Here is a 112459-nt window from a genome sequence, read left to right on the forward strand (position 1 = left end):
TGAATTTGAAAATTACTGCATTCATTTTCTTATGATTACATTTTTAAGCTTCCTGTAGTCATGCTGATTCAGACACCCTAAAAGACAGATTCAAATCCAGCTGCAAGCTGTTAACGTGATCTTACCATGTAAACATTTGGAACTAGATGTTTGTTTGTTTGTTTTTGCAATCCTGTTGTCAGAGAAGGCCGTGGTCATGGCAGGTGCAGCGGCTGTCCAGGACTCCTCCCCCTTTGTCTGTTCCTCTGGAGCTCCGTCTGCACAGACCTGCAGAGCTCCTGGATCTAATTATGGACAGCCTTCAGTTATTTTTGTGGTGACTGTGCACCGGGGACTACTCTACAGGAATACCTCGCTTGGATCCAACAAATCACCAACAAAGACGTAGTAAAGAAAAGAAAAAGAAAGAAAAATCCCATTTTCATTTGGGAAGATGGAACTATGTAAAAGAAATGAGAGGATTGTGGATACTGGGGCCAGAATGTCAGCGTGAGGAATCATCAAACAAGTGAGTAACAAGTTCACTGGGATTGTTTTGCTGTAAAAGGGAATATTAATGGTTAGATTTAGACTTAGAGTTAGATTTATTGTCACAGCACAACAAAATGTCGTTGCTTGGCTACAAGAGGACACATGCATTGTTAATTAAAAAAGTCCTGTGTGCATATATATATATATATATATATATATATATATATATATATATATATATATACAATTTCTTATATTATATATATATATATATATATATATATATATATATAGATATATATATATGTATATATATATATATATATATATATATATATATATCTATATATCTATATATATATATATATATATATATATATATATATATATATATATATATATATATATATATATATATATATATATATATATATATATATATATATATATATAGATATATATATATATATATATATAGATATAGATATAGATATAGATATAGATATAGATATAAAGACTGTTGAATCCTTGTATGGCTGCAGAATAGTAAAGTAATATTGTTTGCTTTAGATTTGCATATCATGTCCGGTAATAACAAAGCCAAACCCATCTGTTCAAAATAGCTAATAATGCATAATATGTCCTTTTAGTGAGTTCTTCTGCTATTTTACATTGTCTGATTTTATATTGTTCCTCTGTAACGTGTCCCTGAGAACTTAGAAAAGTTCAATACCAGTACTACCATTATTTATATTATTATTATTATTATTATTATTATTATTATTATTGTTATTATTGTTATTATTGTTATTATTGTTATTATAAATATGTGTACAGTAAAGTTTTTTTTTGAGTATTTTCTCATCCTTCAAATTCAGTTAAACAAATCAGTAAATTTGCGTCAAATTGCAGGAAATGACAGGACTATGTCATCTCCTGACGCTCAGCTTGAGAATAAGATTTTCGACTCAAAAAAATATTCAAACCACAGCGAAGTGACACTGAGTGACCTTTGCTCTCTCGCTGCGGCGCATTAACGTAAACAAGCGAGCCAACAGAGTTGCCGCGTGTTATATGAGTGATGCTACTCATATTTACGGCGCAGACGCCGCTGACTTCACCCCCCGTCACCCTTCAAACACTTAGCTTTTTGGCAATGCTCTCAGTGTGATTGAATTTACTGGGGGTAGCTTAACTCCTCGGTATTAGCTGTAATCTACATGAGTGCACGTGTTACAACCACTGGTTTTACCCAGAGATCAGCGAGTCATCACCTGGACAGAGACAAGATGACACGTTCTAGTAAAAACACGACACGATCAGGACATCCGTACATTTTAAGACTCTGGTGTGAATCTCTGCGCAACATGTAAAAATTGGACCTTTTTCTTCCCCAGATCAGGCCGTCTCTGCAGGCTGCTGGGACTCTCAGCCACTTACTGCTGTACTTGCTCTCTAAGCTGCGTTCTAATAGACTTAACCTGCTGTATACAACACTAAACTCAGCCACTGCATGCTACCTGTAAGCCATAGCTTATTTTGAAAGCCGGCTGGGTGGGTTCATCAAAAGACGACACTGATCTTGTTTCGTGTTCACGGAACAAGAAGTACTTTTAGGTGGCACTTTCACACAGATGTCGGGACCCAGCCAACACATTTACACCTTCTATTAATTAATTAATGCACAACGTTTCAGTCTGACTGAGCGTGTGCGTGTGTGTGTGTTTGTTACGCACAGGCGGCTACAACGAGATGGCAAAAGTGTGCAGTGAAAGCTCCTGTTCAGCAATACATCGGCCGTCCACCAACACATCCGACGATGAACTCGCTGCCATGGAAAATGGGGACAGCAGGTCTGAAAGCCGAATTAGGGAATAAACTCACTTTGCGTTGTGATATTGGAGATCCTTGTCATCATTTTTAGATTCCAAGATCAAATGAATGTCTTTTACCTTATCTGCTGTCTCCCAGGGCCCACTCTCTTCATGAAGACGCCTCCGCGAGAGCCTTGTCTTCAGGGTATCGTAGAAACCCACACAGAGGTGGTGGGGCATTGGCCAGGTGAACGTCTACGCACTTTTACATTCTGAGTGCTAGTAAGTAGGTGTAGAGTGAGAAAAAATAACTTATTTGACTGTCTAGACTTAGATTTACAACACCAGGGACTCATTGTGTTGCATCTGCCGACTCAGTTCTTTGGGTCCAGATCAGCATTTCATTGGTTCCTGATCAATTGAATGGATGACAAGAAAACAGAGGTGTAGGCCAAGACTTCCTGGTTATTTCAGAGATACACCGTAATCTAATAAGTCTTCTGAGAATTTTCCTTGGCAAGCAGAGTTTGCTTTGTTTGCTCTCCAAGTGGATCTTTGCACCAAAAAGGTGCAATGATTTGGTGAAATGATTTGGACCAAATCATTTTTGAAATGATTTGGACTCATTTGTGCCTTCTGGACTCCTAACAGGAAGTAAAGCTGGAAAGCCTAGTATGTCTCTTCCAGCAGGACAAATGTAAATACAACAGTAGCTGCGTTTCAATTACAAATGTGCCAAAACTATAGTCAATACTCCGCTAATGTCAAAAAGCAGCAAGTTCACAATTGAGGTGTTTACATTAAATCTGACGTGAATAAGTTTGTTCACACAATAAGTCCTTAAAAAACATGTCGTACCACCATCCTCCGACTACTTCCTGTCGTCTTCTTCTTTGTGGTGAATGTACCAGCAACACGTGATCAACAACAAGATGCGAAACAAAGTATTTCCATTGCAGTTTCGCAAAATAAACCGATTTCAATCGGGCCAAAAGATCACCTCATCCCAGCGCCAAGACTTTGTATCGCCGTTTTATTGGTTTTTTTTTGTTTCCCTCAAGTGAGTTTATTTTCAAAATGTTAAATTGCGCAGTTGTATGGTCAATGGAGACCCGGCTACTGTAAGCACAGAAGTGCAGCCGGAAAGTGAAAAGCGAAAGTAAATGTGAGGATGTAGTTTGACATGTCAGCCTATCCTTTACCTTCAATGCCTTCCTTTGCTGGACCCCAATTTAAACAGAACCTGTGAGCTAAGAAAGTTCAAATTTCAATCGTGTTAGGAGTCAATAAGGACAAAGACCGGAGAAACTGAAAATACCAATAAAAAGATGTCAGTGAACATTAGGAGTAGGTGGAAGTTTATATAGTCACGATGGATATTAATACATTTATGCATATTTACTTCTGACGATCATCTGGAGGCCCTACACATCGCTTCACCCACCCCTACAAGTACTGAATCAATATCAAGAACTTTTCTTTTGATACATTTGTCATTATATTAGTGACCTCCATCACAACTTGTATTTCCTGTAAGCCAACATGACGAATAATCCATCCATGGCCTAGAGCGATGTCACTTTGTACCGTTTCACCTCCCACTGACCTTTTAGGCTGTCTTACCTCTTCCTCATGCTGCGGGACTGGCTACCTCACAGAGTGGACCCGATAGAGGAGAGGAATGATTCCTTCCTGGAGCGCATCAGAGGCCCGGCCCTTAAAGATGCAACCAGTGGGGAGAGCGACGCCCCGTGCGTGGGCCATAGCGACACACGCAGAAAGAAAAAGTAAGTATGCTGTTGTTTGGTCACTACACAGCGTCTGTTTACAGTATAGTGTCTTTTGAAAAGGCGCTACGTTAAAAAAAAAAATCACTTAGCGAGATAATCGGCCTGGAGAGCCACAGTTTTCAATCAAATGCTCAAGATTAGATTCTACAAACTGGATTTACGCTCTGTTATGATTAAGCTTGCAAAAGCAGCACCTACACAATGGGGACAGGTCAACCAAGGTCCGGGGCCTAGAAACATAATTAATCAATTGTGACATCATACCATAATATATTTTTATTTCTCCAACATTTGAGTAACATTAAATATTGGATGTAACTCATTCAACATTTGATGAGTTGAATGAGTTATGTCCATTTAATGTGAAAGATTAAGAAGAGAGATTTAATCAACACAATGTTTTAATTTTCTTACATCTTTTCAGCTGGCCTCAGTAAACAGAAGGATGTTTTTTAAATCAAGATGTGTAGTGTAACTAGAATTAAAAACTAATTACATTTAGTTTTTAATTCTAAATAAAACCTTACCTAATGTGCATTTTTGCTCAAAAGCACATTAGGTAATTATTAAGTTATACTTAAACAGCTGAGATTAATCATTCTCACCTCCATGTCCGCTTAAAATCCCCTGATGGTCATAAACTGCAAAAAAGTTTCAGTCACCTGTTTTTTTGTTCCCATACCTTTTTGCATTTGAAGAGTCTCCTGTTCTTTGTATTTTTCCTCTATATAAGTATGTAAAATACATTTTGTGAAGCTCTAGCAGACCAAGCACAGCCGCGAGGGGCTTTCCACTTCGGCATTACGATTACATTTTCTAATCTAGATCTATGAAGTAAGGAGAGGAGTGCCATCTAGTGGTTGTAAATACAAATTACAGGCTGCTGTTAAATAAGGCACACTTTAATTTGGCTTAAAATGCCGAACATCCCGGCAAATATAAGACAGTTGGCAACCCTAGTTTTGACCCAGACCATTTCTTAGAACCAAAGATCTGCGTTAAATCTATAGTATGCTAGCAGGTGGTGCTAACAGTGACATTAACTACAAACAAATGATTAAAACAAGAAGGTCCTCCTGAATACCATAAACTGCTTTATTTTGGTCTCAAAGTGTGAGCTTGGTCACATCCGAGTTGAGTTTTTTCTCTACCTGCAAGTTTGAAAAACATGGTGTGATTCGCTGCTTGTTTTCAACCTAGTTTGTGTTAGCAAAACAAGCCGATAACTATGGAAGTGGTCAGGAAAATTGGAGTCAGTGGTGGGAATGTGCAAACAAACCTCTGTGCATCCAGTCCACGACAAGAAGTTTTATAAAATGTCCTCTTTGAAAATTGTGATTTAGGATATTTTTTCCTCTCAACCCAAGACTCAGTTTGGGTTTGGACAAGAGGTAGAGAGCAAAAATAAATTAATAAATAAAAAATGTTTGCAAAACATCTAGATTAATGCAGGCAAGGCTTCAATATGTGTTATGTATTTATTCTGAAGGCAAAGAATAAGTAAAGGCAGTCTATTATTTTCATTAAGGTTACTGAAAAATAGGATTCTGACATTTTAATTTTCATTGGCCCTATGCCTCTTCAGCACGTTTTACATTGTCAAATGTTCAAGAAAATAAAATTCAGCACTGATACTGTTAAAAAAATCAACGACTGAAAACAAAAAATTATCTTATATGTTAGTTTGTTGGCTACCTGTAAAGATCTTAAGTTTTTATGTTTAAAAAAATCACTTTCACTTTTAGGTATTTTAGTATCTGGAAATATATCTTGGTAAGATGTATTAAGACAGTTTTATCTGTTTTTCTTTTTCTAAGTCTTTCCAGTAAGTGGCCTCTTGCTGCTTACAACATAAATAACTGCAACAACACAGATGAGTAAGTGTACCCAAGTTTTCAGAAGTAAACATAGATATAATACATTTATTCATTGTAGTATTTGTCGCCTTCCCCTATGTAAGCTAATCCAGTTAGCCAGTAGCAAGAACAAAAACTGTAGCAAGTGTATTTCCCTTCTTCCCGTTCCTTTTACAAGCATCATAAAAATAAAGTCTGATACTAATTATGGTGATAATGACACCTTCCCCTAGACTTATTAACTTTTTCTGTTGCAAGTGGATGTGGGTTTGCAAATTATAGACGGATTTACTTCCATTAGAACTCCAAGCATGCTGCGCCATCTGCTGGGCGATAAGATGACCTACATCTGACCTTGCAACAAAAACCTCAATTCTAAGTTAGTTTTCCTGAAGTTGCTCCCTATGTAGATCAGTAGCTTGCACCTTTCGCGTCCTCCCTCCTCAGAGTCCGTTTTCATCACTGCTAAGACTGAGCTTGTGATCTCTAGCAAAAAAGAGGACAAAAAAGATGAGATTAAGAAAGACGAGAAAAAGGAAGAGGAAAAAAAAGACGATAAGGACGGGGACAAGAAGAAAGAAGAAAATAAAGACGAGAAAAAGGATGAAAAGAAAGACGAGAAGAAAGATGAAAAGAAAGACGAGAAGAAAGATGATAAGAAAGACGATAAAAAGAAAGAGGAACCTCCGTGAGTATTGCGGTACAGACTGTAGGCAGATGCTAGTTCAGCTTGTAATTTGAATTTTAGAGAGAAAAATCTATTTTCTCTGTAATGTTTTTCATATTGCCATTATTAAGTACCACGTTGTTTTCAGGAAAGAAATCTGGATTATGGATCCATCTGCGGACCAGTACTACAAATGGCTGAGTGTCATTGCAGGCCCAGTATTTTATAACCTGATCATGATTGTAACAAGGTACTGTCTTGTTAGTACTACTATTATTTTCCTGAATACAAAAATTTCTTTGCTGATTTTTCTGACTTTTTCTAGGGCCTCCTTTAATGAGCTCCAATCTTCGTATACCAAACTCTGGATAGTCTTGGACTATATCTCAGACATCATCTACTACATGGACACATTTGTCAGATCGAGAACAGGTCCAAATTCTGGAAATGTTTAATGAAAGAAATGTTGTTTTTTTATGCAACTTAATCTTCACTCTATGATGTGGGCTGGTCTCTTATTTTGTGCTTTACTTCTCTTAGGTTACCTTGAACAAGGACTGTTGGTAAAAGATGCCAAAAAACTGAGAGCTAAATACAGAACGACATCTCAGTTCAAATATGACATGATTTCAATGATACCCACAGACCTGCTGTTTCTGCAGTATGGATTTGACAATCCAGAGTTTCGTTTCAATCGTCTTTGCAAAATCCAGAGGCTCTTTGAGTTCTTTGAGCGCACCGAGACGAGAACCAGCTTCCCGAACATGTTTCGAATCAGCAATCTCGTGCTTTACATCCTCACCATCATCCACTGGAATGCTTGTGTTTTCTTTTCCATTTCAAAAAGCATTGGCTTTGGATCTGACACGTGGGTCTATCCCAATATCAGTCACCCAGAGTACGGTCGCTTGGCACGAAAGTACATCTACTCCCTATACTGGTCAACACTCACCCTCACCACCATCGGAGAAACCCCAGCACCAGTAAAAGACATTGAATTCCTCTTTGTCATTGGGGACTTTCTCACCGGTGTGCTAATCTTTGCTAGTATCGTCGGTAACGTTGGTGCCATGATCTCCAACATGAATGCCTCTCGTGCCGAGTTTCAGGCGAAGATCGACTCCATAAAGCAGTACATGCAGTTTCGAAAAGTCACCAGAGATTTGGAGGCCAGAGTGATCAAATGGTTTGACTATCTTTGGACTGAAAAGAAGACCTGCGACGAGAAAGAAGTTTTGAAAACTCTCCCGGACAAGCTTAAGGCGGAGATAGCCATCAACGTCCATTTGGATACGCTAAAGAAAGTGCGAATTTTCCAGGACTGCGAAGCTGGTCTGTTGATCGAGTTGGTGCTCAAGCTGCAGCCACAGGTGTTCAGTCCTGGAGATTACATCTGTAAGAAAGGGGATATTGGCAGGGAGATGTACATCATAAAGGAAGGGAAGCTGGCAGTGGTGGCTGATGACGGAGTCACTCAGTTTGTGGTGCTCAGCGACGGGGCGTACTTTGGTGAAATCAGCATCTTAGGCATCAAGGGGAGTAAAGCTGGTAACCGACGAACAGCCAACATCCGAAGTGTGGGTTACTCTGATCTCTTCGCCTTGTCCAAAGACGACCTGATGGAGGCGCTTACCGAGTATCCAGAGGCCAAGAAAGCTCTGGAGGAAAAGGGCAAAGCCATCCTAATGAAAGACAACCTAATCGACGAGGTGGTCGCAAATGCAGGTGCGGACCCCAAAGATCTGGACGAGAAGATCGTGAAACTGCAGGGCAACCTGGATGTGATGCAGACCAAGTTTGCTCAGCTGATGGCAGAGTTTACCTCCACCCAGGCACGGCTGAAGCAGAGGGTCACTCAGATGGAGGGAAAAGTGAAATCCATAAAACCGGAGGACCTCGCCGAAGTGGTGGCTGACACAGACAAAAAGGTCCAGTGAAAAAAAAATAAACATTACTGGAGAACTTTGAAAGTGATTCTCTTTTATTTCATATAAATGCCCACATTTTTAACTATTTATACGTCGTGTTTATTATCATCACATTATGTGTCAAACTGTGTACAGTGAATGCAGAGAGTCTCTTTTTGTGCTTTCTGACTAACAGCTGCTTTTGTCGTCTTGAAACAATTTGAGTGTGTTGAGCGGAAGCACTTGTTTATGCCAAAAATTGGCTTTTCATAGCCTTAGGATGACTTTTATTTTTCCCTCTGATAAGAATTCAGATTATTCAGGTAAATGTATTGCTCTTCTTAAGCTGCATTGTTTACTGTATAAAAATTTCAACATTTTAAAAAGCCAGGAGTGTTTATATGTTACTGTCAGCATACTCTTACAAATATGAATGTTATATGCAAATAAAATGCTCACATTAAATAACTTTTTTGTCCATGTGTGGAAAAAAAAAAATCAAACTTTCTTTGAAAACAGATCATATTCAACTAATTTCTGATGGGTAGTAACTAGCTGCTTATGACTATTACTGTCTTTACAATCCCTGCCTTACTTTACAATTCCAGCCTCTTTAAATGCTAGGAATCGAAAATAATTGTTCAATTAGCAACAAGATGCAACTGCTGAACGCTGTAAATTCTCATACGGCATCTATTGCTTGACCTGAGAAATGAATTTTAATGTTGGTGTTTCTAGATTGCTTTAAACCATCCACCTAAGTAATATCACACTGGTTCCTATCCAGCTAAAATTGTTGGTCTATGAAAAAATCATGCTACATGGGTATAAACATTAGAAAATGAAATGCATTTCAGGAAACATTGAGTCCTACCACATTTTGTAATGTTGAACGTCACTTTTTGAACAGTGTACCGTTTTGTCACAGTGCACTGTTTACTCAATAGAGTCAAAGTGACCATTTTGTTTTATTTATTTATTTTGGCAATTTTTAATCATGAACTAACCAGCAGGGGATGCTTTGAGTGGCCCATGTGCTCAAATAGCTAATAGCTACATTAACCAGAAAGTAGGTTGAGCTGTTGTCAGTTGTAGCCAGTTCAAAACTCCAGGATGTGAATCTTCAGAGTAACATGACACTGCGTAATATCACTGCTGAGATATTAGCATTCGCCCAACGTCCTGGCACAAAAAAAGAAATCTGTGACTTAGTTAGTAATCAAATGCCACAGTTATTTTCAAACCATGCAAACACAGGAATTTACAACAAAACTACAATTTCTCACCTTTATTTACCTTGCATATTGGAGAGTTTACAGAAGGGTTTTCACATTTTCTGCAAATTCTTTACATACCTGAGATACTTGGCCAAATCAAACACTTATTGTGGCTGTTTCCCTTAAACAGGCCTTGCACATTTGGCAAGTGTGCAAATCAGTTACTCATAGGAAACAAGCCAAGAGAGGCTTTTTTAAAAGATCTCACACACTAAACCAATTGCTAAGTAATCTTAAAGGGGCGGCATTATGTACTTTCCAGGCACATGGCGCCATTTTATAGCATAATCGAGTAACTACGTTACTGTCAGTTGTTATAAAAATGCTGCATATATCATACATGACTTTGACTTTGCAATTAAATCCTTGATATTGGGCCTCTGTCTCTTTAAGAAGCTCCTGTTCTTTTTGAAACTCAGCCTTCAGGAAGTCATCACAACATCTCTCCATTAAGCTGCTTACAGCCGTCCATAGGAGCGTTGCAAGTAGTTTGCCACTAGTCTGGAGGAGCTGAAAGGAGTGGAAAATGTGGCGTTAGGTGAGAACAAGTGTTTATGCACCCACAACGGTTGCCATGGGAGATTCAAGGATTACTCAAACAAGCGTTAAAGAAAAAGCAACACTCCAGGTGTGTTTTTGATGAGGGAGTAACATTATAACATGATGTAAAGCTAAAACAAAAAGCCAATTTTACACAACACTGCCCCTTTAAAACACTTAGCCAACACCATCACATCAGGATCACAGCAAACGATATTTAGTCCATTTCCGCTACAGGAGGCACGGCACAGAGGTTTCAATCATAAAATGAACTGAAGATCAGTGAGCAGGTAATATAAAAGGCTTCTTCACCTCAGTCTACTGAACTGACAATCGCAGCCAAGGAGCACCGTCAGGCCCAGTGAGGACTAAATACTGCTACATTTCCAAAAACGTCAGAGGCATCAGAAGTCAAACTAACATCATAAATAAACTTTATGTTCTACACGTAAGCGCACTTTCACAGTTTCACAAACGGGTTTTCGCCTTTTCAGGACCAGAACACGTGGGGATGGGAGAAGGCTGAACTTTTTTTGGGATTTCTAATGCAGACGTAAGTGACAAGGTTACAAAGCAAGTGAGCGCTCAGCGTGGAAGGCCAACAGTGGAGTTTGTCTGTGAGAGACTGATTAGGCACAGAATTATCATTGCAGCATTTTGTTTGTTGTCGTTTTTTGGTGGCATTCCCTTTTTTGTTGTTGTTGTTGTTTCTTTCCCGCACAGACAGAAAACTCTCTTTGGAAATCCATTACAGCATTCCAAAACCTTTGGCGTAAGTGATGGCCTTGAGGAGTCTCTCTTTCAGTTTGTCCTTGGAGGAGTATTCAGGGAGCAGCAGGGCGTTGAAGCAGGTGTGGGAGGTTGGTAGCCTGCAACGAACCGCAAGAAACCCCCCCCCCCGACAAACAAACAAACAAAAAAACACGTTTATTTCAGATGAGTGAAATAAATAGAATTTCAATTCAACGGGATGCTTCCTGGACCAGCTGTACCTGTCTGAATCGGAGCCGTTCTTCGCGATGATCATCTTTAGTTTACCGAGACCGCCTACTGGAGCTCTGTCTGTTCCTGTGGTGAACTGGAGAAAAAGTCGCTTCTGCTCCTCTCCGAAAGAGTGGATGGTTTCCCAGAAGTCTCTGCAGCCAAAAAGAAACATTAATCCAGGATTCCTTTGCATTCCGCATGTAAAAAAAAAAAAAAGAAAGGAAAAAAAACAGAAGAAGATATTTCTAGACCGAAGTTTTCAAAGTTCAGTCTAGAACTGAACTTTGAAAGTTCTAGACTTTCAAAGTTCATAAGCTTATGGCCATAAAGTGAAACTTAGCCATAAAGCTAAGCTTCACTTTGGCTTTATGGCATACACTTCCACTTTAATATGGAACCTGGAGGAATTAGAAACTAGAAGGAAAGGAGGAAACTAGAGCGGACAGAAGAAACAAAGGACATAATGAAAGAAGAAGTAGAAGGTTCCAATATTTTGGCGACACATGGAATAAAGTCTGGCAATACAAATATTTCTTCATACTTATCCAGTATGGTTCATACTGCATATGAACCGGATTCACTTTATAACAGTGGTTCCCAAAGATTTTCTGGGCCCACCTATATATTAAAATAAAATCCCCCCCACAAAAAAATAAAAAAAATTTAAAAAATCAACTGGGCACACACATCATTCAACCAGACATAAACCTACACACACATATTTTGTTTTCAAACTCCACTGAAGTTTATTTGACACTTCAGGTTGCAACAAAACAAACGACAAAGGATCTTTACAGTGAGACACTTTAGAGGAACAGTTTCTTTTTTCATTCATCCATACTGCTTCTTCCCCACTGCAATGGCACTGCGGCCCCTCTAGGGGGCGCGCCCCACACTTTGGGAACCACTGCCTTGAATCATAAATTTACCAGCTGAAACATCAAGCCAAAGACAATCATTCTTGAGAGGAATATCAGTGACTAACACTGGAGGTTGACTTTGAAAAACATCTTGCACCCTTATTAAAAAAAACAACTGTCCACACTAGAAATATCTTGATGTGGTTTCCCCCCCCAAAATTAGAAAATAATCTCATTCTGTTGAGAAAATGAACCCCCTGGTCTCAGTGTGACGCTCAGGAGGACAACGGCAAATGACGGTCGGACGGGGGACCGTCAGACCGTCAGTTCACGAAACAATATCTGAATGTTATCAGAAAACATTGTTATATTCTTACTCAAAAGCTCCCATTAGTACAAAAGGCTAAGAAAGAAGACAAAGTTTTCATAATTTCTTGTTTTTTCAGTCTCTCCAATAAAACCACCTTAAAACATTTATGGCTGAGATAAAAGTTAAAGACAGTGAATGGACTTACTTGATAATTTGACTGTCCTTAGTGTAGCCTCCGTCATATTCTGTTGTCTTTTCAAGGGCTTCAAAGTCAAGTTTCTAAGGAAAAAGGAGATAACTTATATTATCAGTTCTTAATACTTTTTAATCTTTTCTTAAACTATGAGATTAAAGGATGCAGTTTTGTAAGAGGAAAGTTTGTCCATTATTGCCAAATACTTAGAAAACAAAGACTTGTCTGGAAAGTTAATCAATAACTTTTCTCTTCCATACTAGAGTTTATGACCTTCCCAGGAGCAGGAGCTGAGGGTAAAACCACTGTGGAAATTCTTACAGCGACTTACAAACGTTCACATCCATTTTCAATATTTCTTCGTAGTATCACCTGAAAACCAACCCCATAAACGCGCACAATCCACGTAGCCACTGTGGCTCTCAGTCCAGCTATATAAAAGGCTTTTATAGCCACAAATGTTACATAACATTTTGAAAAAAGATGATTTATAATTATCACTTTGGATAAATATTTGTTATTTTTATAGAAACACTATTTTATTTAAGTTTTCCGGGTTTAAAGTAAAGAAAAAAAAAGCTTTTGCAAAAGAGAGCATAGGTACCTCTTCTTTTGTGGAAATTTAATGCAGTTGTTCCTTGAAAAACTGCTAATGTGGCGAAATGTGGACAAGGAGGTGTGAATACTTTTGCTTGATGGTGTCAAATTAAAAGCGTTTAAGATTTGCTTCCAAACCTAATTTTATGAAGAAAAAGAAAACACTCGCTAAGTTTTTATTTAATTTCTAGGCATTAGATTTTCTAAATTGCATAAAACTAGTCACAAAATGAGGTATTTTGTTTTCTACTTAGGTTCAGTTCATTGCAAAATTAAAAATGGAGGTTGCTGATTTATTTTTTTTTATTTTTTTTTCCTCACCCTGCTCCCACAGATCAGAAGCTCGACTTCCTCCGGTCTAAACAAGTATTTGAGCGGCGACTCGTTTGTGACCATCAGGAAACCTTTCTTAAAGGCTTTGAATTGGCTCTCCACACTTTTGTTCAGGATGTAGTCTGCATACAGATGAACAAATTCCTGTGTATTACACACACACACACACACACACACACACACACACACGCACATGCACACAGAGAAAGAACAACATTTTTAAAAAGTTCAAACATTTCATTGTAGTTTCGCTGTTTTCTTTCTTGAAATGACAAGTTGGTGGGGGGTTGTTGTCCTGGATACTGACCAGGATGTTCAGCTGAGCTTGTGTGTCATTTCATTTAGTTCTTATTCCTGTTTTTGTAATTGTGAAACACACCTAAGTCAAAGGAGGAACCAGCATGTTCTATATCTGTGTAACTAGACGTAACACCAGTGTCTTTGGAATAGAAAATACTTCATTCTTAAAGCTTTAAGTCAGGATTTAGATCTGGGAATAATGTTACAACCAAACTGAATCTGTAGGATTTATGTCTTTAAAGTCTGGTCTGATAATAGACCAGACTTTTCTGGTCTATTATCTTTTCAGACTCTATGGCAATGATGCCCCAGTTAAAAAAAATTTATTCAACCTGCATAAAATTAGGAATTTACATCATGGGGATTTCTAAACTGAGGCTTACATCCTTATATATAAAATGTAAAAGAAGTGTTGGCCACAATCACAGTGACGTTGGGAAACAGCTCACCTGTCTGTTCTCCTTGGTAACGGGGATCCGGTCCCCCTTCTCCTTCAGGTCATACAGTACGGGGTTTCCAAAAAGATCCATGTGCGATATTTGGAAGGTGAGCATCATGTCCTCCTCCAGGCTGCCGCTGTACTCCAGCACTTCCTTCAGACTCTGGTGGAGAACCTGGCGCAGCAGAAGCATGAGACCTGAAGGGCTACTCTAGATCTGAAACTAGAAAAGAACTGCATTTTCTCTTCAGAGGGATAATTCACATTTTTTAATCAGAAAACTCCTGAAATTTTCAGACTCAAATTCCAGACTTCCATGCCTTTTACATTAGCTTTCCCTGATATTCTTACATAAATAATCAGGCTTTAAATATCGAACCTGGGAAAACAGAAACTGTAAGGAAGGAAGTAGGAAAGAAATAAGAAAAAGAAAGAAAGAAGGAAGGATGGAAGCAATGAAGGAAGTAAGGAAGCAAGGAAAGAAGGAAAGGTGGACGAAAGGAAAAACCAGAAGTAGGATTCAAGGACGAAGAGAAGGTAGGGAGGAAGGAATGACACAAGGAGTGAATAGAGGAAGAATAGAAGGAAGGAAAGAGGAGAAAAGAAATGAAGGAAGGAAAGGGAGAGAGAAAGGAAGGACACAAGGATGGAATGAAGGAAAGAAGAAGGGTGAAAAAGATATGAAACAAAGAAAAGGAAAGACAGCAAGAGCAGAAGGACACAACGTCAAGTAAGAATAAATATTGGATACAAGGAAGGAAGAAAGGGAAGCTTCCAGACTGTACAGGAACCCTGCCGGTAAAATGTTAACACATCCACATGAACATGTAGCATCATAGAAAAAGTTAGTGTACTGGATGTGAGTCTGACAGATCCAGGAAGGTCCCTTTCTTGCCCATCAGCTTCCTGTAGACGACCATGGGGAAATGAACGTCCAGGATGCAGTTGTTGTAAATGGCGAGCCCCAGAACGATCCCAATAAGCGTGTACTGCGCTTCGTTCTCCAACGAGGACGAGTTAAACCAGAAAAGCTTGGTGTCGTCGTCGTAGGTGAACATTCCTGTTAGGAAAGTCATTTACAAGCAAGTGAATGGAAGTTTTTGATGATTTCTACAACGTGAACAAAACTCAACGGTTGCAAAAGGCATGCATTAAGCCAGGGGTCTCAAACTCCAGTCCTCGAGGGCCGCAGTCCTGCAGTTTTTAGATGTGCCACAGGTATAAAACACTGGAATGAAATGGCTTAATTACCTCCACCTTGTGTAGACCAGTTCTCCAGAGCCTTAATTATTCTATTCAGGTGTGCTGCAGCAGAGGCACATCTAAAAGTTGCAAGACTGCGGCCCTCGAGGACTGGAGTTTGAGACCCCTGCATTAAGCTTTTAATACAAAACATTATTTCAAGTCTAACCTATGTCCAGATTAAAGATTTCCTCCAAAACCAATTGGAAGAACTCTTTCGACACCCCTCCTTCGTCTACGCCTTGTTCGTCCTCGAACTCAACATACAGCTGCTTCTTCAGGTCTGACGGGTTCTCCATGGAAATCATCTCCAGCTGCGAGAAAAAAAATGTTACCATGCAGTCACTCACTGGGACCGCTCCAACCATGTTGCATACAACGCAAACCAACACCTCCAACGCTCTGAGACTCACTCTGATGAGGGCGTCGTCGATGATGTGGTCTCGGCGTACTTTGAGCTTCAAATAGGGGTTTGGCTGCTGGCCCTGCGCCATGCTGTAGAGTGCGGTGAGGCGCCTCTCGCTGTACATCCGGATCCTGTTGTCGTAATACAGACCCTGGCTCTTGGTGATGACGCTGAGGATGAAGGGGCAGCTCTGAAAGGAAAACTTGGTTTCCGCGTTGACTTTGAAGAAGGTAAAATCTTTGTCCATTTCAATCACTTCGTTCACCGATTCATTGACAAAATCCTCAAATGGGATGAGGGGTTTGACGCCGTCTACGGGACGGACGCCCAGCTCCTTCTCCAGAGGTTCGACCCGCGGGCCCTTCTTGTAGAGCCGCTCTTCGCCCAGCAGCTCGTGCAGCGTCAGTTCGTCTGACTCGCCGTCTTCGTCGTCCTCCTCGTTGTGCTCGACGTCCACCTCCCCGCCGAGGATGCTTGCGTAGAAGACAACCCTCAAGCACTTGGTGGCAGCCACCACCGTCTCGTCGTCGTTTATCAGGTTTTCCGCGCCATATTCATTACTAACGACTGTGAAGGTGATGAGCTGCTGGAAGGTCTCCATCATACGGCGGACGTGCGGAAGGCCGAACGTCGACCACAGCTTGGACAGGCAAGCGAGGGCGGTGAGCGGCAGCTTGCTCATCGCCTTGCAGAACAGAGGTAACGCCACCTCAAGGTACTCCGGGCTGTGAAGGTTGCTGTTCTCCATCACTATGATGAAAATATTCAGATAATCTGGGTTTGCTTCGTACACATCAAGATATTCCAAGTCAAGTTCCACGTTTGGAGTGAGGTAAATTATGGCGTTCACCAGGGCAGACTCCACCTGGTCGACGGACAGGAGTTTGTCGTAGACCCTCCGAACTGCGTCAATGTCTACTGAAGACTCAAAGGAGTTGGGGATTCCGTTTGGAGTTTCATCGGGCGGGGAAGCAGAGGAAGAGAGCTTCTTCTCTGACGACTGATCGCTCTGTTTCTCTTCGTCTTTCGATTCAAGAGAATTGAGGGTTTTGGCGGCGGCACTTGGTTCTTCCTTCCGGAAACTCTTTATGAGAGCGTCTGCGTTGGAGAATATCCTGCCAACGACGTGGACGAGAGCAGAGTAGTTCCCTTCTTCCTCGCAGACACTCAATATCCTACACACGGTGTGCTCTGTGAGGTAGTGAACATCTGCAATCAGAAACCAAACCATTGAAACCAACTTAAACCCCCATCTGCGACAATCCATAGTCCGATTTGAAAGTACCTGAGAATTCCTCGGTGCTCATCTCACGCCTCAGCCGAGAGTTTTCGTCAGACTCGACAGAGGGGTAATAGTCACAGAGTTTGGCATTAACCTTGAACAGTTCCAGCGCTTTAGCAGCTGCCGCGTTGTTGCCCAGAGGTTGAGAAGTAGAACAAGAGGCACAAAACTCATTGGTGCAGTTGCTATTTCCACAGCCCTCAGTCAACTGTCGGAAGTAGCGTTCAATTAACCGCTTTGCAGTCGCTCTGTTCCTGTGAGAAACAGATAAGCAAGGAATAATTATTTACAATATGAGCAATGGACGGGTTTCAAACATGATCATCCTCCTTGAATGTGCTAAATTTTGACAACCTCAGTGTGTTTCATTTGAGTTGTATGTAACAGAACACTATGTATTGACTGTGAAGACGGAGAAAAATAAGACATTTTGTTTTTTTATTTGTTTTTAAAGATGACCTTAAAAAACACCTGCATTTGCATTCAGTCAGAAATTTTTACCAATTCTTCTTTGTAAAATAGCTCAAACTCCGTAAGACCAAACGGAGACCATCAGTTAAGTTCTAACACAACTTTTAATTGAATTATGTCTGGACTTTGACTAGGCTATTCTGACACATACTAAACTATTCTATGTAGGTCTGGCTAGATTTTATGTAGGGGATCTCAAATGCATCATTTTCCTTCCACTTTACAGTTATGCACTACTTTGTGCTGGTCTGAGAGAAAAAGTGGAAAAGGTCAATGTACTTTTCAACGTACAATTCAAACAAGCACAACTATTTCCATCTGCATGATTTATCGCTTTTCTCTTTTCTCTCTTTCAGCCAAAAACTGGATGACAGACATCTTCAGTCTGGTGTTTTGGACAATTTTGTTTACAGAGACTTCATAATACATTTCATTTGTTGCTTCTGTTGTTCTGTTTATTCATTATGGATATTTAAAATGTCTTCCAGTTCCAGTGTTAAATGTTCATTAGAATTTTAAGTTTAATGAGATTTGAGAGTGTGTTGTTGCTTTATTATGACATGACCGTTATATTTCTTGAAAATGCTCTGAAAAAAACAACAATATTACCGTCTATCACAATAACGTCTGGGAGAATTTATCATCCAGCAAACTGTGTTATAGTGACAGGCTTATAATTTAAACACACAAAACAAAGGCTTTGTTGTAGGCAGGGATCACCATAACATTCTCACAGTAAACTAGGAATAAATATAGTACTGTTTTTTATGGTCTTAAGGTATGTATTTGTATCTGCAGCTTACCAGATAGGGGTCAGAGCATTACCTTAATAAAATTTAAGAAAGGTTTTTGTGGTTTCAAATCTGTATTTCTGTAAAACCATTGTCTTTCTCACTTTCTCATAAGAGAAACGTAGGAGGAAGTTAATATTTCCTGATTAAATAAAGTGAAATACCAGTTAGAAACAAATACCCTGTCCATTCAGCATTATATGAATGACGAGAAGACATGTCTATTAGAAACAAACAAAAAAATTGTTGATCCAAGTCAGAGGAGACTTACATTCGGCTGGATTCAGACGCCTGTCTACAGGCCGGAGGACAGTCAGCTGAAAGAATGACGAGCAAAAGTATAAATTCCTATTATTTGATGCACATATTTCAAAATATATTTACTCCCCCCTAAGTTTACTGACTACTTTTTCTCCATTGAAACCTGAAGATTTGATGTGCTAATCTGTAGAGCAGCAGCAGCCATACAAGCCATATTTACAGCAGATAGAAGATTCATAGCCCTTTAATGATGCATATTAATATCCCATATGTTCCCTAAAGGTGCAGGGTAAGTAGTTTTTGCCCTTACAGTGTTTCAGCTGCCAAAGAGGACAAGAAAGCATCAGCCAGGTCCCACTAATTAAATGTGAATGATAATGTAGACCTGTGTGCGTTTAACACAATGTCAAAAAAACCCAAAACATCAGCAGTGACTTTATTTTGTTTTTTACACTTCCTGCCCCCCAAAAACATCCACTTGGATTTAACTTAGCAAACAGGTACAGGAACCTCCTACAGGGACGATTGCTGCATGACCGATTATTTGTCAGCTGGCAACATGTTATTCAACCCCAACTGATGCAATAAGCAGCTTCTTGTTTCTGAAACAACTGTGTCGAAAGACACATCCTTGTGTTTATGGGAAAGGGTTTAAATCCATGGCCTTCATCAAGCAGAGAAGATATCTAAAGAGATTGGAGAAATGATTAAAACTTTAGCCTGTTCCCTGCTAAAAACTGGAAGGAAAGCGGGGAACCATCGTCTTGAAGGAGCAAATGTGGTTGGAGTCTGGCTCAATGGAAGGAGCTCATGTGGTCTTGATGAGTCCAGATCTACGCTGTTCCAGAGTGATGGAGGCCTGAGGGTAAGAAGAAAGGCAGATGAAGAGATGCTCCCATCATGCTTAGTTTCTACTGTATCAGCCTGTGATGGCGGTGCTGTGATCTGGAGTAGCTGCAGTCGGTCAGGTTCAGGTTCAGCGACGTTGTGCGCCCAAAGAGTGAGGTCGGCTGACAACCTGAGCGATCGGGGTGATCATTGAGGTTGTTCCAATGATTTTTTTTTTCTTTTTCTTCCCAGCATCAATACAACATCTGGGTGAAAAATTTATGCACCACTGGCTGGAAATAAATCTTGTGACATTGCAGAAGCCAATCAAAATGACACAATAGCGAATGTCGTAATCAAAGCTGAGGCGGTCCACTGAAATATTAGAGTACTATTATATTAGGTAATTCTTCAGTGAGAATGTTTATTCCAAATGTGGAAAACATCTTCTCACCAGTGGACGTCTCAACACATTTATCCTAATGTCACACTGCGCATTGCCAGGAGAAACTGCAAAAACAAAAAATACAACAACAAAACAAAACAAAACAAAACAAAACACACGCACATAAAAACATGAGCTCCCTCTCAATGTCCCTTGGGCAGATGAGACCTAAGTAGAAAAGATTGGCAAAACTGAACAACACAATGAAACCAAATCACTGCATATTAGTCCAACAGTTGAAACCTGAAGCGAAACTGGGTTATCAACAGAACCAGCAGAACCATAGGAGAAGATGCTGCAATCTTTCCCTTGAAGTCCAGACCTCAAGTCAACTGAAATACAGCGTGTAAGGCACAAACTGATGCCTGCAAGCCTCAACCAATTCAGCCAGCGTTAAAAATAAGACTGGGTCCGAAGGATGAAGCCAACCCCATTAGAAGAAACTGGTGAAGGTATTGAAGCTGAGGGTGATTCTACAAGAATGTACATCTGAAGAATAAAATGTTTATTGCATTAGCACTAAATGTGTGAATAATGCTGTGACGTGAAGGGATTTAATTGGCAAGGACATTTCACAGCAAAATGATTACATGTATTCTCTCTAATAGGGACAAAATACCCTTAGGTATTAAGTTACATAGGTCCGAATGGACACAAAAAAAACAATCATAGGGAAGATAACAGGTTACACATGATATATAAATTACCTAGGTGTAAAATCCTGGTTATAAATGAGCTGTTAACCTTTAGAGCTGGTGAACAGCAGCCTGCCTAAAATCAAAAGACGGGCAGAGTTGAAAATTACAACAACTAACAGAAGAAGAAGAGACAAGTAAAGTTTCTCACCACACTTTAAAAGGAAGTACAGCTTTGTTTCTATTACAGGCACTTCTATTCCAGCGACGCAAACCTAAACGAAGGAAACAACACATGACTTTAGTTTCTGCTCCAAACAAGAGCCACCTGCCGAACTTCTCTTGCTATCACAATTGAATAACTCCGTCTTAGCGCAACCAACCTGTGATTTGACAGATAGCTGAGCGTATGTCAGTGACTGTGCAAAAAAAAAAAAAAAAAAAAACTAATCTCGAAAAAAATCTCTCGTGTGACAGACTGACAGCTCCGTGTGCTCGCGTTTCAGTGGCTCCGTCTCAAGAAAATTACTTGTGTTTTTTGCACGCGTGTTCACGGCTCGGGTGCGCCAGCGTCAGAAAGAGGACTTATGTTCCGTGTTTAAGTCGGAGTGTAGCGGTTTTCACTGTCATCTTGTAAACAAGAACGAGCTGTATCCCGGCATGCAGCGCGAGGCTGTCAAACGTCATGTAAGCTCGCTCCTCTCACTTTCACGCGCCACATACACGACTGTGAGGAGTGACGAAAACACACAAAACGCCGCAGGTGAAAGCAGGGCTGAAAGCGGGGCCCTGTGGAGGAATTTAAAGGGCCAGGTACGAAAAGTTTAAAGCGATAGCTTTGATTTATTTGAAGGAGGGAGAGAAGGAACAACTAGGAGACTATACCATCCATTCAATTATTTAAAAAGTGACTTGTGACTTTTTTAAAGAGTGACGCCTATTCTGTTCTTGTTTCAATGCACCACAGATATTTTTCTGATCAAGAAAATAGAAAAACAAATGACAAAAAAAGAAAATAAAAAATAGAAGTACAAACCTTTTTTTTAGTAGGTTAAGACTTATAGACTTAAGATCTCTTGTCTATAAAAGTCAGACTACTTGGTTTATTTCATTTATGTGTGCTTAGTTTAGTGTTAAAATCAAATCAAATTCTATTTGTATAGCACATTTCAGCAGCAAGGCATTTCAAAGTGCTTTACATATATCGGACACAAAAACATAATGCAACATAAAATCAACAATCAAAACACAACATTAAGTCAAGTTCCATCAATAAATTTATAATTGATTACGTTTCAAATACAACTCTAAACAGGTGGGTTTTTAGTTGAGATTTAAAGGAAGTCAGTGTTTCAGCTGTTTTACAGTTTTCTGGAAGCTTGTTCCAGATTTGTGGTGCGTAGAAGCTGAATGCTGCTTCTCCTCGTTTGGTTCTGGTTCTGGGGATGTGGAGCAGACCAGAACCAGAAGACCTAAGAGGTCTGGAAGGTTAATACAATAACAGCAGATCTTTAATGTATTGTGGTGCTAAACCATTCAGTAATTTGTAAACTAGCAACAGTATTTTAAAGTCTATTCTTTGAGCTACAGGTAGCCAATGGAGGGACTTTAAAACTGGTGTTATGTGCTCTATCTTCCTGGTTTTAGTGAGAACACCAGCAGCAGCATTCTGGATCAGCTGCAGCTGTTTGATTGATTTGTTGGACAGACCTGTGAAGACGCTGTTACAGTAATCAATACGACTGAATATAAACGCATGGATGAGTTTCTCTAGATCTGGCTGAGACATTAGTCCTTTAATCCTGGAAATGTTCTTCAGGTGATAGAAGACCGACTTTGTAAAAAAGGAGAATGTTCACTACAAAATTGTTTTAGAATTTGAAAAACAAATAACATTTTTGTCCATTTAAAGTGATTCATTTACAGGGAATACAGACCCCTGACTGCTTTCTGTACAGTTACTTTATATGTTTTTGTGACTTCAATGTCACAATGACCCACTAAATGTCACAGAAACTAAATAAAATAGGTGATAGAAGTAGTGCAGGGTCTTTGAATGCGCAGAGAATTAATCTTTCTTCACTTACTGACAAAGATTTAAACACTTGGCAGAGCTTTCTTTCCTCCCTCTGGGCTCTAAGTCATATCCAGAAATAATAAATCACACTGGTCACGCAGCAAGTAGTGAGAATCGGCTGCTGCCCAACTCTGACGTAAAGCCTTTTATTTATTTATTTATTTTAATTATGCATGATCCAATCTCCATGCCATGCTGTGTCGAACAATCACATTTATTATTCTATCAATGCTCAGATCGGATATCAAGTTTTACACTTCACACTTCTGAAAACATGCTTACACCTAACACCCGGGAAGCCGAAGCAAACCCAGAGGTAGTTTAAGGAAGCTGCTGCAAAGTTCAGATGTGTTCTTAATCTTACTGTAAAGAAGAGTTCATAAAAAATAAAAAAAAGCATAATTCTGAGTGTTATGAAGCTGGAGTGGCAATATGTTCAAAACATGAGCCTGTATAAGACTAATCTAAAACATGGAGCTTTTTTTTTTTTAAAAAAAAAAAAGAAACTCTGTAATCATCATTTGCTTTGTGAGTAAAATATTAGGTCCACACAAAGGAAAGACATAATATGACGCAAATAAGAATAAAGTAGAAGTAAATTGAGATTATTCTCATATAACTGTGCTATTATTCTCTCTCTCTCTCTCTCTCTCTCTCTCTCTCTCTCTCTCTCTCTCTCTCTCTCTCTCTCTCTCTCTCTCTCTCTCTCTCTCTCTCTCTCTCTCTCTCTCTCTCTCTCTCTCTCTCTCTCTCTCTCTCTCTCTCTCTCTCTCTCTCTCTCTCTCTCTCCTTTTTTTGTACCCCCATTGTACTTCAGTGCGTGGTCCTGGGTTCTTCCGTGACCTTCTGGACGAGTCATTAATGCAACGTTAACGTGTCCCGAAAAGGTACTTTATACTCGGGGCAATTCCCCAAATGAATGCTTTTTAACAGCTGGGAGCCGCTCAGCACATGGGTGGGTTGATAGAAGAAAAGTCCAAATTCTCCTCAAATTTGCTTTCCAGAAACAAATCCCTCTGACCGCAGTGATCAGGCCCGGATGCGCGCGATTTAAACTTTGGTCAAGATTCAAAGTAAAACTAACATCCGAGTGAGGTGTGAGGAGGAGTTGCCCATCATTTTCCTCCTCTCCCATCTGACAGGTGGAGCCCGGATCATCAGTAGGTGTTCGTGTCTCTTTGTGTCATCAGCTGAAAGCTCGTCCCCCCTGCTGTTCCTGCTGGCCGGCTTCCTGCACCAGTGGGAAGATAGGCTGCAAAAGCACAGCGACGCTTTGTGTATGGAGCAGAATGGAAGCTCTCGCCACCAAAAGCAACACAGATGGTCCTGGCTCTGAAAAAAAAAATTTTTTTTTAAAGCAGCATTGATTTATTATTTGTACACAGCCTTTGGCGTGGCGAACCCCTCAAAGTCTTATTGAAAACAATCCTCTGACATGAGTTTGGTGATAAAACAATGCAGCTTTAAATGGCCTGACTCGGTTGACGCCCTTCCTCTGATAAAATTCAAATTAAGGTGGTCGGCAAGCACAGCAGATCGCCTGAAAAGTAATTAGACAATGACAGGAGAGCGTGAAGAATTCCTCCGTTCAGCAGAGGAGCCTCTTTAATCATCACTATCAATCTTTTATATGTTTTCTCATAACGTGACAACGACTAAAAATCACTTTTACTGCACGTGTTCAGTTATCCTGCAATGCTGCACGGTAGATAGGGGTAGATGCAACCCTGGAAATGGATCACTGCTGGGAGTTTTATGTCCTACAGGCTTAGGAGTGAACACGAAAAGAAGTGTATGAAAAAAGAAATAGAAAAAGATGAGAGAAAAAAAATTATTAATTTAGTGTGCAATCGGGCTGTGAAGGAGCTGGAGATCATCAGTGGAAGGAAGTCGACAATAATTCCAGCACTGGTCTTAGGGGTGAAAGGTCAAGCTGTGCCAGTGTGAACCCCTGTCTGCTTTGTTGGCAGTGCAGCCTGTTTTTGATATGCAAGGTGGACCCGAGCTACATCTGATTAAAACAAAAACAATTCCCTGTTAGCCAATCACAATCGTCTTGAAAATAAGGGCATCTATTTTTTTTATTTTTGCTAAATTAAATGTCAAGAAACTTCTAATAAATTATTGATTTTCTGTTTTCCTCGGGTGTAAAAGAAAAAAAAAAAACACCCCGTGACTCCACCACTCAGCCCCTTCAGACTAGCCAGCAGCAATTAGCAAACACCTGGTGGAAATGCACATCTGACGTTAAAGGCGGAGATTCAGAACAAGCAGGAATTTTTAAAGAGACAGAGGCCCAATTTCAAGGCTTTGAATTAGGAAAAGTAATATTTGACATACATGTAAAATTTTTACAACAACTGAAGGTAACAGTTATTTGATTGGGTTAGAAAACAAAATATTCATGATACTGCCCTGTTAATAAAATACATTTAAAGTTGAATAATTGATTCTCAGGCTTTTGAAAAGAAAATTATTGAATCTGTTGTGATGCACCTGCACTAAGGCAGGGTTTTCTTTATATTATTGTATAATTTAACATCGCTACTTCTCAGTGATACAAAGGCTTAAAAAAACCCAAAAAACAAAAACGTTCCTAAAATAATGGCCTAAGTCGCTTTTTTCCCCCCCAAAAGTAATTTTTAATAAATTTTTTTCCAGTCACTTTTGACAAAAAAAATGACTTCCGTAGGTATTTTGACAGGTTCGTTATCACAGAAACCCACTAAAACAAGTGTGAAACCTGGTGAAAGGGTTTTGCATTTTGCTATAAAAAGAGATTTACAGTCTAATAAAAAGTAATTTTGTAAAAATTATACTTTATTCTTGCACTTTTATTTTGATCACAAGCAGCCATATACAGAACATTTGGAACAACTAAAAACAACATGAACCTGACATAAAGTTGTGGAACTGAACCTTTGTGCGGTTTGCCACATTCTTTACTGAGCTGAAGCGATTCAGGATTCCTCGCCAACGTTTTACTTATCAGAACTTGGTATTAATGCAAAGGACAAAAAGTGGGATGATTTCCCCACACCCCCCCAAAAAAAGCTCAATTACCACATATACTCATGGATATCTGTTGTGCAAAAGCTCAATGTTGTATTAAGTGGGAAATCAGCACGACGGAATGCAGCAGAACATGATGGGGCTTCTTTCTGGCACACGGAGGGTACAGGACGAACAGAACAGATGAAACACAGCAAACAGACTGATGAGTCTCAAACTAAACAACATGCCAGAGAAGGAATTTGTGTGCAAAGGCAATGAAAACAAGAGAGGGGAGGGGGGAAAGTCAGGGGCAATGATGCCACACATCCTCATAAATATCTGTACAAAATCCAAAACAAAATGCTCAATCATATTTAATCAAACAGATCCAGCAATTTCTTATCCAGTGTCAAGGCACTTACTATAACTAAGAAAAGCAAGATAGATATAAATTACTTTTGGTATTAGGTTTGCTTTCAAAAATGTAATGCTTCCCAGTAAAAAGTTCAGTTTGGTCAATTTTCCATCGCTTTCTACACACTTAAAAAAAAAAAAAAAAAGATGGCGTTAGTTGAACAAAATAATACCTCCTATTTTTTTTTGCATATTGCATTGCAACATCGTGTGAATAAACATGTGCAACAGAAATTCTCAATGACAGGTCTGATGAAATGCTTTAAAGTGCAAATATAAATGTTGAAGGAATCTCAATTGGAAAGACGGTTCAGCACTGGGGATTTGGTTTTCAGCGAATCACTGGCAGAAACACACTTGGCTAGCTAAAAAAACCCCCCAGCATGTGATAGAAGTTCTCATGAGGCCCTTCAAGTAAGAACATGCTAAGGAGGAACAAATCGGCTCTGTGCTGCGTTTCAAGCAAATAGTTTTATATCTGTGCACTTGCTTCAACGATAACAAAGTTGAGAACCACAAAGGTCGATTTAGCTTAGCTTAGCTTAGACTGGGAAGAAAAGCTGCCTCCCAGAGGCTCAAAATCCCACTATTTGATCTATCCCATTTGGTACAAAACAAAACAAAAAACAACTAAATTTTGTGATTTTCCAGCTGTTAAATACCAGACAATTTTTAGGTGAAGTGCAGTGACTCATTGGAGGTTTTACTGGTTTGCATTAACGTGGCCTCGTATGCCCCTTTATCTTTGGGCAGAGCAAAAGTAAATACAGCTTCAAACTCTCAATCTAAATCTATTTTGCTAACCTACATACTTATATACTTAACTCTATATTGCTAGCTTGTACTTCGTTCTGTTTGCCTGCCGAGTACCAGTTAGCAGTTAGAAACAGCTAGCTTAGCACTAAAGACTGGATGCTAACCTGTGTTTAGAGCTACAAAAAAACCTCCTACCTCTTAAAAACCTTGCTAAATGTGCTAAAGTGTTCACTTAGCAGAGTTTACTTCACACTGAAATGAGTAACCAGATAGTTGCATGGACTTTTAACAACAAAATAATAATAATAATAATAATAATAATATAAAAAATGCAATTTAGCGTCAAGAGACACAATTTCCATGCTAGCTACCAGCTAGCTCTCATTATAGCTAGCTAGTAAAAAAGTTAAACAGCTTTGTTTAACTGTTTGACGCAGTTAAACAAAGCTTCAAATATTGCTTTGTTTAACTGCCAAAGCTGGGAAATTAATTTCTTAGAAAGTGTCTCATTTAAACGATAAGATTTCTCGTTACAACAGGAAAACACTCATAAAACACATGCTAAAATTAGAAACTTGCTCATTTTAATATCTTCTGAATTCATCATGTTACTGCAGGGAATTAAACACTTCAATAGCTCAGCTTTATCTAACAAACGTATTAAACCGGATTTAAAGCTCAACATTTCTAAAGTCGGGGTAAAACAAATGATTTGGGACAACATGGCTACTTGTGGCAGTGACAGCACCTCGGTATCCTGGCAATGTATTGCATTCAAATTACTGGCTTGGAGCAGCTATATTGTAGATACATTTCCAGTGAACCGCCAACATAAACTCTTGCTTTTGTATCCAGGAAAAAAGGAGCGTTCAAGAAGGTAAAAAGTCTTTTTTTTTTTTTTTTTGGCAGAATAACAAAAAAATAAAAAATAAAATAAAAATTGGCTTGTCAATCCAAACTCCAGACTAAAACAGACAACTATGAGAGTTGCATAATTCCTGAGCTTTTGACTAGAATGTTAATAAACAAACAAAAAAAAAACTTTACTTTTAATTTAAATCAGCCAGGAAGTAAAAAAAAAATAAATAAAAAATCCAGTGAGTCATCTGAAACACACAAGCGCTGTCAAGCGGTCCTCTTTGGAGGAGGCCTCATCCTCCCCCATGCTGGGGTTCTGTGGTTAGCTCCAGAGCTGCGACGGCATCGTTTATTAGAGCGTCGAGGAACGTCTAATTGGTAAACCAGGACTTCCTGTTTCTCTGGGCTTTTAATAGCATGAAGGAGAGCCACTTCTTTATAGCCACTTGTTTGATGAGGAGCCACGTTTTGTCTGTCCACCACACGCAGCGACGAGGATGGCAAGGTAAATTAAACGCCAAAGGTCACCGCTGTGGAACCGGAGCAAACAGCGGCACCTCGACCTCGTCGGGTCTAAATAACAACCATTCAAAGCCACCCAGTTGTTTGGGTTGTAGTTACTAAACTCTAATGGGATGCCAGCACACCGAAAACAAGACGAAATTTGGTCTTTCGAAAAACAGAAAAAAGAAAAGGAATGATTATTTCTCTACTCAATGTATGTCCTGAAATGAAAAAGGTTGGATTAATAACAAAAAAAACAAACAAACCCCAAAGCAAAACAGAAAATGATTCTCCTGCAATGCAACATGAAAACACTTTCAGACCTTTTACTCTTTAAACTAAAACCTCTCTGCTCCAAAAAAAAATAAAAAATTATATACACACACACACACACACACACACACACACACTCACACACAGAAAAACACCTGGCAAAGTCTATGTACACAGACTGAAATGGAAGATCTGTTGTGAACTCTCACAAGAGAAAAAATATATCTTGAATGTGCAGCTGAGGAGAAAAAAAACAAAAACAAAAACAAAAAAAACAAACAAACACAATTCAGTGTAATTTACTGTGCAACACGCCACCTATAAAGATGCTTTGCTTTCAAAATGGACAAACTGGTTCAGCGGTGTGGCCACTATCTGGGATAAACAAACTAAAAGGAGGAGTTTTCTCTTAAATCTTCTGTCTTTGGAAGTCATTGCAGCGAGGATTCAAGGCCACTGCGGTGTGTGTTCCAGGTTTTAATGCCCCCGCAGGCCGAGCTGACGGCGGAACGTCTCGGTTCTGTCCCTGCACAACGGAACCTGATCGACACCGAGACGCGTATCTTTGAGAAGTCACAGCTTTCCCAGGAATAAAGCGGAATTTTTATTTTTTTTTTTAGGAGATTTTCCAGTTCTTTCCTCTCCCAAATCTTTAAAGCAAAATGACAGTAACTGTACATGGGAAAAAAAAAGTACCTTTCTGCATATGTTTTAAAGAAATAATAGTATAAAGAGAATAGAAATAAAAATGATTTAAAAAAACCCCCAAACTATTGTGCAAAATTGAGAATGAGTAACATACAACTCCTGGCAAAAAACATATGGATGTACTGCTCTGTGAGGATGGTCAGTCAGTTGTTTGGGGCAAAAATAAATTAAAAAAAAGCTATTATTTAATGATGTCATAAAACGTGCCTAAAAAAAATTAAGAAAAATGCTATAAATAACGGCACCTTTTTCTTTAAGATTAAGAAGATGGGAAAACTAAGCGTAAACAGATTCAGTTGGAGACAACACTCTTTGCTGTGGAAGTGGTGACTGAGTGAGGATGCCAGCCCTTTTGGTGTCAGGAGTGATTAAAAACAAAGAATGGAGAATAAAAGAAGAAAAAAATCATTTATGACAGCTTGGAATTTAGAAATGTTGGCAGCTTTTAAAAAATTTAAAGTTAAGAATCTAAACACAAGGAGACCGCCATTTTAGTCATTTTTGCAATTCTAAATGCTAACGTAAGATGCTAAAGACGGTTTAATGTAGCAACTAAGTTATAATTCTGAGTTTGTCTTAAAATATCAAAATCTTTTTTGATGGTTTTTCTCAAACCCGCAGCACGGCATTGACTCTCTTCCTAAAAATATTAAAATAATCAACAAGAAATGGCTAACGATGGCTCATGGCAGCAATGCTAGAAAACATATTGCTATACTTTTCTTATTCTAGCTCCTTAAGAGAATAAGAGATATTATGAGAGAATAAAAGAATTATTTTTATTTTTGTTAAAAAGGTGAAAAACTAACTAAATAATGGAGATGGGAATTTTGCTAGAAAAATTACAGACTATAGATGCTTCAAGTGTCCATGAAGCTGATCTGCTTTTCTATATAATACTGGAACTTGGATGATAAATACATTTTTTATCCAAGTGAGGTTTTTTTTTTCTGGTTCATGTAATAAACGAGGAGTTTCATCCTTTTTTTTTTTTTTTCTCTACTTGGTCTGGATTTTTTTTTTAAAGTGCCATTAAAAACAAAACTTACACGTTTTTTGAAGTTTTCTCACCAAAGTTCAGCTGCTCAGTGAAATAGTTTGGGGTGTTTCTGTAGCATTTACAAAGCAAAGCGGACCGACTGCGCTTCCCTCCCCCAGACTAGTGGCTCCCTAGGTTTTTGCCAGGAGTTGTACGGTGAGACATCATAAGGAAGTGTGTGGCGCCCTTTCTGCCACCGGGACGGTCCTGTGTGCCGGCTCGGCAACGCGGCCGGCGCGGAGTCCTCCCTCTGAGCTCTGCGAGTACGTAACGGACTGCGAGGCTCCGTCGGTGGGCAGGTTGAGGTGGATGCTGACCATTTGCGTGACCAGCGGCGCGGAAGCCACCCGGCCGGGCGAACTCTGACCCGACGGCGGTAAGGTCTCGTCCAAGTGTTTGGTGGAATGAGGTTTTGGCTTGCTGGGGAGCCGAGGGCTGTGTCTGGCGCGTGACAGGGCTTGTGGGCGGGGGAGCACCGTCAGTTTTTGACCCCTCTCTTTATGAGTTTGCGTCACAGAGCTCTGCTTGTCCTGACCGGAGCCGGGCCTGCTCGTCTGGCTGACTTTGGGCTTGCTGAAAGACAGGAAGTTGGGTCCGGCACCCAGGAGCGACCCCATCTTGAACCTGCTCAGACTGAGGATGTTCCTGCGAGTGTCGGAAGGGAGCTTATCCAGCTGCCGCCCGGCCTGCGCCGGGCTTGGAAACAGAGTGCCTTGGCACACCCTGTAGAAATATCTGGAAAAGAAAATCAAGCCAAGACGTCAGGACACACTTGGGCTCTGCTCCTGCGATGAACGCTGGGATAAACGAAACCATCAGAAAAGGTCTTCACGGCAAATATTTCAGACTACTCGCGCTTTCGGATGTCTGCGAAACAGAAGCCAGAGCGTACCGAGGCAGCAGCGCCAACACGGGGGTGATGATGCACAGCAGGTAGAAGGGCGGGTCCTGGAGCAGCCTCTGGATGGTCCAGTACGAGTTGGAAGGGGAGTAGCAGGTGGGACAGGAGGCGTTGTAGAACAGAGCGGCGGTGAAGAATAAAGCTACACTGAAGGCTATCGACAGCCAGTTCATCCAGGTCTGCAGAGGAGGGAGAGAGTAAGTAGAGGAAACAATTACTCATCTAATGGGGATCAATACGCCTCAATTAAAGCAAAAAAAAAAAAACCACACCGTCTCATCCGACTCCAAGAGGCATCAGGACAAAAATCAATTCATACTTTAAAAGCTTCATTTAGAACTAAGACGTGGAACAACTCCTTCGAAAAAAAAAAAATAAAATAGGTAGGGCAAATTAAAAGATTGATTTTAAGACCAGACGTCATCAGTGATCTAATTGAGTGTGTATGATTGCCAACAGGGTGTGTAAGTCACACAAAGGCTTAAAAAAAAAAAAAGAAGTTATAAAACACTTGGTATCTACAGAACAAATACGTTTTACTGAAACTGTAAATTAGTTAATAGTTATTGAGGTAATAAGTAGTTGGGGTTGTTTGTCTTAGATGAACAGATTTCTTGTTTCAGTTTTCACACTAACAAGGAGACCCTAATTGTTTTGTAGGTTCGAAATTTTTAAATCTTTACCTGATATGGGAGTAACATCAACTAAAAGTGGAAGTAGGCTCTGATGTGGTACTTGGGAGTATGAAAAAAAAAGAAAAAAAAAGAAGCAACACTCTAAAAATCTCCATCGGTAAAACGACTAAGATGTGACGTCGGTTGTGCAAAGATGAATTTGTTTGTGTGGGAAGAGTAGAAGAAAAGCTCTTCTTCTGCTGCTACTAATGCGCAATGTTGGAAAAAAAAAAAAAAAAACGCAACAATGCAGGAGCATTACTGTGACAAGACAGTTATTTATTTTCTACAACAACTATACAATCTTAATGCTGCGTCACTTTTCCAAACATCTTGCAGTGCAGCTGGCAGCGATGGTTTATTTTGAACAGGAAGTCACTGACAGTGATGCGAGCGCCGCCACAGCTTCTAACGCAGTGAAATATGGGATGCCATTAATAACGAAACATTTGGGGGCCAGGTTATGGACCCAATGCAAAATGTCCTGGGATACAGGAAATGCAATACAGGTTTTGTTAATTACTGTTATCAACGATAAAAAATAATAATGAAAAGTAGAAGAAATACACATCTCTTAATCATCGTTACCAATCCTGGTTATGGAGTATGTTATGCTGAAAATGACTTTTTTTGGTGGAAAATATTTTAATGTTTCCCAGCATAATTTTTCAGAATACAAGCTTGTTGAAAATAAAATTTGCTTTCAGAGTTTCTACCCTTGCTTAGCATGTCACTTTTGTCTCTGCGTAGCAACAGAAATTGCACGAAGACAGAAAATGTCTTCAGAAGCTGTGAACAACAGAAAATGTAGCCAGAAGTCAATTTAAATTTTATTTTATTTTTTTCTCTTTTTCAAAATCTGAAAATGCTCTCTTTAATCTGATTTTTTCTCATTCACAGATTCAAAATGGCTGCTAAAGAACACTGAATGTTTGAGGCTTTCTGTACATAAATCCAGTAGGTGCGTGTCACCATGCAGCACATGGTGGGAGGTAGACACACGGCTGCCGAGCTGCAGCTGAAAACAGTGGCTGATCTGACAGTATGTAATTACAGCGTGTCATTAAATTGGACTCCAGTACAAAAACGGCCATTAATTACAGGCTCACAGCTATTGTAGGGGGGGAAGTGAAAAGAGCGCTGTCTGCCGTCACCTAAAATACCTTTGAGGGGGATTTGTAATCTGACACTTTGACATGAATCCAAGGGAATTAAGCTAAAGGTAAAGCAGAAAGAGAGTGGAATTAAAAGGCAGGACTTTGGATCAGGAGCAATTATGAAATCTTGGGCTTTTTGATCGAATTTCTGGTTTCACATCTGTTTTCACATAAAACTTGGATGCTAGTAGGGATGTGACTAAGAGCAAATAGCTGAAAAGACTCGAAAGAAGGACGGTCACCGGAGATGAGGGCATTTCTCTTACCCAGGTTTTGGTCTCGATCCCTAAATGCATCAGGATGGTGAATAGAGCTATGGTAGTGATGGGAGTTCCCCACGTAAACAGATCCACGTCTGAGTCAGCGTAGGCCTGAGGGGAGGTTACAGCGGGAGGATCAGAGTGTGGACAGAGGAAAACATGATCGAGTAAAAACAACAACAAGCAAAAACACTGAGAGACATGAGCTGATGGGAATGGAGCCCACACTTACAAAGTAGGGGATGAAGAAGCACACCAGACTCTGGTAGAAGGCATCGATCATGTTCATCCAGAACATGTATGGCTTATATTCCTGCAAGATAAATCCCAGCATTTACAGTTCGTTGGCTCCTCTCTTGGAAGTGACAGATTTGCCGTAGCCTTCTGCTTTAGGAAAATGTCCAATGTTCTTGTATAGATTTCTCAATTTAATAAAAAAAAAAAAAGTCATTAGCTGCAGTACTAAAAGGATAATTAATCGCTGTTTGCTAATCCAGGCTGTCCAAATTGACCAACAGCGAGAAATAATGTTTAAGATCTTAAAGTTCAAATATGGTGACAGAAATGAAACCAAACAACTTAATAAAAAATCTGTGAATGGGATATGAAATTACTAGTCAATGACAGAATTGAAAAGTAAAATAACATCTGGTTTATAGCTCGGTTATTCTCAAAAGATCAGCTGTTGGCCTTCTGAGTAGCATTACCCAGCCTCTCTGCTGTTATTCTGTTTTAGCATAGATATTCAAAAACTAGAAATCTGCAGTAAAAAAAAAGGAAAAATCTCATCTCAGAGTTAAGGTAAGGGTCTACATCGCTAGGCAACACCAAGCTAGTCGCTTACATGGAGATGCTAAAGAAAGCCTAGAATTTAAAATCTCTAACCATTTGATTTAAAACCACGTTTCCTCAGACGACTGATAGATTATTAGTGCTATAGTTATGGCTGAATAATGAACATATCTCATGTAACTGTTTACATCTGTCAATGCCATGACTTTTAATGACTTATCGCAGGATTTTAATTGCATTTCTTATTTATTGGAAACACAGCAGTTGCAAAATGACAAGCGACACTTCTCACACAGATTGGCGTGTTGCTTCTGACCTAACACAAATAATTAAAGGAGGATAGAAAATCATTTTTGATGCTGTGAACTACTTGTATTTGGATGTTAAAATTTAAGGAAAAAAAATCAGACATTGGAAATTGTCTAAAAAAAAATACTAAAATCTACAAGTAACTTTCAGAAAACCTAAGGGAACTCAGGGTGAAAATCCCTTATGAATCTGTGAATAACTCAGATCTGGTGTGGTGTAACGACAGAGCAGACCTCAGAGTTCTGGCCGTTCATATAGAGCTGAGGTAGTTGCTGGAGCGTCTCTTTCGACACGTCCTTGTCCAGAGTACCAGTGATAAGTTGAGGGAAGGCGGAGAACATCAAGTTGAAGAAGATGAGATACCACTGGTCGATCATGGCTGAACCAGAGAAGCCACAGTAGAACTGATACCAGAAGATGAGGGCCACAAACATCTGCATAGAAACGACAACAGGACGGACTGATGTCAGAAACTTTGAACCCTGTTCGAAAAAAACCAAAACAAAACACAGCGGACAAAGTGGCTTACGGCGTTCTTGTAGAAGAAGTACAGGATCATGTTCGCCAGCCGAGAGTAGCACCAATGTCCGTGCACCAGCAGGAGCTTCTGCAGATACCGGAAACGAGGGAGAGCAAAGTCGCTCGCCATCACCGCCTGCAAAACACCAGAGACGGCCCAGATTGAGTCTCCGATCATCAACACGTCTGGACCTACTCCACTCGACCGCCTCTTTTTAATCAATCTTTAATGGATGCAATCTCTCCAAAGCAATAACACTTAAAACAAGTTGTGTGCTGATTGGGATTGCCCTGCTGCAGCAGTAGGGAAGAGTCAGTTTCATCCATCAGCGTCTAAAACCCTCCCAGACGACACGGCTAACACTCATGACACCCCCAACCGTCGAGATTAATTAACAGCAGAAACATTGTTTGGTTTGGGTTATGCTTTAATAAAGTAAATGTGTGCCAGTCTAATGCAGGAAATAGGGTCTCAAAACGAGCTGGAATATCCAGTTTACTGCGACTTGTGAAGCAAAACGAGGCTTGAACTTTGTGAGCGTAGCCGACGTACATCAGAAGTTGCAGAATAAGTACAGTACCTGTTAAAAACATTCATCCATTTGGATGTTTAACCATTTACTTTGCTTTTAGAAATCAGAATCATCACTAACAACATATGGCTGTTTGGTCCAGTTTCTAGACCAATTAATTTCTGCAAAAATAATGACAATTAAAAATCTAAAACATAAAAAAGTGGTTGGATAAATATTCAGACCCTTTAAAGTGACGGTCCTAATTCGAAGAAAGTTCAGTTCAGCTGGAAGTTCAGCTAACGTCAGGATGCAGAGGAGCGAGAGGACGTGCTGTGCAATGTGGCTGAAGGCTCTGCAGGAAGTTAATTGGGAACCTCTGCTGCTGCAGTGAGAGGAGAGTTTACATTTACGGCCCGGGTCTCGACCCAACCTAAATTCAGGCCGGGTCGAGCCACAATTACTTACTCCTTTCATAAACTTGCTATACATGCAGCAGCAGTCAAATCGTGATTAAAACATTATGTCCGGTATAGTTTGGGCTCAGGTCTATAATTGTAGTTAACCGGTCGAGTTGGGTCAGGTTCGGACACGACGCATTTGGGTTTGGGGTGGGGTTGGATTTTTTTAGGCCCGATCTAAACTCTAAGTGAGAGTCAAGCGTTCTGAAACTGGACTGGACTGCACTGAATGAGTCCACAAGAGGAAGGACATAACCTTCTTTTTAAAACCCTCACTGCCAGTTGCAGAGATGCTCTGAGACCTTAGATTTGAATCTGACACAGAGGCACTCGCAAGTTGTGCTGCTTCTCTGCAGGATGCAGGACTCTGTCTCCTGACTCGGCACAACAAAAGCAATTCTATTTATAGCCCCGTCCTTAACTACACGCAAAAAATAAGCACTCCTGCTTTTCTTCACACCTCTGACACAAGATCTCCCATACGCTGCTGCTTCCTCCATCTGCCGTGGACGTTTGTCGCCCTTACCTGCATGCCCTCCTGTCCGGATATCCCCACGCCAACGTCCGCTACCTGGATCATGCTGACATCATTAGCTCCGTCACCTGTGATTAATGAGTCGGGGAGACAGACACAAAACAGTCCCTCAGAGCGGGAAAGATGCAGAAAATATAATTGGTCAGAAGGGAGAAGCAGACAGCCTGGAGGCAGTAAAAAGTTGTGTCATCAAATAAGAGGATGCTCAGATGATCAAGAGTACAGAGAAGGACAGATTAGATTTATGATGGTGCAGTTTTTTTGTTGTTGTTTTTTGCAGTCTGGTGCTGAATCATAGTTTTTCTTCTGTCCCTGTGTAGCTAGAGGTGAACTGACAAGCAGGTCTTGATTTTGTTTTACCGTGAGAAAAACGATTTGTTTTTGCTCCTTCAGGTGTGGGAGTGGGAGTAGCGATAGTGGGCAGAGGGAGACAACATTTCGGCCCACTCTCTGACAAATGTTTGTGTTAGCTGCTTGATACGGTCTCAGAAAAACACGAAACCTTACCGAGAGTTTTGGGTCTAGTTTCTAGTGCGAATGTTTCCGCACACTTGAAATAAGACAAGTTACATGCAACTTTTCAGCAAGATATGGGAGCTTGTTTTAAGACAATAATTCCTTACTATTGATAAAAAGCACTAGTTCCACTGGGAGATTATTTCACGTAGCTCACGGGAAAAATGCCTTGTTTGATAATCAGCCAGTGGAACAAGTACTTTATCATCAATATTGGAAAGCTACTTGTAACTAACTCATTTCAAGTGTATTTGCACTAGAAACTAGTCTAAAATTACTTGGTAAAATTATATGTTTATGCAGTGTAATCCCACAGAAACTGCCCCCCTTTCAGTTACAAGATATTAATTCGGAGCATCAATCCAACTCGTCAAATCTTCTTTGTCAGTAGCAAACAGATTAATCTGTTGCTGTGTTTGGTGTGATTTATTGACTTGGATGATCGAAGCTCGACGTAACGAAACACACCAACATATTAACTTTCTAGACGAGTGGCAATAATAATAATTAAAAAAACAAACATCTGATGATGAGTCCCAGCCAAACAGGCACCAGAGTGCTTTTGGATTGTTTGGCTACAGCTAGCCTCCCAGGAGGGTTTGTTTTTATGAGGCCAAAACTTTTCCCTCATGTGGCGCAACGCAGGATTCTGATCCTCCTGCTTCTCGTGCATGTCAGCACAGCCTGTTACGTCACTTACATCCAAACGTCCGAAATAACAAGCTGCTCAGTGCAGATTTTAAAAGGCAACAATTTGGAGAAAATATTAAATTCAACAGGATCATTTCCTGCTCCGACTTCAAGCTGTACCTGCACCCGAGGAACACTGCTAGATTTCAATAATGTGGGTCATTATTTTTTAATGACCCAGATACCACAGCAGGTATAATCACAGCTGATGATGATTAGAGCAAAATAAATAAATAAATAAAAAAAGGAAAAAATTACAAGCCTGAAGCAATCCAATTACAAAAAGGTCATGACCATTCAGATTATTGTGATGATGAAAACTGCATCTCTGTCCTTACGGTTTATTCTTAAGCAAAGGCATAAAAGGCAGAGAATAATTCATCTTAATGGGCCATTTCTTTACTAGGAAGCGGAATTTAAAATGCAGAACATCTGAAATATTATAGCCAACTATATATTGCATTATTTTACAAACATTAAAACTGCAATAATGGTTCGATTTATTGTGACAGTAGCTTCAGAAGAAGTTACAGAAAAACTTTTTTGGGCTCTAAATAAACTTGCAGCAAGGTATGTCATCAGACTAGGGTTACATTTCAAGTTACTAGATTTCAGACCAAAGCATTGGAAGCGGCTCTCTAATCTCAGTACAATCTAGATTGATTGCACTGTGCGTTTTAAAACGTTTTTTTTTTTTTTTGGTGTGGTTTCAGACCATCAGACCGTCACCGTGTCACCCCGTTTCCTCGATGTCCAACCGCGACATTTGCTGTGCTCCTCACGAGCATCGCGCTAAGTCCGCGGGAATCGTCCCGGCGTTTTCACACTGACTTCGCCTGCACTTTTACACCTCGCTTCCCTGTTGTCGGACCGTGACATTTGCCGCACTCCTCCTGAGGGTCACGCTAAGACTGCTGGAAGTTAAACCCAAAACCAGGTCCGGATAACTGACGTCTTTGCACCTGCCGTTTTACTGAGCTCTTTCTTTGTGCACTCAGACACGCTGCTTTCCGCTTTCTCTGTTTTGAAGCTAGATGATTACATCATCAACAAGCTTTACCGCAGGTAGCCGGTAGGCTACAGATCTCTATCGTAGGCCCAATTTCTATTGTTACTACCGTATACTGTATATGTATCGTGCATTCCTAGTTTGATGGCTGGATGGATAGAAGGATTAATTTCTCCAGCCACTCAAACTTTTAGAACACGGGACAAGAAATAAAATTGGAAAATTTAGAGGAAAAATGTAAAAATATTTGGATTCTTGACTTCTTAGGAACCGTGTTTAATACACCCCAGTAAGACCATAAACATTTTGCTTCTGTTGTACTTGGAGCAATTTTTAGGTTTCAGGAAAAATGCTGGGCCATCAGATTTAAGCAAAACCTGGCAACACTGAAATCTAAACTCTGTGCTCACCTATGGCCAGAGTCATGACTTTCAGCTTGTTCCGCACCAGTTTGACTACCATGCTCTTCTGCAGCGGCGTGGACCGGCAGCACAGTACCGAGCGGCAGCTCCGAGCGACCGCCAGGAACTTATCCTCCAGGCTCTTGTCCAGGGCGTAGGCCAAGGTCCGCCCGTCAATTACCAAGCCCAGCCGGTGCACCATGAAGTGAGCAGTTTGGGAGGAGGAAAGGGATGATGATGGGTAAATCTCGAAGTGCGCTATGTTACTCGGGAAGGTCTTGGTGGACTGGCCTCCGGAGTTGCAGAGGAATTTGGACTGGATGTAATGTAAACTTTCCTCCAGCAACACAGCACACTCCTCCTGGATCAGACAAGAAGTACGGGGTCAGGTAGAGGTCAACACCAACACAACATGTCTAAACTGCCTGAGCAGCTTTGCATCTGGAAATCACATGCCTTAGCAGCAACAGATTCCAACGAATCACATCATCTTTTCTGGAAAACTCCTGGCACCAGGATGCATTAAGGGAATAAGGCAAGCTGGCAGAGCACAACCTCACAGGTCTAGTGGAGTCCATCATTTGACAGCTTTAGCAGCAACCGCAGGACCCACACACCATAAGGAAGGCGGTCATAATGCTATGTCTGATTATTTTAGTAATCAATTAATCTTTAGATAATTATTTGAACGATCAATCTGATAAATTGGTGCATTCTGCAGATTTTTCATTTAAGGAATACATTAAAAGTTGCAAATAATTAAATTATTTTTTTAAATAGATGCATTTTGTTATCCAAAATGTAGCAACAGTATTCCATTAGAGAATGCTTGATCATTTGTAGCAAACGATGTCTGCAGCTAAAAACCCCCCCAAAGAAAACGACTAACAACATGTGAAAATAATAGTCCCTTCCTCACGACTTAACGTCGATATAGTGTACAGCTGATCTGGTGATTATTTGTTGGATTACCCGATAAGTAATTACATAGCAAAAAGGATTTTATTTACAGAATTTGAACTAGATAAAAATGCCACCAGAGGAATTCTGGGTAACATATTTACTAACAAAGAGTCTTGAATGCAAAATGTATGTCTTTTGCCTCTACAACTGCTCCGACTGTGTTATTTTTTTTCTGAAAATTACAGTTTTGAGTCTGTATACTCCAGTTAGTGATTAATCAATCACTAAATTAGTTGATTATTTCAATAATGATTCATCAAAATTAGGTCGATTAGTCCTGGTTTGATTGGTGTAGGCCTTTCCTAGAAGTGAGGGAAAATATAAGTGCCTTTGTTGCTTCAGTCAGCAGCAGGAAACGCTCCCACTTCCTCTGGCTTCTCATGAAAAGGCTTCGACACCATAGCAACGGTATGATGGAGAATTTAAGCAGTCTTGAAACCGTAGCTGTGTAAAACCCCTGTACTCCTCGACTCTTTGAATTGGGTGAAGCCTACGTTAATGTTTGGTTTGTACAAGATTAATATATTGATTATTCAGCACACGGCCTTGATTAGGTAAACAGGATGAGCTTTTGGGTGCTGCGGCCTACCTGGGACTCGGCGTTCAGCGTTATAATCTCCTCGTCCGGGTCCAGCAGTTTGCAGGCGTAGGCAATGTTGACTGCCGTTTCCTGTTTGTCACCCGTCAAGACCCAGATCTGCAAGCCGGCTTTCCGCAGCGTAGCTATTGTTTCTGGGACGCCGTCCTGCAGCCGATCCTCAACGCCAGTCGCTCCTGTGGACGGATGCATGTCAGCGTCTGCAGCAATGCTTCCCTATCGCCAGTATTATACATACACGCTTCTCATCTACATATTTCACACTTTTCCAGACTCAATTTCCCACAATTCTCTGTCATTTATGTTATTAGACAGACAGGAACAAAGGCACAAAGAAAGAGGGGAAAAGAAAAAGAGACAAAGAAAGTGTGAACAACAGGTGAAGAAAGGAAGGAAAGAAGAAGGAAATAAGAAAGGAGAGGAAGAAAAAAAGGAAAGAAGAAAAAGACTGAATGAAAAAAAGAAATTGAGAAAAACAATTAAGAGAAAGCACACAATTAAGGACAAGGAAGAAAAGACATGAAATAATACAGGGCACATGGAAAAAACAAAGGATTTATGATAAAAACTGAAAAAGGGACAAGGTAGGAAGGAATGACAATCGCAGAAAGGACAGATAAGAAAGAAAGAGAAGTATCCAGGGAATAAAGGATACAAAGGAGCAGGAAGGAAGGAAGGAAGACAAACATAAAATATCCAGGAAATTAAAGATAAACTTAAGGAGTGTAAAAGGACATGAGTCAAAGAAAAACAGAAAGTAGGAATAGAAAGAAAGAAAGAGGCAGGAAGAAAGGGAGGAAGAGCACAACAGAGAAAAGAACATAAAAGAAAGGAAGCACAGAGGAAAGCACACAAGGAAGAACCAATGGAGGAGCATGAAAAGAAAGCAAGAGTAAGGAACGGAGGTAGAAGGGAACAAAGGAGGGATAGAAGGTAGGACATAACGCAAAAAACACAAAGGAAAGAAAAGATGGGAAGGACACACCATTTGACACAAAATGGGTTTCTTTTTCCAAACATATCCACATCTGGAAAATACTGAAACCAAACTCCATGCTTCTCCAGAAGACATTTTTTTTCTGGTCTAAAAATGAATGAAGTCGACCTCAAACTGAAAAGTGAGCCAACAAACCTAAAAGATGGAGGCCGGTCTCCAGCCTCAACGCCGACTCATAGAGCAGCTCCTCTCTTCCCTGGATGGCCGTCTCAGCCTCCAGGTGGCGCTGCAGCCAGCGGGCGTACTCCTCTTTACTCAAAGTCTAACACACACACACAAAAATAAAAACACACCAGAAGGTTACAGTCAAACACACACACACAGCTAAAGAATCACTGCTTTCTGCTACTTGTGGGAAAACGGAACATTACTGCTGTGATTCCTGCACAGCAGAATGTGAAACCTTGACAAGGTGTTACATCACTCGGCTTTGGTGACAGGCTGTGCACAAGCAAGGAATACATGGAGCCCGGCCTGTGAAAGCATAAATTAGCAGCCTGGGAACGAGGCACAGATTGCAGCTGAGTCATGAAGCATGTCCCGTTTAGAAGGGCTGGCCCGCGCAGTCATCTGTGCCGGACTTACGAACGCAGCCTGCCCAGAATCCAGCGAGACGCACAACCCTAACGCTTACCTTTTTGGCAATGCAGAGTGTGCGAAGGCCGTCTGCGGCGTACAGGTTCAGGTAGTTCTGTGTCCGGCAGAAAATCCTTTTCTGACGTTTTCCTTTGGTGTTGCCTTAAAAAGAAATAAAAATAAAAAGACAAAACATTAGGAATTTCAAAAATCTCAAATACTCTTTGCTCTGGAGGGTTGGGGGGGGATTTAGCACCAAAACCACCAGAGATGTTAACAGAAACATGAGCACCATCTGTGCTCACACCTACAGTAACCATGCATCTCAATATTTTTCACGGTACTCATCAAGCAGACACAGCTTGGTGGCAGAAGTTCTTCATCTCACAAAAATAAAACCATCCTATTCCAGCCGCGTTACATAATTGGTTTAATACAAGCATGTGCGGTTTGCTGAGGATGTTGGGTCTTATGTTTGGTAACAGAGCGTCGCCGACGTGACTCTGCGGCGCCGCGTCTTGGCCAGAGGGAACGGCACACCAACAGATTGGCTTTGTGGCTCTCCTGACACAGATGCACCAGCCAGCACTCTGACTGCCAGCCATGTAATCTCACTAATAACAGCCCAGCTTGGCCGCGACGACCACGCACAAACCGCCGCAGCAAATTATTTTTACTAAAAGGAACAAATGAGCTGCAAACTGGTGGCGGCCACACGCTTCAAACGCCAGGAAAGCGTTTCCCTTTCTGCTGGATCGGGTTGGGAAAAACCTCCGGTCTTTTAGGCGACCAGCTACAGGACATTCACATTTTATCACAGGACGACCCTCGTGCATCAACTGTGAAGTATAAGGAAAAACGATGGGTTTCAAAATATACACAAAAGTGTCGCAATAAGCGATTAATGGCAGGACAAATGAAAATGAGCTTGATCATTTCCATCTTGACGATTCATATTTTCTGATGGACAATTTCATAATCCATCTTATTTGTAGTTGTGTGTGATTTTTACTTTCTTTTTTTTTTTTTTCTTGCTTATTGCTTTTGGTTGTTGTTTTATTTTGGATGTTTAAAATATCTTCCCATTCCTGTGTAGGATGACCTGCACAAAGCTACGGCTCATTAATGTTTGAGCCGTTATCAATATATTCCTAAAAAACGATCTCATAACTGCAACATTATCATTTTTCACAATAATTTCTTGGACAATTTATTGCCCAGCAAAATTTGTTATTAAGGGCCCAAGTGTGGCATTGATTTACATTTAGTATTCAAAACTCCAAAATAAAACCCAGTGCAATCATATTGCTTTCAGAAATTGCTGGAATAGTGAATTTGATTTGATCCTGTTGTTCTGTGAAGGTCTCAGAGGTTAAAGAAGACCAAAGATACAATCACAACCCACGTCTTGATATTTTATTTTTGCTGAATCCCTTTTTTTTTTTGTGCGTTGTTGCTGATAAAAGGAAATAGTGACTAATAGCTTTTTGTGGAGCATCGACTGCAACGTCTGTAGAAGAGTTTGGATGTGTAGTCAGAACCAAGAGTGGTGGGACTGTGATGTGATGCGCTCCAGCTACACACATTTCTTTCTTAGTTTCTTATTTATAATGTTTAGCCAATGTTGGCTAAACATGTTGGTGCAGAACGACCTAAAAGTTGGACGAAATGCGATATGACCGTTCAGACTGCAGACGCTTTGAAAATGATCAGATCAGATCAGATAGATAGATAGATTTAGTACCACGTGTGGAAGAAACACAAACTGGATTTTTTGGGGGTGAAAAGAACAAAATATCAATAAAATACACTATGCAGTTATAATGTGAAAAACAGAGAGAGAAAAGTCTGTATGAACACTGTGTACCAAGGTCAACAGATAACATGTTCAACCTAGACATGAAGATTAAAAGTTTGTTTTTTTCATATTTTTTTTCCTTTTAAAGCACAATACTTACAGAAAGTAATACAGCTTCTTACACAAGACCATGCAGCAGTGGTGAAACTGGAGTTTCGTCGCAACTCGTGCTGCAATTTCTAAAGGCTCACGGGACTTCAGACCAGATTCAGCACCTCCACGTGCGATGTTATTAGAGCAACACTAAATGACGGCCTCGTCTGAAAGCTACCACTGTACAGGTCAGTATTATGGGGAAGCCCAACCTGCATGAACCCAACGTATTAGCCATTAAATCAATTAAAGGAGGGAGAATGAGGCCAAAATCTCACCAATGTGCTGGATTTCACAGAGAAAACTGCATCAATGCCCTGAAAATGATAAGCAAACCACATAGCGTTCATTCCAGAGAGTTGCTGAGTTGAGTGATTATTTTGTAATCCAGCCTTATCTGAGAGAATGTGGGGATGCCAGTCTAAAAACATGAGAAATCAAAATAGGAGTGTCCATCTCCACTCAGGACAGGAGGATAACATATCTGGGGACTCATTTTTCTGTGAAGCTGAAACTTCCTGCCACTAATGAACAGGAGAAAAATGTGAAAACGACATAATAGCAGGCTTTCCCTAACAGGAGGCCAAGGACAAGCGGTGCACAGGTTGCTTCGTATTAAATTATTAGGATGAAGAACACAGACGAGAACATAAGAAAAATAGAAAAAAGGCCAAACAAATGAATCATAAAAGCTAAAAAAAGAAAGAGAAATGCCAAAGTGTACAAACATTAGTCAAGAGTTGAGAGCCAAGATAGCAGACAATAAAATTCAACTAACACTAAATTGTTGTAGCTCTCTGGATAAAAGTGACTTATTACTGTCTTGTTGTTATGAATATTTCTCAGCCATAATACAGAGCACACTACTCCTACTTTCACAGCAGTGTTCAGAGCTGAACAGGACTGCTTTATGTTCAGGAGAGTCGACAGTATTTTACATGACTAACTTCTCATCTACTTTTGTAATGATCTGTTGTTGAAATTACACTTCCCCAACTTTAAACTTGAGTTTAAATACATTAAAAGGTAAAAACTTTAATCAACAAAACTCTGTTTTTCTCCTTTAGATTTATGTTAATGTCCCTGGCCTTTCAGCATGGAGGGAGTCTCTAAATGAGTTAACAAATGTAACATAGAGAAGCAGGGGAATTAAACTGGAACTCAACACAGTCTCTCTCTCAATTTTTTTTCTGACTATTATACAGGTAAGTATGAGGAAGATAAGAGGCTCATACTTACTTGTATGAGCCTCTTATCTCATACAGACATCGACTGACCTTGCAAATGCCAAGGTCAGTCGATGTCCCATTTCAAGCAAGGGGATAAAGAGTTTTTAACCAATGTCACTTTAATTTATCCCCTCTCTTCATTATATTCTGCAAAGTGTATTACGGGAAAAGTTAATGCTAGCCTTGACCATTTTTCCTAAGCTTAGCTACATAGAGCTATGAAGAGGTTTCTGTTGTCATGACGAGATGGAGTTGAAGGAAATATGATTTGTGGCTTCTGAAAGGACTATTGAGGTGCCTCTTTCACATTTTTACCAGCAAAACCATCTTGCAGAGTGCCGTACTGTCTGAACATGGACATGGGTAAGATGTTTACAGTGTAAGGAAGATTTTCACTTCCTAAAACTCCAAAAGAAACTACACACCTTCCTGTAACACGATACAGCAGATTTTCTAAGGGATAAGACAAGGAATCAGAAAATGATTTCTTAAAAAATGTAAAGGGGAAGAAGTGTATTTATGTGGAGAGAAAATGCTGTTTGACATGAATGCAGCTTGTGTGTGTGCTCTGTTGTCCCATTAAAAAGTCTATTTTATGTTTTGCTTACTCTAAGGTCTCACCCTTGCATCTTTGTGGGGAGATGTGACCAAACCTAAGTAAGGCAAAAGAATATGCCTCCAACAGTCTTGCCATTCTCTGATCCGTTTCCTAAAATAAAACACTGAAAGAAATACACCTTCTTTTTTCCAAGCTCGGCTTATCTGCTAAATCTCCACATGATGACAAATAACTATTTATTTCGTTTATCGGTTACGAAAGAGGACTTCAGATGCAAACGTTAAAGTTTAATGTGGACTGAATCTTTCAAAGAATCCTTACCGTGTATACAGATTTAGTAGAAGACATAATTAAGTGTGTTTCTTTGTGTGCCTGGAATACCAACAACCTGTTGGGCCTTTACCATTAGATCATAAAGGAGCGCCTTGATTATGCAACAAGGAAAATGAAGAAAAAAGGAAGTTTATTTGGGGAAGTTAGCAGAAAGCAGTCTTTAAACTCAAAGTGAGTTCTTACATAACCTGCGATCTTGTTTGTTGACATGGAAAGGAGCAGAGTTTAGGTAAGAGGTGGATCTTCTAAGAGAGAGGTTTTCAAAGCGTGAGGCCGGGATTCTGAGAAAAGCTCAGTGAATGGAAATGAGGAAATATTCCATCAGTTATGAAAAAGAGAAAGAATCCGACATATGTGCTGCGGCTGAAAAGCTCAGGTAGATTTGTTCTCCAGAAAATTTGACTGCTGGTAGAGTGAGAAACTAATAAATGTAGAACTGAGAAGTCAACAATGAGTATTTATGTGGGCTGACATACTAATACTGAGTATTCAGTGGATGGTGAAAACATTTAGGTTACATTCACACCAGCCCTATTTAGTTCACTTTAATCAAGCTCTAGTTTGTTTGCCTACGAAGTCTGGGTTGTTTGGGAAGGTGTGAATGCGCAATTGAGCTGTGATGTGCACTGAAAAAAGCAAACTCTGCTCTGCCTACAAACTTAGATCTCGGTTCGGCTGAAGTGAACTCTGGCATCCATCTGGCATTCGAACCGCGCTAAACGGACCGGTCCAAAACCAAGAAAGTGACTGTAGGGCAGGGCATTCTGGGTGAATACAACCAAAACAAATACGAGAGTCTAGCGCTAGTGGGGGAAATAGCTTGCTGTCTTATCAGAAACAAAAGACAAATTCTACAGCAATATGACGGCACTCCATTTTTGTTTGCATTATGTGAAAAAGGAAGTTGTGCTCAGTCTCTTCTTCAGGAGTTTCCATGTCGCTTCCTTCAGTAATGCTTTGTGCAGCGTCACAACAGGTGAAAAGGGGAAAAGTTTTTGCCAATTGGTTTAGGTGGTTTGACATAGTGAAGTGTGAAAGTGAGCCACACCAGCTCGAAATGTAACAAATGTTGAAATTTTGGTCCCAAAATCAAACTGAGTCTACCAGATTATCAGGTGTGAAAACATCCTTAGACATCCTTGAACCTTGTCACATTACCACCTCAAATGTCAATGAATTTTATTACTATTTATGCAATAAAATAACACAAAGTAATGTATCATAAATGATACATTTTTTACAAACAAAAATACCAAGTGTGGCTTGCATCTGTAGCTACGCAGTCCCTTTTATTTCCAAAAGAAGAAGTGCAATCAACAGGCTTTGTGTTTTGGACGGAGTCAGAGGTTTCCTTAAGTGCACAAGCAGTGGGATTTCATGGCATTTGAAAATCTTGCGACGGCAATGTTACTGGTAACATTGCCAACTGTCTGTCCATGTCCTGTGTGAGCCTCTGCTGCTATGAGGCTGTCCAACTGGCTAAATACAGCATTAGCATGTCAAATGCAAGTTCCTATTGTACTCCGATCATGTCTTTGTGATGTCTTTGCAATGACGATAACTGTGATATATTGTGCTGCCCAAACAAGTGGCATCATAAAGTCCGTTGTGTTGTAGAGTTTAACACAACTTTACAACACAACTAATCTTAAATGCAAAACAGTTTCAGATCAGGAGGGTCTCCTTCCAGCTCAACAACTCTAAACCAGAATGGAAATTCACCTCAAAAACATAGACTGCTACCAACTACAGGTGGGCACTTATCACACTGTTTATCATTTATTGTGATACATTTCCTATAATATTTTGATTTATTGCCGTCGCTGTAAATTAATTATGTTTTTAAAAAAAATGTAAACGGTCTGCATTGTTATTGTTGCAATTTATTTCCATTGTTTGTTCAATAAAGGTTTATCAATAAGTATTAATAACTTTGAAAGTATGATTAAATACACTTACTGTGTGCAATTTAGAGATACAAATCACACTTTTTTTATGACTGTTGTCCTAAAGAAGTGAATTACTAATGAATGTTTTTTAAGGACAATATTTGTGTTTTGAAGCCATAACTGTTGTGTCATGCAGTCGCAGCTATACAGTCACCTAAAAAGTAATGAATAGTTCCTATCTTCACACTTATTGTTACCACAACAGCACCACAAAACGTCGTGATAACATTTTAAGTCCATATCGCCCTCCTCTGCCACCATCTTTCTCTTCAAACTACACAAACCCAGAAAACAGCTTGGAATGACTGAACATGCCGATTTCCCTACCTGTGTCAGGGGGTTTGATGAGGTTCATGATGACGGAGTCCGCTCCTTTGGTATAGACTATGATTTGATCGGTGAGTGGGTGCCTCACCACCACCGACATGCGCTTCCTGGTGGAGTCAAAGCCCAGCGTGTGCAGCAGCTCAAACGTCAGCTTCCCCAGGTGAGGCAGCTCCACCATCACCTGGTCAGGGAGGCGTCCAACCAGGGAGCACTTGTACGCCCTGGCGGCGTAGACCAACGCGGCCTCGTCGGGCGACTCCGCCTCGTAGCGCAGCTCTCCTTCCTCGGGGTTGTCAGACGGCTTTTGGTCGTAGTGGGGCGAAATGGCGCCGAGGGCTTGCTCCAGGCTGCCGGAAAGATGCTCCTCGTTCAGCTTGGTTAGTGTGCTCTCTGTCGAGGGAGAGGAGAGCAAGCTGGGGCAGCCCCTGTTGGTAGAGCGGTTGAGACTGGAAGAGCTGCTGCTGTTAGAGCCTGAGGCCAGGCGGCTGGGGGTGAAGCGCTTGATGAAGTCTTCGATGGTCTTAACCGGGGACTTGAGTTCAAACCTTGTTCGGACCTTGAAAACACAGTTTAAAGCATAAATACACATCTGCGGTACTAGGGTTACGTATTCATAACCCTTTCAACTTTACAACCACAAATATTAATGGGCAGGGAGAACGTTTTGGAGTAGTTGACACAGAGTTAGTTTGCAGAAAAATATCCCAAACGTTTGGACATCGGAATTAAAATTAAATCTGAAAATTAAATTGTTTTACTGCAAGGTGTGTGTTAATCCATTCATCCATCCATTATCTATATTATCTTATCTTTACAGTGTAAAGATAAGATAATCTTTACACTGTTATAGTGTAAAGATTACACTATAATCTTTACACTGTAAAGATAAGACAACAGTGTAATCAATCAAAGTCACTTTGATCGGACCAGTCAATTATTTTATTTGTTTAAATTACATTTATGACATAAAATCCCAATCAATTGAAGGTTTCTCTCAGTGAATTTTGACACAAAATCACGGTGGGCTGCTGTAGCGCCTCTACCACCGGGCTCAGCAGGTTTTCTGGGGGAAACTGGAAACTATATAATAAATTTGTGGTGGTAACATAACAAAAAAAAGGGCAAAAAGTTTATACATGGGTACTTTTGCAACACACTGTCCAAAGAACAGCTTAGTATAGTGTTTTCTAAATTTAAGAGCATAAAATAAAACAACACCCTTTCATTTAATGTAGATAGTAATGACATTACTCACAATAAATCTAAACCCCTGAAACCTACAAATACTAACTAAGTCACGATAACCTGGACTTGCTACGTGTTGAAGACATAGACCAAAACTTTTCACATAGGCAACATGACAATCTTCAGTGATATGCAGTTTGAGCCAAAACTTGGCCAAATCCAAAGCATTTCAAGTAAATGTACTAAAAAAAAAGTGAAACAAAAGGGAGAATATTTTAAGGTTTTAAAATAAAACCAAGCTGTAGCTGCAACATTTCACAAACAGCTGGTTTCTGACAGAAGGCAAATACTGTCAACCTTTATATTCTCACATACATAGAAAAAAAACTCTGAAAGCTTCCTGGCAGTCAATCGTAAGCACTTTTCACCCATGTGACCCAACTGTGAGGATCAGCAAGGAGAGCAAACATTGAACTAATTTTGGGAAAGACGGGAGTCTAAGCAGAGGAAGGCTTGCTGAAGGAAAACAGGCTGGGTCATCAGGTTGGTAGACTCAGCCTGAAAGTACGCAACTGCTACTTAATACTGCCTGGAAACAGCTGCTGCCCTGTGGAGTAGCGTTGCTGGTTTTGTTTCAACATTTTACCACCTAAATTTGAACACCATCTCACACAGTTTGTCAGGAGATCAAATAATAGGCAACAGCAAATGGCCTGTGATAAAGTAAAAGGACCCAACAAATCAATGGTGATGTGAACTGAACTCACTCACAGAAGGTTACGACCAGTTTAGGCACTCAGGAGGAGTGCATGTGTAGCAGTTCATCCAGTTTGGATCGTCAGGAACTGAGAAATCGGGTCTTTTTCCAACGAGTAAACAAACCATGCAGCACTTGGAATGGTTTGTTTACTTGTTGGAAAAAGGTCATGTTAACCACAACACCCCTCAAGTGTGGAAGTCATTACTGCAAGAACAGAACTCAAATTCATTTTCAGTAGTCTGAAAGTAATTCAGAGTTGCAAAAGTTAAAAGAACCCATTTCAAAATAAAAAATTGTGCAAGGATTTATTTTATTACATACAAAAATCATGAGCAGGAACTTTTATATTCACATGTTTCTTGTACATCTATAATTCTGATGCACAAGCGACACCCACAAATGGTGATAGATGAAAAAGTCAACTCTCTTGGTCAATGAGGGTTAATTTTTGTTCCAAGAAATGATCTGATGTGACACTGGAAAAGAATATTGTTGTGTTCTGGTTGTGCTAGAAGGTGTTGGACTAACACTAAAGATATTCAAGTCCAAAATGGAAAACGTGTCGCAGCAGCACTGACATCCGCAGCGCTAATGTCAGGAACCACGGTTCACATTTCTAAAGTACGTTTTTCTAAGAAGTTTCATGATTGACAAGGAGCTTCTGAAAGCTAAATTAGTAACCTGATGTTGAATAATCTAAATAATAGGTTAATAAATAAAAATGTATGTTGTTGCACTTGCATGTCTAGTTATTCAATAAATTAGCAGCAAAGCGTCTGTGTTTTTCTTGAATGAACATATTTCCAAACAGTCCTGTTTTGCCTTCCTTATCTGAAAAGAATGATTTTAGGATTTTGGATATTTAAAATGTCTTCCACCTCCAGAGTTGAATTAGAAATAAAAGTTTATTGATCTTTGAGAGAGTGTACTTGGATTATCATTCTATTACCTGAAAATTATTATTACAGAAATTCACAATATTATCGTTTATTGCAATGACGTCTGGGACAATTCTGAGTTGGTATCATGACAGGCCCAGTCCTGGAAGTACTTAGTCAAACAAATCGGGCATCAATACATTCTCAATCAATGTATTACTTACAATATATTAAAGAGCACCAATGTGATCGAGAAATTTACTTAGAAAACTGATTAAAGGTATTTTGTGTGCAGGTTAAATTTAGGACTTTTTCAGAGCAATTTTTGTCCTCCTTTCTTTTTAATTAGCATAAATCCACCACTACACACTCCTGCACTGATGAAAATCTCCTGGCAAAAATCCTCCAGCCAGTCCTTCATGGCGGGGTGGTGCTGTACGACAACACAGAGGGTGACTCACTCCGCGGTCTCCTGACTGCAGGAGTCACGGCTCTCACAAATGCACAAGTATAAATCCTTCAATGGGCTGGGTTAGCTACAAGGGCATCTTAATAAAATGTGAACAATCGCACCGGCACGGGGAACAACAAATCACAACAATGAAGACGAGAAGGAACGAAAGCTGGAGGGAGGCTGCATCAAAGCTGCTGACTTTGTTTTGCACAAGGCTTGTATTTTTTTCCTCATCTAAAGCGATAACCTTGAAGGACAAACACACGCTCACGTGAATAATGTGTCATTTTGTACAGTTTAATCGCAACGGCTCCATCCCTCTGGGTGGGGGGTGGGGGGTGGGGGGGCAAAAGGGGGCAGGACAGGAGGTAGAGGGGGAGAAGCTGTGTGACGGGTGGGGAGGATATCACCTCAGAACAGGACAAGCACACCCAGGCTCACGTAGGGGCAAAACAAAACTCGGATACACGGTTTTGTTTGGACACAGCACATCAAAGAATGGCAGTGTGCTGCCACTTTTGCTTTACATTTTTGCTTTATTTTGGAAAGTTTTAGGAAAAGAGTAACTAGTGAAGGAGGAAGCTTGGGAAGGATGACTGAGAACTTTTCACTCTTTTGACTACCTAAAAGATGAGAAACCTGATTATTATGCCACAAATATTAGCGATTTTCTGAACCAATCATTAAACTGCAACTTAGAAAACTAAATTACAGGCGGTGCACATTCACTTGACTTCACCCGTCTTGGGTTTTGACTTCTCTTCACCCGTTCCCAGAGGTGGGTAGAATAACTAAACGTTGTACTCAATATTATTGACATGACTTAACATGTTTTTATTCCAGTTAACGTAAAAAGTGGTGTAGCAAGCAGGACTTCAGATGCATCCAAGAAAAGGTAAATAAGTATTTGCTAAAAGGTCTACCCAAGTACAGAGTAAATTATCAAATTATCAATCATCAAATCAAAATATAAAGTTGGGTGGAAATTTTTGATATTTTAAGGATGAATGTGATAATTCATATAGGTAACAATTAAAAAAAATAAAAAAATCAAGCAAAAGAAAAATTTTACTAATCAGTTTCTTTCAATAAAAGAATCTTATGAAACTAAGAAAAAATGCAAGTGCATGAAAGATGTTTGTTCTTCATTCAGTGAAGTTACCCATCTTCAATTCTGCATTTATTTAATACACCATAAGAAATGTGAAGAAGAGGATTAGGGCCACTAAAAACAGAATTCTGACTTTTTTTAAGTTGAGAACTACAGGACACACAAAAAATTCACAAAATCAAACCGGAGGCCTGTGGGAGCCGCCGCGCCTTACCTTATGCCTGGGCTGATTAGGCGAGGTCACCACCACGGTGTTACAGATCGTGAGAGCGATGAAGAAATCTGTGATGTCAGAGAGGTTGGAGGGCAGGTGGGACATGGACTGGCGGTGGAAGCGCATGAAGTCCAGCTGACTGCTACATTCATTGACTCTGTCCAAGAGCTGAGGATCGGGGGTGACATCCTTCTCCTACAGGACAGAGATGGGACGCATTAGCGGGGACTGGAGTGGACGGGGACGGCGCTGAACGGACCGCTGAGCTGACCATGGGGCTGCTGAAGGCCGTGTGCTTGGAGAGGATGCTGGCCCGCTTGGCCTCGGCCCTGCTGCCTGTCCTGCGGTGGGACTTGGTGCTGTGGGAGCGCAGCACGACGCGTCCGCTCTGATGGCTGGTGACGCTGTCCCGTCTGGGCAGGGTGCCTCCGTGGGACGTGAACTCCTCCTCCTCGGAATCGATTTCCTGATACATGGCGATCCTTCTAGCTGCGTCGCGCCAAGACACAGAGCCGTTAGGAAGGCCCTAAAAGGGGAAACGAGTGTTGTGCGTCGGCCGGTTGAACTCACCGTTGGCGTCGTGCGAGTACTCCACCCCGGCCACTGTGCAGCGCCGGAACACCATCTTGTTTTCCGTCAGCGTGCCCGTCTTATCAGAGAAGATGTATTGCATCTGGCCCAGATCCTCTGTGATATTAAGCGCCCTGCACTGCAGCTGGGAGTCTGTCTCCTCGTCGTACAGCTCCATGTCCTGATGGATGAAGTACACTTGGCAGATCTTCACAATTTCAATCGACACGAAGAGCGAGATGGGTATCAGCACCTGGGAGAGGAAAGGAAAGTTACAGAGAGGATTCAGAGCACAAAACGCACAAGTGACCAGGCAGTCTGAACCGCTGCTCAGAGCTTAACATTTAAACTGCTGCCATCGGTATTCCCCCACCAATGCACTCCATGGGTTTCCGTAGCTCAGAATGATGTCAGAACGCCAAAGGCCGCCATCTTGTTTGACAAGCTAGCTTTACTGCTTCTATGCACAGTCCCTACAAATCTGAACCGGAAGTGATCCGTGCCCCTGAGGCCCCATCTTGGTAGGCAAACGCAGTGTAAAGCATAGATGAACCGTGGCTTCAAGACTTGACCAAGAGAAAGACATGAACAACATTTTTGCTGCTTTCAGGATTGACCTGTATGAGGCAGAGAATGTGGCTCGTTTACTGTTGACATAACTCCATAGCAACGGTCATGACAGCTAGCTACGGATACCTACCAAGATGGCTGTCAGCTGCAAGAGCGTGACGTCAAATAAGAAATATGATTCTTTTGTTTTTTTTACCTTAAATTCAAGTCAGTTCTGTAATAGAATATTGGGGGCCTAGCTACAATTATTTTTTTTAATTAGGAGAATAAAATAATAATATTGCAAAAAAATTTGCAATACTAGGAGAATGAAGTTGTAGTTTGTGAAAACTTAAACATGAAAAAACACAATATTAAAATGCAGAATGCTGAGCATCTTGTTAAGTTTTGGAGCTGATACTTCAACAAAAATATTTCATCTTTTAACATCTCAGCATCAAATTAATATCACTGTGCAAACAATTGAGAGTCGCACAGATTGAGCCGGTCAGATCAGATCTAAATAACTTTATCAAAGCTTTTTTCTTTGTTTCATCTGGTAAAATGGCATCTTATGCTAATATTAAGATAATATTCTCATAATAAAATTAAAATTCTTGTAGCCAGGCCCTGAAACTTTGTGGCAAGACTCAGAATTTGTAACATCTTTTTTTTCTTATTTTTAAGAAAGCAAACCAGGGTATTAAGCACAAACCACATATGGGCTGTCGCAGGTTCGATTCCCAGCCTGGTGACCTTTGCTGCATGTCTTTCCTGTTCTCTAATTACTCACTTTCCTGTCAAATAAAGGCCACTACAGCCAATAAAACTTTTTTTAATAGAAAGGAAGAAAACCGAAAGTAAATGGAAAAAAAAAGAAGATCTGTTATGATTTTTTTTTTATCCATTGATGTACGTATAAATGAATGAAGAAAATATTTTAAAAAACGTCCAGACAACGCCTCGTCATTGCTTCATGGACTCGCATAAAGTTGATATCAGACTTTTAAATCAGTTGGGTTTTGTCAACTTTTCCACACACACACACACACACACAAAAAAAAATGAGGTCAGAAAGTTTGAAAAACATTTTTTAAAAAAAGCTTTGCACAATTTTATACACAAAAAGAAGAGTACCGCATGGTTGGGAGGAAGACTGTTTAAAAAGTGTGCTCTGCATTTGCCCGACTGTTTCAGAAAAAGGTTCCGAGTCGTGATGGGACATTTCCATTAACGCTTTTGCTGAGAAGACTGAGTCATAACATCTGGGAAGGCAGTTTAAGTTTGCACGCTTTCCCCCTGCTGCTCTTCCCCCACATGGCAAATGCAGCCACTGTTTACACAGCTAAAGCACATTACCGGCCACGCCGACTTTCATTCACCGTTTTCTACATAAACCCCGCAGATCAAAACCGAAGCGCTGCTTATGACACAGAGCGGCGTGACACGTTCACCGATGATCCAGGTCACAAGCAAACAGATCAATAGATCTCCGTGACAACTTTTCCCTCCCCAACTTGATGTTGCACAGAAGAGAGGTTGTGTGAGGCATGAAGCGCATACATCCTCACTGCTTGCTGAGTTTATTTTATTTTTTTTTTAAGTGGAGATAAAGATTTAGAGGTCATATGCTCAGAGGCTGCAATAATTTCAGCTAACATTTTGATTTACAGCGCTGCCTGTGTACAGTGGAGAGAATCTTTTTGAAATACTGATACGGTTTGTCCCTGGGTTTCACTTGGTCTTTGTCCGTCCCCCTTCTCCCAGTTTCGTACCTGGAAAACGATGATCATGGTGAGGAAGAGATAAAGGACTGACATCATGAGTGATAAGTCTGTCCCTTCAGGACTAAGAACGTCAAACAAGGGTCTCTTATCTCCGTACTGATACATCCACAGCCCGTGACCTGGAACAGCAAGAGCAAAGGTCAGCAGAAAGATGGAGAACATAAAAAAAATATTGTGTATATATATATATATATAATATTCTTTTATATATATATATATATTTATACATATATATATGTATAAATGTATAAATAAATATAAATAAACAAACATTTCATTGCACATCTGTAATACAATGGTATTGGGTTAGGAACAGATACTCTAAGGGAAAAAAAAGAGCTCCTCTGATTTCTCCCAGTGCTAACTAGAAACAACCAATCAGAGACAGGAGGCGGGACTTAGCGCTGTCAATACCCCCGTCTCCCTTCCTCTCTGCTAGCTGTAGCTTCTTCCTAATAGCAGAGCTTGCAGTGAATGCTAGGGCTAGTTAGCATAGCCACAGGTGACTGGGGATGGACAGTTTTCCTTTAATGGTAAGTCGTTTCTCCATCATTAGCATGTTGAGCAGAGAGTACATGAGCATGATTGACATCGCCAAGGCCCTCCTCCTGGTACTGATTGGTTGTTTTTGGTCAGATGGCAGTAATAGCTCTGGGAGGAGGTAGAGGAGCTCCATCTTGAGATAGGTATTATTTACCTATCTCAAAGCATACAGTCACAATATAGTAGTTATAGTTCTCACAATTATGTAAAAATATATATATTTTTTAATAAAAGTTACATATTGCAGCTTTAATAAAAGTATTAATTTTGCTCCTTACTGGACAATCTTGACATACAATGTCCAGCCAGCAGTTTGCGACTTTAAGTGCAAACAAGGTGACGGGGACAATATGGCGAAGCAATTTTTTTTCCATTACGCTTAAAACAAAATGTGGTTGAAAGTTATCAAAAAATCTGCTGAAAAGCATCAAGTTTCATGTGAACAACTGAATCATCATTTGAAGTCTTCTATTTACCTTTCCTCAAGTATTGTTTTCCATTTATAAACATCTGTTTGTTGAAGACTAAACTGGCCTCTGATGGGGTAAACGTTTTTCACAGCGATGTTTGAAATTTGTGCAAGTGAAACAAAGTTCTGCATACCAACAGCAACAAACAGGCACATCACCAGCAGGATGACGACACACCAGCACACGTCCACATTCATCCGTCTCTCCAGCTTGCTGCGTTTGTAACGCGGCCCGTTGTTGTTGAGCATGGCCTTGGTCTCGTGGCCTGCACAGACAGAAGTGAGGCGTGTTGGTCGCAGGTCTTGAGGGGAGCGTGACGCGGCCCGGCGGCGCCACTGCCGCTGGGTCAGACTGACCTGCATAGACGACGATGCCCACGGCTTCCTCTGTGTTGCGGACGGTGCAGCCGCGCAGGAGGAGGTTCTCTTTGTGAAGTGCGTCTCTTCTGCCGTTTCGGTGGATTCTGGAAAAATTCAATTTAAGGAATGACTCGGATGAAAGAGAAATCATTATTGTTCGGGTGAAAAAGTAATTATAGCTTTGATTCCTTCCTGGATAATTAAACGGGAGTTCTTGCAGGTTTCAGCAAGCACTATTTAAGACATTTTAAGGACTTTTCAAGACCAACACGACACATAGCTCAACTTCTGATCACAAATGCTCAAAATTAAATATTAAGACTTGATGAAATTTCATTTAAAACTGGGGATGAAAAATTGGGCGTTTAAGATTTTTAAGGCTTGAAATTTTGATTTTCAACTTTTATACTTTTTAAAAAGATGTATAAAGACCCTGCAGGAACCCTGATAAAAGACTACATACATTTATTCTGCCAGTAGGCCCTGATTTAAGCCAAAATTCCCACCGATCCTAAATGAAACCTCTCAAGTTTGGACTCAACGAGGCTTTTCACTTCTTGCTGCTTTCCCTTAGTTGTCACCTACATCTTGTCTATTTTATGCTTGAATGAAGGCAAGGCCTCACAGAAGTATCCACACCCCATCAACTTTTTCAGGTCCCATTCCAATCACAAAATTCCAGGTTTTTGACCACTTCTTATAGCCAAAAACAACATATTAAATATCTGAGTGTTGTCTGCATTTGTATTCATCAACCTTTAGTCTGACACCACTACAAATAACATATCCAGAATTCCACTAATAAGTAAATCTAACAAAAAAAAATTCTAAATTATATTGTGATTTTTTTTTTTTTTACTTTCTAAAATAAAGTATGAAATATTTTTGTCAGATATTTTCTTAGAAAGGGGATGTCTAAATCATTGTCGGTGTAAAGCTTATATATATATATATATATATATATATATATATATATATATATATATATATATATATATATATATATATATTAAAAAAAGCTTTGCATGTTTACCTTATCAAAAGAAACGCTCGCCTGAAAAAAGGAGAAAAAGCTAAATGTATTATTAGCCTTCATGTAAGATTTAAATATGTCCGTAAAAAGAAATCCGCCCCGGCACACCCCAGATATGCGCTATGATTGCATAACCAAAGACCTCATCATTTTTGGACAAAAGCTGAATCAATTTTATAACAAATGTTTCATAAGGTTTCCTGCAGCTCTTAGGAATTTTAAACATTACTGACACTGCGATGCTACTGTCAGAATGCTTACCAACAACAAAGGTCAAGTTCTGACCTCTGACACCAAGCCAACGGACACATCACCACTGGTCTATAGATTAATACGAGTTTCCCCGATCCCTAAGCGGTTAGCTCGCACACACAGCTTAATGGAGTTCACGGCTAGCACTGCAAGAAAAGGAGATAACCCCCTCTGAGCTCGCTCTCTCTCCCTGAAAGGGAAGCCAGATTAGACCGGGTGTCACTGACCGTAATGTAATAAAGCACTGGTGAGCCTTGAGCTCCACTGTAGCCTGGCAACTGAATACCTGCAGCATCTGGTGTGCTTCTAAGCAAAGAATACGTGTCATAGTTTGAAGACGAGTCACAATGGATCCTTTACAGGGAGCTCAGCAAATCCAGTGTGTTAATGTGGCGACATCATGAGAAGTGGCAGGGATCCAGGCAGGCCTGTCACACTAACAATTTTTTACTGGTTGATAAATTGTCCCAGATACCATAGTGCTGTTGTTTTGAGTCCATTTTAAAGTAATAGTACAGTAAAAATGCACATTCTGAAAGATCACTAAACTTTAAATTCTAATGAACTACAGAAGCAACAAGTAAAATGAATTATCAAAACTGCAAACAATAAACAATAAACTAATAAACAAAACTATCCTTCAAAAAAAAAAAAAGAAAAAGGGCTGGTTTAGACTAGAGGGAAATAACATCTAGGTGGCTGATGAAAGTTCAATCACAGTTATCGGTCGACTGTTCAATTACCAAGTCTTGGGATATTACAGTTTTAAGATCCACGCATTCGAGATCATTGCTTTACTCAACAGATTGGAATCACAACAGAGCCATTGGTTTGACCCCGGTCAAGTCGTTCTCATACAGGAAGTGAGAGAACGTGTGTAGTAATATAACAGGGAGAAATATGTTTGGAAACTGGAATAGGACGAGTGCTTTTTTTTTTTTTCTTCTTTATATCAGAGCTGTAAGTGTGAGCTGTGCAACATCCAAAGACAAAGAAAATTTGTCCCAAAAAAACAAACAAAAAAAACAGAACAAAAGCAAACACTAAGGGGAACAAACAGAACTAATATGGTGCCACCATGAGCGGCACAATTCCAGAAAACAAAAAAATGTGGTAGTATACAGCGGAAAGAAAAAAATTCACAACAGGAAATTCTTGTGTGTATTCTCAATGATGAATGATTCGTAATATGAGACACGTTACATTTGTAATGATTTAGCCAATGAGTTATACTGACTGAATTACAGCTGGACATTCAAACCAATCAAGAACTAAGCAGAGAAAAGTGAAAGATCTCTATTTACTTTTACTGTAGCAAGCATACCTTAGGAGAACAACCCTAATCATTTCCAGTACAAATACAGCAACTAGATACACAACTTTAACTTGACCCTTCAATAAGCTTGAGGACACACAGCTGCTCATAATCAAGATATGTACTTTTGTGTAACATACCTTGAGATTTATGCAATTTGAACAGTCATAACTCACATCCAAACAAGGCTGACTACATCTTTTGCTTAGATATTCTGTTTCAGTTTTGAGCACAACTCAAGTTTAACTTTGAAACTCTTGACTTGTCCACAAACCACCATTTAAGATCATTTAAAGGGAAAATATAACGATTTAATAAAAGCAAACGAGTCAAAGACTTGGCATTCTGAAAAAAAGAAAAAAGTTAGAACATAGTGCCAGAAAAAAATAACTAAAATTGAATGTATGACACAAATAAATCACAATGTGCCTTTCAGTGTTTTTCAAAGCGGATAAGTCATTCTTTCAGATGAAAACACCATGACCATGCACTATATGGATAATGACACAGCAAATTTAACAGCAGAGTGGGACTGCCAACAAGGTTGCACATATGACAAAAAACAAATACAAAAAAACAGTACAGATGACTGGTTAACAAATCTGCAAAAAGAAGCCATAACTCATAATTTAAGAAATTTATAGAAATCCCCTGAAATGACAAGCCAAAGAGAAAAACACTGAAAACAGATGAAAGGGAAGAATATATATATATATATATATATATATATATATATATATATATATATATATATATATATATATATAAACTCCTGCTCTTTTTCAAACTCCACCTTCAGGAAGTCATCACAACATGGCTCCTCTATTAACTCTTCAACAATGTTTTACCAGCGTTGCACTGACTTATAGCTTGTATCATGAGCTCAGCAGATGTTTGCTAATTGCTGCTGGCTAGTCTGAAGGAGCCAAGTGGAGGCGTCACAGGGGAAGGGTGTTCTGTGAGGTGGAAGCTAGGAAGCTAAACTACAACTCTCCAGAGTGTGCATAAAGGCGGCACTAGGGCCACCCAGGCGTTTTGCACAGCTGAATGGTTGCAATGGAGATTAAAGGATTTCTCAAACATGCAACACTCCAGGTATGTTTTTGGTGGGTGGATAATATTGGAACTACCTTAACCCTCAGTTTAGACATCATGCAATAAGTTGAATAAATTAATTTCACACAGCCTTCATCTGAGATATGTGAAAGTTGTTCAGAAGCAGAACAACTTTAGGATGTTTCTCGACTTATAAAAGTTGTTCTTCTGTTGCAAAACGTATAGTACAAAATAATTAATATGGAAGGAGATAAGAGGAGAAACCCACGCTGTGGGACTTTGAGTGCTCAAAATGTTGAAGGTTACATTCCTGGTTTGTCGTCACAAGTAAAACACTTGATTGAGATGAAATCTGGGATTTTCAGCTACTTCCATTCACAGTTGGTTGGATTGCTAACATAAAGATCCTGGGACTGTTATTTTAAGAGAAGTGCTGCCACACACCCCTATGTTATGGAGTAACAATGCTGGTGAGAAAGAGAAGGAATATTATGGTAACCTTTTAAACCCCTGGGTATGGTGCCAGTTTGTTAGGTCTCTAACCTTCTTCCTCAAAGACATTTTTTTTACATCTTCCTCCTCCTCCAAGACAAATGATAAAAAAAGCAAAAAAAACTGGAGGTGGGTTCTCAGATGTCCGTTTCATTGATCATTTTCTGAGAATTGCTTGACTTGGACATAGAAATTAATAGAGCCGCGATGAGGTACAAGCGCAATTAAAAATCAAAAGTTCTAAAAATGATTAAGACAAAAAAAAGCAATACTCACATGTAGCCTCGAAATCGGTTCAGGTCATTGTTGGGCTTTTCACATTCAATTATGCTGCTGTACTTTAACGGGTCGAAGTCACAGTCCTGTGAAGACAAAAACACCCAATGAGAAAATATATGGAGCCCCCACTTCACTTTGGTCATGGATGTGTGTAAAATTTGCTCTGTACAAACTTCTACTTTCAGTTGACCCAAGACAGAGAGCATATCTTGTTGCAGGGCAAAACATTTACTAAATATCATGAGAAAAGCACATTATGTGGAAATATTAATGCAACATCTCAAAACTTCAGCCAGAAAGCTGAAGGTTGGACACAAATGGGTCTTCCAAACCTAAACCTAAGCAGACAAATGAGTTAAGGCAAACATATTTTTTGGAGCGGCCATCACAAAGCCCATTAAAATTTATAAACAGAGTTAAAAAGATGTATGTGAAGAAGCCAACTATTCTCAGGGGAACGTTGCACTTTAAGTAATTTATGCATTGTATTCATATAATGGGTACATTGGCTTCATATCAGAGTATAAAAATCTGACTTTTGTCTGATTTTGTTCTTTCAGTCGAGTTCGACACCACAGTGCAAATCAGAAAGTGGCTGAGTGTGGCGGTGTGAGCAGCAAAACGCCTCTGTTCTTAAAATAAAATCTAGGAAAGTTATTGGCCATTATTAAGGTTTTTACAAATAATAGACCTCCGTAGGAATCTGCAACCTGCACAGAAGAATACAGAGACTAATGCAGCTCTTTAGCTGAATCTTTCTTTTTACAAAGTTCCTCACAGAGGGAGTTGGTTAATTCTGCCTCCACACCTCTAAATGTGAAACTTATAGAAGTATACCCAAAATAAAGAAAACATTTGATCAAGTCAGACTCTTTAAAAGGTCTGGAAGAAATGTATGACCATGTCTGGATTTGGATGTTTATAACATATATATTGCTCATTATTTTGCTGTTTGCAATTACAAGTTTCATTATTAAACTGAGCTAAAGACATAAAGAATTTAGTCTCATTTAATAGAGTGTATGCAAGTATTTGCCTTAATCTGTATTTATTTGGTTAATATTTTTGCCCTTTTTTAATATTCTGATTGTTCTTCTTAAAAGCTGAAAATGATCTCCTTTATATTTATCAGGTGGGTTTTGAAAAGAATCTCAGGAACGTCAACAGGAGAAAACTACTTTTTTTTTTCCATAACTGAGATTCTTCACCTGAGTTTCCATTACAACCGGCCTTTTGTACATTGTAAAGTCATCAGGTTCCTTTCTATTACACCTTAGGCCACAGCTCAGTGATAGGAGTGAGCAGTGATTGCTTCTTAACGCAATTTGTGATCAAATTTTTGTTAGTCATAAAACCTGAAACTAAACTTGAAAACTCAAGGGATCATCATTCGATACAGCAAGACGTAGCACCAAGCACATGATGAAATGAGGTTGAGAACATTTGTTTTAGTCTCACCAGGTCGAAGAAGCTGCGGACGATCTGCCTCTGCTTCAGGTTGGTCTCTCCATCCAGCGTGGCGGTCTCGATGTGGCACAGGCGATCCGGGTCACTGGAGCTCAACAGCAGGACGTCGGCGGGGAGAATCTCGTTACATCGCAGCTGGATAAAGTCCCCGACTCGCAACTCTTTCCAGTACTTCTCCACGTAGCGTTTGCCCTCTCTGCCGGAACAGCATACACTCGTAGTGTGTGACTTCACACAGACATTGTGCTACTTCTAAGAAAGCAAGCTGCAACTGCTGATTTGTCCAAACGGGAAGGCGGGGATTTGTTCCTGTGATTGGCCTTCAACGTTAAGGTCTTCAAAAAGTTTAAGTATTGGATGATTTTTATTTGATGACATTTTCTCCATGTATTATAGATCATGCTTACCTGCCAAAAAATGAAAACAAGCTATTTTTATAACGCCGCAAAATTTGAATAGATGTGGAGTTTAATTTCCAGTTGAAACCAGATATTTACATACACTGAAGGCAAAAACTAAAAAAGATTTTCTTACTGTGTGAAGTGAAATCAGCCCAAACGTCTCTTGTTTTAGACCTGTTAAAAGCACCAAAATTATTTTTATTGGTTCAATGGCACAAAACGTAGCGCTAAGATTTTGATTTTGATTTTTTGTAACTTTCCTTGAATTTTGGAGCGGACATACATTTGGTCAGTATCAGGGATAACTCTCTTTTAAATGGTACGACTTGAGTCAAAGCTTCTGGGTTTCCTTTCACAAACTTCTGATAGGCTAGCTAACTGAACCAATAGAGTTCATTGGAGTCACACCTGCGGCTGCATTTCAAGGTCAGATCTCAAAGTGCTTTCTTGTTTGATACGATTTGAAATTCAAAAGAAATTAATCGAAACATCAGGAAGAGAACTGCAAAGCTTCGCACAGCTGGTTCATCCTTGGGAACAATTTAGCGATGCTTGAAGGGCCCGGCGTTCTTCTGTTCGAACACTTATATGCACGTATAGACATGATGGGAATGTCCAACGATTATACCGCTCAGAAATTAAGATGGTGATGAAGGAATTGTGGTCCAAAATGCAGACTGACTCCAAAACAAGACCTGGTATAGATGCTGGCTGAAGGTGATGAGTGTGATTACAGTTCGGTGAGGAAGAAGCCATCACTCCAAGAGTAACATAAAAAGCCAGACTGCAGTTTGCAAATGCACACTGGAACAAAGACCTTCATTTTTGGAGACATGTACTGTGGTCTGATGAAATGAAAGTGGAACCGTTTGGTCATAATGGCCATCATTACATCTGGAGGAAAAACCGGGATACTTGTACCATCTTAACTGTAAAGTATGGTGGTGGCAGCATCACTTTGTGGGGCTATTTTGCAGCAGGAGGAACTGGTGCACTTCATAAAATAGATACATAATCTTAATGAGGCAAGACAATAAGGTGGAAAGCCAGAAAGTAATCACTTGGGCTCGATAATCATTTGGAGCCGCCAAATGATTATCCCAAAGGGACAATAATCCTCAGGATCCAGCCACAGGTTATAGAGTCACTTATAACGACAACAAAGTCAATGTTTAACTTTTCGGTAGTTTGCTACGGAGAGGTTGTGGACAGATCTGAAAGTGAGATGGGCCATAAACCCGACTCAGTCCCACCAGCTCTGTCAGGAGAACAGAACTCCAGCAATCCACTGGGAAAAGCCAGAACTTATGTTTTTGAGTCACAGCCCATTATGATCACCGGTCAACGTCAGCGTATTAAGCAGCCGCGAAACAATACAGTTCAAAACTTTAAAGCTAATATTCAGATTCCTTAAAAATTAAGCTCCAACTGCATTGAATTAACCCTCTAATTAAAAGGAATTTAGCTGCATTAGAGAATATCCAACATATGGACGCTGATTCGTAGTCCGTCGTGTTTATGCATGAGCAGAGGTGTGCAGGGTACTGTATGAGTTTAGTCGGGTCAGCAACTCCATAGGTTGGGATGTTTAGCATAACACTGCCGCCGCCACCAAAGACAATCCAATTATGTCCAAACTTGACAACGGCGTGGGTCAAGTCTGTGTGCAAACACTTTGGAGCCGCCAAACACTGAGGAGCATTTGATGGCTGTGAATTATGCTCTATAGAGGGAGGACAACAGAGCTGCTGTTCATTAGGGAAGTACAATCTGGGCACACATACTCAGGAAACTGCTCAGAAACGGGCCGTCAGGTTGGAAAGCCATTCAGAGTCGGAACCAAAAGCAAATGCTGCAGTATCAGCAGAAATAATCTTTTAGATTTCTTTGACGGACATCTGTGGAGGACTTTATTGTTTCTAAGCTTTAGCCCTAAGGCCGGAAGAGTTGGATCTGGAAGTGATGATTCAGGTGACGTGCATGAAGGCCAGCCTGCGTTATACCATGCTATGGAAAGTACTGAATTTTTTCCCCCCCAGCTGATTACATTAAAAGCCACAAACGTCAATGTATTTGATAAGAATATTATGTAATGGATAGACCAGCACAAGGTAGTCCAAACTTGTTAAGTAGAATGACTATCCATCTATCCATCCATCCATCCATCCATCCATCTATTTTCTAACACCCTTGTCCCTTAGGGGCGTCAGGAGGGTTGCTGGTGCCAATCTCCAACTAACATTCCGGGCAAGAGGCAGGGTTCACACTGGACAGGTTGCCAGTCTGTCGCAGGAGTAGAATGACTATCCATCCATCCATCCATCCATTTTCTTTACACCCTTCTTCCCTAAATGGGGTCGGGAGGGTTGCTGGTGTCTATCTCCAGCTGCGTCCCGGGCGAGAGGCAGGGTTCACCCTGGACAGGTCGCCAGTCTGTCACAGGGCTAGAATGACTATAATACGTGATTTCCATTTTTTTTTTTTAAACAGATAAAAATCTCAAAACTGGACAGATCAGCCAACCAGTTTATAATTTAATCTCAGAGAAAATTCGGCTTTTTTTTTTGAAGGTATCGGAGAATTGTTATAGAAATTCAGTGAACAAACAGCATCAGACAGGTCAGGGATAAACTCTGAATATACAGAGATCGATCATCCAAAAACGACGTGGCACACACCAGAGCTGGGCTTCAAAATGCAATCTCAGATTGTTTTTATGCCATGTCCAATTTTCTTTTAACAAACAAAAGAGGCTTTTATTTACATCATCTCTTCTGTGAGATTGGAGTATCAGGGCCGGGCAACAAGAATTTCTGTTTAATTACATGAATATATTCACTAGAAAAAAAAAAGAGACAACTTTACAAGAAAGAAAATTGTGAAAATAATGATAAATAAACCTTAAAATGATCAGAAATTAATGTGGTAAGCATTCTAATTTTGATTCAATTTTTCATGTTGTTCATGATATGTCAAGTTTTCAGACAATTACAACTTTATTCTGGTGATATGACTTTATTCTGATATCACGTCAACTCTATGGTCATAGGACTGTATCCTCAAAATATAATGAATTTGTTCTTATAATTTATTAAAAATAACAATCTTAGTCTGGCCCTAATACTCCAACATACGAGTTGACCTAAATTCAATGTGATTATTAAACACAAAGTAAAAAATATTCTGGATAATAGAAGATGCTGAAGACAACACAAATGACTTGTCTTTAAATGATCTGGTGTTTTGCATTCTCTTGCAGGAAACACTTTGGATTTGCAACAATGTCAACTTTTAAATCAAAAGTTGGCTTTGTGGCATCCAACTCAGCTTTTAATTCATTTATTAAACTCAGCTAACACATTTTAAAGAAACAACCTAAATCCTGATTCAATTGGTGAGAAACGACTGAATCTTGTGACATTTTTCCCCAATTGATATCAAGAAATAAAAAAAAATAAAAAATACTAGGTAAAAGCTGTTAAACCACATGATCTAAAATGATTTATAGATCACTTCCAACAACAAATATACATTATTTAATTAAAGTATTGCATGCTTCCTCTATTGTAGTCGAGTTTGTACAAGAACATTTTTGGTCCTCAAGATCCTTTTGACATGCGACTAAAAGTTTGGACACCCCTGTCTTAGATGGAGCGAAAACGTTTAAATCTGGTAAATATGCAGCACCATTCAGTTAAAAGTGAATGGTGCTGGATGCATTTGTGGCACAACTTGAAATCTGATGTTCACAACTTTTAAATCCGACTGAGCTTGAGTTTACTCCACACATTGATTTTTGAAAAACCCACCTACCATTTTCCTTCCTCTTTAGCAGTATGCTCTACTTTAGTTTGGTAAATTACTTATAATTCTACTGAAGTACACAAGACCGCTTTGGTTGTAAACACACAATAAAGTATTTTTGATTAGTTTCTAGTGCAAATATCTTAGTGCACTTGAATTACGACACAACTAACTTAAAAGTAACTTAGCAACATATAGAAGCTTGTTTAAAGTAAATAATTCATTGATATTGATGAAATACTAGTTCCGTTGGCAGATGGTTTCATTGTGTTAACTAGCACATTTTCCATTAATATTAAGGAATTACTTAAAACAAGCTCTTGTATCTTACGAAAATATACTCGTAGGTTAGTTTTGCCTTATTTCAAGAGTATTGAGATATTTGCGCTAGAAACGAGATTAAAACTACTTGGTAGGATTTGGTGTTTTTGCAGTGAGAAAACAGGGAAAAAAAGCTGAATGGGCATGACTAGTATCTTAAAGACTATCGTTTTGTTTTGTTTTTTTTCTTCCCCAAGTTTCCGTCATCAGCTGATGTGAGCGAACCAGCTGCATTAGAGCAGAACAGCGTGTACGATTGAAATAAAGAAGAAAAAAAGAAGAAGCAAGTGTCCAGGTTGAGGAGCCTGCTGGACACCGCTGCTGCTGGCTGCCAGCTGGACTCCAGGCCGGGCTTACCTGCTGTACACCAAGCAGTCCATGTGATTGATTTCTTTATCCGACCTGTGTCTCCTGTAGTCCTCCCACAGGTCCTTAATGGCAGTGACGGACAGGATGAAAACCACAGGAACCAGAGCAAGTTCGGGTTGGAAGGCGTTGACAACCGGGACAAAATTGAGCAAAGCGATAAAGACGAAGTAAACATTAGCAAAGCGATGGAACTGCTCGAAGAGGTTCTTAGGCAGGAATGACAGCACGGTGTACTTGGTGGTTTTGATTTTGTTGCTAGCGTAGTGTCTGTTGGGGTTTTCCTCTCCCTTGGCGTTGTCATAATGGATGTTGGCGTGAACAGTCCTAGTTTTGTTCTCCTTTGGCCTTTTCTTTCGTTGCCTTTTGGCTTTTGAAGCCTTGGCCATCCCGGTGTCTTCGCCGTCTCGCGCCATAGTCTGACGCTGCCTCAAACTTTTCCACTGTTACCGTTTTCGCGTCCTCACACACAAAAACACCACCCAAAACCGGAGACTATGTTATCATTCTTTTAGCGAAGGACAAAGAAAGTTAACCCAAGTTGTTTGCTTCGGTCACGAAAACCTCTCCTTTTTATCCATGTCGACTCCTGCTTTGGCTACAGAAAAACTTTTGCGTGTTTGGCTTCTTTTTTTCCCCCCTGCCTGTTTGGAAGGATGCTCGGAGAGTAGGGAGGGCTTGGACTTTCCGTAGCTAGAGCACGGATCTGTAAGACACATAGATGGGTCACAGGCAAAGGCCGCGAGCTGACGATATGCTTACAGATCAGTGACTGCGCGCAGTTTTAGCATAATGGGATGGTTGTGAGTGGGTTAGGGGTCGCACTCTTGTGGAAATCTGACCCTGTGGCCCCTCCTCGACCCATCCTTTTTTTTTTTTTTTTTTTTGCCACGCGGTATAATTTAGTTTACACAGCCAACAGGAAGACTGAAAAAACTGAATCAAATGTGTAGTAAAGTTTTTATGTGTAAATCGCTTCGCTTGGAAACATTTTTATCTAATAAATAGTAATAAAAAACGCTAAAAAGGCGTAAAATGGTTATGTGCAATTTGTAATACACCAACCTTGTGGAATACTACTGCTGCTACCAATAATAATAATAATGTAATAAGATTTTGGGGGTTTTAAATGTACTGCACAAAAAGGAAAAAAAATAATTAAAGGGACAGCATCATGTGAAATCGACTTCTTTTAGCTTTACATCATGGTTTAATGTCATTCACTCATCAAAAACATACCTAGAGTGTTGCTTTATTCTTTCATGCATGTTTGAGAATCTTCCCTGGTAGCCATTTTAGGTGCAGATGTGTTTGGTCTCACCTAGTAGCTCTATTCTCCAAGCCGAACTTCAGCCTCATATGCAGCTCCCCCATTCGGCTCCTTCAGACTAGCCAGCAGCAATTAGCAAACACCAGGTAGAACTGAGCATCAACTGAACTCATTATATGAGCTACACCTCAGTTCAACACTGGTGAAAACATTGTTAAACGGTTAATGAAGGAACCATGTTGTGGTGACTTCCTGAAGGCGGAGTTTCAGAAAAAGCAGGAGCTTCTTAAAGAGACAAAGGTCCAATTCCAGGGTGTTTTAAAATTACATGGTCAAATTTCTTTTAAGTCATATTTGATATGCATTTTAATAACAACTGAAAGTAACAGAGTTGTTATAAAATGGCAATATACCTGGAAAATATGCAATACTGCCACTTTTTTAAAAAAGGAAAAAGAGAAAGATACCGCAAAAGACTGGCATCTGTAATTCCAGTTGTTCTGCAATGACTCACAGCGCTAAATACAAATTCTCCTTTATTGTTATTATAAGTTACAGAAAGAACAGGACTTTCTTTCTTAAAGAGACAGCCACAGAGGCCCATTTTCAAAACAATAAATTACAAAGTCAGATTTTTTCTAAGTCATATTTGATGTATACATCATTTTTATGACAACTGAAGGTAACGGTTTCTTGATTATGCAAACAAAATGGCACTGTGAGCCTAGGAAAGACATCATGCTGCCACTTACGGTAGATATTTTGCAAAAATCTAATTGCCCGTAAGTATAAAAAAATAGCTACCAGCTTTTGATTAAAATTTAAATGTATTGGTACCCTGCATGCAGCGGGATGTTAGTTCTAGATTTTATTTTTCATATTGTTTTTTATTGACTGTGGCTCATGTATTTATTAACTAAATGTAGCCATTAGTATCTCCACCGTTTCCAAGAAACACTGTTACTTGTTCTAACAAGATTTTCACAGCTTAGCTACATTCAAAGATGTCATGTTTCTTTTCCAGAGGATATCATGTTTCCCAGGGACGGCCAGCACAGTGTCTGGATGTTTTCTGGCCATGCTTCCTTTCAAAGTACCCGAGTACCCCATGAAGCTCCATTCAGGCTGGCGGAGGAAGGAAACATTGCTAGAAACCGTATTCAGAGAAATCTTTAATAGGGACAAACCTTTAATACACTCTTGGCACACATTCAGCTTTAAAGCACAACATTTAAAAAGTGCCACCTCTGGAAAAATCCACCTTGTTAGATTCAAGTCTCTAAACACACAAATGTTTTACATGTAAGGAAGATGCAATGTTCACTGTAAACAAAAAAAAAGAAAGATAAAAAAGAAGATACTACTTGACATGCTATATAAGAGGCTGACAAACAAACATGTGTGTCTAATGCAAGAAATGAAGAGCAGATGAGTAGAAAGGTTGAGACGTAGAAATGGAGAGTAAGAATGGCCCTAAGCCGCTGCATCCACACACAGTGCTGAGAGAAAGTAGTTCCCTGTTATTGATTTCTTCTGCTTTTTCTTTTTTTTCACACTTAAATGTTTTAGATTACATTTTTCCCAAACTTTTCCTTGCCAAACAGCATTAACCTCTGACTAGGAACCCCCTTTGCAAGCCCACATACAAAGCTACAAAATATGTAAAGAAACAAATTTAAGAATATATTTTTTAATTCACTATCCAATAACTAATACATTCATTTACCATAAATGCTACCTTATATGTTGTGATTTTAGATTGCCATGAAAATTTTTTTTTATTACCAGATAATGTGATATGATTTGTACCAGATAATGCAATTTTTTTTTTATTAAGATCCCCTTTTCCTATTATCAGAAAATATGTAATATTGTATACATCTGGATCAAATTTAATTTGATTCTCACAGTTCTTAGTGCCATTCTTCTCCAGAGCAGAGCTGCTGGACAATCCATTTGGTATTTTTCTGGTCAGAAACTTTTCTATTGCTTGAGGAACAAAGCGGTTTTTTATGAATTTGACTGGCAGACAATCAGATAATAAGAATCAGACAGAACATTTGAATAAATTATTTTAACTTCTATTTTTGTAAACGTGATTGAAAAACAACAATAAAATTGCGCTGAAAATTTTAAGATAAAAAAAATATGGAGATGAAATTTATTTTATTTTTGCATATTCCTTTTTCTGATCTTTCCTCCAACCTTCTGAGGTCTACACAGCGCCCCCTGGCGGCCCACACTTTGAAAAACACTGTTTTAGATTATCAACCAAAGTTTCTTACTGGAAGAGTCATGACAAGGCTAAAGGGAAACTTAAGGAAACTTTTTAAAAAAGATGTCAGTTGTATTTGTATTTGTCTTTAAACAAACACAAAACCTGAAACACAATGGTGGTTCTTTGATGGCTTGAGGACATTTCAGCTTCAGGTCAAAGGTCATTTGCAGTACTTGAAAGAATCGTGAATTTTGTTCTGTACCAAAAAATCCTGAAGTCCATTGTCCAGTCATAGGTTTGTGGCATTAAACTCAAACGCACTTATATGACGGAGGAGGACAATGATCTGAAGAAAACCAAAAAGTTCACCTCTGAAGAGTGAAAAACAAACAAAGTGAAGGTTTGGAGTGGGTTAATTAAAGTCTAGGCTTAAATTAGCCTGACATACTGTGACATGCAATTCATGCTAAAAAAAAAACTAAAGGAAATGGGCCAACATTCCTCCACGGAGATGTAAAAAGACTCATCACCAGTAATCACAAGCAGTCGTTAGAATTGGAGGCCAATTAGATTTTCACATTACGTCAAAAATATTTGGAACAGCTATTTTACCCGACACCATTTGAAATCTGGATTTTTATTATTATTATTATTATTTTTCAAATGTATGACTTCAGGTTGCTTTTGTCTGACGTAAAAACTTGTTTAATAGTTTGAAAACCCAAATAAGGAAAGACCACATCACGTAATTTGTTTCCTGCCAGGTGTTGAAAACCTCTTTGACTGATACCATGAACTACTATGTTATGGGAAAACACCCCAAAAGGAACCAGTCAACCGTCTCCCCCTCTATAAGCCCAAAGGACAGGCCTCTGAAAGTGCTGAAATATTAGCACCTCCTCAGGCTGACTGGCCACTCAGCCAGCAGGTTCACTGCAGGTGATAAATCAAAGGCATATTGCAGGGCGGTTTCCAGCAATTTGCTACCGCATCGTCCAGCTGTTGGGCCAAAAAATAATGGCTGATTGTACACTGCGGCGTCTTGGCGTTGAGAACAATTCAATTTCCACATGATGAATGAGCAGAGAGAGATTGGTGCTAAGAGAACAGGCTGAGTATGGCCTCCAAATGCCTAGCTGCCGCACTGAAAAAAACAGCAGAAAAAAAAAACCCTAAAGAGTTATGATTTTTTTTTTTTCCCCCCCTAAGGAAAATAAAATAATTCTAAGGTCAGACAGATTTTGTACACTTTGTCTGCTTCAGCTTAAACAGGGCAGAAACAATTTTATCTGGGCATTGCAGTGATATTGAATGTATTTGTATTTTAGTGTTGTGAGTCATTGCAGAACCACTGGAGTTATAGGTGAAAGTATTTTGCTGTATCTCTCTTTTTCCCCCTTTTTCTTAAAGTGGCAGTATTATTTATTTTCCAGGCATGTAGTGCAATTTCCTTGCACAATGAATTATTATCTTCAGTTGGTATAAAAATTATGTATCTTTAAATACATTTAATCTTGTAATTTTAAGACCTTGAATTTGGGCCTCTGTACCTTTAAGAAGCTCCCGCTTTTTCTGAAACTCTGCCTTCAGTCATCACAACATGGCTGTTCTAACCCTTTATAAACAATTTTACTGGCGTTGCACTGAGCTCGAATAATGAGCTCAGCAGACGCTCAGTTCCACCAGGTGTTTGCTAATTGCTGCTGGCTAGTCTGAAGGAGCCGAGTGAGGGAGTAGTGGAGGATGGCTGTTCTGTGCGGCAGAAGCTCAGAAGCTTGGCAATTAAATGTTCATATGCAGAAACATTTTATGTACAACCTTGTGTTAATTAGTATCGTGTGCTTCTCAGACATCCGGGGTGTTTTCTCCAATTCTCTTTATCCATCTTTCTCTCCTCTATTCTTCTCGCCCTCTTTTGCTTTTAACTTTTTACCATCATTTCCCCACCCCTTTTCGTTTTTGTTTCTGCGTCCACGGCATTTGAAATCCCAAAGCAAAACTCAAAGCAATTTCTAATAGCGCTAAAACTGTAACGCTCCACTTCTGAAAGCGAGTCTGTTTCGCACTCAGAAAACAATTCTGATTGCTGCACTACCTTACAGGACAGAGACTGAAGCTGTGGCCCATTATTATTTCCAAAGTAGCTTAAGCTCTTACAGACAGCCTCAAATGTAATTACCAAATTTTAATTTTTCTTGCTCCAGATTGTCATTTGGATTTAATTCTGGACTTTCACAGGACCATTCAGATTCAAGAATGTAGTTTATGACAGATAACATAAAATATACTGTCTACATGACAAAACAGCATTGTATAAATAATTTGTCTTCTTGATGTTCATGTTATGTACTTACAAAAAAGTTTCCCAACTCAATTGAACAGTCCTCTGGTTCGGCATACACTATTTTCTTTTCTGATAACTGCACAGTATTTGACAATCTTGTGCCACATATCATTCTTAGTCTTGTTATTGATATATTTTGAACACTTTTCGCTCTTTTGCGTGAACCTACACACATTGCAAACTAAATTATATTTCTATTCTATACCATTGCTCTATTCTATTGAGAAATACTCTCAATTTTCTGAGACGTTCAGAGCACAGAATTGTAAAAAAATTAAAATAAATAAATAAATAAAATCCAATACTATCCTCTGGACCCTGCTTGGACACAACACAGTCTCAAACATGTATAACGTAATTGTTTCTGTGAAAAGTTGATAACATTACTTACAAGGCAGCTGACTTAAAGCCTCGGAGAAGAAAAGAGGTCAACAGATGCAGATGTCATGCATCCTGCCAGAAGAGGGCATGATACTCCAATGAGGCACTCTACCACATGTGTAATCTTTAAACTATTGCATGAATTGGTAACTATGTAAGAAAAAAAATAAATCTTTTTTCTTCTCTCTGACGACAGATTTTCATTATATAGGCCTTTGATAAACATGTCTGGACTGGAATGTCTAGGAAACTGGAAGCTTATACCATTTCCATGTCAGGAAGGTCAAGCAAACAAAATGTTTTATATGCTGCATTTGTGCAAATGCTCTTCCTGAGAGCCCTAAAGGCTTTCCATTCTGTGAGCCTTAACCTGTAAAAATATTTTATGAAATGTCTGTCATTCTCTATGACTACTTGGCTTAGCGCAGTGTTTCTCAATTCCGGTCCTCACGCCCCCCCGCCCTGCATGTTTTAGGTGTTTCCCTTCTGCCACACACCTGGTTTGAATACTTGAGTGATTCTGCTTCTGCTGCACTTGATGGTCATGCAGTCATTTGAATCAGCTCTTCTGGAATAGAGGCACATCTAAAACATGCAGAGCAGGGGGGCCTGAGGCCTGGAATTGAGTGGCTTATTGTAACACTGAGACAAAGTGGGACTCCACAGTGGTGGGGAGGTTCACCCACAGCTTCATTAGAAACCTTGCTGCCCATTTGCAGTTCATACCTATTGAGCAGTTTGTGCAAGCTAGTGCCAGATAAGTTCAGCATTCATGGTGATCAAGGAACTGGTCATAAGGCCAGTACAGACACACATTAAGCAGGGTTGCACACCAATCATAACATTACGACCGTCATGCATCAGTGACTCATGGTCAACAGCTTTGGTAGACAGGTAAAAATACCTTAATTTAATTAAACCCCAATTTTTGTGTTTTATTTATTCATCCAGTTTACAGGTTACTCTTGTCAGTCCAATGTTTCCTGGATGATGAAAACAGTTTTTTTTTCAGTTCTGAGTTTTGCCAGAAAGTCAACCTCCAGCTGCTGATATGCTAATATGTGTTCACCTTTACACTCTTCAAACTTTATTTTTCTCTGCAGTCTCCTTGCAACACATTTCAGGAAATACACACCAGGATGGATCGCATAGCCCTCGTTTTTATAAATCAAAGCAAATGTGCCACCATGACTCAACAAAGGTCCTTCATTTTGACTGGTTTGCGTGTCAGTAACATGTCAGCATCTGAATCGCCGCGTTCTGATTAAGTAGGTCGACTCTGACGGATGCTCGAGAGACAATGTGAAAAAGCATCTGTCTGACCGACTGAAAAACACCGTCCTCCCCCCTGTCTTACAAAGAATACACAAGATGGATGCTTTTCATGGTCTATTTTTACATAGATAAGCAATAGTAAAGCGTGTTCCTGTCTAGGTGAGTCACCAATGAAGCGGGTGACTTTGTTGAAGCTGCAGATAACTTTGTAAGGTTTGATGAACAGTAGCTCAGGGCCTTTGTGACAAAAGTTGGCAGATTGCAGATGTTATAGCTCAGGAAATAATTCATTAAGACTCTTCTCGTGTTCTTATAAAGTGCTTCCTTTTCAGGTTTGTTTTCCATTAACACAAAAAAAACCTCAGATTCTCACAAAGATTTGTTTTAGATTCGCTGCAACACCAGAGCGACGAGTTTGATCAGTTACAATTATGCTCTCAAAACTGCGATTTTTCCCTTTTCGCCATGCTTTCAGTTCTGCGGACGTGTTATTAGTCCCAACCAGCTTGTTTCGTTTCGATGTGCTTTCTTGTACTTCCCCACCCGTTTCTAAAAGGATTGCGAGTCTGCTCATGCAGCACATTTCAGCGGCTGATTGTTGCCTTTTTTTCCGCTGCAAGAGCTATTCCGTATTCAGGTTTTCTGCATTTGCATTTCAGCAACGTTGTAGCACACATTGCATTGGACCTGCACTCATTCATCCAAAAGTGTACAGTAATCCACGGTTAACTAGGGTCTGCTCCTTAGTGCGAGTTTAATCAACAGTAATCAGCAGACATTTCAGATTTCTGTATGTTGTACTGATCCACACGCACACATATGCACATTTTAGTGATTTATTAAACCTTTTTCAGGGTGGAACAGTAATCTTCAGTTATTGTTAAAAGCTAGAATTGGGTGCACATGATTTTCTCCCATCCATGCAGGGTCAATAATTTGTACGGAACTCCGTACAAAATGTGGGGCAACTTTTTTTCTTTTGCGTTCTTTCGTAATAATGTGTGTGTTATAGTGTCGGCAGTCCCATCTCTGCCTCACACAAACATGAACACGCAGTAACAGATCGATTTTCAAACTTTTTTTTTTTTTTTTTTTGCACTAAAGTGATAAGAATGTATATACACATTTTCACTCCGGACCTTTCAAGGCATTTGCAAGTTTATAATGACATTTGATATCACTGTGACCATATACAAAATACACATTAGTGCATTTGCTAATTTGGTGCAAGGAAACCCAAAAAGAAAAAAAAAACTCTCCATGTCCCTTAGGGGGCGCTGTATCTTCTTAACGCGATGTGACAGGGGACTCGGCAAAGGAACAGATCGGGTTGTTGAATTCTTTCAGCCATGTTATGTTGCATCAAAAAAGGGAATTTTTGTGACTTGAACAAGTCAAAATTTTTCAGTTAAACTTACTAAAATGTGCCAGGTTTAAAATTACCATCTCGTATATTAATTAATTTGGACAGAGCTCAATTTGTTTAGTTCAACAATTGACTGAGTTTGTTTTTGGGTTTTTTTCTTGGAGTGTAGTTTATTGCTGGTGGCAATGAGATCGGGTCGTTGAATGTTTGGGATTGGCCACAAACAGCCTTTAAAGTAAAGAGAATCAAGTGGATGTCACAACATCGACCCGTCACGTTATTCTCCAAGCAAAGACAGAATTAAACTACAGCCAAACACTCAAGTATTCGCTCACTAACCCCAACGAGCCTTTGGATCCGTCGTCTCTGTAGCAAATTAGAGCCAATTTAAATCGGGCCAATTTTTGTCCCGTACAACAAAACATGAGCGCTACTCCTGCCTAAACGTCTTCGTTTGGGTCACACCGGAACCGCGTTCTGCGAGGAGCATAATCTTACAATTAGGAAGCTCAGGGAGATGATCATTTTAAACTCATCTCCATCGGAACGGCAACATGCTTCCCTTTAATTAACCAGACCGGTGTGCACTTCATGAACTCACGGGAGAAACCTCCATTCCATTAGTTTTCTCATTAAATGCCAGTCAAATTCTGCGTGCTTTGCACACGCCGCTGTTGCTTCCTCACCTCCGCTAATAAAAAGCACACAAACACACGCCGTAAACACGTCTGTGAGTTTGTTTTAAGCAGGCGTTATTTAAGTTAACACCAGGCTCTTTTGGCGGAGCTGGAGGGAAGGACCGTCACGCCCTCTGGAATGCTCAAACTCTGACTAATTCAGTTCCAAGCAAGTTTCAAGATGTTTCTATGGATATCTATGAGAGCCACTGTGTTATGAGGGAATCTACAAATGTTGTAAATAGATAGCAAAAGACTATAGAGAAGAGTTTCCATTATCGTGGTGGTTGCTTTTTCAGTGAAGGTAAAAGAAAACACACTAAATTTGCTTCAGGATTTGGAAAAGTTTGTTTGGAAATGCATAGAGAACTGTTCCCTTGCTGTTCTGAAAGTGTAGAAAACTTTGTCATATAAGAATTGAGCTCCTCAACCTCCTCCTGCGCTAACTGCAGAAACACACCACTCAGTTATGAACAACCAATCAGAGCCAGGAGGAGGGGCTTAAGTCTGTTAATCATTCTTGTGTACACACTATTCACACACTCCCCCTTGCTCTCTGCTACCCTACAGCTTCTTCCGGATAGCAGAGCCCGTCATGAATGCTAAGGCCAGCTAGCATGGCAACCGATGATGACGGATAAACGGTTTTCCTATAACTCTAAGTTGTTTCTTTGCCACAAGCACATTTAGCAGCGCAAACACTGGAAGGATTAGCATTGTTAAAACCCTCCTCCTCTTGGTTCTGATTGGTGGTTTCTGACCGGGAGCGGTGCACATCTATAGTTGGCAATTGTAACACTGGGAGGAGCTCAGCTTTCTCACACGTTATCTGTCTCATACTGTCGTGAAATTGTGACAGTTTTAACAAATATGTAAAAACTTTTTAAAAACAAAAATGACTTGCTGCAGCTTTAAATGGAAATTTTCCTTTCCAGTGTCGCCACATGCATGCTCAGTGTAGGGGACTGCTGCTAAATCTCTGACTCCACGTAGTCGGCTGGGAAAGCTAATTAAAGGAAAGCGTGTGCTTAACCTGAAAAATATTTACTACAGCGGTGAATACGGAGCATCATATTAGAACATATACAACTGACTCTGAATGCCTCTGCAAGATTAGATTGATTTCAATGTCATTCCATATATATAAACTGAATGATCTTTATGAGATGGCTTAAATAACCTCAAGCTCTTTACTTGCTAACACGCTCTTCTGAATATCTGTTGTTTAAATAACGAACAGCACCACTGCTCGTTACTGTTGCTTGTATTTTTGCTGCTGTTGTTGCTGTAGAGCTTTAAGTTATGCAGCGCAGTAAAACATCCCCAGTTTTTCAGAGCTTGATAACCCTTCGCTTTCCTTCGCGTGGTTACCCCACAGAGCCTCTGCTTTGCCCTCTCAGATGATGGCCGCTCCGTGTTCGTCATCCAGTCACGGAAAGATTTAACCGACTGCTCCTTGCACTCGGCTAAATGCATAATGCGCTCGGATGCTAACCGTGCAGAGACATACACCCCCCCCCTGCTAAATCAAAGTAATTAAGTCGGTAATTGATTTGATGAATCTCCCTACACAATGGAGACAGTTTTGCAGAGTGTGCAGAAACATGCAGCCCGGTGGGGGAATTCGCTCTGAGGAGAAGTCTGGCATGAACCATTTGCACATTCGGCCGAAAGGTGAAGAACCTTTAATTACTAAATGCCAAGATGAGTTTGCAAGATGAGTTTTTTTTTGTTTGTTTTTTTTTAAGTAACCTTTCTAACCGAGCCAGTAATCATGTGCTTAACCTGAAGCACATGTGACTGTTTACCATCTGAGCCAGGCGTGTCAAACTCGTTTTCATTTTGGCCCGTATCGAAAGTCTGAATGTTCTGGTTGTGCCAGAACGTGTTGATAAAAACCATTAAACTGGAACATATCAATAACTAGCATTCGAAAAGTGTTTCTGAAAATGTAATAATATTAATCACACTGATGAATCCATTCAGGACTTCATGATTGTTTTTGTGTATTTTTGCAGCCAAAATCACAGACTTTGTTGCGCTAATTTAGAAATATTTGTAAGGAATTTTTACAGTGTTTGCGCTAATGTGACTTTTTATTAATTGCCGTATCAAACACGGGCTAGAACTTCAAGTAAGGCTGAGACAGCAGTCACTTAGGTCCAAGGTTTTTGGTCAATTTTGTGAAAACGTTGCAGTAAAATTAGGGGAAACCCCCCCAAAAAACTGTGGGGATCTGCTGATTTTGTGTGAACTTTGAAGATTTGTGAAAAACTGGAGGGACTTATTGATGCAATTTGGAGCCTGGAGGGCCACATGAAAAGCTACGGCGGGCCAGATTTGGCGCCCCGGGCCTTGAGTTTGACACAGGTGATTTAAACGAATCATTTTTGACTCATCGTTAAACATCCCGCATGATTTCCTCCTAAAAGCTCAAGAGACGTTCAGAGCCAGTAGACACAAACACGTGGCTAGGCTCACTCTCTGTTGAGGCAGAGAGAGAGAGAGAGAGAGAGGGATGACAGAAGGTCAAGAAGAAGAAGAAGAAGATCGACAACCTGAAGGGAGCAGCTGTGATCCCAGTCTAATTATGGGACAGTAGTAATAAAAACACACAGAAGTGTTTTAACGCTCTTTAGTTTTACCTTTTCTGCCCAAAAATACTTAATGACCTGCTGCTCTAAATAAAAGGAGCTGCAAATGTTTGTGTGTAAAATGTATGAACAACTTCAAAACATCGACGTTCTCGGTTCTTTTATTAGACACTTAATTCCCGTGTCTCTTCTTCCGACACACCTGACATGTTTCCACAGCAAACCTCCATCTTCATCAATTGCCAAAAAAAATAAATATATATATATATATATATATATATAATATATATATATATATATATATATTTTTTTTTTTTACATTAGTGGAATATCGACAAAGTTTTGCGCACATCTGTAAGGAAAATGCAGCTGGTGATCAACATATTTGCTGGATGATTTAATGTAATATTTCTTCAATAATTACATTTATATGGCGTACTTTGGAAAGGAGTTGGTAATTATTCTGATGCTGTATGTCCGGTTGTTATTTACAATTTTCATTATTGCCATTATTCTTCTTGTTCTTCTTCTTCTTCTTCTTCTTATTATTATTATTATTATTATTATTATTATTATTATGGGATTGTAGATTTTCTCGTCGCGTTATGAGTCACTTTGTAATCATTTTGTTTATGCAATGGCTTTTGTCTTGGTTCTTTAGCACAGCCTATTGAAGACCATAACAAGGTTTTAATAACAAATTTCTGATAATTGTTAAGTCTGTAAGTGATATATTTCATTAAACTGAAAAAAGGTGTTCTCCTTTTCAAACAGAAAGGAAGCGGTAAGCTAATTATTTTGTTCTTGGTTATGTATGCACATGTTTTCTCTTGTCCTTCTGATTACATGTTTTTTTTTTTTAAAAACCACAACAACAAAAACAACAAAAACAGTCTGAAATAAATAAAATATCTTGTTTCACCGCATTGTGTTTTTATGACGTGAAGCACTATGAACTGCCTCGTTGCTGAATAAACTCGACCTGAACGTTTTCCTGCTTTCTGTTCGCTCTTCGCCTCATTTCCCTTCATTTGATGTGAAGGAGCGCTTAAAAAGAAGAAGAAGAAAAAAAAACAGACTCCAGTTCAGTTTTTGATTCCTATAGAAAAACAATAAGTAGGTTATTGAATGTAAGATATGCTTCCACTGCTGTGTTCGTGTGAACGTTTCGGACCGATTGCGCGGAGCAAAGGGAGCGACGTGCTTCCTGGCAGCAGATTGCAGCTCCTTCACACCTCTCAGAGTAAGGAGAAAAAAAAAAAAGAAAGTCTGGTGCTGCGTCAAAGTGAGCGCAGAGAGTCTGATGCAGTAGCCTCTATACGAGACAAGCTCCGACTCACACATCTCACCGGAGGGATTTTCTGGATGTCTTGTACTTTTAACAATAAAAATTGCATTTTTTTTTCTTTAAACAACAAAGAAAGACAGAGTAACCCTGATATATTTGTTATGATTTAACAGTTTGATTACATTTGAATAGTGTGTGTGTGTTGGTGTGTTACAATTCCTATATTTTAAATGTACAGTAGCAGTGATGAGCTCTTGTGGAGATACAGCAGCGTATTGATGTTGCTGCTGAAGCTGGCAGCCTCTCCTCCTCCTCTGTTTTTTTTTTTTTTTTTTTTTGGTCCATCAGCTCTTTGTTTTCAAAGCTGCCCCCTTCAGCTGCTTCTTGCACACAAGATCTGTTTTCTACCACAGATCGGCTTGCTCTGGTTGTAAAAAAAATAATAATAATAAAAAAAAATATTCTGATAAAAATAGAGATTGGGTGAAAGTTTTTATCTAGATATGAAGTTCTAAAAGACTCGATTGAGGGCACTGGGTTAGGATGACTTTGATTCTGCTGCTTTAAAACAAATTGTGCTTCTCTGTAGTCACATTTCAACTGGAGAGACTTCCTGAACCCTTGAGCTTTTTTAGAATGCGAGTCTGGAAAAGGACAATTACTCTAAAGTGTTTACTAGAACTAACTCGATCTCAAAAATTATGGGCGACTTTAATAAATATGTGTGCGAACTCTTAAAGACGAGCACTGTCACGTTTATTCATGGATAAAAACATAATTATAAAACAGCATTACATTTTGTCTAATATGTATTGATCAACTGCGACAGACTGGCGACCTCTCCAGGGTGACCCCGCCTCTCGCTTGGAACGTTAGCTGGAGATGGACACCAGCACTTCTCCTGACCCCACCAGAGACAAGGCTGTTAGAAAATGGATGGATGTTGATATTTGATATTGATAAATATAATGTGGATCAGCGTTCCAGTTCTTATTCATCAAAGCCAACTCTAAACAGCTGGGATCTTGTAGTCTTGATTTGAAGAAACTCTGTCTTTTGGCAGTTTTGCGGTTTTCTGGTTTGCTCCAGATTTATGGTGCATAGAAGCCGAATGTGTATTGTGGCATTTAGCATACAGAAGTCATTTTGATGATCCTAAATAACCTAAAAGTTTAGAACAGAACAGAACTTCATCAGTTCATCCCACAGCGGGTAAGTCCGCTTGTTACAGTGGAATGGTAACCATGGAATATGGAAATGTCTTAATGTAAAGAACTGTATATCAACAAAGCACCTACAGATGGAATGAAATTATAAATGAAATAGAAACCTGAAAACATGAAAGTCTGGTCTGGTAGTGAGGAGAAAATTAGTGTATTTGTCTTTTTATTTGGTGTATGTAAACTTTTGGTATGCTGTCAAACTCAGTATCAGAAATAAATAAAGCGATACTTCCAATAGATATAACGTGTAAAAACTGATCAGGCTGCGTTGGGTTAAACTCTGTTTCTAATTGATCGTTCTCTGACCTTTGACCTTTGGTGATGAAGTATTGAGTTGTTTTTTTTAACATTTCTCTGTGTCCAACATCAAGATCATCATAATCTCAACCGGGCGTCTCGTCTCTATAGACGCCCGCATGAAACACAAAAACAAACAAACAAGACTCTTTGGACTCCTCATACGTTGTAGCGGTCTGCATCATTCAAATCTCCTTCCTGGTGGATCTCTGCGTGCGGGTCAGAAAGCTGCCCACGTACATGTTTCACAAGATCCATCGTAACCCGGGCGCATAAATTAACCATCTGTCCGCTAATTTCTAATGGTTCCGCGTAGACAAACAAACAAGAATCTATGTGTGACCTGCACTTGAAAGGCCCAGTCAGTCAGAGCAGGAGGACAGCGACGCGTTTAATCAGGTGACCTCAACAAATGCGTGGCTATCTCTTTAATTTAAAGGTTTTCCAGGCGTCTTGCCAGGATGAAGGTAATGAGGCTTAAAGAGGAAACAAGTTGTAGAAATGCGACTGTGATGTACGGCTTCGCCGTCACACGCAGGGTTAGGAGCGGGGCGTCGTGCCCCACGGTCACTTTGCCCGGCTGGCTGACTCCTGCGGCGCTGACAGCCGCCGGGCGCGTAAGGTCAGGACGCCACGACACAGACTGCTGAATAAACCGCTAAAGTGACACCGTGACGCAAAGGGAGGCAGCTCTGATCGGAGCGTGCAGAAAGGACGGAGATTAAAACTGATTTTTACACTTTGCGTGAAGGTTTTAAGCTACAGCGTAAAACACAATGACCTCAACGTTGTGGTCAGACTGGCTGAAAATTCAACAAAGCTCAAGTACACAGAGTCCAAACATGCAGACGTTGGTGCCACAGTTGGCTAGTAACTAGTTACATTTACTTTTAGGGGTATTTTTACTATTCTGTGCTTTTTATTTTTGCTTGAATAATTTTATTGAGTATTTCTACTGTCACTTGAGGAAAATTTCTGAATCCTCTACCAGCTGAGTAACACTGGATGAAAATCAAGCTTGTTTTAGCCAGAAATTCACCAAACACAGACACTAACTTTTTGTGTTTGTGCGGTTTTTGTTAAAGTTTCAAAAGTTTGATTTGGAAGATATCAATTTGTTAAAAAGTTTCTTTAGCCTGATTTTTATTTATTTTTTTTATTCTGTTATTATGCTACTTATATTAATTATTTTCATTTTGTGTCCTTATAATACCAAAATTGTCATGTAATTTTACCATCTCATGATGTAAGTTTTCTATTTTGATCAGTTACTCGGTATGTAAGTCGCCTTTTGACCAAATACTTTTTAATCCTTACTTCAGTAACTTCTTGGCCAGCTACTTTTTACTTTGACTTTGATAAAAATATGTTGAAGTGGTGCTACGCTTAGTTTACTGGTACTCTACTGACCTCTGATTGGTACGCAGTAAAACATTTGATCTACATTTAATCATTTCTACAAACTTCTACAATTTAAGTAAATAACATTCTGGTGTTATTTGGTTGCAATAGATTTCCACCAGATTATAGTTAGATATGCTCTAATGTGTGTTGATTATAGAAAAAAAAACCCATATATATATATATATATATACATATATATTAAAGTTGAGTTTGTGCTTTCAAGGTGCAAAAAATGTGAAATAAGAAACATTTTTTTGTGATTTTTGTCTCCTGAACACATGAAAACATTTAACAAGACAAAACGTGGGGGTCTGGGGGTGGACAAGAAAAAAAATCCTTTAAGTATAAATAAAAATGTACACTTAAAGGTCACTTTAATCTCCATTACCTTGAGCTGCAGCGGCTCCCACTGTACACAAAACAGAAGATAATTGAACTCGGTGAGCTATGTGGGTGAGCTCCCTGGCTGCCTAATTTGCTTCATTTCACACACTTGACTAATCACATCCATTTCACCTCCTGCCAGCAAACACGACATAAACATACAGGGAAAACACACTTGGTCACTGGACGAGGAGCAGTGGAGGAACGGTGGGGTTACCGAGAAAAACTGAAGAACTGATAGGTGCGTTTGGAGCACAAACACTCAGACCGACAGGAAAGGAGAGGACGGTCAAACATGACAACAGCGATCAGTTGTTTTTTTGTTTTCTGATGTAGCTTTACTTTATCTATAAGAAATGTGAATGGAATTATTTAAAAAAAAACAAAACAAAAAGAAACATTTTGTCCACTGTCTGTGATGGTTACTGATCTTGCGCTAATCATGGAACTGCTTCTGTTCGGCTAAACACACGCTCAACTGAATCCGCCTGAAAACCAGTGATATTTAAGCTTAATGACCTAAATGCCCACAAAAATGAACCCTGTGAAGCAGCCGAAGTGCAACGCACGCACTCTTTACAATTCCACAACATTTCACTTTCATTTTTCACACAACGAGAGGATAAAAGAAAGGCGATGTTGCAAGCGAAGCTTTGCTCTATCAGCTTAAATCTGAAAGGCACAAAAGTGTTTAATGACAAGTCTAAGTCTGGAGTTTTTGGTTATGGTTTAGTTTTATTTTGTTGTGACTTTCTGTTAGTCTAGATCAATTCGTTTTTAGAGTGTCTCAGTCAGAGTTGCAGTTTCCGAGCCCTCCGCCCACTCAGCCCCTTCAGACTAGCCAGCAGCAATTAGCAAGCGTCTGTTGGAAGCGTGCGCCTGCTTCACTCAGGAGCTACTTCCCAATGAAACGCCGGTGAAAACGTTGTTAAAGGGTGAACAGAGGAGACATGTGGTGACGACTTCCTGAAGGCGGAGTTTCAGAAAGAGCAGGAGCTTCTTAAAGAGACAGAGGTCCAATTTCAAGGTGTTCAATTACAGATTACCTCCAAGTCATATTTGACATATACAGCATTTTTATAACCATTGAAGGTAGCACGGCTGATTGTGCTATGAAAGGAAAAATACATAAAACTGGGGTTTTTCAATTGTATGTTTGTCTTTTGTCGTCTTTTGACTGATCTCAGGGCAACTTTGTCTGCTGAACTTGGACTATGCTCCACCTGAAAGTCAAAGAATGCCAGAAAAGATGAGGAAGTTGTAATGAGCGAGAGGATTTTCCATGTGATTTGAAGAGATTTTCTGGAAGGAGCGGAAAAAATATCAGACTCTGTGACCCTGCTCTCTAAGCTAATAGTTACCGACATAATTTGAAGAGACATCTGTGTAATAATAATAATAATAACAATAATAATAATAAATTTACCTAAACAAAAACAAAACATAATAAAACTAAATGTGGCGTTTTCAGGTGGCTGAAAAAGTTTTTTTTTGTTTGTTGAATCAGTGTGGAGACCTACGGTAATCCGATCCCACTCCGGAACGTTTCCGCCTCGGTGCTCTGAGCAGCTGCCTTTGTTCCTCTCAAGCATTATTGCCAAAAGGCTCCAATAAACAAGCAAAAGGAGGCTGCTGGTAATATCACTGTTTGCATTATTGGTCCAAGTCGCTGCGGGGGGTTCACTCTTGGAAGCTCGTGTTGTTGCATCCGCCTCCAGGTTTAATATCGCTCATTTCGATTCATTATTGTGGGCGAGCGTGCAGATATTCCAGCTCTGTCTCATTACACCAAGAAATGTATTATTGCCACGGCCTAATTATCTTCTTCTCAGCTTTCCAAAGAAACTCAATCAAATCTCCCATTTGGTGTTTTTTTTAATTATTATTATTTTTATTTTATTGCACACACACATGTCTTGGGCACCAATATCAGAAGATCTGAAGACACGGAGTTAAGGTTCTTTTTGTTCCTCGTTGTTGTCTGACCCTAGTAGATAAATGTACCTTCATATATATTTTTGTTTCATTCATTGCAGTCTAACACAGTCTTTCTAACACTTCTGGACGGCCGTTTTGGATGAGCACGGGCTTGAATGCTAATTATCAAGCTATTTATTTTGTCTTTTTGTGTGGCTGACATTTTCTCACCCACCCATCTGACAGCTTCCCTTAAAAACGCTAATTATACAGTCAAATACTAAAAGCAGGGTTGTTGGGTGTTATTTATTTAGATTTTATTTTTGGTGGCGCGTACTGCATTCTCAGCTTATTTTATTTCCCAGGGAAGTTGTCGCTGCTGAACATACTGCACGCCTACGTTTCCGCGGCAGGCTGTGTTCTTCCACCGTCACAGAACTGGCTGCCGGTCCACACGGTTTATTTTTAAAACTCTGAAAACCAGAACGTTCAGAACGTATTATTTATTTATTTATTTATTGCGCTACTACCACTTCTGTGCAAGGAGAACTTGGTCAAACTTACGAAAATTGCAACTTTTTCGAACACCTTATGTTGACTTCTGCACGAGTACACTCTGTGGAGAGTGTACGTAAAACGTAGTGCGAGTATTGGGACCGGGCCTACATTTGGAAAACGGCGAAGAAAATCTGAGTCATTGTTCACAACTTGTCCTTGTGTTGGCTGATTGGCCCGATTGGAAGTCTACTGGATTTGAGAACTCTAGACAGATTAAAATTTAGCGGAATTACATAGGACAACAATGACTAAGCTAACGCTATCCAACTTGTCATAGAAAAATGAAAAAAGTAAACGTCACAAATAATTCACTGCACTTTTCCTGGGACCTGAGTCTTACAAGAATGTGCATAGCCTATCGTCATTGACAAAAAAAAAAAAAAAAGTGAGTTGAGCTCCTGCTAGTGGATCCCACTGTACGACTGATCCTGCTAGTGGATCCCACTGTACGACTGATTTTAATTCGCAGACACAGGTGGGAAACAAGTTTTCGAAAGGAGCCGTTCGTTAAATAATTAGAAACCTTTCCAAACTCACATGAGTGTTTTCTTCTTCTGTTTTTGTTTGATTTCTTATAGGGACCAGTGTTCCATAAGGCAGGCGCTCCCGCGTGTCGCAGAGCTCGGCGGACTTCTGACAGGTGGTGTCACTCCTACGCGCTGCAAGCCGCTCAGGCAAGCAGTGCAGATGGTGCGTCCCAAACTGTGTCTGCCAGCAGCTTTTCTTTACTTTTTCACCCCCCCACCTTTCTTTCAGTTATTGTAAAAACTTCGTAGGCCCTTCCGTACTTTGCAGGGAGAGGATTTGTGGCTAGGCGGAGTTCACTTCCTGGCTGGGCCTTCAGGAAAAGAATGAAAATCATCTCAAACTGTTTGTTTGACTTTTATGCTTTTCAATCACAAACAGGAAATTGTAATATTTCGCGAGGACTAACAAAAAACGAAAAACAAGGCAAGGCTGGAAATCACTGAGCAAAACAATGATGACGAGATAGCCAATGTGAGTTCAGTGGAGCTGAGAGAAAATGTTCTGTCACAGTATGTACATCCAGACTTGAAGGGAAACAGCTTGACCACCCTGGTCACTGCTCTAACACCATGTAATGAGACAGAAAGAGAGAAAAGTCCAGTGTGAAGTTCACTGAAAATAATAGTTTCACCAGAAATATCAAGAATAGATTTGGTACAGAAAGCATGATGACAAAACTGGAAAATAATGGGAAGTAATTTTTTTTCATATGAACCCAACATCTGGTAAAAAAAAAATAAATAAAAAAAAAATAGTAATTTTGTTTACACAGACATCTGTTTATTTAGCTTCATATTAAAACAGGAAGCTCAGCCTAAATATAAGAAGACAGACCAGTCAGAGCTCAGCACTTAATCAAAACTTTTTTGTGGTCTAATCAAAGCCTGATGTGTTGCCAGCTGTTTGCCCAGAGTTGTTAACAGTACAAAAGATAACAAAGGTTTTATTGAAAGGATTTTTCTCTTTGACTTGGGAAGAGTAAATTTGTTTTTATTTACTTCCATTATTAGTTGGGATTTGAACGATACAAACATGGACCTTTAAGGTGTTATGAAGATAATGCTAATTTAATTTATTATCCATCTAAAGTCAATTATGGCCTATCCTTTTTGTCCAAGTCATTACAGAGCCCCATTTACTTAACTGGATTGTCAAACAAAAAATAATGGTTAAGAAAAAAAAAAAAAAAAATATATATATATATATATATATATATATGTATATATATTAATGTTGGAAATGATATATACCAGTTGCATTTAGCTAAACATTTTAGTTTTGGTTGTTGTTGGCTTGGCATTCTTTCGATAATGAATACCTTACCTTTACAGCTGTATGTTGTATGTTACACAAAGCAAAAACATAGGCTATACTTAGCCAGGTGTTGAACAAACACCTGGCAATATAGTGTAAGTCAGCATCAAATACACAATGACATCAATTGTATCAGGTAAGACAGACCAAATTAAACCTAAGGGTTTGGTTGTTTTTTTTACAAACACACAGATAATCCACCGACATCAGTTTTTTTTTTTTGTTTTTTTTTTATGTAAACAAATTTCCAAGCTGTCTTTGTCTGACGGACTGAGAATAAGAAAAGTAGGATTCAGTAATGGCCGTGATCACCCTTTCTTGCAGTAACAACAGTAGGAATTTTAAGGTAAAGTAACATGTAACAATGAGTATGCTTTTACCCTGATACATTGCATTTCAGAAAGTTTGCAGAGGTTCCAGCGAGCAAAAGAGCAAGAGAACCGCTTAGTGGCATCAACTCCAAAGCAAAGCAACGCCAGACGTTTGGATCTTTGGCAACGTTGTCGCCGACTCTCACCCGATTCCAGTTGTTACGTAACAAGCTGCCGGCTCTTCTTTCCTTGCAGAAGCGTTCAAACTTCCCTGAACTTCTCACCTTTTATCACATGTCAAACTCAAACTTTACTGGATTTTATTGGGACTTCATGTGATAGATCAGCACACTAATGCCCTAAACGAAATTGGAGTACAGTCTAACCGGGAGTTAGTAAACAGAAACCATGTGCGTGTAATTTAATTTCAGAATGAATCCAGCTGATCCGTGAAGACGTTTGTTAGAGAACAAACAGCGTCACGAACACCAAGGAAGATACAGAAAATTTGAAATTGGAAAAGCGGTCCACCATCCAGTAGGACTTAGACCTAAAACATTCAGCCAGAGCAACAATGTAGATTTTTTAAATTGTCTATCTCACCCCTAAAATGTTACAATTTTATGCATGTTGGTCTATCACATAAAATAAATATATTGACACATTCGAATCTGTGGTTAAAATGTGATAAAATGTGGAAACATTCAAGGGGTTTAAATCCTTTTGCAAGGCACTGTAAGACTCATCAGTGGTTTCACTTGAACTGAGCTAAAAACCACAATATTTCTCCAAAACATCCAAAGATTAAGACAGATTTTAGTCTGCAGGTAGAAATCTGAGTGTCCACATTAGCCAAAGTGAAGACTTGTAGACAAATAAAGCCGCATCATTGTTATAAAGAGACCTGCGATAACGCGATCACGCTAAAAACACCGGTGTCCTAGCAACAGATCTCCAGCGGTGCAGAGATGTTTCGTCTCCCGGCTGTTCACAGAGGTCGCAGCAGAAGGTGGCAGTCTGTACACACAAGTCTTTTTTTCCCCCCGGTAAAAACCCACGTGACGTCGCACAGTCTGAGTGATGGCTCTCTCGGCCAAAGTCTGCACTCGCTATGCCCGGAAATGTTCGGGATTTTTACCACGTTAGGTGCGTTGCATCGAGACGTTCTCTCCGATTCCAGAAGCGGACCGAGACAAAGATGGGTTTAAAAAACAAAAACAAAACCAAAACCAAACCACAGTGTGTTAATGGGCGTAATAAAGCCAATAGATGATGTTGAATAGGGAGAAGGCGGAGGGGAATATAATCCGCGACCACCTGTCGATGGCGTTCACGTCGGTGAGGTCGGGGATTTTGATTTTAAGCTGCGACGATCGTCTCCGCAGACGGGTTTTTTTGAACTGCGCGTTCCTGTCCAGGCTGTGGCGGCCCGCTTCGCTGGGCGCGCTGGGCTTCCTGTACTGGACCCCCGAGTTGTCAAACGTCATGGAGGTGGAGTTGTGCGTCTCGCTCAGGGTGGTGGTGACCTCGTTGCTCCCCACCTCGTTGTGGATCTCCAAGGACGTCAGCAGAATGTTCCCGTGGGAGTCGACCTGGGAGAAAACGCAGACGGCAGCCGGGTTAAAAAACAAAAAAACAAAAACGACCTCGATGACATCACAGACGGGATAAAACGCAGAGCGGCCTTCGGAGAGAAGGGTCCTCTGTCCCAAAGTTAAATCACTTCACACAAATCAGATCAAGGTTGCACTGGGTGCCTGTTGTTACTGTCACGGCGAGTGCAGCTTTCCACACAGGAAGAGATAAATCACAGGAAGCTGAGATAAACACAAAAGGCACAACGTTGTAACGTAACAAATTCTATGCTGTCACCGTCCTCAAATAATGGCCAAAAGTGTTGTTTTTTGTTTTGTCTGAAACATCCTTTGAAAAGAAAGAGATGGTGATTTTTTGTTGTTGTTGACAAAAAGAACTTTTGACTTGGGTCATTATTTGAGTAAGGTGACGATATATAAGACAAGGTAAATTGACACTCTTTCCAGTCCAATCTGGTATGACTAAAGTTTATGACACAAATGTATTTGGCAATGTGTAATAACTGACTCACTTTAGCAACAATTTGGTTAGTAAAAAGGTGTACAAGTACATAAATTTATTCAATTCAATGAAGAAAAAAATCACAAACAAAAAATAGCTTTAAACAAAATACATACTTAATGATTGACAGCACACACACACACACACACACACACACACACACACACACAAATAATCATCTTAAAGCAGAAGTGTTTTGTGTGTTTTAAGAATATGTTTTTTACACATTTGTTAAATATATGACGGTGACAGTGTAAGATGAGACAGATAATCTGAAGAAACTCCCAACCAAACAGAAGAGCCAGGAGGAGGATGTTAGTGTTGTCAATCAACTCAGGTACATGGTGCTAACTGAGCTAATGGCAGAGAAACAACTTGCTGTTACAGAAAAAAAAACCCATTCATCCGTCATCATTGGTGGCCATGCTAACTAGCCTTAGCATTTACAACAGGCTGTGCTGGGATTGTGATTGACAGCGCTAAGACTCACCCTCTGGCTCTGATTGGCTGTTTCTAGCTTGCACTGAGAAAAAGCAGAAGAAAGTGACATACTGCAGCTTCAAATTGGAACTGAAACATGTTTTTAAATGATGGTTTTCAAAACCCAGCTGGCTGGGGCAGATGCTCACCTGACGCGAGTGACGGCGGCTCTGAACCTGATTGGACTGTTTAAGAGACGACGAGGTCTTCCAGTTGACTCCCTCCTTAATGGACTAGCCAGACAAAAGAAGAAAGAAACAGAAATAATGTCCTTTGTGTTTTGATCAGGTAGGCGCTGAAGGTTCTTTCAGCATTTCAGCTTTAAAGGAGTCAGAAAGGTCACCCAACAGAAGATTTACACTGGGATGATTGTTACTCTTATGTTTAAAACCTCATTCCTTAAACTTCTTCTTTGTGGATATTTTCATGAATAGTGTACTTACAGACAGAAATGTACATAGAATCATTGCAGACATAAATCCCATTCAATCTGGTGGATTCATTTTAACAAACTACTTTCATGAAACAAGAAATGGATTCAAAAGTTGTGAATTTTCACTAAATTATACGTACAGGATTAAATATACGCAAAGGCATCATAATATTTGGTTGAACGTGTTTTCAAAACCACACACACACACACACACGCACACACAAAATGGGGCCAGTGTGACCCCCGCCAGAAAGAGCACCAGGTAAAAAGCTTGCAACATTCAATTAAGCAAATAATAGTGAAGGTGTATGTAGATATTAAGCATGAAAGCATAATTTTGATCGTGAGGATAGGAGACAAAATTCAATCAATGAAACATAGTTTTTAAAATGTATTGAATTTTGGTGGAGGAAGTAAGAGAGGCACAAATGCATAATTAATAGTCTGAAATGAATTCATGGCCATATCCATGATTCGTTGTCAATGGGTACAAACCTCTGACCTCCAACCAGAACCGTCTGATAGACCGTCCTTCTGTGTGTGCAGTCTCTATTGTCACTTTGGCTCTTAACCTTTAGATAAGATTATTGCTTCCATGCTGACTTGTAAAGATGGAGGCTATCCGCCTGCAGCAGTAAATACCAATCAACGGCGATGACAAAGCCTGAATCAGCAGCTTGAATAATTTGCTGCAAAAACTCTGCCACCATAAAAAAAGAAAAATGATCAAATAACCAACGCAGTCAGAGACTGCAGTAAGTTCTTTAAGTAATTTCTTTCCGTCTGTTAGTCTTTTGGAAAAATGACATGTAATCTAACTGCAAGTTGCTGTAACTTCATTAACTTTATAATGACTCCAGGCTGAAGCAGAACAAAGTACATCCAAATGCATTCTCATTTTGCTATTGCTGCCAATATTGGATTCCACGCAAAGTAAAACAACAACACAAGTAGCACGATGTTGGCAATTTCCACTTTGTCATCAATTTGGCAATTCTCACCTTGGGTTGGTCAAACCTGCCGCGCTCATTATTTGCCTTCAGCGCCTTCAGAGCCAGTTTCTTCTGCATCTGCGGACCGCGTCCGAAGAAGATGTAGTTGACGAAGGCGTACTCCAGCAACGCCAGGAAAACAAACACGAAGCAGCCCATCAGGTACATGTCGATGGCTTTCACGTAGGGGATCTTGGGGAGGGTTTCTCTCAAGTGGGTGTTGATGGTCGTCATGGTCAGCACGGTGGTGATCCCTGGAGGGAATCGCAGTCCGGTTAGCAGGGGAATCCCAAAGCAACGAGAGACGTCAGCCTGGAGGCTACTGCCACTGATCAGTGCGCCTCCCGCTCCGTCAAATGTTTTCTGAAAACCTTTTCACAGCGCCTCACATTTTAAGCATCCAACTTGATACAAAAAGTCAATTCCTTAAAAAAAAAAAAAAAAAAACCCTAATATTTGATATAGTTTTTTTTTTAAAGGTCATACAGTGCTGTTTGCATATAGTCATCAACATCATGAATATCATATTTATCTAGAGCTTTGAATTATTTACTTAAGCTATTTGTTTTTGTGGTGGAATGATTATAAAACAACTGTAATTATATTATTATTATTATTATTATTATTATTATTATTATTTTAAGAATAACAGCTGGTTTAAATTTAATATAGTTGTATTTGATGTAGATGTGCTTAATCTAATCTACACATATTCAAAACTATACATACAGGCTCAAAAGTACATATAAAACAATCCCTCTAATATTTCTCTGGAACTTGGAGAAGGACATTTTTCCAAATACTATTGGTGTTGCAGGGCAATAAACCCACTTTATTGATTCATCTTTTTTTTTTTTGCTTTTGAAGACTTAAATTTTAGAAAAACTGGATTATTTTTCCCCCACCACCAATGCACTCTGTGGGTCTCCAATGTCCACCATCTTGTTTGACAAGCGTGTTGTGCAGTTTGCATTTATTTGGACTTTGAATTCGGTCAACTCGCAGAGGGGATGATTGAAATAGGAGCCAGTTTTTGAAAATATGTTTTGTCAGTTGTAATTTATCTCAAAGCTGCAGCATGTCATTATTATATCTTTTTTTTGTTACCTCCCCGTTTGCTTTCTGCTACCCTGCTAGCTGCATAGCTTGTTATAAATGCTCAGCATTGTCACCGATGACGGTGGACAAACGGTTTTCCTGTAATCTCTGCTATTAGAAAATTTAGCAGCAAGTACAAAAGGATGATTTACAGCGCTAAGACCCTTCTGACTGGTTGTTTTTGACTGGGAGGGGTGCATTTCTTCAGACAGCGATAATAGCTCAGAGAGAAGTTGGAGGAGATCGATGTTTTCACAGATTACCTGTCTCACAACATACGGTCGACATGGTGACAGTTTTAACAAATATGTAAAAAGCAGATTTTAATAAAAGTTTCATACTTTTATGAAAGTGTAGAAATCAAGAAAAAAATGAAATAGAATTGGAAATCAAATTTGGTATTAAAAAAAGTCTTACATTTTATATTTAATTCATATCATCCAGCCCTAGTTATTGGGGGTGTGTATTGTATATAGCTGAATATATGTATAAAATGTGAAAAATATGCATAATATACTCATATTATATGTACATATTTGAGTGCAGGGGGAGCAGAAAAAAAAAATTCAAGCTTGTACAACCAATTCAGTTCAAGTAGTTCTTATATCGTCGTTATTCCAACGTGGGGGAAAAGATATTTTCAAATACATCAGTAAAAGCCCACACCTAATATAATAATGATCCTGATGATGAGAGGATGTAATGTATATGACGCCAGAGAACTACAGGTTCTCACCAGCAGGAGAAAAGAAGAAATTTGTGAATCATCACTCACACTGTGACTGAACTGAGACGGCTCAGTGACTAACTTTCACTGATCCTGCGCCGCCTCAGACCGCAGCCTTCTCCAGGAGATGGCACTGAAGGAGACGAATGGCAGGAGCCTGCTTTCCCACAGAGCTACGAGTCTGAGGAGGAGCTTCCAAACCCGGACGTCCACAGAAGCTCCTGAAATACTCCACATGGTCTCATCGCTCTGTACGCATAGCTGAGATTTAATGATCGCTTGCCATAATGTGCTCTTCCTAACGCGGGGAGCACTTAGAGCGCAGCAAAGCTGAATGAGGGTTTCCATTAAGGCAATCGAGTTAGGAGGAGTATTGTGTTTTCAGAAAGCACAGCTGACACCGATTCTGGAACTTTGCTTCGAATGGAAACAGCTGAGCTTGGATTTTCACCCCGTAACTGGAAGACTTTGAGCTTTCTGTAAATTTCTAACTTTCTAACTGTTATAAAGACTCTTCCTGTAAGGATGTTCCAATATGAAAGCACCATTACTCCCAGTGCCAGTAGATCAGTAGAGCTGCATGAGTAAAAACTTCAACGTATGCGAGTGCTTTTGCCTGGCATTCCTTTCTCTACTTACTGTACATTTTAATCTATCTCTTTTCTTCTCCAACAAACACCAGCATGTTAACATTTCCTGCTCGGGTCACATCATACCTAAAGCCACTCTGGCAGCTGAGGCATCATAATTGATCCAGAAGGACACCCAGGACAGGATGGTGATGAGGATGGAGGGCATGTATGTCTGCAGGATGAAGTATCCGATGTTTCGCTTTAGCTTGAAGCTCAGTGACAAGCGAGGGTAGGCACCTGCAAGACAAGGCGGAAGAGGAAGCAGCTGACTTTGATTCGCCAGTCACTTTGGTTTGATTTGAGGACTGAATACTCTGATTTAAAAAAAGAGATTTGATCAAATAAGGAGCATTTGAAAGCTGGGTGGTGTATTATATGAGTATGAACATCATTAAAAAAGTTTATTCATATGAGTAAATCAGCTCAAACAGGAAAACATACCATATGGATTCATTAAACACAGTCTTTGGGGGAAAACCTAATGTTCTGTGAGCCATAACCACCAAAATTAACAGAAATAAACACTTGAAATAAATCGCTCTGTGTGTCATGAATCTATATAGCACAATAAAGTTTCCCTGTGTTGCTAAATAAACTCTTTGATGATATTTTAATTTATTGAGATGCATCTGTAAACAAAACGGAGCCAGCAAGATTTTGTAGCCCTCTGTAGATAATACATTCTAATTAACTGTGCAGAACAAGCTCTCCTTTCCTTCTAATCACAGAAAGAGACAATAATGTATTGCTTAAGGTAAAAGCAGTGTGATTATATTATACTCTATTATTCATCAAGACAAACAGGGACACACACAGCCTCTGTATGCTGTTTCTAATCCTTCAAGCTACATGCAGACGCCAGAGTTGGGTACTAACTAGTTACATTTAGCTTTAGGGGTATTACTAAGCTGTACTTCTTACTTTTACTTCAGCAACTTTATTATGAGGCAGTGCTACTTACTTGAGTAGAAATTTGTTGAAATAGTGCTACTCTTTCTCGAGGACAATTTTTGGGTCCTCTAGGCACAATGTAAGATCTGATCTGCAACCTTTGGCCACCATTGTCCCGACTCCCTTCCACCTACCAGTGGAGAAGACCACGTTCCTGGAGACGAGCTTGTAGTCGACTATGGAGAACTGAGGAAGCTCGATCCGGGTCACCCCGGTAACGGCCGTGTCTCCCCCTTTCCAGTAGAACTCTATGTCGTCTGTGGTGTACCCGTCTGCGAGGAAAAACCAGGAGCAAGGTGTGATTCCCATGAGGTGGACGGACAAAATTAATCTGTTTCTTGACTGACTGAGATGAAAATGGCTGCATGTGATCTATAGCTGTCAATACTTTAATGGCCACTCAGATAGCAGAACTTGCTAATGCTACAACCGGTCTGCATGGATAAAGTTTAGCTAGAGGGGTTGCAGCCAGTGATATTGCCCACAAATGACAGGTTCATAAATCCAGAGCAATTCAGCTGCCTGTGCAGTTTCCGTCTCCCCCACGAGACGATGAGTGTAAGAGTCTTCTTTATGAGACTCCCTGCACTCTTCATAATTTTAAGTGATGGGAAAGTGAGGCCATCTGCCCCCGTTTCTTCTACTAAGCAAAAGAGGCTGGAGACGTACAACTTTCAATTTCCAGAGTGCAGTTCTGCTCGTCCAGCGGGTATCGCCTCAGGTCCATCATGCAGGCCGCCGTCGTCGTGATTCTGACGCAAAAACAGAGAAGTGGGGAAGTGATTACGAAAATCCGACCTCGAGCCACAGCTTACGCAAAAGTAGAAGGGAGTGGGGCTTGTTCTGGGTTTGCTCCAAAATAAGTCAGAAAGGTAGGGCTGGAACATATGACTTAAAAATAAAAATAGTTTCATTCCAGATCCAAATTAGGATTTTATTAGAGTTTTTTTTTCTTGCTTTCTTTTCTAAAAAAGAAAAAAAAAATACAGGTTTTAGTAAATAATTTCAAAAGTGGCTTTTATTTCAGTCATTCCTTCTGTGAGTTGAATAACGGAGAAGAAGGGCCGGACTATAGTAAATATAATCATAATATTGGAAGAATAAAGACACAATTTTACTAGAATGTGTTAAAATTAAGAGAAAAAAAAGTTGCTTTTAATGACTAACATGCTTCCACAGAGTTAAGTATTTACTTATCTGTAAAACTCATAACAAAGTTGAATTTGTATAACTCTATTTGTGTTGGAGTTTATTCTACTAATATTATGACTTTATTCTCATACTTGGAAAAAAAATTACAGCCTAAATTAGGAAAACATGGTTGTCAAACAAAATGGCAGGCCTTATATGCGCTGACATTACTCAGAACTATGGAAATAAATAAAAGCATGTTGGTGAAAAAAATCCTGATTTTTCAAAAATTAAGCCTTCAAAAGAACCAAAAATTAAGTTTTTGAATGATATCCATTTATTGCCCAGACCTAGAGTAGCAATGGAAATATTTCTTAATTGATATCATTTTAAAAGGGAAGTGTTAGGTATTTTCAAGGCACATAGTGCCATTTTATAGTGCAATCAAGAAACTGTGTTACCTTAAGCTATTATAAATGTGCAATGTCAAACATGACTTAAAAGAAACTTGACTTTGAAAATTAATGTCTTAAAATTGGGCCTCTGTCTCTTTAAGAAGCTCCCGCTCTTTCCAAAGCTCCGCCTTCAGCTCATTATCAAAACAGCGTTTCTCCATTAAACCTTTAACATCATATTTAGGAGTAGAGGACCGAGAAGCAGTCGCTAGTCCTATCCTGAATAAACATGTCAAAACTGCTAAGTTTAAATAATATTAGAAGTGGGCTCTCACAGAAAGACCTAAAGGCTCTCACCTGAGTCCGTAGAGGACGGTTCCATCCGGGTGGAGTCGAATCATTCGGTTCTTAACCGTAACCCCGTGCACAAAGGATTTCTTATCGTTGAGGAAGTATGTGTCTGGGACCCAGAGCTGGTCCGCTACTCTGTTGTCCAGTGTCAGGTTGAGGGGAATCCCCACATAGGCCAGCCTCTTATCCCTCCAGTACTGCTGGAAGTACATGGTCAGTGTGTAGTCCTGTGTAAAATAAAGGAATGCAGTCATGTACCTTAAGACAGCACCATGGAGTATTAGGGCCATTGTAGACAGAAGTAAAAGAGGCGTAAATTTGCTAAAAAAAAAAAAAAAAAGAAAGAAAAGAACTCAGAAATTTTGAGAGGAATCGCAGAAATTCAGCATACCACGATTGCAGCTTGGTGCTATTTTTGTTTTTAATTTTTCACAGGAAACAGAAGTGATATTTATGGGAATAAGTACCATCTGCCAGGAGCAATCATATTTTCAGAACCAACGCAATAAGAAATCAGCGTTTCCCCCAGTGTATTATAAGCCTTGCGGGCCACCAGGCTTTAATTGTGCCTCCACCAGGCTAAGGATCATTTATTTATTACACCTTTTTATACACCACTAACTCCATAACCACTGCCTGTTCTTTTTTTGTCTACATGCCAACAGCTTCAGTAAATAAACTGACAAATCCAACAATCCAGGACCAACAAATTTATGGACACTGTAATTAGGATGAAACAAATAAAGTGCAAAAAACTGCTATTTATTTTAATTGCATTGTTTTATATTTGCGTGTTTTTAAAGACCTTACAGCTGGTGGTTTACGTATTGCTAAAAATGTTTTCCAATAACACATAATTACCTGGTCATTATTCCAAATTTCCTGTCAACTTTAAACATTTTTACCTCTAAAACAGACATTTCTCTGTTAAGAGAGTGGACGACCGCCCCACCAGGCCTAACAAGTTTTCTGGGGGAAACTCTGCAGCAATCATTCACAAGCCTTGAAGATGAACTCTGACACAACACATTCAATTCAGTTTGAAGCTGATAAATAATGGCTTTTTTTAATATATATATATCGATAGATATTATTAATTACTACCAGCCATACCTGCAAAGGCATGAATCATTCATTCAGCTTTCATTTGCGGCAACCTACCATAAGTTGATCCATCAAACACAAGAGCTTCTCCTGGTTCTTAATGGAGCTCTTTACAAGCTCTCTTGGTTTTGTTCTGCTGACTAATGCTCTCTTAAATAAATAAGCAGGCCTCGGGAAATAAATAAAAACACGAAAATGCTCGCTGAAGTGGCACATTTACAGGATGAAGTGTTGCAAAAACGGGCAAAAGTCTCACACCGAAGCAGCATGTCGGGACGAAACGACCCAGGCGTAAAAAGCGCGTTCTCTCCAGGGAGGACTGACGAACTTCCAGCTCGTTTTGAGCTGAATGGATTACACTCCGCGATCTGAGAATGTAATATGATCCAGATATAGTCCTATAAATAATTCAGCCTGTGTACAATAAGTGTCTCTTCCAGTGTGTTGAAAGCTTGTCCCTGTTTGCTGTGCGGGGTTCGTTTTATTAAACCACACAGCGGGCGTTTTCATCTGTCAGACTAGATCAGGTCTCCAGGTCTCGAGGGCCGGTCTCCTCCAACCTTTAGGTGTTTCTCTACTTCAACACACTTGAGTCAAATAATGAGGTCATTGGCAGGACTCTGGAGAACCTGACTGCACTTAGGAGGTGATTCAGCTGTTGGATTCAGGTGTGTTGGACCAGGGAGACATCTAAGAGTTGCAGGACACCGGCCCTCGAGGACCAGGACCGCCCAACCCTGGACTAGATGATGGCTGTGCAGTGGAGCCACTGGATTTTCTCGAAACCCGTTTCATGCTGATGGGGTTATTCAGTTGTTTTTCCTCCTTGTTTAGAGATACTCTCCCCCCCCCCTCCTGACTCCCTCACGGCTTCTGTACAGGCAGGATGCCGTTCTGCATATGTGGGTTGATGAATCAGAGTTGCACAACAGCTCTTGCGCTTCGGCAAAGAAGTTCTAGCAACATACTCCTTCCACGTCTGGGTTGTGGCTATTTTAAACAGCTTAAGATCTTCAGATCCCACTTTAGCAGCTCCCCTAAAACGATACCTTAGCTTCTCCGAAGCAGAACCTCCAACATATCTCTTCACTGATCTGGTCAGAGTGGGATACATTCCAGGCCTCGGTTAGTCACCACCGAAAATCACTTTTTTCTCACAAGGAGCCATGTAGGGTTGCAATTTTTTCCTCCCTTGATACCGAACAGTTTCATTTAAAAAATGCATTTTTAGTTTAAAAAATAAATAAATAAATAAAACAATCAGAAAAGGGTAAAACACTTTTTTACACCCCTGATACACAAGGTACAAAACTTGGAATTTTCTAACTTCATTAACTTGGGTGTGGTTTGAAATTATTCTCCACACAACTCCCTTCAGAAAAGTGTTTTCTCATCTCTATCCAGTCTTGTCTATTCTGAAATTCCTAAATAAATTTTAGGGTAAGCCCTGTCGTTGTCTGCAAAAGCTACAAGGTGCACTGGTCAGATCAGACAAGACACCCTGAAGACACCATGCAGCATTTGCCAGGCTTTATGACGCTTTTCATCAGTCGAAAGGAAAGTGGATGGTGTGAAACAGGGAAATAATGGAAGGAACTTTGTAAATTAGTTATTGGTTAAACACACCACCAGAGCTATAATGGAATGGTTTAGATTAAATTATAGAATATCACAACAACAATCCTGGGAAAACTTAGAAAAACACTTGATGATCTATGTTCACAGGTATTTTGTGAGGTGAACAATTCAGTCTCTAGATGAGTCAGGTGTATTTTATTTTATAGCAGTTGTTTTGGGCTTTTGATTATGTCATTATTATTCCTTGAATTCTTCCTTTGATTAAATCAGCCTTGTTTCTGTTTTAGTCCATTTCTGTTCAGTGAGCGGTTTCTCGTGTTTATTTCTTCCTTGTGTCTTCTAGACTCTCTTTCTTCGTTTCCTCATTAGCTCGCCCTCGCCCCCTGCTGCCTCTCGCTCTCTCTCCTCAGTCTGATTTCTGCTGGCTCCCCTCACACCTGCAACCCGTTAGCTCATCAGCCCCTGTCTGTTGCTCCAGCATTCAGCCTCACAGTACAACACTTCTTCTGCTCTCACTCCTTGCTGGTTCTGCAGGGAGGAACCAGCAAGGAGTGAGAGCGGGGTTAGTTCCCCGTTGTTCCTGGTTCCTGTGTTTCTGTTCTGCTCTGGCAGAACAATATCTAATGATTTTGATATAAAATGCTGTAAAAAGAATAAACTTCAGACAGCGTCTACCTGCATGTGGTTATTATTGAAATGGCTCCAGGTAGGGGTTTTTGGGGAACACTCCCCTGAAATGGATCAATGGCAATTTTTTTTATACCAAGTTCGGCTTTTATTTCAGAGGAAAACATGGAGCGAGAACCTGAGATGGAGATCCGCAGTGGGAAGTCCAACAATGCACTTCTTACAGCCACACAAGTAGGACAGCTAAACACTAAAATTAGGCCTTTTAGCTGGGTCAAAAGAGGCAACGGCCCCACTGTTAATAATGGCGTATTCTCAGTTGCTGCAGGAACGAACATCGATGTTCCCTCATTTTAGAATATTCTTATTAGCTTATTCTGTTTTACTATTGGTAAAAGAAACATTAGCGCCCATTTAGGTGCTAAACCCCTATAATGGAAACGTCTTGGTGGGTGGGAAATTAGATTTGACTGTCATAATTTCATCTCTCCTTCTAACTCAAGCAACATTTGAGAATGATGACTATAAATGGATTTCATTAAATGAAACAGGAAATTCACAAACTAATAACTGTGAAAGACAACAACTGTATTAAAACTCATGTGTAACCAGATTTCAGGAGTCCAAACAGCAACAAACCCTCTGCTCAGAGAGGCAGCCCTTGTTAACACAGTTTTTATCCCTGGAGGGGTAAAAAAAAATTTACATTTTAAAAACAGCATTTTGCATTTATTTATATTATCTTTGTCTGATATTAATGTTTGATGATCTGTAACATTCAAATGTGATAAAAAATACCAGAGAAGTCCATATGAGGGTTTGAACGTGGCCAAACCATAAAGGAGATTAAGGGTGTTTCCACACCTAATTGTCCAACGGATTCAATTCAGGACCAAAATTGCAATATTTGCTACATTCTCAGTTGGTGTCATTTGCTTTCAAACGGTAAAGCCTTTGAAGAACCTGTTCCCCTCCTCACCTGTGGTGGTGCTGCAACAAGAACCACTGAAGGAAGCGACACAAAAACCTTTGGAGAAGATATGAGCGCAACTTCATTCTTCATGTAATCAAAAACGGAGTAGCGTCAGATTTTAGCAGTTGTAGAATTTCTCTTGTGTTTGGCGAAAGATTTCTCGCGCTAGCACTAGACCCACACGTTTCTGTTGGTTATATTTACCCAGAATGGCCTCTGCTGTAGTCCACTTCCTGCTGTTGGAGCGGTCTCTGATCCACTTCATGTTCACATATACATTCGAACTGCACTGGAATTCACTTCAACCAAAGAGAGACTTTGATTGTGCGTTCGTGTTTCCCCAAACAAATCGGACTTTCTAGACAAATGACCCAGAGTTTGATTAAAGCAGACTAAACAAGACTGGTGTGAATGTGTCCTAAAGATTAATGGATGAACATAAAACCTAAACTAAGTGCACTTTCTGGAAAATATGTATTCCTTTGCATTACGAGATAAGTGTTCAACAAATAAAGCACCAGTGTTGACAACAAATCTCCTAAGACTTGCTACATACTTCAGCATCGCCTTCACTTTGCAAATCAACATTAACATAAACCTTCATGCGATCTTAAAATTGCTTACAAACAGATATTCTAAGAGCTGAGCGTAAAAATGCCTGCAGACAGACTGTGGTTTAGGTTGCCGTTCGTCATGCAGGCCACAGGGGACACTGAAAAACATTTGTTTTCAGCAACAGAGACTAAATGAGACCCGGTGGGAGGGTGAGCCCGTCATCTTCAGTTTGGAGAATTCACTATCTCATACTCAGACATGGTTCCTGCGAGCCAGTCAAACAGTGTTTATGTCGACTTAACACCGCTGTATCTGCTGGGAGTACAAGAATAGCACTCAGTGTTCCTGCCCTGTGTAAGGAGTGTCTATCATCGCTTCACGAGACAGTCAGATCTTCCCTGTAGGATTCAAGTGCAAGACAATGGTTTGTCATGCACTTGACGATTTCTATCTCTGCATCCATTAAATTTCTTTCTGTTACATGAAGTGGACACATGAGGTCCAAGTTTTAACTATTTATAGTGAATCTAGCTTTTTCGACCTGGTGAAAAGCTGGATAATTTTCTTCAGCCTCATTACACCGACTAAAAACAGAAGTTAAACATTTGATAGAACTGGGTCTTTGGAGGGTCTTGTGGAGCAGATCAAGGTCAGCAGCATGCTACCTCTTTCTTTCTTTGGAGAAGGCTATACAATAAACAAAGCTACTAAGTAGAAACTAAGTTTTTTTTATAGTACTAGCACATTTTTCCATTTATATTAGTAGAAAGGGTGGAAAAAGTTGACAAGTGATGGTTAAATATAGAGCAAAGGCTGATTTTCTGTTCTTTCCCCCAATGGTTAATAACCTGAATAGACAGTTAATTTTTATGTTTATGTGAATAGGGTGTAAAACTGATGTCATCATATATTGTAATTGAATACTAAATGTCTTAAAGTAAAAACATTCTCTTCCCTTGTCAGGAAATAGAAACTTCTTTTCAGATCATTTCTTGAATGCCAGTGACTTGCACCACTTTATTGGAATACGTTTTTAAGAAATGTGGAGTTCATTGGTCTCAAATGGCTTTCATACTTGGTGTAGGCTGTACAAATAAATGAAGCTACTGAGTGGAAAATAATGGCAAAATGTCGACATTGATGGTTAAAAGCTGAGTTTCTGTTTCTTTCAACGAGGAGTAACCAGACGGAGAGTTTTTCTCTCAGTGGCGTTTTAGCAATGTCGTGCGTTCTGTGGTTGATGGACAATTAGTTTTTAACTCTGTGTTTATCTGAATGTTTCGTGGATGTAAAATTTTATGTCATAATTAATAATCGTTGAAAAATAAATGTCAAAATCTACATTCTTCCATTCCTAGTAGCTTTGTTTTTTCTTTCCTTCCTTCTCTCCTTTTATTCTTTCCTTTCTTTCTATCTTCCTTCCTTTCTTTATGTGTAGCAACCACTATAAATGCTAAGGCTAGTTAGCATTTATAGTGCTTAATGCTAACTAGCCTAAAAGCCAACTAGCATTTAGGCTAGTTAGCATTTATGGCTACGTAGCCATAAATGGTTTAGTGATCTGTGGTAAATATGGCCAAAGATGATGGGGTAAAAACTGTTTTCCAGAAATGGTAAGTTGTTTCTTCGCCATTAGCATTGACTGACAGCGCTAAGACCCTCCTCCTGGCTCTGATTGGTTGTTTTTGACTGGGAGCGGTGTGTTTATTCAGATGGTAATAGCACAGCTTGGGGAGGAGTTTGATGTTTTCACAGATTATCTGTCTCATATTACACCATCACAACATGGTGACAGTTTTAACAAATATGGGAAAAAGATATTTTTGTAAAAGTTACATCCTGCAGCGTTAAGCACCCTGACAGAGTGTCGGGAGTGTGAAACTCTGCATGTTGCTCACAGAGAACTACACCAGGGCTGAGTTCTTCTTACTTTTTGAGCAGTTGGACCTTGCAGCTCTTTGCTGCTTTGTGTGTCTGACTAATTAACTGAACTCCCTCCATTACAATCCCAGAGAACATCTGTAATTTTTAAGGGTAACGCTTCCTTCAGGCAGAAAGTTGCTTTGTGTTAAAGTGTCAAAATGGATGAGGACGTTTTAGCACATGATGGATTTGTCTTTCAGCTGACTCAGACTGAGGCGGTGTGTAAAAAACACCTCTGGGAGCTTTACTGGATTAGGAGCTTCATGGACAGGGGGGCATTTCTGAACTGTGGGTAAGATCTAAAATAGTTGTACCTGTCCCATTTCTTTTGTCCTTTATTTGCCAATTATGTAAAGTAAATATGAAGTAGGAATTGATATAAGTAGCAAATATTGCAGATTGGAAGTGTTCTTTTATTTCGGTACCTTAATAGAAAACAGGTAAATTGCTATACATGGTATAGAAACATGCAACCACTTGCTTGTTTCTTGCCAATGACTTTTATCATGGAATGTCTTGTATAAGTGACTTCTTTTTTTTTTGTTCGTCTTGAATCTGATGTTGTTCTAACTCTGCAGCATAAGCTATGTTTAAATTGGACTACGGCTTTTCTGCATTTGGTCAGGACACGGTGAAGTTCACTCTTCTGCAGAGAGGCTGCATCAGACAGATCTGATCTACCGATTCCGATTTTGGCCGATTCTTTCGTCTGAAAAGTTTCTGAACAAAGTAACTAAGTTAGCAACACCTGAGTGAGTACTGCTAACCGCACACGTGCAGATGGGTGGATCTGTCAGTCAGTCCTCTCTGACTGACAGACTTTATAAACAAACTTATGGTAAAATCATACATACAGTAGCTGCAGGCATTAAAAATAAAAGCCTATGTTTTGAGGTGGCGTTAAAGCAGAGCTATCTGTGATCCTGTGTGTTTGATCATCAAGATGCTGAGGCTATTTTTAGCTGCCTCACGAGTCAGAAGACGCAACTACATTATCGCTAACAGGGCCGGATCGTTTTTAACACATGCTCAAGGGCCATTTGACGATATGTAGAGGGGTGGAGAGGGTGTTATCTTCTAGATGAGACCAATCCTCAGGCTGGAGGGGTAGATGCACTTCCTGGGTCCCCATCTGCATGCCCGGAGCCATTAGCACAGACAGTCTGATCTGATCACCACAGACGAGACGGCATCCTTTCACATGGCCCAGCGGACAGCGAGAGCCAAGTTAAAAGTGGGCGTGGCCTTTGCTTTTAGCCAGTCAAGTGCTCATTTGTTTTTTGATACATGATGAAAAATGTTCAGAATTGTGCCTCATAACCCAGATTGGGTTATGAGGCACTATGACTGCAACATGACCTAATCTCAATCCGGAACAACTTCAACTACACTGTCCCTCCTAATGTCAGACATTATGTCTACGCCATTATGTATCCTTTAATCAAAAAAAGGCTACAATCTAAAACATAGCATCTCGATTTGCAACCCATCTAAAGCAAGAGAAAAAAAGTCATTATTCAATTTCCACAATGTTTTGTGGAAGCTTGAAAAAATGAAGTCTGATAAGGATTTACAAAAGAACAAAAAGCTTAAATTAAATGACTTTCATGTAAGAAAGACTAAATTATTCTTTGAGGTTGAACTGAATAGATATCATTTAAAACAAAACTGCAAAAATGTACTTTTTCTCATATCTCTCATACATTGATCCAGAAATGATGACGAATGCAAATGTGAAGCAAATGGCAACGAGGATAATGATGGGTTTCAGGACATAAACTATTAATTATCTATATTCCTCTTTGAGGTTTTCATTGGTTTTTCTTTTAATGCGTGCTTTAAGTTTGTGATGTTTGCCATCTGCTGATTCCACCTCAACTGGTTATGTGACATATCAGAACCGTAGTCAATTGAATGACATGCAAATCCAATGTAATGCACATTTACAGTGAATAAACAGACCAGAGGGTCATATAGTGGAGGTGGATTAGGTTTGGTGGTGCTAACTACTTTGACTTGGTGATTTTCTTGGCACTTACAGCGGGTGGTGCATGAATTTTAGCATGTTCTGCCAGGACATGCAGTTGGTGCTTGTAAATTGTTGCTAAGTTATTCCTAAACTTTTGTAGTGCTCTCGCTACAAACGGCTCAGGGGCTGGGATTGCAGCAGGACAGAATTCAATTAAACACCGCTGACGATTAAATGTGGCTCAAACCTGGAGGAAAACAGGAGGCTCGAGTCGTTTCGTATGCGGCGTGTTAAAATCAGTCTCAAAAACTGCTGATCTACAGGGTTTTTCCCGTCTCTCAGGTTTACAGAAAATGCTCTGAAAAAGAGAAATTATCCAGCAGCAGCTATGCGAATGAGAATGCCTTATTGGTGTCAAAGGTCAGAGAAGAATGGCTGACTGGTTTGAAATGGCAGAAAGTCAACAGCAGCTCAAAAAAAAAGAAGAAAAAAAAAGAAATCCTTGTTACGATTAAGGTGTACAGAAATCTCATCTCTGTGACCTTGAAGCAGATGGGCTACAGCAGCATCTTACTGCTACCAGTGATCATCTGTTCTACTGATTACCAACATAACATTTCTGATGTTGGAAGATCCATCTTCATTTCCTTTTTTAAAAAAAAAAAAAAAAACATTTAAAAAAGCAAATACACAGTTCCTCCAGGCGTTTGCTAATTGCTGCTGGCTAGTTTGAAGGAGAAGAGCAGGGGATCTGAGGCAGAGTACAGATCTCCTGCTCTGTGAGGTGGAAGCTTGTAAACTGCACCTCAGAGGAGGAGCTTCATCCTCACATGTGGCACTCAGTATATCCCAAGCAATACGCAAAGCTAAATGGTTTGCAATGGGAAGATGAAAGGATTTCTCAAACATGCATGAAAGAATCAGGGCAACATTCTAGGTATGTTTTTGATGAGGGAATAATATGATAACATGATGTAAAGCTCAAAAAAAGTCAATTTTACATTTTACTGCCTATTTAAAACTCAGTTCCAGAAACTCAACCCATCTCGCAGAATGTGATCAAAGTTTAACACAAAACTTACCATATTAACTTCTGATACCATGTCTATGCTAGCCACATCAATACTCATGCCAACAGCAACCGGTGGACCTAAAATGAAAACAAGCAAAATTCAATAAAATAAAGGAAGAATTCGATACAATAAAGGGTGGCTTATCGGTCCTAAAATTAAAACAGTTGGAGAAAACATTGATATGAAATATAACAATAGCAATAAATAGCCTGAGTCATACCTCCAAAGTCTGGCCGGAGACGAATATCATATCCTTTCAACAGTTTGTCCACAGTTTCTTTGACAACCGACATGTTTCCCGGCTCGTTGACGCTGAAAAACAACACACAAAGGCTGTCAGTCCTGGTGGAGGACACTTTGGTGTCCGGTTGGACCCCGCGCAGAGACTCTCACCTCTGGGCGCAGCACACCACAGCCACGACCAGCGGCAGTGAAAAGGCGTACAACACCCCCTTTCCCTGGCTCCCCCACATTCCTTATGGACTCTCAGCGTTTGGCTATTTTTAATGGCCAAATGGAGGTGCGAGTGAAGCTCCTAGCTAAGGTGGGAGTTGTTCCACATCACTTCTGCCTCCGGGTCAGTCTGTGTTGCCAGCCTTCAGCAGACACAGGCGCGGTAACTCGGATGGTCCATCCCTGTGTGAGAAGACGGCGGAGCCGCACACAGCCGCCTCGCGGTGGCCGCTCCGCACTCCCAGCAACATCCTGGGTGGAGGCTGCTTCCAAGCACTTTTAGCTCGAACTACGGCGGAGTTTTGTCTGGTGTTCACTTGTTAGCACTAAAAATCCTCTAATTACCGTCGTTCATGATAAAAGCCGCGCGGCGAACCCGAAAGGGAAAAAGAAAGGAGTTTGCCAGAGTTGAGAAAATGATGTAAGCGCCATACCTAATTATTAGAGCACGTGATTTCAGAAATCTACAGGCGCTGTTTCTTTACGGTGAGGACCAGAGCTGTAGATGCTACAGGACAAATGCTCATGACAGTGAAACCGTTGTTAATGTACAGCAGAGGTGTCAAAGTCAAATGGACGGAGGGCCAAATAAAAAATTTAGCTACAAGCCGAGGGCCGGACTGATCGAATGTTCATTGAAATTTTTTTAAATGACTCATGTCTAGTGAACCTAATTGAACCTACTGAAAACCTAACAAATATATTCCAATATGATCAGATAAATAAAGCAATATTTTCTTATGGCTCTGTCAGTAATCTTTAATTTTCAACAGACACAACTGAAATATTTTTAAAATATAATTGGATTGAAATACAATAAAATAAAGTGCAAAAATCTATTAATCAAAAACAACACTTTCATCAAGGAGAAGTAACATGCAGTGAAAACAAATATTAAACTCAGTGTCCACCTTCCTTTTTGCCATTTTTGATGGGTATCTGAAAGTTAATTTTACAGTTATGCTGACGACTGCTGTGCTAATAACCCTTCTAGACCGGACGTGTCGCCGGCGACACATCTAAATTTGCAGTACCGTAATTCCGCCACACGTAGCGCTAAGTGGAAAAATTCCAACTGTTTCTGAAAGGGGAGACGTTGCACTTTCCAGCAAGTATCGGGTTAATACGGTAACTTCGCAGCTGCAGAGAGTGTAATTAATCCGGGGGGCACTCATTTAATAGACGGTATATTTCGGAAATAACTTGGTGGATATTGAAAGTTCCGGTTGTTATGGATACATGGGTAAGTACATCATCTCACAGAACATTTAAAGAACTACTTACAGTTCAAATAAGGAAGATATTTTTTTTCAGACGGGGTGCCGGCTTGCTGCGGTCTGCGGGCCGGTTCTAATAATAAATCAAGATCATCCCAGGGGCCGTAAAAAATCTTCTCGCGGGCCGGATGTGGCCCGCGGGCCTTGACTCTGACATATGTGATGTACAGGATCAGAACAGAAGTCGGTAAATGCTGGAGTCCTGCTTTTAAATCGACGCCTCCATGTGTATCTACTTCTGTTTATTTGCAAAAGTTATTCGCACCTTGTAATATTTTGTCCCATTACAGCCACACTGCGGTGTATTTCATTGGGATTGTGAGTGATGATGCAAGGAAAATGATGCACATTCAAAAATGTTCTACAAATAAAATCTTGTGCTCTGCATTTGCATACAGTATTGCCTTTCTGAGTTCAAACTTTGTAGAACCACACTTTGCTTCAACTGTATCCGCATTTTTTTTCTTTCTTTCTTTTTTTGATGCATACCTCAACCACCTTTACATGGGACAACTACGAGATGCACTCCACAAATCTGCCTTTATGGAAGAACGGACAGAAGAGAGCCGGCTGTTGAAAGTCAGCAGAAGTTCTTGTGCACTTTGGACAAACCATAGGGGACACAGCAGAGAAGTGAAAGTACATCAACTCAACTCTTTCAGAACTTATGCAAAGTTCAATGTGTGGGTGGGGGAAAAAAGAACCCTTGAAAATCATCCTAAATAATTCACCCCCTCAGAGAGCTGGAGTCGGAGAAGAATTTTGGCCGGGCATCAAGGACCTGATTTACAAGGATGTGGCCCCTGAGCTGGAGCCAGATTCGATGCGCTACCAAATCTGGCTCCAGATTTCTCAAAGTTTCTGCTAATTCACATTAGCAGAAATGTACTAATACACATTTCTACTAATTTGCATTGGTAGAAACAATTTCTACTAATGCAACTATTTTTTTTAAACAGTCACCATATATTAACAGTATACTGTAGTATGAGACAAATAATCTGAAAAAAAGAAAAAAAAAATCAAGCTTTTCTGCCTTTTCCCATTGCTCTCAGTGCTAACTAGGAACAACCAATCAGAGACAAGAGGCGGGTCTTAGAGCTGTCAATCACCCTCTTGTGGTTGCTTATCCTCCCCATTTCCTCTAGGCTACGCTGCAGCTAGCAGAGCATATCGTGAATGTATCGAGTATTACTAAAGCATACTCGTCGATAAACGGTTTTCGTGTAACAATAAGTTGTTTCCCCAGTGAGTACATGAGGATGATTGACAGCCGTAATCCTGGCTCGGATTGGTTGTTTTTGGTCCGGAGCAGTGCATTTCTTATGAGGGCAATAGCAGCTTAGGCAGGAGGTGGAGGAGATCAATCTTTTCACAGATTACCTATCTCATATCACACTGCAATGACATGGCGACAATTTTAATTAACATGTTAAAAACATAATTTATAAAAGTTACATACTGCGGCTTTAGAGTCTACCATCTTCTCCTACCTGTATTAATTTGTAGTAGAGTGAAATTCTTCCAGAGCTAGTGGAACACGACCAATAGAAAACGAACAGCCTAGTGGTTACAGTTACTTGCAAGGATTTCCTGAGAATGTTTTTCAGTTTTTCTTTTTTTTTTCTTTTTTTTCGTCAGCTTGCTAATGCGTTTGTGGTTGAGAGAGAAACAGAGCGAGAGAAGGAGGTTCAATAATGCAGCAAGGAACTGGAATGTACTGGACCCTCAGAAACTATTTCTCTTGATTTGTGCAAGAAATCAGCACAGGTTCTCGTCAGCAATTTCAGTAAGCATTTGCAAAAAAGCATCCAACTGTTGCTTCCCTTCAGGGAGCGAGGAGTTCCCTTACCTCGTATCGTAAATGGCGTACAGCTTTTTATTCCCGTCCACGGCGTTCCTGTGAAAACAGAAGAGCAAGCATTATTTTCTTTCTTTATTTATTTTTGCGGTCGTTGTTGCAGTGCTGACTTCCGGACTTGTTTCAGAGCGCTTTGTTTCAAGATTTGTCCACTTTTAGCGCACAGCATCAAAGATCGCCGCGACCTTCCCGCCCTCCTGTTGGCATTCTGATGGCTTTTCATG

General features: G+C 39.9%; 4 protein-coding genes across 9 annotated transcripts; 1 reads left to right on the forward strand and 3 right to left on the reverse strand.

Moving 5' to 3' along the window:
- The first annotated feature begins 294 nt into the window (after positions 1-294).
- cnga3a (cyclic nucleotide gated channel subunit alpha 3a) lies at positions 295-9644 on the forward strand. Its single transcript, XM_044128852.1, has 9 exons — positions 295-508; positions 2210-2324; positions 2443-2532; positions 3899-4072; positions 5893-5952; positions 6422-6619; positions 6747-6848; positions 6924-7030; positions 7139-9644. The coding sequence occupies exons 2-9, from the start codon at positions 2224-2226 to the stop codon at positions 8533-8535; spliced, it is 2229 nt and encodes a 742-aa protein (XP_043984787.1). The 5' UTR covers positions 295-508; positions 2210-2223; the 3' UTR covers positions 8536-9644.
- A 134-nt stretch (positions 9645-9778) lies between these two features.
- Positions 9779-21444, reverse strand: ube3a (ubiquitin protein ligase E3A). 5 transcript variants are annotated; one of them, XM_044128848.1, is made up of 13 exons: positions 21083-21444; positions 20911-20974; positions 19549-19650; positions 18802-18847; positions 17272-17522; positions 15994-17195; positions 15750-15894; positions 15193-15398; positions 14349-14513; positions 13588-13743; positions 12682-12755; positions 11315-11458; positions 9779-11191 (listed from the first exon to the last, which is right to left on the reverse strand). In XM_044128848.1, coding segments are annotated over exons 4-13 (2466 nt in total). In that variant the 5' UTR covers positions 18804-18847; positions 19549-19650; positions 20911-20974; positions 21083-21444; the 3' UTR covers positions 9779-11070. The 5 variants fall into 5 exon arrangements, with proteins under 5 accessions (XP_043984783.1, XP_043984786.1, XP_043984785.1 ...); XM_044128851.1 differs by lacking the exon at positions 19549-19650 and adding an exon at positions 20772-20835; XM_044128850.1 differs by adding an exon at positions 20772-20835 and having other exon boundaries at positions 18802-19650.
- A 4145-nt stretch (positions 21445-25589) lies between these two features.
- Positions 25590-69008, reverse strand: atp10a (ATPase phospholipid transporting 10A). The gene is made up of 21 exons (XM_044128853.1): positions 68198-69008; positions 63306-63510; positions 61845-61930; positions 57418-57524; positions 57195-57326; positions 56037-56167; positions 53713-53965; positions 53414-53631; positions 53143-53337; positions 48541-49096; positions 42251-42354; positions 41752-41878; positions 40611-40795; positions 39068-39419; positions 36434-36510; positions 34945-35070; positions 34649-34849; positions 33547-33627; positions 33321-33425; positions 31215-31402; positions 25590-31057 (listed from the first exon to the last, which is right to left on the reverse strand). The coding sequence occupies exons 1-21, from the start codon at positions 68620-68622 to the stop codon at positions 30487-30489; spliced, it is 4425 nt and encodes a 1474-aa protein (XP_043984788.1). The 5' UTR covers positions 68623-69008; the 3' UTR covers positions 25590-30486.
- Positions 69009-90772: 21764 nt separating this feature from the next.
- On the reverse strand, positions 90773-109602 carry gabrb3 (gamma-aminobutyric acid type A receptor subunit beta3). 2 transcript variants are annotated; one of them, XM_044128854.1, is made up of 11 exons: positions 109038-109602; positions 108865-108956; positions 108654-108721; positions 98849-99069; positions 97635-97717; positions 97100-97237; positions 96099-96251; positions 93567-93811; positions 92282-92365; positions 92143-92175; positions 90773-91147 (listed from the first exon to the last, which is right to left on the reverse strand). In XM_044128854.1, exons 1-11 carry the CDS (start codon positions 109115-109117, stop codon positions 90800-90802), a joined length of 1545 nt encoding a protein of 514 aa, XP_043984789.1. In that variant the 5' UTR covers positions 109118-109602; the 3' UTR covers positions 90773-90799. The 2 variants fall into 2 exon arrangements, with proteins under 2 accessions (XP_043984789.1, XP_043984791.1); XM_044128856.1 differs by lacking the exon at positions 92143-92175.
- Positions 109603-112459: the final 2857 nt, after the last annotated feature.

This window comes from Gambusia affinis, linkage group LG10 (genome assembly GCF_019740435.1).
Source record: "Gambusia affinis linkage group LG10, SWU_Gaff_1.0, whole genome shotgun sequence".
Lineage (NCBI taxonomy): Eukaryota > Metazoa > Chordata > Actinopteri > Cyprinodontiformes > Poeciliidae > Gambusia > Gambusia affinis.

What these genes read in the sequence shown, in the direction of transcription:
- cnga3a (XM_044128852.1), top strand. Translation starts at nt 2,224, where the DNA reads ATGGCAAAAGTGTGCAGTGAAAGCTCCTGTTCAGCAATACATCGGCCG. An exon ending in ATGGAAAATGGGGACAGCAG is followed by an intron (nt 2,325 to 2,442) that starts GTCTGAAAGCCG and finishes GCTGTCTCCCAG; the next exon opens with GGCCCACTCTCTTCATGAAG. An exon ending in CTGATCATGATTGTAACAAG is followed by an intron (nt 6,849 to 6,923) that starts GTACTGTCTTGT and finishes GACTTTTTCTAG; the next exon opens with GGCCTCCTTTAATGAGCTCC.
- ube3a (XM_044128849.1), bottom strand. An exon ending in AATCTTTAATCTGGACATAG is followed by an intron (nt 15,399 to 15,749) that starts GTTAGACTTGAA and finishes CTTTCCTAACAG; the next exon opens with GAATGTTCACCTACGACGAC. An exon ending in TTCTGATCTGTGGGAGCAGG is followed by an intron (nt 12,756 to 13,587) that starts GTGAGGAAAAAA and finishes CTTTTTCCTTAG; the next exon opens with AAACTTGACTTTGAAGCCCT.
- atp10a (XM_044128853.1), bottom strand. Translation starts at nt 68,622, where the DNA reads ATGGCGCGAGACGGCGAAGACACCGGGATGGCCAAGGCTTCAAAAGCC. An exon ending in GACTGCTTGGTGTACAGCAG is followed by an intron (nt 63,511 to 68,197) that starts GTAAGCCCGGCC and finishes CTGTTCCGGCAG; the next exon opens with AGAGGGCAAACGCTACGTGG. An exon ending in ACTTCTTCTACAAGAACGCC is followed by an intron (nt 34,850 to 34,944) that starts GTAAGCCACTTT and finishes GTTTCTATGCAG; the next exon opens with ATGTTTGTGGCCCTCATCTT.
- gabrb3 (XM_044128854.1), bottom strand. Translation starts at nt 109,117, where the DNA reads ATGTGGGGGAGCCAGGGAAAGGGGGTGTTGTACGCCTTTTCACTGCCG. An exon ending in GCAGGTTTGACCAACCCAAG is followed by an intron (nt 92,366 to 93,566) that starts GTGAGAATTGCC and finishes TTGTCTGGCTAG; the next exon opens with TCCATTAAGGAGGGAGTCAA. An exon ending in GCCGCCGTCACTCGCGTCAG is followed by an intron (nt 92,176 to 92,281) that starts GTGAGCATCTGC and finishes GCTTTTTCTCAG; the next exon opens with TGCAAGCTAGAAACAGCCAA.